At 45.2% G+C, this 113,021-nt stretch overlaps 1 protein-coding gene across 1 annotated transcript; it reads right to left on the bottom strand.

Moving 5' to 3' along the window:
• Positions 1-21,838: 21,838 nt before the first annotated feature.
• phgdh (phosphoglycerate dehydrogenase) lies at positions 21,839-92,912 on the bottom strand. The gene is made up of 12 exons (XM_085986227.1): positions 92,646-92,912; positions 90,213-90,364; positions 87,256-87,321; positions 79,364-79,418; positions 78,557-78,655; positions 72,215-72,347; positions 56,289-56,437; positions 51,585-51,737; positions 51,066-51,204; positions 50,452-50,579; positions 40,471-40,696; positions 21,839-22,324 (listed from the first exon to the last, which is right to left on the bottom strand). The coding sequence occupies exons 1-12, from the start codon at positions 92,778-92,780 to the stop codon at positions 22,170-22,172; spliced, it is 1,590 nt and encodes a 529-aa protein (XP_085842353.1). The 5' UTR covers positions 92,781-92,912; the 3' UTR covers positions 21,839-22,169.
• Positions 92,913-113,021: the final 20,109 nt, after the last annotated feature.

The raw sequence follows: 113,021 nt of genomic DNA, 5'->3' as shown, positions 1-113,021 counted from the left end.
TCCCTCATGTGCTTATCTAGCTTCTTCTTAAATACATCTATGCTATTTGCCTCAACTACTCCTTGTGGTAGCATGTTCCACATTCTTACCACTCTGGGTAAAGAAGTTTTTCCTGAATTCCCTATTGGATTTATTAGTGACTATCTTATATTTATGACCTCTAGTTTTGGACACCTCTACAAGTGGAAACATTTTCTCTATGTCTACCCTATCAAACCCTTTCATTATCTTAAAGACCTCTATCAGGTCAACCCCCAGCCTTCTCATTTCTAGAGAAAAGAGCCCCAGCCTGTTCAGCCTTTCTTGATAAGTATATCTTCTCAGTTCTGGTATAATTCTTGTGAATCTTTTTTGCCCCTTCACCAATGCCTCTATATCCTTTCTTTCTAATATGGTGACCAGAACTGTGCACAATATTCCAAGTGTAGCTTAACCAATGTTCTGTAAAAATTTAACATACTTCTCTGCTTTTCAATTCTATCCCTCTAAAAATTAACTGCAGTGTTAGGTTTGCCTTTTTATAGCCTTATTAACCTGTGTCGCTACTTTTAGTGAGTCCTTCATCTATGTCATCGATAAATATAGTGAAAAGCTGAGGCCCCAGTGCAGATCCCTGGGGGACACCACTTGCACATCCTGCCAATCAGAGAACATTCCCTTTATCCCTATTCTCTGGCTCATATCTCCCAACCTATTACCAACCCATGTCACAATGGGGAACTTTGTAACTAGAATTTATGAATATTATAGTAACACAAGAGAAATGATATAGAACAAGAGTTTAAGGATTTAACATCTCTGCATAATTTTGCATCTGTTTGCAGCCAAATTTAAGCTTTGGTTTCAGTTGGTTGATATTTCAGACTGACTTGTGCTGAGACCTGTTCATTAGTACATTGAATAAATTTCTTTACAACAACAACTGTCATTTATATAACACCTTTAACGTAGTAAAACATCCCAAGGTGCTTCACAGCATCATAAAGGAGGAAAGAGGTGTAAAATCGGGGCAGCACAAGAGGCCAGAATTAGAGGAGCGCAAATATCTCGGAGGGTTGTGGGATTGGAGGAGGTTACAGAGATAGGGAGGGGCGAGGCCATGGAGGGATTTGAAAACATAGAATCATAGAATGGTTACAGCACAGAAGGAGGCCATGTGGCCTGTCGAGTCCGTGTCGGCTCTCTGCAAGAGCACTTCAGCTAGTCCCACTCCCGCACCCATTCCCCATAGCCCTGCAAATTTTTTTCTTCAGGTACTTATTCAATTCCCTTTTGAAAGCCACGATTGTATCTGCCTCCACCACCCTTTCAGGCAGTGCATTCCAGATCCTAACCACTCGCTGCGTAAAAAAGTTTTTCCCTCATGTCACCTTTGGTTCTTCTGCCAATCACCTTAAATCTGTGCCCTCTGGTTCTTGATCCGTCCACCAATGGGAACTGTTTCTCTCTATCTACTCTGTCCAGACCCCTCATGATTTTGAAAACAAGGATAAGAAATTTAAAATTTAGACGTTGCTTAACCGGGAGCCAATGTTGGTCAGCGAGCACAGAGGTGATGGGTGAACGGGACTTGGTGCAAGTTAGCACAAGGACAGCAGAGCTTTGGATGAACTTAAGTTTATGGAGGGTAGAATGTGGGAGGCCAGCCAGGAGTGGGTTGGAATAGTCAAATCTAGAGGTAACAAAGGCATGGATGAAGGTTTCAGCAGCAGAAGAGCTGAGGCAGGGGCAGAGTCGGGGGATGTTACGGAGGTGGAAATAGGCGGTCTTAGTGATGGAGCGGATATATGGTTGGAAGCTCATCTCGGGGTCAACTATGACACCAAGATTATGAACAGTGTGGTTCAGCCTCATTAGTGAATTGTCATGGAAAATAAACATGACAAACTAGACGTATTTCTTTTCAACTAGTCTACGAAATACTGTGCACTCATTCTCATGCACTTCCAGGTTTGGTTAGGTTTCTTTTGTCAAATAACTGATTAAGAGCAAAATATAAACTTTTGTGGATAAAGAACGTTCCAGCATGTTTTGTTTTCTGACTTAATCAGATGGAATTCGTTAGTGCGGGTTAAATCACTGGGAGATTAGCACAAACTCTGTGATTGACAAGTAATTCATCTGAAAACCTGCTGCAGTTACTTCAACCTTGCACTGGAACCTTTGTGAGATTCTCACTCCCGGGATAGAACCAGCCTCGGAGCGCGTGACACCTCCAAGAACAAGAGAACAGAAGAAATAGGAGCAGGAATAGGCCACTTGGCCCCTCGATAAGATCATGGCTGATCTTGGGCTCAAAGCCACATCCCTGCCCACTCCCCATAACCCTTCACTCCCTTATCTTTCAAAAATCTGTCTATCTCCACCTTAAATGTACTTAATGACCCAGCCTCCATGGCTCTCTGGGGCAGAGAATTCCACAGATTTACGACCCTCTGAGAGAAGAAATTCCTCCTCATCTCAGTTCTAAAAGGGTGACCCCTTATTCTGAAACTATGCCCCCGAGTTCTAGATTTCCCCACAAGGGGAAACATCCTCTCTGCATCTACCTTGCCGAGCCCCCTCAGTATCTTATATGTTTCAATAAGATCCCATCTCATTTTTCTAAATTCCAATGAGTATAGGCCCAACCTGCTCATCCTTTCTTCATAAGTCAACCCCCTCATCTCTGGAATTAACCTAGTGAATCGTCTCCGAACTGCCTCCAATGCAAGTATATCCTTCCTTAAATAAGGAGACCAAAACTGTACGCAGTACTCAAGGTGTGGTCTCACCAACACCCTGTACAGTTGTAGCAGGACTTCCCTGCTTTTATATTCCAACCCCCTTGCAATAAACACCAACATTCCATTTGCCTTTTTGATTACTTGCTGCACCTGCATACTAACTTTTTGTGTTGCATGCACAAGGACCCCCAGGTCCATCTGAACTGTAGCATTTTGTAATATCTCTCCATTTAAATAATAATTTTAAAAAAAATTTCCTGCCAAAGTGGATAACCTCACACTTTCCCACATTTTACTCCATCTTACAAATGTTTGCCCACTCAACTAGCCTGTCTATATCCCTTTGCAGATTCTTTGAGTCCTCTGCACAACTTGCTTTCCCATCCATCTTTGTATCATCTGCAAACTTGGCTACATTACACTCGGTCCCTTCATCCAAGTCATTAAATGTAGATTGTAAATAGTTGAGGCCCCAGCACCGATCCCTGTGGCACCCCACTAGTTACCGTTTGCCAACCAGAAAATGACCCATTTTTCCTGACTCTCTGCTTTCTGTTAGTTAGCCAATTCTCTATCCATGCTACTATATTACCCCCAATTCCGTGCGCTCTTATCTTACGCAGTAACCTTTTATGTGGCACCTTATCGAATGCCTTCTGGAAATCCAAATACACCACATCCACTGGCTCACCTTTGTCCACCCTGCTCATTACATCCTCAAAGAACACCAGCAAATTTGTTAAACATGATTTCCCTTTCATAAAACCATGCTGACTCTACTTGACTGCATTATGATTTTCCAAATGCCCTGCTACAGCTTCCTTAATGAAGGACTCCAGCACTTTCCCAACGACAGATGTTAGGCTAACTGGTCTATAGTTTCCTGCTTTCTGTCTCCCTCCTTTCCTAAATAGGGGTGTTACATTTGCAGTTTTCCAATCTGCTGGGACCTCTCCAGAGTCCAGGGAATTTTTGGTATATTGCAACCAATGCATCCACTATCTCTGCAGCCACTTCTTTTAAGACCCTGGGATGCAGGCCATCTGGTCCAGGGGACTTGTCGTCTTTAGTCCCATTATTTTACCAGGGACATCTGCAGCACAATCACTCACGGCAGAGACAGTTCTGCTGGCCTGTGGAGCTCTCCTGAATGCACAGGCTGGTGCCATGTAGATCTTGGGCTGCAATGTTATCTCCTCCTTGACAAGTTAGCTGAGTGGAGAGAGCGATTGATAAGGGCTTCAGCAATGTAATTGCGGCAATGGGGTCTGCTCATCCACGGTTTAGCGGGTATGGTGACACAGAGGCCGGGAGCAGGGGCATGCCAGGTCTGGCAATGGATGATGTTGTTGTCTCTTTCAATGAGAACACATCCACATAATGTTGTCACCCCCTCCAATGACTTTACATCTGCCATAAAGTGAACCGGCCTGGCAAGGCTTCCCCACACCTGTGGAAGTGCAGCAGACTATTGCAAGACCACTTTCAGGCCACTCTGATAGAGGCCGAGTTTCCTTGATCTCAGGAACTGCTCACACTCGGTAGCCAGCCAGGTTCCACACATGCGAGTTGCACCAAAAGCAGCAGATTAGGTAGTCAAGCTCTACCCACACACTGTTAGAAAGGGGAAGTACTGTGGTGGCAGGCACTAGGTTCAGAGACACTTCCCACTTCAGCCAATAAAATATTTTGGCCCTGAAGTTGCAGTGTGTGCACAGAGTTTCATTTCTTGTAGCTTAGAATCAACATATTCATATGAAAGGTGTTGTCTGGCTGAGAGATAGGGGTGATGGTATTTAAAATGCAGGTTTGAAGAAAAAAATCTGTTTCCATCAAACCGAGTAAGGGACATTCGGCCTTAATGAGCTTGGGATGAAAAAAATTCAATATTGTTTCCATTTGAAGTAGACCGTGAGTGCAAAAGACAAGGCTGAAGCATTTGCAAACATCTTCAGCCAGAAGTGCCGAGTGGATGATCCATATCAACCTCCTTCTGAGGTCCCCACCATCTCAGAAGCCAGTCTTCAGCCAATTCGATTAACTCCACATGATATCAAGAAACGGCTGAGCGCAATGGATACAGCAAAATCTGTGGGCCCTGACAACATCCCAGCTGTTACGCTGAAGACTTGTGCTCCAGAACTAGCTCCGCCTCTAGCAAGCTATTCCAGTACAGCTACAATACTGGCATTTACCTGACAATATGGAAAACTGCCCAGGTATGTCTTGTCCACAAAAAGCAGGACAAATCCAATCCGGCCAATTACCACCCCATCAGTCTACTCTCAATCATCAGCAAAGTGATGGAAGGTGTTGTTGACAATGCTGTGATGCCTGTAGCCGAATTCTCCCAGTGCTCCACGTAAGCCTTTCTTCTTCGGCAGGTTGAGAATGTCCTCTTGTTCCTGGCCTGTGGAAGGGGTTGGGGTTGGTTGAGCACAATGTGGAACCTAAGAAAAGGCGGCAGTGATGGTGGAACTTATAAATTTCAATCCACCGTCAAAATTTACATTATTTTAATTTGCGTGTGTGTGTGTGGTTTCCCCACACCCCCCTCGCTTTCTATGCAGACAACAGAACTGATAAGTTGTAAAGAGAAACAGCAGTTTGTGATCCAGGTGTCTCCCAGGGTACCTCACCATCAACTGGATGAGGAAGTGTTGGCCAAACCTGTCTCTTCACCACGAAATGTGCAGTCACCACGGGAGACAAGTCCACCGCTCCACAAGTCCACGGTGTCCCGAGAGTCCAGGTGGAATGTCCCAAGCTCCTTATGCAGAGGTGCGAGAAGCAGCTGCTGGGTCTCTTCTGGCCCACAATCCATCTCCCGACAGGTTTGGCTTGATAGGGACACCTGTTCAGGCCTTCAACTAAAATTGCAGATCCTGTAGATGGTGGAAAGGCTTTGGGGAGTAAGGTGAGACACTCGCCGCAGAATACCTAGCCTCTGACCTGCTCTTGTGGCCACAGTATTTATGTGGCTGGTCCAGTTAAGTCAATGGTGACCCCCAGGATGTTGATGGTGGGGCAGTCGGCAATGGTAATGCCATTGAATGTCAAGGGGAGGTGGTTAGACTCTCGCTTGTTGGAGATAGTCATTGCCTGGCACTTGTGTGGTGCGAATGTTACTTGCCATTACAAATGAAAAATACACAGCTAGCTGGCAAATATTCATGTACTTTTGAAAAGCACAAGCATGCCCACGTTTTACTAGTGTATTCTGTATTGCTGCCATGGCAATGCATTTATCCTGGGGCAAGCAACAAATACAAACACACTGTCAATATAAGGTTGCATCATCCACTCCTACAGTAGCAGGCACCAGTCCATCCACTCTGGGGGTTAGTGACTTGCAGGAAGTAGTACTTGATGAAGCACAAAGTAGGAGTGAATAGAATCAAGTGCAGGTGAAAGTGGACGAGTCACAATCTGCTGGCTAAATAGTGACCTCAGGGGCTTCTTCAGCTGCTGAAGCATTTGGATTTTTACAGGGCTTCATACAAATTCAGTTTGGTAGCTTAGCATCAGTTCACGTCATTTGAAAGTTTTAAAAATAATTATTCTCAGTATTTTGGCATCGCAGGAAAGGCTACATTCATTGCTCGTCCCTGGAATAGTGACGGTGGCCCTCTCCTTGAACTCCTGCAGTCCATGTGATGAAGGTACTCCCACAATGGTGCTAGGTAGGGAATTCCAGGATATTGCCAAGTGACAATGAAGGAATGGCTATATACATCCAAGTTAGGATGGTGTGTGACTTGGCAGGAAGTTTGGAGGTAATGGTGTTCCCACAACATTGCTGCTCTTGAAGAAACTATGGTGAGTTGTTACAGTGCATCCTATAGATCATACATACTGCAGCGATAGTGTGCGGTGGGTGGAGGGAGTGGATATTGAATCCAGTGGCATGGGCTCCAATCAAACAAACACTGTCATGGATGGTGTTGAGCTTTGAGTGTTGTTGCAGCTGTTCCCATCCAGGCAAGTGTTGAGTATTCCATCACACTCCTGAGAGTGTGCTATGCTGCCTGTGCAGTGTTCAGTTCAATTCACAACTCCTCAGAGAATGAAGAAATCCATGCCCGCATGCAGCAATACCTGGATAACATTCAGGCTTGTGCTGATAAGTGGCAAGCAACATTCGCGCCACAAAGGTGCCAGGCAATGACTATCTCCAACACGAGAGTCTAACCACTTCCCTTTGACATCAATGGCATTACCCCCATCATCAACATCCTGGTGGCTCACCCTTGACCAGAAACTTAACTGGACCAGCCACATAAATACTGTGGCTACAAGAGCAGGTCAGTGGCTGGGTATTCTGAGGTGAGTGACTCACCTCCTGACTCCCCAAAGCCTTTCCATCATCTACAAGGCACAATTCAGGAGTGTGATGGAATACTGTCCACGTGCCTGGATGAGTGCAGCTCCAACAACACTCAAGAAGCTCGACACCATCCAGGACAAAGCAGTCTGCTTGATTGGCAACCCATCCACCACCTTAAACATTCACTCCCTCCACCACCGGCACACCATGGCTGCAGTGTGTACCATCTACAAGATGCACTGCAGCAACTTGCCAAGGTAGCACCTCCCAAACCCGTGACCTCTACCACCTAAAAGGACAAGGGCAGCAGGTGCATGGGAACACCACCACCTCCAACTTCCCCATCAAGTCACACACCATCCTGATTTGGAAACATATCAGCGTTCCTTCATCATTGCTGGGTCAAAATCCTGGAACTCCCTCCCTATCAGCACTGTGGGAGTACCATCACACCACGGACTGCAGCGGTTCAAGGCGGCGGCTCACCACCACCTCCTTTAGGGCAATTGGAGGTGGGCAATAAATGCTGGCCTTGCCAGTGATACCCACATCCCATGAATGAATAAAAGAAAGAGGGCATCTATTGGAGGAACCACAATCTGCATATTTGGCAAAAAAAGAGAATTTTTCTTACACCAGTTATGATGATTTGGATGCACTGCCTAAAAGGGTAGTGAAAGCAATTCAATAGAAACTTACAAACGGGAATTCAATACAGAAACATAGAAGATAAGAGCAGGAGTAGGCCATTCGGCCCTTCGAGCCTGCTCCGCCATTCAATGTGATCATGGCTGATCATCCAAATTCAGCACCCTGTCCCTGCCTTTTCCCCATATCCCTTGATCCCTTCAGCCTCAAGAAACATATCCAACTCTTTCTTGAATACATTTAATGAACTGGCCTCCACTGCCCTCTGTGGCAGAGAATTCCACAGGTTCACCACTCTCTGGGTGAAGAAATTCCTCCTCATTTCAGTCCTAAATGGCTTACCCCTTATCCTTAGACTATGACCCCTGGTTCTGGACTCCCTGGCCATCAGAAACATCCTTCCTGCATCTAGTCTGTCTAGACCTGACAGAATTTTATAGGTTTCGATGAGATCCCCTCTCAATCTTCTAAACTCCAGTGAGTATAAGCCCAATCGACACAATCTCTCTCCATACGTCATTCCTGCCATCCCAGGTATCAGCCTGGTGAATCTTCGCTGCACTCCCTCCATGGCAAGAACGTCCTTCCTCAGGTATGGTGACCAAAACTGCACACAATACTCAAGGTGCGGTCTCACCAAGGCCCTGTACAACTGTAGCAAGACATCCTTGTTCCTGTACTCGAACCCTCTTGCTACGAAGGCCAACATATCATTTGCCTTCTTAACCGCCTGCTGCACCTGCATGCTTACCTTCAGCGACTGGTGCACAAGGACACCCAGGTCTCTTTGCACTTCCCCTTCTCCCAATCTATTGCCATTCAAATAATAATCTGCCTTCCTGTTTTTGCCACCAAAGTGGATAACCGCACATTTATCCACAGTATAGTGCATTAGCCATGTTTCTGCCCAATCACCCAACCTGTCCAAATCGTACTGGAGTTTCCAGACATCCTCCTCACAGCTTACCCTCCCGCCCAGCTTTGTCGTCTGCAAATTTGGAGATATTACATCCAATTCCCTCGTCCAGATCATTAATATATATTGTGAACAGCTGGGATCCTAGGACCGATCCTTGCGGTACCCCACTAGTCACTGCCTGCCACTCGGAAAACAACCTGTTTATTCCAACTCTTTGCTTTCTGTCCGCCAACCAGTTCTCTATCCAAGTCAATACCTTGCCCCCAATCCCATGTGCCTTAATTTTGTACGCTAATCTCTTGTGTGGGACCTTATCGAAAGCCTTCTGAAAGTCCAAATACACCACATCCACTGGTTCTCCCTTATCTATTTTACCAGTTACATCCTCAAAAAATTCCAGATTAGTCAAGCATGATTTACCTTTTGTAAATCCATGTTGACTTTGTCCGATCCTGTCACTGCTTTCCAAGTGCTCTGCTATTACATCTTTTATAATAGACTAGCATTTTCCCCACTACCGATGTCAGGCTTACCGGTCTATAATTCCCCGCTTTTTCTCTACCACCTTTTTTGAATAGTGGGGTAACATTAGCTACCCTCCAATCCATGGGTACCGTTCCAGAGTCTATCGAGTTCTGGAAGATGATCAGTAATGCATCTACTATCTCTAGGGCCACTTCCTTAAGTACTCTGGGATGTAGACCATCAGGCCCTGGGGATTTATCGGCCTTCAGTCCCATCAATTTTCCTAACACCATTTTCCTACAAATACTGATTTCTTTCAGTTCCTCGCTTTCATCAGACCCTATGTTCCCCGGCATCTCTGGGAGGTTATTTGTGTCCTCCTTTGTGAATATATATTGAAAAGGAAAAAATTGCAGGGCTATGGGGAAACAGCAGGGGAGTGGATAACTCTTCCTAAGAGCTGGCACAAGCATAATGAGCTGAATAGCATCTTTCTGTGCTCTATGATTCTATATTTGAAGTGCTGCATGGCAGCAAGGGAGAGCATTATCACTCCAGGACCCTCTGCAATGGACACCCCTCCTTGGTTGAGATTCTAAGTTCAGGCATATCTTCCATCACAAATGCTGCAAGATTTTGGCCTCCAATCTTTGGTACTCTGTCTTGCGTGAATTCATCATATTGGGGAACCAGATTGAGACAGCCACAATGTAGAGCTTCAAAAATTTATTGATCCCTAGAGGTCTGCTCCAACAGATGCTAGGTGAATGCCCAGCAGCAGTAGAATATCTGGAGCTAGCACAGATGATGGAGATGCCACTCAGGGCAAAGCCACATCTGCATTACCCAGCTACTCTACTCAAATTACTTAAAAGAACCCAAATGGCTAAATGGGCTTGCGTGCAGTGCCTTTGTTTTATGGCCACTGAATATCTATCTGGAGCAGCGTTAAGGAGCAGACACTGCACTATGGAGATACCAGGCGATTCATTATAATTCTCAAGGCCTTAATGAACCTAGCACATGTCATGCACCAGATTGTGTACAGGCCTAGGTAGCAATCACACCAGTATCTGTGGTGCCTATAGTTGTAGGGCTATATACTGGCCCAATACAAAGGTGTACTGGACCACCTCCATCTCCAGAGATAGGCTCCAACACCCAGAGGTTATCCATCTCACTTCCTTCACCCACTGGGAAATCACCTGGTCCTCTTGTGCAACTGAATGAGGTGGTCTCTCTTCTACCTGCTTCAGGCGAATGCATCGAGAAGTGAAGCTGTGTAGGATACAGTAAACATCAATACTCTTTTGTACCTTGGCCAGGCTGTAGCGTAACTGCTCACCAAGAAGCCACTGGACTAGTAATCCAGAGGCCTGGACTAATGATCCAGAGATGTGAGTTCAAATCCCACCACGGCAACTGGGGAATTTAAATTCAGTTAATTAAATAAATCTGGAATAAAAAGCTATTATCAGTAATGATGACCGTGAAACTATCGGATTGTCGTAAAAACCCATCTGGTTTCCTAATGTCCTTTATGGAAGGCAATCTGTCGCCCTTACCTGGTCTGGCCTAACAGTGATGTGGTCGACTCTGAACTGCCCTCTGAAATGGCCTAGCAAGCCACTCGGTTGCACACAACCGCGACAAAAAACAATAATAAAACCGGACGGACCACCCGGCATCAAACTCCGCTCCGGCTTCAGACGGAACAATGGCACACCCAGCCCAGTCGACCCTGCAAAGTCCTCCTCACTAACATCTGGGGACTTGTGCCAAGATTGGGAGAGCTGTCCCACAGACTAGTCAAGCAACAGCCTGACATAGCCATACCCTCAGAATCATACCTTTCAGCCAATGTCCCAGATTTCTCCATCACCATCCCTGGGTATGTCCTGTCCCACCAGCAGGACACACCCACCAGAGTTGGCGGCACTGTGGTATACAGTCGGGAGGGAGTGGCCCTGGGAGTCCTCAACATTGACGCCGGAACCCATGAGGTCTCATGGCTTCAGGTCAAGCATGGGCAAGGAAACCATCTGCTGATTATCACCTCCGCTTTCCTTCAGCTGATCAATCAGTACTCCATGTTGAACACCACTTGGAAGAAGTACTGAGGGTAGCAAGGGCACAAAATGTACTCTGGGTGGGGGACTTCAATGTCCATCACCAAGAGTGGCTCGGTAGCACCACTACTGACCGAGTCCTGAAGGACATAGCTGCCAGACTAGAACCAACATGAGAGAAAAACCTACTTGACCTCATCTTCATCAATCTACCTGTCGCAGATGCATCTGTCCATGACAGCATTGGTAACAGTGATCACCGCACAGTCCTTGTGGAGATGAAGTTCCGTCTTCACACTGAGGACACCCTCCAGCATGTTGTGTGGCACTACCATCATGCTAAATGGAACAAAATCTGGCAGCTCAAAACTAGGCATCCATGAGGCGCTGTGGGCCATCAACAGCAGCAGAATTGTATTCCACCACAATCTGTAAGCTCATGGTCCGACATATTCCTCACTCTACCATTACCATCAAGCCAGGGGACCAACCCTGGTTCAATGAGAAGTGCAGATGAGCATGCCAGGAGCAGCACCAGGTGTACTACAAATGAGGTGCCAACCTGGGGAAGCTACAACACAGCATGCTAAACAGCAGAAGCAGCATGCTATAAACAGGGCTAAGCGATCCCACAAATCAACAGGTTAGATTAGAGCTCTGCAGTCCTGCCACATCCAGTCGTGAATTGTGGTAGACAGTGAAACAACTAACGGGAGGAAGAGGCTCAATGAATATCCCTATCCGCAGTGATGATGGAGCCCAGCACGGAGTGCAAAAGACAAGGTTGAAGCGTTTGCAACCATCTTCAGCCGAGTGGATGATCCATATCGGCCTCCTCCGGAGGTCCCCACCATCACAGATGCCAGTCTTTAGCCAATTCGATTCACTCCACATGATATCAAGAAACACCCGAGTGCACTAGATACAGCAAAGGCTATGGGCCCTGACAACATCCCAGCTGTCGTGCTAAAGACTTGTGCTCCAGAACTAGCCACGCCTCTAGCCAAGCTGTTTCAGTAGAGCTACAACACTGGCATCTACTCGACATTGTGGAAAGCTGCCCAGGTATGTCCTGTTCACAAAAAGCAGGACAATTCCAATCCAGCCAATTACAGCTCTATCAGTCTACTCTCAATCATCAGCAAAGTGATGGAAGGTGTCATCGACAGTGCTATCTCGTGGCACTTTCTCACCAATAACCTGCTCACCAATGCTCAGTTTGGGTTCTGCCAGGACCACTCGGCTCCCAACCTCATTACAGCCTTGGTCCAAACATGGACAAAGGAGCTGAATTCCAGAGGTGAGGTGGGAGTGACTGCCCTTGACATCAAGGCAGCATTTGACTGAGTGTGGCATCAAGGAGCCCTAGTAAAATTGAAGTCAATGGGAATCAGAGGGAAAACACTCCACTGGCTAGAGTCATACCCAACACAAAGGCAGATGGTTGTAGTTGTTGGAGGACAATCTCAGCCCCAGGACATCGCTGCAGGAATTCCTCAGGGCAGTGTCCTAGGCCCAACCATCTTCAGCTGCTTCATCAATGACCTTCCCTCCATCATAAGGTCAGAGGTGGGGAGGTTTACTGATCATTGCACAGTATTCAGTTCCATTCGCAACTCCTCAGATAATGAAGCAGTCCATGCTGGCATGCAGCAAGAGCTGGACAACATTCAGGCTTGGGCTGATAAGTGGCAAGTAACATTCGTGCCACGCAGGTGCCAGGCAATGACTATCTCCAACAAGCGAAGAGTCTAACCACCGCACCTTGACATTCAACGGCATTACCATCGCCGAATCCCCCACCATCAAAATCCTGGGGGTCACCATTGACCAGAAACTTAACTAGACCAGCCACATAAATACTATGGCTACAAGAGCAGGTCAGAGGCTGGGTATTCTGTGGCAAGTGTCTCACCTCCTGACTCCCCAGAGCCTTTCCATGATCTACAAGGCACTAATCAGGAGTGTGATGGAATACTCTCCACTTGCCTGGATGAGTGCAGCTCCAACAACATTCAAGAAGTTTGACACCATCCAGGTCAAAGCAGCCCGCTTAATTGGCACCCCATCCACCACCTTAAACATTCACTCCCTCCAGCACCGGTGCACCGTGGTTAGAGTGTGTACCATCTACAGGATTCACTGCAGCAACTTGCCACGTCTTCTTCGGCAGCACCTCCCAAACCCGTGACCTCTACCACCTAGAAGGACAAGGGCAGCAGGTGCATGGGAACATCACCACCTGCAAGTTCCCCTCAAAGTTACACACCGCCCTGACTTGGAAATATATTGTCATTCCTTCGTCACTTGGTCAAAATCCTGGAACGCCCTACCTAACAGCACTGTAGGAGCACCTTCACCACACTGATTGTAGCGATTCACCACCTTCTCAAGGGCAATAAATGCTGGCCTTGCCAGTGATGCCCACATCCCAGGAATGAATAAAAAAAAACCTCGTGCTGCCACCAATGTATACCGGCTAAGGGATTCATACCTGGATATGTCCAAGGACATCTGCTTGCAGAGACTAAGGGGTGGAATTTTAACTCTCAAGAAAGTGCAGGTTGGGAGCTGGTGTGGGGGGTAAAAGTTTTTGATTTTTAGAGTGGGAGCGCAATCCAGCTCCATTGCGCCCACTTCCAGGTTTGAGGGAGTCGTGTTTGGATGCTGCTGAGAAACCTACTCGTCGAAGTCGGGGACTTATTGGCGCAACTAACATCCTGCAGAGACGCTAATGAGGTATTTTTTAATTGTTTTTAATTTGGCAGCACTTCAGCAGCACGGTTTCCCAGGGTTCGGGAAACTGACCCAGGAAACGGTGGCAACTTTGAGCAGTTCAGCTGGGTATTTAAGCTGGTCATTATGCTCTCTGAATAAAACCTCAATTATTGCAGCTGCTGTCTCAGTTCCCACTGGCAAATGTTCAGCAGGGAGTGCTTGTGTGGTTATAGCTCTTTTCAACCGTTGAGATTTCAAACTGACAAGAGCAGGAGGCGCCTTGGATGTGTTTAACAGCACATCAGAACAGGAAGACCATCACTATTGATGGCAGCAATGACATGTTGTGGTGGGATCAGCACATGCACAGGAGGGAGGTGCACAGGAGCCGAGGTCCCAGGAGGCACTATCCACGTCAGAGTTTACAGAGGCTCAGCTTCCTTGACCTCTCGGAAGAGCAGTGCTTCCACAGGCTGATGTTTTCACGTCATGTGGTGGCACACATCTGCAGCCTCGTACAGAAAGCTCTGTTCCCTGCTGGCCATGTATTACCAGTGGCTGTGAAAGTGACCACTGCACTTACCTTTCTCGTCTGCGGATCCTTCTAGGGTGCTACCGATGACATATCCAGGATCTCCAAGTCGGCTGCACATAAATGCATAAGGCAGGTCACGCATGGCTTGTTTGCCAGGGCCAACAACTATGTAAATTTACTATGATGGCGATAGCCAGAATGAGTGGGCACTCCAATTAGCCTCTCTGGCTGGATTCCCCTAGTTACAGGGGGCCATCAACTACAAAAGGGAAATATTCTTCCATCAATGTGCAGTTGGTGTGCAACCACACAAAGAGGTTCTTGCAGGTCTGCACTAGATTCACTGGGAGCTGTCATGATGCCGTCATACTGAGACAGTTCAACATCCCAGACCCTTTCGTTCCAGGAAGCAGATTTAAGGGCTGGCTTGTAAGAGACAAGGGCTCGTAAGAGCAAGCATTTCAAACTTGGCTCAGGACACCTGTGAGGAATCCCCGCAATGAGGCAGGGAAGTGCTAAGAGTGCCACATGACAACCAGATGTATCATGGAGCAAGCCTTCAGCAGGTTGAAGATGCGCTTCGGGTTCCTCTATAGGTCTGGAGGCACCCTTCACTACTCGCCAGCTGGGGTGTCCAGAATGATAGTGGTGTGCTGCACCTGCACAGCATTGTGCAGCAAAGAGGACTGCAGGTGGAGGAGGATGAAGCTGTTCATCGCTCATCTTTGGATGAGCAGAACATGGAGGAGGAAGATGGGGCACCCATCCCCAGACCAGCTGCTTACATTACTGCCCAGGATACCGCAATATCACAAAGGTTCACCTAGTGTGAAATCCTGTAGCCCACTCCCACCACCAAACCTCCCCCCCCCCCACCTTGCACTAAACAGTCCTTCAACTATGCATCCTCTCATTACACATCCACCCAATGGGCCCAGTCATGTATTGACATTCATGAGTTAGCCCTCAGGATGCAATAATGGGCAAGACATAGAAGTGGTGCAAATCATTGCATTTTATGTGGCATTATATTAAAGAAAAGGTACTTAACGTAACATTTTGTCAAACACCCATGTGCATCTCCTTGGTGAATTACATTTTCTTCAACTTACGCTTCCAACCCCTTTCCATGTGGTGCATCTCGTGTGGCTTCAACAGAGGCAGAGACAAGCTGCTCAGATCCCTGCCCTGACAGCTTCCTTTGGCCTATGCCCTCTGGGTTTGGAGCCCATTGCTCCACTTGCACCTGTGCAGGGGCAGACTCTGCCATCAGGAGACGAAGCAGCATGCTAGGTACTGGGTGGGAGGGCAATGGGTGAGGAGCGGGAGCAGTTTTAGTGGAGTTCCCACTTCCATGCCCCCTTTCACCATCATCCCTCTCCTGAACTAGCGCCACATCACTATTACCACTCTGTTGGAGAGTGACAAGGCTGCAGAACATCTTGGAAGGGGAGGGTGAACAGCCAGTTGTGGTGGTTCATATAGGCACCAATGATATAGGTAAAAAGCAGGATGAGGTCCTAAAAGCGGAATATAGGGAGTTAGGAGGTAAATTTAAAAATAGGACCTCAAAAGGTAGTAATCTCAGGATTGCTACCAGTGCCACGTGCTAGTCAGAGTAGAAATAGAAGGATATTTCAGATGAATACGTGGCTAGAGGAATGGTGCAATGGGGAGGGATTCAAGTTCCTGGGACATTGGAACCGGTTCTGGGGAGGAGGGACCAGTTCAAACCGGACGGTTTGCACCTAGGCAGGGCTGGAACCGATGTCCTAGGGGGAGTGTTTGCTGGTGCTCTGGGGGAGGGTTTAAACTAAAATGGCAGGGGGTTGGGAACCTGAGCAGGGAAACAAGGATAAAAGCAAAAGATAGGAAGGAGAAAAACCAAAAGTGGCAGCCAGAGAAATCAACGGTTTAAATCAAACGTGGCCACAGTAAATAATAATTCTAATAGGTCCAAGAGCGTTAAAAAAAACAAGCCTGAAGGCTTTGTATCTTAATGCGAGGAGCATTCGTAATAAGGTGGATGAATTGGCTGCGCAAACAGAAGTAAATGAATATGATTTGGTTGGGATTACAGAAACGTGGCTCAAGGATGGACATGGCTGGGAACTCAACATCCAGGGGTATTCGATATTCAGGAAAGATAGGCGAAAAGGAAAGGGAGGTGGGGTAGCATTACTGATTAAAGAAGGGATTAACACAATTGTAAGGAAGGATATTAGCTCTGATGATGTGGAATCTGTATGGTTAGAATTGAGAAATACTAAGGGGCAGAAAACATTAGTGGGAGTGGTATACAGACCTCCAAACAGTAAGGTGGAGGTTGGGGATGGCATTAAAAAGGAAATTAAAGAAGCGTGCAATAAGGGCACAGCAGTCATCATGGGTGACTTTAATCTACATATAGATTGGGCTAACCAAATTAGTAACAGTACTGTGGAGGAGGAATTCCTGGAGTGTTTACGGGATGGTTTCCTGGACCAATATGTCGAGGAACCAACCAGAGATCAGGCCATCTTAGGCGAGAAAGGATTAATTAGCAATCTTGTTGGACCAGGCCCCTTGGGTCGGAGCGATCATAATATGATCGAATTCTTCATTAAGATGGAGAATGAAGTATTTGACTCAGAGACTAGGGTCCTAAATTTAAATAAAGGAAACTACGATGGTCTGAGACACGAGTTGGGTAGGATTGATTGGGGAATGTCACTCAAAGGGTTGACGGTGGATAGGCAATGGCAAACATTCAGACCGAATGGATGAACTACAGAATTTGTTCATCCCAGTTTGGCATAAAAATAAAACAAAAAAGGTGACTCAACCGTGGCTAACAAGGGAAATTAGGGATAGCATAAGATCCAAGGAGAGGACATATAAATTGGCCAGAAAAAGCAATAGTCCTGAGGATTGGGAGCAGTTTAGGATTCAACAAAGGAGTACAAAGGGATTAATTAAAGAAGGGGAAAATAGAATGAGAGTAAGCTTGCAGGGAACATAAAAACTGACTGTAAAAGCTTTTATAGATATGTGAAAAGAAAAAGATTGGTGAAGTCAAGCGTAGGTCCCATGCAGTCAGAATCAGGGGAATTTATAATGGGGAACAAAGAAATGGCAGACCAACTAAATACATATTTTGGTTCTGTCTTCACAAAGGAGGACACAAATAACCTCCCAGAGATGCTGGGGAACATCGGGTCTGATGAAAGGGTGGAACTGAAAGAAATCATTATTTGTAGGGAAATGGTGTTAGGAAAATTGATGGGACTGAAGGCCGATAAATCCCCGGAGCCTGATAATCTACATCCTAGGGTACTTAAGGAAGTGGCCCTAGAAATAGTAGATGCATTGCTGGTCATCTTCCAGAACTCGACTCTGGAACAGTACCCATGGATTGGAGGGTAGCTAATGTTACCCCACTGTTCAAAAAAGGTGGTAGAGAAAAAGCAGGGAATTATAGACTGGTAAGCCTGACATCGGTAGTGGGGGAAAAGGCTAGAGTCCATTATAAAAGATGTAATAGCAGAGCACTTGGAAAGCAGTGACAGGATCGGACAAAGTCAACATGGATTTACAAAAGGTAAATCGTGCTTGACTAATCTACTGGAATTTTTTGAGGATGTAACTGGTAAAATAGATAAGGGAGAACCAGTGGATATGGTGTATTGAGAGATTAGCGTGCAAATTTAAGGCACATGGGATTGGGGGCAAGGTATTGACTTGGATAGAGAACTGGTTGGCGGATAGAAAGCAAAGAGTTGGAATAAAGGGGTCGTTTTCCGAGTGGCAGGCAGTGACTAGTGGGGTACCGCAAGGATCGGTCCTAGGACCCCAGCTGTTCACAATATATATTAATGATCTGGATGAGGGAATTGGATGTAATATCTCCAAATTTGCAGATGACACAAAGCTGGGTGGGAGGGTATGCTGTGAGGAGGATGTCGTGAAACTCCAGTACGATTTGGACAGGTTGGGTGATTGGGCAGAAACATGGCAAATGCACTATAATGTGGATAAATGTGAGGTTATCCACTTTGGTGGCAAAAACAGGAAGGCAGATTATTATTTGAATGGCAATAGATTGGGAGAAGGGGAAGTGCAGAGAGACCTGGGTGTTCTTGTGCACCAGTCACTGAAGGTAAGCATGTAAGTGCAGCAAGCGGTTAAGGCAAATGGTATGTTGGCCTTCGTAGCAAGAGGGTTCGAGTACAGGAACAAGGGTGTCTTGCTGCAATTGTACAGGGCCTTGGTGAGACCGCACCTTGAGTACTGTGTGCAGTTTTGGTCGCCTTATGAGGAAGGACGTTCTTGCCATGGAAGGAGTGCAGCGAAGATTCACCAGGCTGATACCTGGGATGGCAGGAATGACATACGAGGAGAGATTGTGTTGATTGGGCTTATACTCACTGGAGTTTAGAAGATTGAGAGGGGATCTCATCGAAACCTATAAAATTCTGTCAGGCCTGGACAGACTAGATGCAGGAAGGATGTTTCTGATGGCCGGGGAGTCCAAAACCAGGGGTCATAGTCTAAGGATACGGGGGAAGCCATTTAGGACTGAGATGAGGAGGAATTTCTTCACCCAGAGAGTGGTGAACCTGTGGAATTCTCTGCCAGAGGGCGATGGAGGCCAGTTCATTAAATATATTCAAGAAGGAGTTGGATATATTTCTTAAGGCTAAAGGGATCAAGGGATATGGGGAGAAGGCAGGGACAGGGTACTGAATTTGGATGGTCAGCCACGATCTCATTGAATGGCGGAGCAGGCTCGAGGGGCCGAATGGCCTACTCCTGCTCCCATCTTCTATAAGGGATCTGTCATCCTGTTTAAAGTAGCATACAAGTTGGCATCCAAAGTCTGCACAGTCGTGGTCATGGCCTACATGGACTCATTTAATAGCCTTGCTTGAAGCTCCATGGAGGCAGATGCTCTCTCCATGGCAGACCTTTTCGCAATTCCATGTCACCAATGCACTAGCAAGCAAGTTGGACTTCTCCATCCTCTCCACTTTTGTGGAGAGTGTGCGAGGCTCAATGTCAGGACATCGCTAAGTTGCTGATGCACCTCTAGCATTCTCCTTTGCAACGATAGCTCCCGGGGTTCAGCATTTGTGTCCAGCTGAGCAGAGCTTGGAGGGGATTGCATCCCCCCTCCCCCAATGCGGACTTTCCACAGCCATCCCTGCCATTCGTGTCTGCTCATGCGCACTTGGTGTGAATCACCAGGTGAAAACCCAACTAACTAACTGGACCCACTGAAGTGCGAGTATCTGCGTTGGTGCATGACTGTAGGTCCTGTGGCTGGTGCACCCTCAGAAGGAATGAGGTGTTCTGAGAAATCGTCCTCCAGGATGTCTTCAGACATTTGCTGTACACGTGAAGGCACTAAGACAAAAGGGATATGAATTAGTTGTAGCAAAGTCACAATCTTGACAATCACTAGACTCAGTCATTGATCAAATGAAGTCAGCATATATGTCAGAGATATTTGTAATTCTGTTACAAGCTATCTGCAAGCGCCGTGTCTTTTCATCTTCGACTGAGGGACACAAATGTGCCACTTATCTCCAGGGTGTCCTCCGCTGCATCTGTGAACTGTACCATTTGTGGCGGTCCACCTACAGTCCTGTCCCTTCCCCTTGCCTTTTGTGCTCTTCTCCTACAAAAGGTCGTAAAAAGACCGTCGAGTGTGAGTGAGACACATGCATCACATTGCAGAAGGATTGGGGCGAGTGTCAATGGTGGATGGAGGTGATGAAGTGCATAGAAAGTGAAGGCTGGTGCTGAAAGTTGAATGGAGTGCGGAGAGATGTGATGCAGAACACTTAGCAAGACAGAAAGAGGGCAGGCTTAAAGTACAGGATGCAGTTGAATCAGCAACTGTGCTCACTTTTCCGCACTGTTAGGTCATTAAACCGCTTTGTACATTGCATCCAGGACCTGGCCAAAATGCTCCTGCTGCTCACCACCTCCGCTACCTCAAACCACGCCTTCTTGGAGAGAGCAGCAGGTTTCTTCCTCGCATTGCTGGGAGAAAATATGTCCCTCCTCCTGACTGCACCCAGCAGTAATTCCAGTGAGGCATCATTAAATCTGGGTGCCGCCCTTGTTCCATGTCCACCATCCATCCTGAACAGCTCCAATTTCCATTTGTGCACTGTCCCTTTAAAAACACAGCTGAAATCACATCAGGCAAGTGCGCATCATGCCCACTGTACAGCTTGGAGACACGAAACAAAGAAGTCAAAATTAATTGATACAATGGAGTGGAGATCATAGATTCAAACCCGCTCAGTTGATTTCTGGATTTCCCCCCACACAATTCCAACCCCCTGCACAGAGTCTACCATTCCCCAAAAGGTAATGACAGAACTTTGATAGGGAGGCCCAGCAAGCTACCCATAGGTCCTATATACACTGCACACAATAGCAAATGTTCAGATGGGAAATGGATGCAGCTTTAAGAAGCTCTGAGTAGCTTCAGTATCAAGTTTAAAAATTAGCAAATTACTAGGTGCAGCAGAGTTAAATTGAAGAGAATGCACTAGAGATACCAGGTGAGTCATTATAATTCTCAGGGCCTTAATGAGCGGAGCATATTCCTGGTGTGCACTTGGTACTTCACCAGTACATTATATAGTGCTTTTCACAGCCTCAGGACTTCCCAAAGCATTTTACAGCCAATTAATTACTTTTGAAGTGTAGTCACTTGTAAAGTAGGGAAACACAGCAGACAATTTACACAGCAAGATCCCACAAATAGCAATTAAGTAAATGACCCATTAAACTGTTTAGTGGTGTTGGTGGATAGATAAATATTGACCAGGACACCAGAAGAACTTCCCTACTCTTGTGCTATGGCATCTTTTACACCTCAATTTAACGTCTCATCCGAAAGACAGTACTTTAGACAGTGCAGCACACCCTCAGTACTGCACTGGAGTGTCAGCCAAGATTCTGTGCTCAAATTATGGAGTAGGGCTTTAATCCACGACCTTCTGATCAGGTGAAAGTGCTACCACTGAGCCAAAGCCTTATGGCACACAAAGCCTCAAGCCTTTTGTGTCTGATAATACGAGTCTCCTGCACCTGATGCACGTTATTGTCCCCTAAGTTTTGACCAATCGGAGGTGCAGGTCTACCTAGGAAAGCTGCCTCTTGTCATGATCAAGAACAGCGTTGGGAAAGATCCTGAAATGTAACACCAAATGACTGGTGATTCAATACATTAAACAAACTTATCTGATGTCTTCTCAAGATTAGAATTGGCCAAATTCAAGCTGATTTGTTCCTGGAGGAGAGGGTGAACAGGAAACATTCAGTAGGCGAGGGAGAAAAATAATTTACTAAATGGTTGCGTTGGGAGGCAATAGTGGGAAGGAGTAAAGGGCTTCAATAGTCAAAGCAGTATATCCAACAATACCACATAAATATGCTTAGAAATGGTATTTATTACTGCAACGGTATGACAGCTTTTGCAGCAAAGATAAACTAATGATGGAGCTGCATTACAGACAAGTTGGTGAATAAACAACATACAGGTCATACAATGGCTTCTGTTTAGGTTAGCTTATTTAACATTTTATCTTAATTGTTACTAGATTTGATAAACACAGTAATGACAGCAACTTGAAAAGTTTGAAAGAAAAGGCACCGTGGTTGAAGTGCAATCTTGTTTCTTACAGTAAATTCAAATTATCCAACATTTTCTGATCAAACCAATTTGTGCTGCAGGTTTTCAAGAATGGATTAATTTGGTTATTCATATTGTTAGCTGTGTCGATATTTTCACAAATGGTCCGAGAGGATTCAGATCTTCTAATAATGCAGTAATTTTCATAATACACCACTGTTCTCCCTCCAAAACAGCCGAAACATTGTAGGACTCAATCTGAATTCCAGCTGAAGCAAGCACACCTGAATAAAAAAAAGGCTGCAATTTTATCTTCACCTGAAGCAGTCACCAACTATATACTACAATGCTAAAGTTATTTAAAGTTGGTAATTTAAAACTGTGATTTTCATTGGGTCTTTAATTGATTTAAAGAGTTTAAAGAACCAATCGCTCATGGACAGCGTAACAGAGGTCACACAAAGAGGCTTTTGAGTGGAAATACATCATCAGCATGAAATATATTAAAAAGACACAACTTGTACTAGAGAAGGAAAATATACTGAGAACATTGGAAAAAAAGTGACAAGAATCTTTCAGATAGTAATAGGCAAGTTTTATTTGTGACAGAATAGCATTCTCAAATATATTAGTAAAATTCTTGGACTTTCCATGGGATGCGATAAGAAAAACCAAAAGAACAGAGGTACAGGAAACTTTGGTTTATCCGGAGGTTGTATGTCCGGAAACCTCGATCTAACAGCAGAAATCAGCAGCCGTTTTGGTTAGGTTTTTCTTCTTCTCCTAGCATTTAAATTAAAAAAAATTTTTTTTTATATAAACATTCAGGCTCTGGAAAGCGTCTCTGTAGCTTAGCAACAGCTTCAGAGATGCTTCCAAGGTACAGGCCGAGTGTTTACAAGCTGTTGCTAAGCAAGTGTTTGTTGTCAGATACGGAGATGAAAACCTCCATATCCTTCAACATTAGCGCTGGTCTATCCGGAAGTTGATAGATCGGCAGCAGCTCGGTCCCGTTGGTGCCGGATATCATGAAGTTTCCTGTATAGAGAATAGTAAGCATCGTTTAGAAGCAACATGTCATGCCCTCAAAGAATTCCAGTAGGTTTGTAGGAGGTAACTAAGCTACTAGATGAAGATAATCCAGTTGCTGTAGCTTACTGTGATTTTCAAAATGGTCGACAAAGTTTCTCATGTGAGGCTAGTAGGAAAAATTAAGGCTCACAGGACAAATTGTCAACCTTGATTGAACAGAACATAATAAATTAGGAGTAGGCCATACGGCCCTTCAAGCCTGCTCCGCCATTCTATAAGATCATGGCTGATCTTCAACCTCAACTCCATTTTCCCGCCCGATCCCCATATCCCTCAATTCCCCAATCCAAAAATCTTGAGAAGTAGATTAGCAAGAGAAAACAGAGGGTAGTGGATAAATGGAAAATGTTCTGCCTAGAAAAAAGTAGTGTTGTTCAAAGAAAGAACTTGCATTTACTTAGCGCCTTCCACAACCTCAGGATGTCCCAAAGTGCTTTACGGCCATTGTACTTTTGAAGTGTAGCCACTGTTTTAATTAGGGAAACAGCAGCCAATTTGCACACAGCAAGGTACCACAAACAACAATGAAGTAAAAGATCAATTGAACTGTTTGGTGGTGTTGACTGATGGATAAATGATGGCTAGGACACAAGAACTTCTGAGTTTATCTTCAAAATAGTGCCACGAGATCTTTTACATCCATCCAAGAGGGCAAACATTGCCTCGCTTTGATGTCTCATCTGAAAGGCAGTGCAGTACCGCAGACGGTGCACTGCCCCTCAGTACTGCACTTAAGTATCAGCCAAGATTATGTGCTTGAACCAATGACCTTCTGCCCAGAGGAAAGTGCTACCACTGATCCAAGGGTTTCACGTGGACCAATTATGTAGATATGCTTATAGATCATAAATCTAGTGCAATACATAGAAACATAGAAGATAGGAGCAGGAGTAGGCTCTTCGAGCCTGCTCCGCCATTCAACGAGATCATGGCTGATCATCCAAACCCTAGCACCCGGTCCCTACACCGACAGCCATCCCACCCAAGCCCTATCCCCGTAACCCCGTATGGGAGGGAACAGTAAACATGTGTAGAAATACCTTTCATGTCCTCAAGATATCCCAAGTACTTCACAGCCAATGATTTACCTTTCTGAAGTAACTGTAGTTTTGTATGAAAATGCAACAGCCAAATTGCGCACAGCAAGGTCCAACATAACAGCGAATGAAATGAGTGATCAGTTAATCTGTTTTGATGGTGTTGGTTGAGATGAGCATTGGTCAGGACATTCAGAGAACTCTGATCATCAAAATACTGCAATGGTATCTTTTACATTCACCTGATGGAGCCTCAATTTAACATCTCATCTGAAAGATGAAACTTCCAACAATACAGCACTCACTCAGTACTGCCCTGAATTGGCAGCCTAGATTATGTGCTCAAGTCCTGGAGTACAGGCTTAACCCCTGACCACCTAACTCAGAAGCAAAGGTGCTACTACTGAACCAAGCATTGAAGAATTCGGTTTTAAATAAATCAACTTATTGGGGGGGAGGGGAGCTCTAAATCCGGTGCCCCTCTCTAGTGGAAGCGTAAATTATTCTGGTTTCGCCCACCAAAACTGATTTTTAACAAAACAACATTCTGTAACCCACGGAACAGGAAATGATAACATGCTACCAAATGCATAATGCAAAAATCCTGCTGAGGCATGATTAGAAGTTCTACCTGAGAACAGAAATTCATCCTAGTCAAGTCCTTATAGTTCCAATTGAAACAGCTGAAAATTTGCAAAATGAGTATCTGTTGCTTGGACATGCCCAGTTAAGGTAGTGAAAAGATGAAACAGTTCTGGCATTCAAGGGATAGTGTACAACCATGCTAAGCAGCCCCAAGCAATATCTGCTGAAGTTACAAATTATTTGAGAGAAAGAATTCCATAACCATTCCATGGTTATAGGAATAAACTGATCATTTTCAGGGTGGCAGGGTGTAGCTAGAGGAGTGCCGCAAGGATAAGTGCTTGGGCCTCAGCTATTTACAATCTATATCAACGACTTAGATGAGGGGACAGTGTAATTTATTCAAATTTGCTGATGATACAAAGCTAGGTGCGAATGCAAGCTGCGAGAAGGATGCAAAGAGGCTGCAAAAGGATATAGACTGGTTAAGTGATTGGGCAAAAAGGTGGCAGATGGAGTATAATGTGGAGAGGTGTGAAATTATCCACATTTGGTAGGAAGAATGGAAGCGCAGTTTTTTTTAAAAAGGGGAGACAAGTAAATGTTGGTATTGAGAGATTTGTTGTCCTTGTACACAATTCCTAAAATGTTAACATGTAGGTACAGCAAGTAACTAGGAAGGCCAATTTAGCCTTTATTGCAAGGGAGTAGGAGTATAGCAGTAAGGAAGTCCTGCTGCAATTATCTAAGGCTTTTGAGACCACTTCTGAAGTACTGCAGAGAGTTTTGGTCTCCATACCCAAGGAAGGATATACTTGCCTTAGAGGGGGTGCAACGAAGGCTCACTAGATTGATTCCTGGGATGAGAGGGTTGTCCTATGAAGAAAGATTGAGTAGAACGGGTCTATATTCTCCAGAGTTTAGAAGAATGAGAGGTGGTCTCATTAAAACAAAAAATTCTTAAGAGGGTAGTTGTGGAGAGGCTCTTTCCCCTGGCTGGAGTGTTTAGACCTAGGGGGGGTCAGTGTCTCACAATAAGGGATCAGCCATTTAGAACTGAGATGGAGAAAATTCTTCACTCAGAGTGTTGTGAATTTTTGGAATTCTCTACCCCAGAGGGCTGGGGATGCGGAGTCAAGGAGTATATTCAAGACTAAGATTGATAGATTTTTGGACACTAAGGGAATCAAGAGATTTGGGGATAGGGCGGGAAAGTGGAGTTGATGCAGCTGTTCTGCCATGATCTTATTGAATGGTGGAGCAGGCTCAAGGGGCTGAATGGCCAACTCCTGCTTCTATTTCTTATGTTCTTATCCGAAGTAGGCACTCGGGTATCACAAGAACAGTGTTACAAACTCTAGCAAAAAGCTTAGTAGCCGGATATGAGAAAAGATGTTTAGTTATGTAAAATCTGCTTATGTGTGCCAAGTTTCAAAAACCATTCCCGCAAGCTCCAACAGGGTTTGAGATTGTTATAATGTCTAAAGCGCCATAAGAGTATCTTGATTGGCCCCCTTTATGGTCTAAGAAGAGTAATTGTTACTTGTTAATATTAACTGCCTTGTCTAAATCAGTAGAGCCATTACCCACTAGATGCAAAGTTTAACGTAGATGTCAAGAAGTTGGCGTAGGAAATTCTGTATTTTGGGGATCTTACCAGGGTGCAATATTTACAAGTACAGTGTTTGGAGAACAGATACACTAGGAATTAAACATCATATGACACTGCTTTAACATCCTCAGACAAACCAAACAAGTGATCGATCAACAACAACGACTATAGTGCCTTTAACTAGTAAAACGTCCCAAGGCGCTGCACAGGAGTATTGTAAGACAAAGATTGGACTCCGAGCCACACAAGGAGAAATTAGGGCAGATGACCAAAAGCTTGGTTAAAGAGGTAGGTTTTAAGGAGCGTCTTAGAAAGAGGTAAAGAGGTGGAGAGGTTGAGGGAGGGAATTCCAGAGCTTCGGGCCTAGGCAGCTGTAGGCATGGCCACCAATGATTGAGCGATTATAATCAGAGATGCTCAAGAGGGCAGGAATTATAGTAGTGCAGATATTTCGGGTGGGGGGGGGGGGGGGGGGGGTTTGTGGGGCTGGAGGAGGTTACAGAGAGAGATAGAGAGGGGCGAGGCCATGGAGGGATTTGAAAACAAGGATGAGAATTTTAAATATCGCGGTGTTGCTTAATCAGGAGCCAATGTAGGTCAGCGAGAACAGGGGAGATGGGTGAATGAGACTTGGTGCAAGTTAGAATATGGTTTTAATCGGGACTGGGGCATCAAAGGTGGCGGTGAGGGTGTGGTTGAGCAGATCGGTAGCTGCACAAATGTCGTGGTGATAGGAGGGCCAAAGGCTGGGATTTCATAAGTGCAGTTGTAAGAGTTTTTTTTTATATAAACAGGGCCAGACACAGAAGGAAGTAGAGTTTTGGGGTGGGGGGTGGGGGAAGTGGGATGTGGGTGGAGAGCAATACAAGGAAGTGGTCAGAGATGGCCTTATCTGTGATTGACACGATGGGAGTAGAGAAGCCATGAGAGATGGCAAGATGGGGGTGAATATGGGTAGAGGAGTTTATATGGAGGAAGAAATTAATGGAGGATAGTAGGACAGTGAACCAGAGGAGAGAGAGAGCATGATGCATTGAGATGGAGGTTGAAATCACCGAAGATGAGAAGTCGCTTGGTGCAGAGGCTGAGGGAGGAAAGCAGAGAAGATATTTCAATGATAACATTACGGTATTTTATGTGGGCAGTAGAGAATAAGAGGTGAGAGGGGTGGAACAAGGTGAGATGCTCAAAAGGAGGAGAAAGTGCCAGAGGAGTAGGGGAACAGATCAAGGTGTGATTTGGTGATGGGAGCCACACTGCCACCTCGGCAGTCTGGGCTGGGCAAGTGGTGACAGGTAAAGCTAGGCGGGAAGGCTTCATTTAAAGGGTAAGGTTACTACCCCTCAACCAAGTTTCTCTCAGGACCATGATGTCGATGTAATCTCATCCATGATAAGCTCGTGGATGGCAAGGGCCTTGTTTGCAAGTGAACAGACATTCTGGAGGGAGATGCAGAGGGTCGGTAATGGCTGCCCCACTGCCAGCGTCCACAGGGTCAGCGCTTGGCGGGGGGGGGGGGGGGGGATTGAGTTGGATGGGGAGGAGATTAGCAAGATTAGCCTCCAACAGGCACGCTGGGCGGGAAGGTCAGAGACAGAGACGAGGGTTGATACTCGTGAGGAGGCAGCGATGAGTGCCATGGGGACCCTTCAGAGAATGCCAAGAGAGGCACAGAGGGAAGCTGTAGGCTTATCCAAGAGGGAGTCAAACCTGGAACGGCGGCAGGAGAGTAAGATGGTTGAAGTGTAATGAAGGGTTGGGGTAGGGATTTGGGAGGGCAGAATATATCCAAGAAAGGAGCGATGAAAGGAGACAGGATGACAGGAGAGAGCAGGACAGAGACGAAAGAAAAAGGGGGAGAAAAAAAGTGGAAATAGAAGTGAACGGCTTGGGTCCGGAGTGGCAGCCAAAATGCACATGCGAATGGACACAGGGCAGAACCAAAACAATTAGACATATGTGGCTTTATACTAAAAATAGTGGAGAACCAAGGGGCTAATGAGAGTGAGAAACATAAAAGTAATTATCAGTAGAGAAAAAGTACTTGAGAAACTAATGGGACTAGTGTGGTAAACCACTGTTTGTATTCCACTGTGTACATGCCTGGACATGCCTCGGCTAACTCCTCCCACAAGTCCTAGTATAAAGGTGACTGCTCCCCAGCCCTTTGTATTTCTGGACCGGTCGACCACTCGAGGCAGACCTTCATTCTTTTGTTAATAAAAGCCTTTAGTTACTCTCTTAACTCAGTCTTTTATGAGTAATTGATAGCGCATCAATTTTATTAACAAAATTTTTATAATGGAGAAGATCCTCACACCAGCATGCCTGGACTTAGATCATCGGGAGGCGGACTCATCCACCAAGTTTACTCACTGGCTTAAGTGTTTCGAAAAATTCCTGACGGCCTCTGCAGCAATCAAATCGGACGAGGACAAACTGGATGTCCTGACCTCCAAAGTGAACCACCGAGTGTACTCGGTCATCCAAGACGCGACCTCGTACGCGGACGCTATCAAGCTCCTCAAGGACCAGTACACGCGCCCAGTGAACGAAGTGTACGCCAGGCACCTTCTGGGGAGTCGTAAACAACCTGGGGAATCGACCGTGGAATACCTTCAGGCACTGTCTGTGCTTGGCCGGGCCTGTGGTTGTAAGGATGTAAAGGCCGCCGTGTACACAGAGGAACTTATCCGGGACGCTTTTGTAGCGGGCCACAGATCCAATTACACCCGACAGCGACTGTTGGAGCAGAGTGACCTCAACCTCAACAAGGCCTCTGAACTCGCACTATCATTGGATGCAGCCTACCGACTCCTCTGCACCGTGGACGCCGCGGGGAATGACAGCCTGGGACACGGTAGGACCGCCTCATAGCGCCGTGCCACCCCAGCCACGGCCCAACTACCGCAGCAGTGTCCCAAGGCCAGACAGCAGTGCCCCAAGGCCAGAAATGCTACTTCTGTGGCCAGGCAAAACACCCCAGAGCGCGCTGCCCGGCGAAAAACGCGATCTGCTCGGGCTGCGGGAAGAAGGGACACTACGCTAACGTCTGCAGGGCCAAAGCCACCCCGAACCTTAGCAGCGCCGCGTGTGGGCCATGCGGGCCGCCATCTTGGGCCTCCCCAGCCATGTGCGAACCACCGGTACAGCAGCCATTTTGGACGCCTCCAGCCACATGGGGATCATGGACGCCGCCATCTTGGACGACAGCCGGAACGCAGCAGGCCCCCAACACCGCCTCATCTGATACCCGCAGCGACACACCGACCCCTACGCTGGCATCCGTTACACTGGACCAAGCGAGACCGCACCAGCTGGCCAGTTCCACAATGGACATTAAGGTAAATGGCCACGATACAATCTGCCTTTTTGACTCTGGGAGCACGGAGAGCTTCATCCACCCCGACACGGTGCGGCGTTGCTCTCTCCCAGTCCTGCCTGTGCACCAGCGGATTTCTAGGGCCTCCGAGTCCCAGTCGGCAGACATCGGCGGCTACTGCGTAGTGACACTCGTAGTAGACGGGACAGTGTACGATCATTTTAAACTTCTGGTCCTGCCCGACCTCTGCGCTGCCGTCCTGCTGGGGTTAGATTTTCAGTGCCACCTTAAAAGTGTTACGATGGCGTACGGTGGACCCCTACCCCCACTCACAGTCCGCAGCCAGCAGCTCCCAAATTGCCCGCCGCGCACCAGGTGCAACCTCTCCACACTCAGTCACCCCCCCCCCCCCCCCCACTGTTTGCTAACCTCACCCCCGACTGTAAGCCCATCGCCACAAAGAGCAGGCGACACAGTGCCTGGGACAGGGTTTTCATTAAAACCGAAGTGGAGCGGCTCCTGAAGGAAGGGATTATTGAGGGCAGCACCAGCCCCTGGCGAGCCCAGGTTGTGGTCGTTAAGACCGGCGAGAAGCAGCGCCTGGTCATCGACTACAGCCAGACAATAAATCGCTACACCCTGCTGGACGCCTACCCACTCCCCCGCATAGCTGATATGGTCAACCAGATCGCGCAGTACCGCGTCTTCTCGACCATTGACCTGAAATCAGCGTACCACCAGCTCCCTATCCGCCCTGAGGACCGCCAGTATACTGCCTTTGAGGCAAACGGCCGCCTCTACCACTTCCTTAGGGTTCCCTTTGGCGTCACCAACGGGGTCTCCGTCTTCCAAAGGGAGATGGACCGGATGGTAGATCAAAATGCGTTGCAGGCCACTTTCCCATATCTGGACAATGTGACCATCTGCGGCCGTGACTTGCAGGACCATGACGCAAACCTCGAAAAATTCCTCCGCACCGCCCAACTCCTGAACCTGACATATAACAAGGAGAAGTGCATATTCCGCACAAACCGCCTCGCCATCCTTGGCTGTGTTGTGGAACACGGAGTCATCGGCCCCGACCGGATGTGTCCCCTTATGGAACTCCCACTGCCCCACGGCCCTGAAGAGGTGCCTAGGGTTTTTCTCCTATTATGCCCAGTGGGTCCCCTACTATGCGGACAAGGCCCATCCGCTGATCAAGTCCACCTCTTTTCCCTTGACGGCAGAGGCCCGCTTAGCCTTCCACCGTATCAAGGAGGACATTGCCAAAGCCACCATGCACGCAGTGGACGAATCCATCCCCTTCCAGGTGGAAAGCGACGCGTCCGACTTTGCCCTGGCCGCTACCCTAATCAGGCGGGGAGACCCCTGGCCTTCTTTTCACGAACCCTCCAAGGCCCGGAGACCAGACACTCCGCTGTTGAGAAGGAGGCCCAGGCGATTGTGGAGGCTGTGCGTCATTGGAGGCACTACCTGGCCGGAAAACGATTTACCCTGCTCACTGACCAACGTTCAGTTGCTTTCATGTTTAACAACAAGCAGAGGGGCAAAATCAAAAATGACAAGATCTTGAGGTGGAGAATCGAACTTTCCACCTACAATTACGAGATCTTGTACCGGCCCGGGAAGCTCAATGAACCCCCGGATGCGCTATCGCGTGGCACCTGCGCCAGCGCGCAGATCGATAGACTGCGGGCCCTCCACAATGACCTCTGCCACCCGGGGGTCACCAGGTTCTTCCACTTCATCAAGGCCCGCAACCTGCCTTACTCCATTGAGGAGGTCAGGACCATGACCATGACCTGCCAAGTCTGCGCTGAGTGCAAACCGCACTTTTATAGACCAGACAGGGCCCACCTGGTAAAAGCCACTCGCCCCTTCGAGCGCGCCGAGCGTTGATTTTAAAGGGCCTCTCCCCTCCTCCGACCGCAATGTGTACTTCCTCAATATTATTGAGGAGTACTCCCGTTTCCCATTCGCCATCCCCTGCCTGGACATGACCAGTGCCACGGTCATTAAATGTCTGAACGACCTCTTCACCCTGTTCGGTTTCCCCAGCTATATCCATAGCGACCGGGGCTCATCGTTTATGAGCGACGAACTCAGTCAGTACCTGCTAACTAGGGGTATTGCCACAAGCAGGACCACCAGTTACAACCCCCGGGGGAACAGACAGGTGGAAAGAGAAAATGCGACAGTTTGGAAGGCCGCCCTGCTGGACTTAAAGTCTAGGGGCCTGCCAACCTCCCGCTGGCAGGATGTGCTCCACTCTATTCGGTCACTGCTCTGCACTGCCACTAACGCCACCCCTCATGAGAAAATGTTTGTCTTCCCAAGGAAGTCCACATCGGGGACATCGCTACCGCCATGGCTGACGTCCCCAGGGCCGGTCCTACTGAGAAGGCACGTGAGGACCCATAAAACGGACCCCCTGGTCGAGAGGGTCAACCTCCTCCACGCCAACCCCCAGTATGCTTACATTGCATACCCGGACGGGCGGGAGGACACAGTCTCCATAAGAGACCTTGCACCCTCGGGGGCCGCAGTAACCCACTACTCACTACCACCCCCCCCCTCCGATATCCAGCCCCAGCAGACGGCAGGCCTGGGCCCCGCGACCCGCTCGACATCTACGAGGACGACACGCCTGTGCCACAGCCCACGCAGGACTCGACGCCGGAAGCTCCACTACCCCTGCCGTCGCCACGCCGATCACAGCGGCAGACAAGACCTCCGGAGAGACTACACTTCACCCCACCGGACTCAATTTTAAACAAGGGGTGAATGTGGTAAACCACTGTTTGTATTCCACTGTGTACATGCCTCGGCTGACTCCTCCCACAAGTACTAGTATAAAGGTGACTGCTCCCCAGCCCTTTGTATTTCTGGACCGGTCGACCACTCGAGGCAGACCTTCATTCTTTTGTTAATAAAAGCCTTTAGTTACTCTTTTAACTCTCAGTCTTTTATGAGTAATTGATAGCGCATCAACTAGAAGCAGACAAATCCCCTTGACCCAGTGGTCTATATCCTAGGGTTCTAAAAGAGGTGGCTGCAGAGATAGTGAATGCATTGGTTGTGGTCTTCCAAAATTCCCTAGATTCAGGAACAGTCCCAGCAGATTGGAAGGTAGCAAATATAACCCTACTATTCATGAAAGGAGGACGAGAAGAAATAGGGAACTACAGGCCAGTTAGCCGGACATCCATTGTCGGGAAAATGCTGGAATCCATTATTAAGGAAGTAGTAACATGGCACTTGGAAAGTCGTATGATTAGGCAAAGTCAGCATGATTTAAGAAAGGGAAATTGCATTTGACAAATTTATTGGAATTTTTCCACCAGCTTAAACATTCACTCCTTCCACCACCAGTGCACCGTGGCTAGTGTGAACCACCTACAAGATGCACTGCAGCAACTCGCCGAGGCTTCTTCGGCAGCACCTCCCAAACCCGCGACCACTACCGCCTAAAAGAACAAGGGCAGCAGGCACATGGGAACACTATCAACTCCAAGTCACACACTATCGAGACTTGGGAATATATCACCATTCCTTCATTGTCACTGGGCCAAAATCCTGGAATTCCCTACCTAACAGCACTGTGGGAGTACCTTCACGACACGAACTGCAGCAGTTCAAGGCGGCAGCTCACTAGCACCTTCGAGGGCAATTAGGAGTAGGCAATAAATGCTGGCCTTGCCAGCGGCGCCCATACCCCATGAATGAATAAAAAAAGGTACAGCAATTAGGAAGGCAAATGGCATGTTGGCTTTTATTGCAAGGGGGTTGGACTACAAGAATAAGGAAGCCTTGCTACAATTGGACAGGGCTTTGGTGAGACCACACCTGGAATACAGTGCACAGTTTTGGTCTCCTTATCCAAGGAAGGATATACTTGCCTTAGGGATGATGCAACAAAGGTTCACTAGATTGATTCCTGGGATGAGACGGTTGTCCTGAGGAGAGATTGAGCCTATACTCTGGAGTTTAGAGGAATGAGAGGTGATCTCATTGATATATAAGATTCTAAGGGGGATTAACAGGATAAATGCTGAGAGATTGTTTCCCCTGGCTGGTGAGTCTAGAACTGGGGGGGGGGGGGGGGGGGGGGGGGCATAGTCTCAGGATAAAGGGTTGGCCTTTTAAAACTGAGATAAGGAGGAATTTCTTCACTCAGGGTTGTGAATCTTTGGAATTCTCTACCCCAAGGGCTGTGGTTGCCGAGTCGTTGAGTATATTCAAGGCCGAGATAGATAGATTTTTGGACTCTAGGGAAATCAAGGGATATGGGGATCGGGCAGGAACGTGGAGTTGAGGTCCTAGATCAGCCATGATCTTATTGAATGGTGGAGCAGGCTCGAGGGGCTGTATGGCCTACTCCTGCTCCTAGTTCTTATGTTCACTTTTTTTAAACCATCAGAACCGCACCTCATGACAGCACAGGTGATACACTGGAGTTTTTCTATTGAAGGGATTTGCTACCCCCTCTCAACTTGGTTGCAGATCCTAATTCATCCAACAGAGGGTCTCCTACAAGGCCGACTGGAAATTATGTTTGAAGATGCATATCATCTAGTAAAAACACATTTGACTAGTACTTACCACTCAAAAGAAATACTATGAGAAAAGACAACAATTTGCTTTGATATTGTTGACTTTGTTCAAAATAGAATTCTGAAAGGGATTGACAGGGTAGGCGAGTGTCTAGAACTAGGGAACATAGTCTCAGGATAACGGGTAGGCCATTTAAGACTGAGATGAGGAGGAATTTCTTCACTGAGGGTTGTGAATCTTAGCATTCACAGCCCTCTGGGGCAGAGAATTCCAAAGTCTTTGAGTATATTTAAGGCTGAGATCGATTTTTGGACTGTCGGGGAATCAAGGGATATGGAGATCAGGCGGGAAAGTGGAGTCGAGGTCGATGATCAGCCTGATATTGAATGGCGACGCAGGCTCGAGGGGCCGTATGGCCTCCTCCTGCTCTTATTTCTTATGTTCTTAATCCATTCTAGATTGGTAGCAGACGGATAAACTGGTTTCTATCTATAAGGGTCCATTACAGAGTACCTGGAAAATTATCATGCACAAATTATAGGCTTCTGAGGTTATCGGAAGACATGGTAGCTGGTGTCTTCCATGTGTGCGACTTGCTTCCGCACTGGACATGGGAAAAAAGAGTTAATGGCGGATTCGACTGGTTTCATGTACATCATCATCTCCTGTGTCACTATCTAATGTTGAGATATTAGCAGTGGGTGGGATTAAATCTTTTGAAGTAGAATGGGATGATACAACAGGGTAGATTTTCATCTTCACTGTCTGGGCGGTAATCTGGCAGAGTGGATTACCCACCCTTTATAGAAACTGCTCGATTTTCATACCATTGAGCAGGTGCTCTATTCTGCTAGATTACCACCCAAGTGGTGAAGACAAAAATCTACCCCAATGTCTACACTGAGCCCATGTTGGAATGTTGCAGAGTTGGGGGTCATTCAATAAAGTTATCTTTGGAGGAGATTCATGCAGCCTACAGGATACACTGATCATTGGGATAGTTTGTCCTCACACCCCTCTGTTCCTATAGTTTGTCCTCACACCCCTATAGCTTGATTACCGTATTAGTTGTGATCTAGGTTAACCACATTACAACATTGACTACACTTCAAAAAAAAAAGTACTTCATTGGCTGAAGCACTCTGGGATGTCCTGAGGTCATGAAAGACACTATATAAATGCAACTTTAGGGATTTTTCTTTTATTAGAGAAATGCATGTTCAAAAAGATTGAAGATCCTATCATAACTGCCAAGCAATCATCACAGGCAATTAGTTATCATTTCAGATTCTATGTATAGGTTTCTTCAATGGTTTGATGTTAAATCTGTTCATTTGTTTGACAGGACCATTGGTTATTTATTAATTTATGGGATGTGGGTGTCACTGGCAAGGCCAACATTTATTGCCCATCCCTAACTGCCCTCGAGAAAGTGGTGGGGAGCTGCCTTCTTGACCCACTGCAGTCCTTGTGGTGAAGGTACTCCCACAGCGCTGTTAGGTAGAGTGTTCCAGGATTTTGACCCAGCGACGATGAAGGATTGGCGATATATTTCTAAGTCAGGATGGTGTGAGACTTGGAAGGGAACTTGGAGGTGTTGTTCCCATGCACCTGCTGTCCTTGTCCTCCTAGGTGGAAGAGGTCGCGGGTTTAGGAGGTGCTGCTGAAGAAGCCTGGGCAAGTTGCTGCAGTGCATCTTGTAGATGGTACACACTGCAGCCACGGTACGCCGGTGGTGGAGGGAGTGAATGTTTAAGGTGGTGGATGGGGTGCCAATCAAGCAGGCTGCTTTGTCCTGGATGGTATCGAGATTCTTGAGTGTTGTTGGAGCTGCACTCATCCAGGCAAGTGGAGAGTATTCCATCACACTCCTTACTTGTGGTAGATGGTGTTAAGGCTTTGGGGAGTCAGGTGGTGAGACACTCGCCGCAGAATACCTAGCCTTTAACCTGCTCTTCTTGCCACAGTATCTGTGCTGCCTCTCCCTCTAACTTAACCTCACTGTATGTATTTAACTTACTTATATATGTATAACCTACCTGTTGGGGCCATTGCCCCTTTAAGACGCGCCTTAGCGTGCTGACGTCACGTCACGTACGACGCAGCGTGCTGACGTCACGGCACGTACGACGTGACGTGCGTGAGGCGGCTGCCGGCCCAACTCGGCCTTCCAGAAAGGCCGCCGGCACAGCCCGGCCTAGCGTCTTCGGCCGCATCTACCAGCCGCCGGGAGCGACGCGATCTTCTGCTCCCGCGGCAAGCACCGGCTCAGCCTGGCCTCCAGCTCCAGACTTCGGCCCCAACGGCCAGAAACGCGACCACGCGCATCACGTGACGCCCCAAGCGCGGACAACGCGAACGAGCGTGAGGAGGTCATCGCGCTCCCCACAGGACTGCTACGTAGTCCTCGTGGAGTCCTCGCTGGGACACAGACCTACACCACGGTGCTCCTACAGCAGCACAGGCTCCGAGCAGTTGTATTGTCCCCACGCTTGAGTCTTGGAAATTGTTTGTCTGTAAGTATTCTAGAATGCTATAGATGATTAGTGTGCACTGTATGTTGTAGAAAATGTTTAGTTGTAACTTTTCTCTGTCTAGCTGATTAACTAGTAGCTGTATTTTGATACACTATGTACAGGGCTAATTTAAAGAGAATGCCTCCCAGTTTACTAAATGTACTGTGTTGCTCAGGCGTACCTAAATTTGTGTATACATATCAGTTATGCGCTTGTATACTAATGTGTGCTTCCATTTCTGTGTTGTATTTCAGTTTTACAATAATGAGAATCTTTCAGTAAAGCGTTACAAGAAAAGTCAAGCCTTGTGATTTTATTGGAAGATATCAAGTTGTTCGCTATCTGTCTAGCTCTGTATAGCCACGCGTTGCGAGGGCAGAATAGTATCTATGTGGTTGGTTCAGTTAAGTTTCTGGTCAATGGTGACCCCCAGGATATTGATGGTGGGGGATTCGGCGATGGTAATGCCATTGAATGTCAAGGGGCAGTGGTTAGACTCGCGCTTGTTGGAGATAGTCATTGCCTGGCACTTGTGTGGCACACGAATGTTACCTGCCGCTTATCAGCCCAAGCCTGAACGTCATCCAGGTCTTGTTGCATACGGGCATGGACTGCTTCATTATCTGAGGCGTTGTGAACAGCACTGAACACTGCAGTCATCAGCGAACATCCCCAGTCTGACCTTATGTTGGAGGGAAGGTCATTGATGAAGCAGCTGAGGATGGTTGGACCTAGGACACTGCCCTGAAGAACTCCTGCAGTGATGTTCTGGGGCTGTGATGATTGACCTTCAACCACCATAACGCTCACCTCACCTCTGGAATTCAGCTCCTTTGTCCATGTTTGGACCAAGGCTGTAATGAGGTCGGGAGCCGAGTGGTCTTGGCAGAACACAAACTGGGCATCAGTGAACAGGTTATTGGCGAGTAAGGGCCACTTGATAGCATTGTCAATGACACCTTCCATCACTCTGATGAGATTAGACGGATGGGGCGGTAATTGGCTGGATTGGATTTGTCCTGCTTTTTGTGGACAGAACATACCTGGGCAGTTTTCCACATTGTTGGATAAATGCCAGTGTTGTAGCTGTACTGGAACAGCTTGGCTAGAGGCACGGCTAGTCCTGGAGCACAAGTCTTCAGCACAATAGCCAGGATGTATCCAGTGCACTCAGCCGTTTCTTGATATCACGTGGAGTGAATCGAATTGGCTGAAGACTGGCTTGTGAGATGGCGGGGACCTCGGGAGGAGGCCGATATGGATCATCCACTCGGCACTTCTGGCTGAAGTTGGTTGCAAACGCTTCAGCCTCGTCTTTTGCACTCACGTGCTGGGCTCCACCATCACTGAGGATGGGGATATTCATGGAGCCTCTTCCTCCTTTCCCGTTAGTTGTTTAATGGTCCACCACCATTCACGACTATGTGGCAGGACTGCAGATCTGATCCGTTGATTGTGGGATCACTTAGCTGCTTCTGCTTTTTAGCATGCATGTAGTCCTGTGTTGCAGCTTCCCCAGGTTGGCACCTCATTTTTAGGTACGCCTGGTGCTGCTCCTGGCATGCTCTTCTACACTCGTTGAACCAGGGTTGGTTGTAATGGTAGAGTGAGGGATATGCCGGGCCATGAGGTTACAGATTGTGGTGGAATACAATTCTGCTGCTGCTGATGGCCCACAGCACCTCATGGATGCCCAGTTTTGAGCTGCTAGATCTGTTCTGAATCTATCCCATTTAGCACAGTGGTAGTGTCATACAACACGATGGAGGGTGTTCAGTGTGAAGATGGGACTTTGTCTCCACAATGACTGTGTGGTGGTCACTGCTACCAATGCTGTCATGGACAGATGCATCTGCGACAGGTAGATTGATGAGGATGAGGTCAAGTAGGTTTTTCTCTCATGTTGGTTCTAGTCTGGCAGCTATGTTCTTCAGGACTCGGGCAGCTCGGTCAATAGTGGTGCTACCGAGCCACTCTTGGTGATGGACATTGAAGTCCCCCACCCAGAGTACATTTTGTGCCCTTGCTACCCTCAGTACTTCTTCCAAGTGGTGTTCAACATGGAGGAGTACTGATTCATCAGCTGAAGGAAAGCGGTAGGTAGTAATCAGCACAAGGTTTCCTTGCCCATGCTTGACCTGAAGCCATGAGACTTCATGGGGTCCGGAGTCAATGTTGAGGACTCCCAGGGCCACTCCTTCCCAACTGTATACCACTGTGAGTATGACTCTGTCAGGCTGTTGCTTGACTAGTCTGTGGGACAGCTCTCCCAATTTTAGCACAAGTCCCCAGATACTGGCGAGGAGGACTTTGCAGGGTCGACTGTGCCGTTGTTCCGTCTGAAGCCGGAGCTGAGGTTGATGCCAGGTGGTCTGCCCAGTTTTTAATCTTACTGTTTTTCATCGCGGTTGTGTACAACTTCAACCAAGAAGGGTAATAGATTTTGGGTGGATCTTTTGATGGGCTAAATGTTGTTACAATGCTGTTTGTAGTTCTTTAGTTTTAAAAGAATTGTAAAAAAAATAACCACTGATAATTGATGTATGTTATAATCACTTATCATTTCATATAAATATTGGTCACAAATTAAAAAGTTATTTCCTTATTAAAAAATACACACAGGGCATACAATTAAACTATGGGAAACAACAGCTGGGATGAAACCGGTTGATGCATGTTAGTTCCTGCAGGGCTCAATGAATAGCAAGTCGGAATGAGAATTCCACAATCCAAGTGCAGAGCAATGAGGCCAATTGCAGTTCTAGCTGAGACAGGCCATATTAACACACAACAGAGACCAAACTTAGAGGCTTCTTGGTTGTAGACTCTGTAATGTGCCATGTGATGCATTTATCCATTACAAATCCATTTGACTAGTCCAGTTTACTGATGTTTTATATTATAGATTGGTACTTTGAAGCCTAGAATGCTTACAAAAGTTTTTGGATTTAATTACAGTACAGGTACACTATCCCTTAACCGAAAGCCTTGGGACCAGCTGAGTTTCGGTTTTTGGATTTCAGAAGGTATTATTAAGACTGGGAAATTTGTATTTAATATAAATTTTAAAAGTTCAGGCTACCTCTTGCGACTGCTCGGTGTCTCATTCCCCTTCCTGCTTCTCTGGAAAGCCGGATATCGGCTGACTCCTACTAAGCTGGCCCGCAAATCAGGTCGGGGGTCGGGTGTGGCCGGGGGGGGGGGGGGGGGGGGGGGGGAAAAAGAGAAAAGAATATCGGGCGGGCCGCTGTATTGTTGGGTTCACTCTCCCGGTACCTCCTTCACACTGCCCGGCTTGGCTTGCAATCTCCTACCCAGGAGGGAACTCTGTGACCCTCTGCCCTGCTCAGCGCAAGTCGTGCGCCACTCTGGTCATGTCGTGCGCACGACTTACGCTGAACGAAAAAACTTTCGTTTTTTTTTTTATATAAGAGGTTTTTGGAAGTTCGGATAAAGGATAGTCTACTTGTACCAATAAAAAATAACAGACTTTATACAAATTGACAAAAACTTTAAATAGTAAAATTAATATTTGTCATTAGACAGACTGTGCAAAGATGAATCTCTAACTTTAAATCAGATTACATTTAACTTTCTTATATTTAACCATATCAAGAGGGAGTAATGAAAACAATTAGTTAAACACTAATGCTGAACGTCAAAAGAAACAAAAAAATTCCAAATGATAAGTAGCTGCTGCATTCCTTACCTACAACAGATGGCAAAATTTGAGGATCTTGCACAGCCTTGTAAATCAGCAGGTTTCCCTTGAGGGGAATTGCCTGTCCGAATGTTGCTTCATCAAGTTCCAGTAGCAGAGGGATACCTGCTTGTACAGAACCCAAAAGTTTATGGGAGGCACTGGAAGTAGAGATCTCCAGTGTACACACATTAGTAGGAGATCCTGGAGTTGCATCACAATGCTTGGCAGTTATCTGCAAGAAAGAAAATGTACATTTATATAGCACCTTAATCAGGACATCCCAAAGTGCTTCATGACCAATGATTACTGTTGTTAAGTAGGCAAATATAGCAGCCAATTTGCACAGAGCAAGGTCCCACAAGCAGCAAATGAATAAATGACCAAATAAACTGCTTTTGGTGCTGATGGATGAGGGAGAAAGGTTGGCCAGAACACCAGAAGAATCTCTCTTATTCAAATTGTGATCTTGTATCCAGTAGCTAAATGGGGCCTCCCTTAGATACCTCATTCAAAAGATGGCACCTCCAACTAATGTCACCCTAGAATTGGCATCCAGGCCCATAATGGGGTTTGAACCTAACTCAGAGGCAAGATTGTTACCAACTGAGATGAGCAGAAACTTAGAATAAGTAAAGAACTGTGAAAGAGTATTAATGAGCATTTTCAAATGATTTTTTCTTCAGAATACTTCTGGTTTGATGGATTTTAAAACTATAGCAGAATTCTTAAACACCTCCATGTGTACAGCAAGCAATTTGGTGTAGTGGAGCATCCCTTAACAAATCCTACAAATTTCTTTTAACATGTGCAGTGAAATTTGCTGTCAAGTGCCAGAAGGTTTGCAGAGGCAGTGAAAATGCTGGTTCATGAGCTGGTTTGAGTGATAAGTCAATGCAACAAATCACCTGACCAGCCCATCAAGATAATTAAAAGTCTTAAGTTACACTTTTCAAAGGCATCACAATGGAAGGTGTGGTGGCTCCTTCATTGACTTATTGGCCCAGAGATTCGGGTCTCCACGGGTGAGTACACACGGGGTACTCACCCGTAAGCCCAATGGAAGTGCTGGTTTCCTGCATGCATGGGAAACCGGCACTTCCGTTCCCCTGAACGAAGAGGTTCAGAGGTCGAACGCGTGTGCAGGAGCATGCGCATCAAACTGACTTTTTTAGGTTTTTTTTTTTTTGCAGGTTTTCCCAGGAGCGTAAGTCTCCAGAAGTTATACATATAAAAAGCAGTCGCAAGGCCTGCTTTTTACAAGGTAAGTGGTGAATTAATTATAATTAAAACATTTTTTCCACAGGTTTATTATTTTTAAATACCTTAAAAGGTAAGTTTATTTTTAGCCCCGTTAGAAAATAAAAATTTTTTTTCAAAAATTGAAATTTTTGTTTAAAAAAGTTTTCATGTAATTTATAGTTTATTTAAAAAAAGTGATTTAAAAAAAATGTATTTGAAGATTTAGTGATGTTTTGGGGCTTGTAGTATTCATAAGTTTGACAGCCCTTCCTGTCAAACTTATGAAGGAAGCATTCCCTGCTCCGATTGGCTCTCCATGGCCCACATAGAAACATAGAAGATAGGAGCAGGAGTAGGCCATTCGGCCCCTTGAGCCTGCCCCGCCATTCAATGCAATCATGGCTGATCATCGAAATTCAGTACCCGGTCCCTGCTTTCTCCCCATACCCCTTGATCCCTTTAGCCTTAAGAAATATATCCAACTGCTTCTTGAATATATTTAATGAATTGGCCTCTACTGCCTTCTGTGGTAGAGAATTCCACAGGTTCACCACTCTCTGGGTGAAGAAATTCCTCCTCATTTCTGTCCTAAATGGCCTACCCCTTAGACTGTGACCCCTGGTTTTGGACTCCCCGACCATCAGGAACATCCTTCCTGCATCTACTCTGTCCAGTCCTGTCAGAATTTTAAGTTTCAATGAGATCCCTTCTCATTCTTCTAAACTCCAGCGAGTACAAGCCCAATCGACCCAATCTCTCCTCATACGTCATTCCTGCTATCCCAGGTATCAGCCTGGTGAATCTTCGCTGAACTCCTTCCATGGCAAGAACATCCTTCCTCAGAGAAGGCGACCAAAACTGCACAATGTGTGGTCTCACCAAGGCCCTGTACAACTGCAGCAAGACATCCTTGTTCCTGTACTCAAACCCTCTCGCTACGTAGGCCAACATACCATTTGCCTTCTTAACCGCCTGCTGCACCTGCATGCTTACCTTCAGCGACTTGTGCACAAGGACACCCAGGTCTCATTGCACTTCCCCTTCTCCCAATCTATTGCCATTCAGATAATAATCTGCCTTCCTGTTTTTGCCACCAAAGTAAAGTGGATAACCTCACATTTAGCCACGTTATATTGCATCTGCCATGCTTTTTCCCCAATCACCCAACCTGTCCAAATCATCCTGGAGTTTCTCGGCATCCTCCTCAGAGAACACGCCCACCCAGCTTTGTGTCGTCTGCAAATTTGGAGATATTACATCTAGTTCCCTTGTCTAGATCAATATATATTGTGAATAGCTGGGGTCCAAGGACCGATCCCTGCGGTACCCCACTAGTCACTGCCTGCCACTCGGAAAAAGACCCATTTATTCCAACTCTGCTTTCTGTCTGCCAACCAGTTCTCTATCCAAGTCAATACCTTGCCCCCAATCCCATGTGTCTTAACTTTACACGTTAATCTCTTATGCGGGACCTTATCGAAAGCCTTCTGAAAGTCCAAATACACCACATCCACTGGTTCTCCCTTATCTATTTTACCAGTTACATCCTCAAAAAAATTCCAGTAGATTAGTCAAGCACGATTTACCTTTTGTAAATCCATGTTGACTTTGTCCGATCCTGTTACTGTTTTCCAAGTGCTCTATTACATCTTTTATAATGGACTCTAGCATTTTCCCCACTACCGATGTCAGGCTTACCGGTCTGTAATTCCCCGTTTTCTCTCTACCACCTTTTTTTGAATAGTGGAGTAACATTAGCTTCCCTCCAATCCATGGGAACTGTTCCAGATTCCATCAAATGTTGGAAGATGATCAGCAATGCATCTACTATTTCTAGGGCCACTTCCTTAAGTACCCTAGGATGTAGATTATCAGGCCCTGGGGATTTATTGGCCTTCAATCCCATCAATTTCCCTAACACCATTTCCCTACAAATATGGATTTCTTTCAGTTCCTCCCTTTCATCAGACCCTATGCACACATAGAACTAACTGCGCCCCTGGGATACGCAAGCACTGCGCGCCGGCAGTTGGAGCAGGTCCAGGATTGAAATTCCACAGGGGCCCACAGCTCAACAGCCAGCGCGCAAGGTAAGTGCAGGTCGGGGGCCTACACCTGCGGGAAGCCCTCGACCCGAATTTCTGGGCCATGATTTACTGCAGCTGCTTCGAAGCTTGCAGGTGGTGGATGCCGCTCAAGGGTCCCACTACCCTCCTCCAGGTGCTCATCAGCCCGATGAGAAGGAATACAGTACAACTTTGTTAAAATGTCCCTAATTATTTATTGCCTTCTGGGCCTTACTTTATCCTGCAAGGCAGGAGAAGACAGGCAGTTGAAGCCAGAGGCAGAAGACAACTCAGAAACAGAAGACTTGTTTGCATAAGGAAATCATTCAGCAAGAGCTGTAATAAACACCCAAGACAAGTTATCTGCATACATGCCTAATACCCTCACCTAAAGCAGCACCTTCATTGGACTCAGTCACCATTTCTCGCCAACTACCTTAATCTGCCTCATATCAAAGACCTGTTCAGACACATTACAGTATCAGTCATCCCAACTTCTATTAACCTTTACATAGCTGCCTTCAGTGTGTTTTGCCCTGATGCTTTCCTTTCGTGATTATATATGGTGTGTGTCTCCTACTTTCTAAGTGTATGTTCCAACTGTTTTTTCAATAGGAGAAAGTGAGGTGGATGGCTTCTGCAGGTCACTATATGCACCTAGGAACAAAGGTGATCCACTATCTCCTTGGACTTGGTCAGTGGAGAGCTCTGCCACAGGCAATGATGTAGTGCCTGTCTGGGCTTGTGTGTCATGTAACATATCTGTAGTCATTTGAGTGGGGCAGTTGTATGATATGGATGTAGTTTTGCCCTGAGAGAAATCATCCCAGCCAGCTCCTGGGCACTCCCTCAGTGTGGCTCGAGATTCAAATGGCAGATCAGTGGGCAGCTATGAGGTTTTTGAAGCCAGTTGCATAATTTGGTTCTCCAATGGTGAATGCAAAGACAGACTGCTGTAGACTGGAGCCAAAAGTTCTCTAAAGGCCCAGTCACAGCATTTGTTACACAAGCTATGGCTGAATGCACAACCTTGATCAAAGGAGAGCTCTGCTGCAGTGAGCCCTGGACTGGCCAAGCTCGCAGTAAGAACTGTTGTGTATTTTGAATGTGTATTAGAATTGTCCCACATGGGATACTGTAGTGGTGATTTGCAATGCACTATAGGAAATGTAGTGCATTGAGTGAAGAAGCACATTGTAAATAAAATGGCCGTTAACTAAACTCTCCACCCCGGAGTCCTTCTTAATTGTTATATAGGTAAGGGTATAAAACCCCTGGAGACACAACAAAACTGGCGACGAGGACGACGGACTTGCGCATCACTTTGCACTGGAATCGGCGATGTTTAAAGTAAGAAGTTCCTGTCTTTTCTTAATGGCGCGCCCGCAGTTTAGTGCTGATGCAATCGCCTCGTAAAGGTGGCGGTTCATGTGTTACACAAATAAGAGGGTAGACTGCCTCTACATTCCACTAACCCTGGGGATTATTCTGCCCCATGCACACAGGTTAGCACTAACTGTAACTAAGGCACTCTGGAGGCTGCCTTTCTCTTTGGGGGTAACACCTAGTCTCAGGAGCAGGCTCTGGCTGGCTCTTCCGTGACCCTGCAGGCATGGCTTCCTCCCTCGATGGCACAAGAGTGGATGGTGCCACCGTCTCAGGGTCAGACGACCAGTCCCTGCTGGAGCCCCCAGCAGGTCCTTGATCCTCTGTTTCTTGGGTTACCTGTGGCAACTGTCTTGGCAGTAACTGATCTACATGCCGTCTCCATGTTCGGTCGTCTCCGGTGCAGACTCGGTATGAAACGGGGCCCGTCTTTTGAATGACCGTAGCCGGGACCCACCGCTCCGGGGTGGTGTAGTTACGCGCGAGGACTTTTGCCCCCCCCCCCCCCCACCACAAAGTGTCGTTCTTTGGACCTCTGAGCTCGTCTGCTGACTTCATCCTGCTGATTGGCGTGCACCACTGCTTCTGTGGACGTTGGCCTCAGCAGGTCAAGGCGTGTCCGTAGCTGCCTTCCCATGAGTAGGTAAGCAGGAGATGCTCCAGTCGTAGCATGAGGCGTGTTTCGGTATTTCAGCAAGAAATCAATCATTCAGGCGCCGCTTTAGAGGAGCATCACTTCTTGCTGCTTTCAACGCGCGTTTCAGCGTTCTGACAAGAACATAAGAAATAGGAGCAGTAGGCGGCCATTTGGCCCCTCGAGCCTGCCCCGCCATTCACTAAGATCATGGCTGATCTATCTTATCTTGACCTCAACGCCACTTTCCCGCCTGCTCCCCATAACTTCCCTGCAGCTCAAATATATGTCCATCTCCACCTTGAATATATTTAATGACTCCGCAGCTCTCTGGGGGAAGAGAATTCCAAAGATTCACGACTCAGGAGAAAGTCCTCCTCTTCTACATTTTAAATGGGCGACCACTTATCCTGAAATTATGCCCCCTAGTTCTAGATTCCCCCATGAGGGGAAACATCCTCCCTGCATCTACCCTGTCAAGCCCCCTCAGAATCTTCTATGTTTCAATAAGATCACCTCTCATTTGTCTAAACTCCAATGAGTATAGGCCCAACCTGCTCAATCTTTCTTCATAAGACAACCCCTTCATCTCAAGAATTAACCTAGTGAACCTTCTCTGAACTGCCTCCAATGCAAGTATGTCCCTCCTTAAATAAGGAGACCAAAACTGCATGCAGTACTCCAGGTGTGGTCTCACCAGCACCCTGTACAGTTGTAGCAAGACTTCCCTACTTTTATACTCTATCCCCCTTGCAATAAAGGTCAACATTCCATTTGCCTTCCTAATTACTTGCTATACCTGCATGCTAACTTTGTGTTTCATGTACGAGGACCCTCAGATCCTTCTGTACCACATTTTGTAGTGTCTCTCTAAATAATAATTTGCTTTTTTTATTCTTCCTACCAAAGTGGATAACCTCACATTTTCCCACATTATACTTTATCTGCCAAATTTTTGCTCACTTAACCTACTGTATCTATATCCCTTTGCAGACTCTGTCCTCCTCACAACTTGCTTTCCTACTTATCTTTGTATCAGCAGCATATTTGGCTACAGTACACAAAGTCCCTTCATCCAAGTCATTAATATAGATTGTGAATAGCTAATCCCTGTGGCACCCCACTAGTTACAGTTTGCCAACCTGAAAATGACCCATTTATCCTGACTCTGTTTTCTATCAGTTAGCCAATCCTCTATCCATGCTAATATATTACCCCAACCCCGTGAGCTCTTATCTTGTGCAGTAACCTTTTATGTGGCACCTTATCGAATGCCTTCTGGAAATCCAAATACACTACATCTACTGGTTCCCCTTTATCCACCCTACTCGCTACATCCTCAAAGAACTCTAGTAAATTTGTCAAACACTATTTCTCTTTCATAAAACAATGTTGACTCTGCTTGATTATATTATAATTTTCTAAATGTCCTGCTATTATACTTCCTTAATAATGGATTCCAGCATTTTCCCCAATGACAGACGTTAGGCTAACTGGCCTATAGTTTCCTGCTTTCTGCCTCCCTCCTTTCTTGAATGGGGGGCGGGGGGGAAGTTACATTTGCGGTTTTCCAATCTGCTGGGACCGCTCCAGAATCCAGGGAATTTAGGTAGATTACAACCAACGCATCCACTTCTTTTAAGACCTTAGGATGTAGGCCATCAGGTCCAGGGGACCAGTCAGCCTTTAGTCCCATTAGTTTGCCAGTAATTTTTCTCTAGTGATAGTCATTGTTTTAAGTTCCTCCCTCCCTATAGCCCCTTGATTATCAATTATTGGGATGCTTTTAGTGTCTTCTACCGTGACGACCGATACAAAATATTTGTTCAAAGTCTCTGCCATTTCCCGGTTTCCCATTATTAATTTCCCAGTCTCATCCTCTGAAGGACCAACGTTTACTTTAAGCTACTCTCTTCCTTTTTATATACCCATAGAAGCTCTTACTGTCTGTTTTTATATTTTTTGCTAGTTTACTTTCATAATCTATCTTTTCCTTCTTATTTTTTTGGTCATCCTTTGCTCGTTTCTAAAAATTTCCCAATCCTCTGGCCTACCACTAATCTTCGCAACATTGTATGCCTTTTCTTTCAATTTGATACCATCCTTAAATTCCTTAGTTAGCCACAGATGGTTTATCCTTCTTGTAGTCTTTCTCTCACTGGAATAAACCTTTGCTGAGAATTATGAAATATCTCCTTAAATGTCTGCTACTGCTTATCTACCATCTTACCCTTTAAACTATTTTCACAGTCCACTTTAACCAACTTTCTTCATACCTTTGTAATTGCCTTTATTTAAGTTTAGGACACTAGTTTCAGACCCAAGTTTCTCACCTTCAAACTGAATTTGAAATTCTATCATGCTATGATCACTCTTCCCTAGAGGATCCTTTACGGAGATCATTAATTAATCTTGTCTGATTACACATTGCCAGATCCAAAATAGCCTTCTCCCTGGTTGGTTCCACAATGTATTGTTCTAAGAAACCATCCCAAATACATCCTATGAACTCGTCCTCAAGGCTACCCTTGCCAATTTGATTTGTCCAATCTATAAGATGATTGAAATCGCCCACGATTATTGCAGTACCTTTCTTACAAGCCCCTATTATTTCTTCATTTATACTCTGTCCTACAGTGTCGCTACTGTTAGGGGGCCTATAGACTACTCCCACTAGTGACTTCTTTCCCTTACTATTTCTTATCTCCACCCAAACGGATTCTACATCCTGCTCTTCTGAGCCAATATCATTTCTCACCACTGCACTGATCTCATCCTTTATTAACAGAGCTACCCCACCTCCTTTTCCTTTCTACCTATCTTTCCGAAATGTCAAATACCCCTGAATATTCAGTTCCCAGCCTTGGTCACCTTGCAACCAAGTCTCTGTAATGGCTATCAGATCATACCCATTTATTTCTATTTGTGCCGTCAACTCATCTATCTTGTTACGAATGCCGCGTGCATTCGGATAGAGTGTCTTTCATTTTGTCTTTTTACCATTTTTCCCTACTCTTGACTATTTGCTGGTGCGCGTTTATGTTTGTACGCTCCGTCTCACCTGTCACACTCTGGTTATCATTACCCCTATCGCTACCCTGCACTATTGACTTCTCCTTTCTCTGACTTTCTAAATTCCCCTTTCACCTGAACCCTCCCCTATTTAGTCCATGGTGGTCTGCAGTGTGGACAGGTAGTAATGCAGCACTGCACAGTTGTGGACTCCTCTATAGATGTCCCCAAACTGTGCATGTTGCCGAACACTGAAATGGCTGTGTGAACTGCTAATGCTGAGCTATCAAACCACATTTGCAGGCTGGCCCGGTGAGGTCCAATTCTGGGCTCATCAGCTGCTCAAGTCCTTGAGCTGACCCCCTAGCCAATGGATTGTAGCTCCTCCAATTCCACCAGCACTTGTTCTTTCTCAATTATGCTCTCTGCTTCACTAATTGACAATGCAGTGGATGTGCAGTGCTTTCTACTGTATGAGTTGGTGATGTAGAGTGCTGCAAGGTGCTCAGCTGAGTCTACAGAGTGGGCTCTGCCATTTACCTCTCTTGGGAACCTATAAGAACAAGTTTAGAATTGTGAAAATAAGATATACTTTGAAAGAGTTTATATGGAGAGATACTTTAAATGTTAGGTGACCCACCTCCTCTGATTTGAAAATATTGCTGCCTGTTACTATGCAGCCTTCTCCTGCAAGCATATAGAATAAAAGGGACACATATCGGAAAGAGGAATGTATCCACCTAAATATCCAAGCCAATAGCCAGGTTAGTCTGTGAACACACATTATGCAGATACCTGTGCTGGCAGTATGCTTAGTGTTTTTGTTCCTTGCCACATATAGCAACTGCATTACCATAGTAGCAATACATAGTGCTCTGGTAAAACATGTGCAGCCGATGCAATTGTGTAGTTGTCAGAGTGCTGTGTATTCTCCTTTTGTGATTCTGCCCCAAATACAAACCGAACTGCTGTTAACATGCCTTGTAAGCCAACATTAGAAAATGAAGCTAAATGTAAGCAGAATTTAACTTGGCAGTTACCAGGAAATTTCCTCCTCACTTTCTCCTAAATTCAGTGCATAGGAGAGACAGCATTCACTCTTCCAACCACCTTCATCCAAACTGCTTGGGCACTTATTACTGAAAGGAGGCATCAGCTCCAAAGAGGACCACTGTTGACACATCTCCAAAGCTGATGGAGCTATTCTCCCACATATGCTTAGTGCAGCCATGTTTCCTCCTCATCAGAAGCAGGACAGTGTTAAGGACAACCAGCTAGTCTTTTAAAAACTACTGGCACAGGATAGCCTGCTCCTTAACTTGGGGGACTCCCAATGCATCACATGCTGAATCACTGATTTCAAGCAAATAAGCTGACCTTGCATTATGTGCACTAACTAAATGTGCACGCAGCGCCCACTGCTTCAATAAATTTGCTTTAATAAAAAGCACCCCAAAAACAAACACACAGGAGGGTCTACTATTACATGATGATGTTTGGAGAGCAGTTTTGCTGATCATGAACACATTCACCACCAGGTGGACAGTTAATACAGAAGGTTTTTATTATGAACTTTTGACAACAGGAATTAAAATGAGATAGTTAAATCAATGTGCATAATTTCATGAAAAGTTATAATAACTAACTTACAGCCAGTCCTGCTTCTTTTGCAAAAAAGGATGCGTTTAAGAGGTTGACATGCTTCTCCACGTCTCCTTTAAGCAGCCCTACCATCACAGCTGTGGCAACACAGTTCCCAGCATTTCTCAAGGACGTACCTTAAAATAAAGAATAAAAATAACAATTTCAATAGCAATCATATTCCTTTATGAATCTTTATCCCTTTCTTGGGTCTTCATGCCTTCTGCTTTGAATCACAATGCCAGTAGAGCAAACTCTCCTAACAGTACAATATCGAGAGATTTAGGATCTGTCGATTAGATTTGCAAGCCAGTGGTATAGATATATTTTGCAGCCTGAACCTCGAAACAAGTTACCAAAGTGACATATACAGTTAGCAAAAACACAAATAGTGGATATTGTGCTTAAAAGCTGGCTTCAGGCCAGGACCCAGAACATACAAGCCGAGACTCGTGGAGGGGCCGCCTGATAGCTGGGTCATGCTGCATTCTCCTGGACTCATTCCCCTTAAACACTGCCATACCGCTGCACCCATCTCAACTAGGAGAGGACTGCTCCCCCCAAAACAATGTGGAATTCTCAGGAAAAAGTAAACACTGACATATCCAAGTTGTGTCACTTACCTAGTGTCATAACTTGCCCTTTCATTTGACCATTTACTTGTCCAGCAAATGCTTTTGCCACCAAACCCAGTGCTTCCCCAAGCTGGATCCAGGGTTTGGTTTCAGGGTCCATGGCATAGCTGAGAGCCTGGGCATTAATCTAACCAAGGACACGAAAAACATGTCAGATGGCCAGCCTTACCATTATTTTTGTGAAGTAGTAAATAGTAATATCAAGTCACACAAGGAAGCCCACCATTACCAAATCTGGGGCTAACTGCAAAAAGTTTAGTGTCTATAGTCGCCTCAAATATTTTATAACATTGCAACGGTCTGAGGCAACTTCCTCTTTAAGTAGTATCTTTGGTTCCAAATAAACGAAATTCACTAGCTTGTATGCTACTCTTGATTCCAATATTGGACCACTTTTCTTGTATGGCCATTTTGTGCAATTTTTTTTTGGTTTTCCGCTCATTTTTTTACTAGACGATAGCATTCCTGTTTAAAGTGCTACGGCAATAGAGCAGCAGAACTACATACCACTCCAACTAGTGACCTGCCCTTCACCATGTCCACAATTTGAGTTGCAATGTCCTTTCCACAGCGTGCCTGGGCTTCATGGGTGCTGGCACCTAGATGTGGACAGCTGACTACATTTGGATGATTCACTAGAAGATGATTCTTGGGTGGCTCCTGAGAACAATATAAAAATACAAAACATTAAAAAAAAACTGCATGACTGTTTGTATTTCATCCATCAAAAATGGAAACCATGAAAATTGCACTCTATACTATAGCTAAAAAGGTACCAAACACTATGCTAGCAAGGAATATCAATGCTTACAAGCTTAGTCTGATATAACAATGGAAATGCATAGCTTAAAACAAGATTCAGTGAATAGTCAGTGTATTGCACAGCTTCAGCATTGTTTTATCAAACAGGAGTATCCAACCTTTTGGAGCAGGACGACTCAATTTGTGATTGGGCCATGTTTGATTAAAATGCTTTTGGATCAAGCTGAATCAGGACCACATGCCACATCTAATGACTTCCTTTTCTAACAAAATAATTTCCAAATCTATTGGAGCAGCACTCCATCATCACAGGATTTGTGTGTGTTGGCAACATTGTGGGGAACAGTGCACACAATCAGGTATAAGAAAGAAAATCAGAACAACCAACTTGTGAATATGCCAGAACACCCATAGATGAAATAGATCAGAACACTCGATGTGAAATGAATAACTGAAAAAAAAAAACCAGCTCACAAACAAGAAAATTAGAACATTTACATATGAAACTGAAATAAACCAAACATCCAGTTGTGCAAAAACCATAATGCCCATACATTTATTTCCTACATAAACCTTTAATTTGCCATTTTTCCTTAATAACTAAAAATGTTTCAAAAATAAGGGTTTAAACAAAAATAAAAAAATACATTTTTATCTTTTAATGCCTTCATTAAAGCTGATAATTGAAGGCCTCAGCCTCTCAAACGTCTAGCCTTAGACTTGATATTTTTGCCGAGAGCGGTGACTGAGCTAAATTTGTGCAGTTTAAGCACTGGAAATGCAAATAAAAACCCAAGATGCATCAGTACCACAGTCCACTGCACTGATGGAATATTTGTCTTTCGATGCTAGCACTTTCTGATCAATAGCTTTTTTCCAAATCATCTTTAGAAATACCAGGCCAGATTTCAAAAGCCCTTATGGAAGTAAACATTTATATTAGGTTTTTAAAAAAGATTGAGAGAGAAAAATAATGACGACTACTATCACATACCTGCTGTAGCTTTTGTTTTGTGTTCTATAAGCTTTAGAAAATATATTATGAGGGAAAGAGAGAGAAATAATAAAGACACAGGCTGTTTCTTTCCTCGTTCCAATTTGATTTATAAAGCAAACAAAGCTTCTGAGAAAAATGAATGGGAAGGTAGGGTATGGGCAATTGGAAGAGGGAAACAAGGTAGATGGAGGATTAGGGGGGTTGTGAGTGACAGTAGAGCAAGAGGAAGTGGAGGATACATGGGATCGGTAGGTAGTTCAAAGGGCAAGAAGTAGGAGCAGTGATGGGAGTGAGGAGGTGGTAGGAATGGGAGGAGATAATTGAAAGGTGAAATTGGTTAGGTGATGAGAAGAGAGATGCTGAAGGTCACATTTTCCCTGCAACCCCTACACCAAATGCAGCTCACCACTGTTGGTGGCTCCTTTCCATCCAATACCACATCACACGACCCAGTACCACTCACCTGAATGGAATATTAAAAAAAAGAGGCCAGAGAAAAGCAAAATGAAGAGTTAGGGAGAGAGAAGAGAAACAGAAGCAGAAAAGGGAAGACAGAAACAGCAACACCAAGACAGCAAGTAAGAGAGAGACCATATTTTTTACAACTTACCTTATGCAACGTCACGAGAGAATGACTAGTAACCAATAATTATTTCTAGATTATATTCACTATCCTATATAGCCACAAAAAATATTAAATTTGACCATATTCATCAAAATTTTCATTTTTTGGTTGGAGCAGGTGAATAGGCTGAAAGACGATCTATGCTGAGAATTAAGTGGCTGAAAATGCCACAATTGAACTCCTTAAGAGTATGAGGGCAAAAGATAATGAGAGCGTTGAGACAGAGATTGGCCCATATTTTCTCAATGCCTACAGGTGTGTACGAGCTGTGTATACACCAGTAGGGACATCGGAAATGCCAGTATCAGGCATGCAAAGCACATGCGCTGAAAACCGGCATTTCCGATCGGTCAAGAATGCTCTTGACAGATCGGATGCCTGCCCTAGAGAAAGGCCTCTGCAGGGGGGGGGGGGGGGGGGGGGGGGGGGGGAGGAGTTCCGTTTTCTGCAGAACCTCCACCCGCTGAAAGCCCTTAGAAATCTTACGCCTGAATCAGACGCAAGGCCTGCTTTTACCAGCATAAGAGTTGAAAAAAAGTTTTAAACATTTTTTCCCCCCCCCCACTCATTTATAATAAAAAAAAAACACTTTAAAGTAAAAAATGAGTTATTTTTTTCAAAAAATGTAATGTTTAACATATTTAATTTAATGTAATTTTAACTCATTTTATAAACATGATTTAAAAAATAAAAATTTATTAATGTTTGTGTCTTTTTGGGGTGATCGCCATTCATATATTTGACAGGTCTTTCAAAAGTATGAAGGGAGATTCCCTTCTCCTATTGGCTGGCCTGGCCCACGTGATGCCAGGGATGCTTGCGAACTGCATGCGCCCCTGCACATTTCGACTGCGGAGAGGCCCAGAAGCGGAAATGTTCAGACCTTGGGAGCCCTCAGGTAAGTTCGTAGATTTTCTCCCCCCAATAGGAGGCATCCACACGCAGGAAGCCTCCTATTGGAAATTACGGGCCATTAGAATAGTGAAGGATTGTTGGTGTGTGAAAATGTGTACGTAAAATGAGAGAGAAACTGACTATACAAGAGTGTGGGAGTCTACAAGAGATTAGGTTTTTCATCAATAGACCTGAAAATGCACCAGACCCTGTCATTTGATACATAAATTTCAGGATTTTCCAGAGGATACAAATCCCAGACCCAGAGGATAACAGCCCACTCCTTTATACTGAGGGAGGGTAGCCTCCAGAACAGCTGTTGCAAGGGTTTGCCAAATATCCTGAGACAACCCTATATTTGTCAAGCCAAATAGAAGTATTTTCATATCCTTTTACGTTGGTTGTAATAGACAAGATCTGTTTGGTTACACTCCAGATTCCCAGTTATAATAGCTTGGTTATATTGTCATTTTCTCTGCAATTTTGACAAAGGCTAAGAGAATACTTTTCTTACATTTGAAATCTAAAGCATACCATGATATAAAACAAATTTGATGTCCATGAAGCAAGATTACATTAATTTTGACCATATTTACCAAATCATTTGCTGCTATATTCATAGATTGCTGCCCATATACAATTTTTTTTTTAATTTTAAAAAAAGGACCAATTTTGTACTTCCTAGTGAGTAGCTGAGCCAGAGTTCAGAAGGGTCCCAGGTTCAATTAATTATTGGTCTGTGCTGATTTAGTTGATTTCAGTGGTTGTGGTAATAAAACTAGCATCAGCACCTGTGTTATTGAGGGGGAATCAGCCAAGGCTGCTGCTTCTTCGGATTGCCAACTAGAAACCCCTAGTGGAAATGTGTTTGTTTTGATGTTGTGAAGACAAGATTAGGCTTCGTTATTATCTCCCCATGGTTGAATAGTGCACTGACGCTCATCATCTTTCACATGAATAATGACCACTTGGGTCAGGTACCAGAGAGCATCTGGTAGCCATCAAATCCCAACAAGGAGTCAATGTATTCTGAAAAGGATGGATGAAAATTTGGAAAGAAAAAATCTTAAGTGGAATACTGCAATTGAAAGTTGATTCACTGGTTTAACCCACACTAGGAAGGAATGCAGCAGACAGGAAAGGTGGTGGGGTCACATTTAGGAACATGTTATACACAGCATCATTTCTTACCCTGAATTGGGTAACTAATTCAAAAATGGCTGTCTACATCATCAAAGAAAGAAGTCGCAATTATATAGCGCCTTTCACAACCTCAGGTTGTCCCAAAGTACTTTTAAAGTGTAGTCACTATTCCAATGTAGGGAAACAAGGCAGCCAGTTGCACACAGCAAGGCTCCACAAACATCAATGAGCAAACACTGACCCTTTTCAGGCCTCAGTTAAGTGAGGCCTAACATTAAAGGTACTGTCAGATCTTTTGACACTTCTACCCCTGCCGATCCTTAAATTCAACTTAATCTTCTAAATGCTGCAGTAGTGGTCCTGCTGAGGCACCGTCCATATTTTCCAACCCCAGCAGTCGCAGCCTCCCTGTTACAGGCAGGGATCCTGCTGGGAGCCCACCCTGCATACATAAACAGCCCTGACTCAGGAAAATGGGTCAGGCCATGGCAGACAGGCTGAAGTTCTGCCCTGACTCTCCAGTGACAGGAGAGAAATCCAGCCCCAAGTCTGTCATGGTAAAAGGTTACTATTAAGTTAAATAGAACTGCAGAACAATGTCACTGCACTCCAAAAGAAATTCACTGAAGCATTGAGATATTTGAACTTGATATGATGCAATTATGATTAATTGTTATGTTTTTGATAGTTGTATTACAGAATGCTGACGAGGGGAGAGAAAAACAAACATCTAGCATTATACCAGCTCCAGCTCTAATGAAAGGGAATGCAATATACCATTTCTTCATACCTCTACAAATACATCCAGTCCTGCACCACCACACTGTCCAGATTCCATTGCTCGAAGTAATGCTTCCTCATCAATAATACCTCCTCGAGCACAGTTAATAACCTTGACTCCTTTTTTACATTTGGCAAAGGTTTCGTCATTCAACAATCCTAAATTTAAAAAAGTTACAAGGCAAGATAATTAGGTAATTTTGTCAGAGTTGAGTCTGCTTCTGAACTGTTGATTCAAACCAAATTATTACATCTTTTAGATTCATTGAATAGCTTTCTCAAAATAATACAACTTAATTCCCCCAAAGGCTCAGCAAGTTTATCCAGTGAGTAGGTAAGCCATACAAACCAAGACAATTCCAGGTCTGAGCTGTTCTTGGGCAAATGACAAGATAGATCAGTTTGCAGTAGGAGAGTGTTTTACCTTAGTGGAAAAATGTATTCAGGATCAGTATGATGACTAGAAGTGTATATTCCCTCCAGCAATCTAACATACAAGATGGTTTATGTGGGGATTATTTCTTTTAAATCTTATGCAAACTTTATGAATGCATACAAACATCTTTAATTTTGATGGATTGAGAAAGGAGCAGAAAATCACTTATGAAGCGTACAAATGGAAAATTAAATTGGCATAGTTTACTAATTATTAAAGCAATTAAACAGCAGTAAAACCCTAAACTCTAGCAATAAAAGTTGACCCAGAAACAGGCTTGCAAGACTTGAATAGTCTTTTTAAACTAACTATAAATGTTAAGCTCATGAGGTTTGATTATTGAGCTGTTTAGATCAACTTAACTATTGATATATATAGGGGACAGTCATCCAGTATCATTCTAATAGGCTCAGTTAAATATGATCATATTTCATTACATTAGAATATCTGCAAATTATATTGTCTGCATGCTCAGTGAAAAGTTCTCCCTTTTTCAGGTTTTATTCGACAGTAATTTAAAAAAAAATGTTCATGGGATGTGGGCGTTGCTGGCAAGGCTGGCATTTATTGCCCATTCGTAATTGCCCTCAAGATGATGGTGGTAAGCCGCCTTCTTGAACCAGAAGGCAGTTAAGAGTCAATCACAGTGCTGTGGGTCTGCAGTCACATATAGGCCAGACTGGGTAAGGAGGGCAGATTTTCTTCCCTAAAAAGGACATTAGTGAACCAGAGTAGTTTCATGGTCACCATTACTGATACTAGCTTTTTAAATTAGAGATTTATTTAATTAACTGAAATTAAATTCCCCAGCTGACATGGGTGGGATTTGAACTCATGTCTCTGGATCATTAGTCCAGGCCTCTGGATTACTAGCCCAGTAACATAACCAATATTCTATCGTTCCCTTATAGTTTGTTTGATTTCCATTTGATCTGCCTTCACATTTTATGTAACTTAGCAATGTTTCTCTCGCCTACAAATTTCCAACTCTGTCCTTTCCGTCCTATTTCGACGACCTCCTCCACTCACCCACTCGTCTTCACTCTTTTATTAATGATTTCACTCTACATTCATCAACTTATTTCAAATTGCATGCTATTATTACATACAACCTTCAACCCCCTTGCAGTGCTACAGCTGAAATACTATATTTTGATCTCCATGACCATCTGCAGGCCAATGAAAACTTTGATTGTTTCAGTTCTTCCAAGATACATTTTTCTCCCAGTGAATTGCAAGTCTACCCAACCGTAACCACCTCTTACAGTTGATAAGCCTTTATAGAAACAGAGGAATCATAGAAGTTTACAGCACAGATGGAGGCCAGTCGGTCCATCGTGTCTCTGCTGGCCAAAAGAGAGCTATCCAGCCTAATCCCACTTTAAGAACATAAGAAACAGGAGCAGGAGTAGGCCAATCGGCCCCTCGAGCCTGCTCCACCATTCAATAAGATCATGGCTGATCTGATCCTAACCTCAAATCTTCTATCACTCTGCATCCACCCGAACCCATGTGATCTCCCAGGAGAGGCGAAAAACCAGATAAAGACCCAATGGCCAATTTGGGAGAAAAAAATCTGGGAAATTCCTCTCCGACCCATCTAGGCGATCGAAATTCTTCCAGGAGATCACTTTGTCCCTATATTTTCTACAGTACTTACCTTCTGTAAAGGCGATCTCCACCCCAGCCAGGAACAGGAATAAAACCATCTCCTGAAATCTAACAGAATTAGAACACAGTAGGAGCAGAACCAGGCTACACGGCCCCTGGGCCCACTCCACTACCCACAGGGCCATGACCATTCCGAACCTAGACTCATGTCCAATTTCCTGCCCGCTCCCCATAACCGTTAATTCCCTTTACTTCTAGGAAACTGTCTATTTCTGTTTTAAATTTATTTAATGATGTAGCTTCCACAGCTTTCTGGGGCAGCAAATTCCACAAACATACCACCCTCTGAAGAAGTTTCTCCTCATCTCAGTTTTGAAAGACCAGCCCCTTATTTTAAGATTATGCCCCCTAGTTCTAGTTTCACCCATCATTGGAAACATCCTCACCGCATCCACCCGATCAAGCCCCTTCACAATCTTATATGTGTCAATAAGATCGCCTCTCATTCTTCTGAACTCCAATGAGTAGAGTCCCAATCTACTCAACCTCTCCTCATATGACCACCCCCTCATCCCCAGGATTAACCGAGTGAACCTTCTTTGTACTGACTCGAGAGCAAGTATGTCTTTTCTTAAATAACAACAGAAAATGCTGGAAAAACTCAGCAAGTCAGGCAACATCCGTGGAGAGAAATTTGAGTTGACGTTTCGGGTTTGACCCTTCTTCAAAACTGGAGAGAAAAGGAACTAGATCGAAGGCAGGGCTGCGATCGGACAAAAGAATAAAAGAACCAAAAGAAGTAAAAGAGATTAGAAGCTAGACGAGATGGTAATAGGCTGTGATTAGGTGTAAAGTGTACTGGCAGGGCAGCTATCTTTTGCCCTGCCAGTACACTTTACACCTAATCACAGCCTATTACCATCTCGTCTAGCTTCTAATCTCTTTTACTTCTTTTATTCTTTTGTCCGATCGCAGCCCTGCCTTCGATCTAGTTCCTTTTCTCTCCAGTTTTGAAGAAGGGTCAAACCCGAAACGTCAACTCAAATTTCTCTCCACGGATGTTGCCTGACTTGCTGAGTTTTTCCAGCATTTTCTGTTGTTATTTCGGATTTCCAACATCTGCAGTATTTTGCTATCATATGTCTTTTCTTAAGTATGGACACCAAAACTGTATGCAGTATTCCAGGTGCGGTCTCACCAATACCCCGTACAACTGCAGCAATACCTCCCTGTTTTTATATTCCATCCCCCTAGCAATAAAAGCCAACATTCCATTGGCCTTCTTGATCACTTGCTGCACCTGCATACTAACTTTTTGAGTTTCGTGCACCAGGACCCCCAGATCCCTTTGTACTACAGTACTTTCCAGTTTCTTGCCATTAAGATAATAACTTGCTCTATGATTTTTCCTGCCCAAGTGCATAACCTCACACTTTCCAGTATTGTATTCCATCTGCCAAATCTCTGCCCACTTACTTAGCCTGTCTATGTCCCCTTGCAGGTTTTTTATGTCCTCCTCACTCACTACTTTCCGTCCCATCTTTGTATCATCTGCAAACTTTGATATGTTACACTCGGTCCCCTCCTCCAAATCATTAATATAGATTGTAAAGAGCTGGGGACCCAGCACTGACCCCTGCGGAACACCACTAGTTACTGGTTGCCAACCTGAGAATGAACCATTTATCCCAACTCTCTGCTTTCTGTTAGAGAGCCAATCCTCCACCCACGTCAGAATATTACCCCCAATCCTGTGATTTTTTTATCTTAAGCAATAATCTTTTGTGTGGCACCTTGTCAAATGCCTTTTGGAAGTCTAAATACACTACGTCCACTGGTTCCCCTTTATCCACCCTGTATGTTACTTCCTCAAAAAACTCAAGCAAATTTGTCAAACATGACTTCCCCTTCATGAAACCATGCTGAGTTTGTCCTATTAAGTTATGTTTATCCAAATGTCCCATTTACTGTCTCCTTAATAATGGACTCTAACATTTTACCAACCACAAATGTTAGGCTAACAGGTCTATAGTTTCCAGCCTTCTGCCTACTACCCTTTTTAAATAAGGGTGTTACATTAGCAATTTTCCAATCTGCCGGGACCTTTGCTGAGTCCAGTGAGTTTTGGAAAATTATTACCAATGCATCCATAATCCCGACCGCTATTTCCCTCAAGACCCTAGGATGCAAGCCATCAGGTCCAGGGGATTTATCCGCCTTGAGTCCCATTATTTTACCAAGTACCACTTCCTTAGTGATTTTAATCGTATTTAGTTCCTCCCCCCCTAGAGCCCCCTGTTTGTCCAGTGTTGGGATATTCTTCGTGTCCTCTACTGTAAAGACTGATACTAAATAATTGTTCAGTGTTTTTGCCATCTCCATGTTTCCCACCATTAATTTCCCAGTCTCATCCTCTAAGGGACCAACATTTACTTTAGCCACCCTTTTTCTTTGTATATAACTATAGAAACTTTTGCTGTCTGTTTTTATATTTTTTGCTAATTTACTTTCATAATCTATCTTCCCTTTCTTAATCAATATTTTAGTTATTTTTTGCTGTCTTTTAAAGACTTCCCAATCTTCCATCCTCCCACTAGATTTGGCTACCTTATATGCCCTTGTTTTTAGTCGGATACTATCCTTAATTACTTTACTTAGCCACGGATGGCTATCTTTTCTTTTACACCCTTTTTTCCCCTCAGTGGAATATATTTTTTTTGGAAGTTGTAAAATAACTCCTTAAATGTACACCACTGATCATGTACCGTCTTACCCTTTAATCTATTTTCCCAGTCCACTCTACTCAATTCCGCTCTCATACCTTCATAGTCTCCTTTATTCAAGCTCAGCACGCTTGTTTGAGATCCAACCTTCCCACCCTCTAATTGAATATGGAACTCAACCATGTTATGGTCACTCATTCCAAGGGGATCCTTTACTCGGACATTTTTAATTAATCCTGTCTCATTACACAGGACCAAATCTAAGGTTGCTTGCCCCCTGGTCGGTTCAGTTACATACTGCTCAAGAAACCCATCCCTAATACACTCAATGAACTCATCCTCAAGGCTGCTCTGCCCAATTTGATTTGTCCAGTTAATATAATTAAAATCCCCCATAATTATAGCTGTTCCCTTATTACAAGCCTCAACTATTTCCTGATTAATACTCCGTCCAACAGAGTTGCAACTGTTCGGAGGCCTATAGACTACACCCACTAGTGTTTTTTTCCCCTTATTATTCCTTATCTCCACCCAACCTGTTTCACTATCCTGCTCCTTTGACCCAATATCATTTCTCTGTATTATAGTGATTCCTTCCTTTATTAACATAGCCACCCCACCTCCTCTCCCTTCCTGCCTATCCTTCCTGATTGTTAAATAACCTGGTATGTTTAATTCCCAGTCATGGTCACCCTGCAGCCATGTTTCTGTAATGGCCACAAGATCATACCCATATGTCGTTATTTGTGCCGTTAACTCATTCATTTTGTTACGAATGCTATGTGCATTCAGATAAAGAACTTTCAAATATGTTTTGTAACACTTAGTTCCTGTTTTTTCCCCTTTTAGTACTTTACTTTTTACTCCATACCTTCTGTCCCTTCCTGACACGTTCTGTTTTTTAATTCCCCCACTGCTACCTAAGTCTATGACCTTCTCTGTTGTCATTTCTATTATTTGCTCTCTAGAAACCTCCCCCACCACTAATTAGTTTAAAGCCCTCTCTACAGCCCTAGTTATATGATTCGCCAGGACTCTAGTCCCAGCACTGGCCAAGTGGAGTCCGTCCCAACAGAACAGCTCCCTCCTGTCCCAGTACTGGTGCCAGTGTCCCAAGAAGCAAAACCCATTTCTCCCACACCAGTCTTTGAGCCACGCATTTAACTCTAATTTTATTTATCCTAGCCAAATTCGCTCGTGGCTCAGGTAATAACCCAGAGATTATTACCCTTGAGGTTCTGTTTTTTAATTTGACCCCTAGCTGCTCATACTTCTTTAACAGAACCGTCTTCCTTGTCCTATCTACGTCGTTTGTACCAACATGGACCACGACAACTGGATCCTCCCCCTCCCACTCCAAGTTTCTTTCCAGCCCAGAAGAGATGTCCTTAACCCTGGCACCGGGCAGGCAACAGAGCCTTCGGGACTCCCGCTCTTGACTGCAGAGAACCCTATCTATCCCCCTAATGATACTATCCCCTACCACTACATTTCTTTTTACTACCTCCACTTGAATGGCCCCCTGTACCACAGTGCTGTGGCCAGGTTGCTCATCCTCCCTGCAGTCCCCGCTCCCGCCCTCACAGGGAGTAAGAACCTCGATCCTGCTGGACAAGAACAAGGGCTGCGGCTCCTTCAACACTACCTCCTGGGTCCCTGTACCTTCCTCACTCGTAGTCACACCATCCTGTCCCTGACCATGGACTACATCTGCATTAATTTTCATAGGTGTGACCACCTCCTAAAACAGAGTCCAGGAACTTCTCCCCCTCCCTGATGTGTCGCAGTGTCTGAAGCTCGGTCTCAAGCTCCATAACATGGAACTTGAGTTCCTCTAGCAGCAAACACTTGTCGCAGATGTAATCACCGTGAGCCTCAATGGGGTCCACCGGCTCCCACATCTCGCAACAGTAACACATCACCTGCTCCATTCTATATAATTAATTAAATTTCTTATTATTAGTTATGAAGACCCTGCCTGGATATAGATGATAATATCACACCACTATTCAATAGGACTTACCAACTTAAAAGGTATAAAAAAAAAGAAAACCAACCAACCAGCTGATCACCAACTGTCTGTCTGTGGGGCCTGTTTGGTTGACTCGTCTCGCTGCTCCGCCTCCGCAGTGCTGTCGAAGCCTGGGAGTGGGGAAAAAGAGCAAAAAACACACCCTCACCTCCCCGAACTCTCCACTTACTAAAACTCCAGCAGCACTCAATGCACAAAGCACTCCGTGCACAGCACTAGCCCCTCCCCTTTTATACCTGGATTCTACTTCCGGTTTAAACTGCCCAATAGTTTAAAAAACCCTTAAAAAATTAAACTTACTTCAAATAATTGACTTAACACTAAAATTCACAAAATACACTTAAATGATTTTTCTCCCACTTACCAAAACTCCAGCAGCACTCAATGCACAAAGCACTTTCCAGCTCTTGGCAGATAGCCTTGTAGGTTACGGCACTTCAAGTGCATATCTAAATACTTTTTAAATGTGATGAGGGTTTCTGCCTCTACCACCCTTTCAGGCAGTGAGTTCCAGACACCAACCACCCTCTGGATGAAAAAAAGCTCTCCTCAGCTCCCCTCTAATCCTTCTACCAATTACTTTAAATCTATGCCCCTGGTTATTGTCCTCTCTGCTAAGGTAAATAGGTCCTTCCTATCCACTTTAGGTCCCTCAATTTTATACACCTCAATTAAATCTCCCTTCAGCCTCCAAGAAAACAACCCCAACTGAAGCAATCTTTCCTTGTAGCTAAAGTTCTGCAGTCCTGGCCAACAATCCTTTAAGCTGTGCAACCGCGCAGCGCTCTGCAGGTCCCGTGCAGCCAGTGAGCCAGCTTTTCAATAGAAAAACTGCACATACCTGGAATTTTGAATGGCCCACACAGGCCCTTTCCAGGCAACATCCTCGTAAATCTCATCTGTACCCTTTCTACCACATCTTTCTTGTAATGTGGTGACCAGAACTGTATGCAGTGCTCTAGCTGTGACCTAACTAGTGTTTTATACAGTTTTGAAAAAGGGTTTCGACCCGAAACGTCAACTCTAATTTCTCTCCACAGATGTTGCCTGGCCTGCTGAGTTTTTCCAGCATTTTCTGTTGTTATTTAGTGTTTTATACAGTTCTAGCATAACCTCCTGATCTTATATTCTATGCCTCAGCTAATAAAAGGAAAACATGACGTATGCCTTCTTAACCACCTTATCTACCGGTCCTGCTACTTTCAGGGATCTGTGAACATGCACTCCAACGTCCCTCAGTTCCTCTACACTTCAGTATCCTATCATTTATTGTGTATTCCCATGCCTTGTTAGCCTTGCCCAAATGCATTACCTCACACTTCTCCGGACTGAATTCCATTTGCCACTTTTCTGTCCATCGATATTTTCCTGCAGTCTACAGTTTTCTTCCTCATTATTAAGCACACGGCCAATTTTTGTATCATCTGCAAGCTTCTTAATCATGCTCCCTACATTGAAGTCCAAATCATTTATATACTACAGAAAAGCAAGGGGCCGAGTACTGAGCCCTGTAGAACCATGCTGGGAACAGCCTTCCAGTCACAAAAATACCTGTCGACTATTACCCTTTGCTTTCTACCACTGAGCCAATTTTGGATCAAACTTGCCACTTTCTCTTAGATCCCATGGGCTCTTACTTTTCTGACCAGTCTGCCATGTGGGACCTTGTCAAAAGCCTTGCTAAAATCCACGCAGACTACATCAAATGCACTACCCTTACATAGTATTTACGGCACAGAAACAGGACATTTGGCCCAACTAGTCCATGCCGGCATTTATGCTCCACGAGACTCCTCCAGTCTTTCCTCATCTAAATGTTATCAGCATAACCCTCTATTCACTTCTCCCTCATTTGCTTGTCTAGCTTCCCCTTAAATTAATCTATACTATTTGCTTCAACCACTCCCTGTGGTAGCGAGTTCCACATTCTCACCACTCTTTGGGTAAAGAAGTTTCTTCTGAATTCCCTATTGGTTTTCTTGGTGACTATCTTATATTGATAGCCTCTAGTTATGCTCTTCCCCACAAGTGGAAACATTCTCTCTGTATCCACTATCAAAAGTTTTCATTATTTTAAAGACTTCTATTAGGTCACCCCTCAGCCTTCTTTTCCCCCCCCCCCCCCCCCCAAAAGAGAAAGAGACCCAGCCTGTTCATCCTTTCCCGATATATATACCCTCACATTTCTGGTATCACCCTTATAAATCTTCTCTGCACCCTCTCCAGTGCCTCTATATCCGTTTTATAATATGGCGACTAGAATTGTACACAGTACTCCGTAGTCTAACCAAGGTTCGATACAGGTTTAGCATAACTTCCCGACTTTTCAATTCTATCCCTCTAGAAATAAACCCTAGTGCTTGGTTTGCTTTTATTTTATGACCTTGCTAACCTGTGTCACTACTTTCAGTGATTTGTGTATTTGTACTCAGATTCCTTTGTTCCTCTACCCCACCTAGACTCTCACCCTCCAAGTGATGTGACCTCCCTATTCTTCCTACCAAAATGTAATACCTCAGACACAACCTTCCTTAACAAATCCATGCTGACTTTCCTTGTTAACTCGTGCTTTTCTAAATGACAATTTAACATTCCCTCAGAATTATTGCCAGTAATTTGCCCACCGAGGTTAGGCTAACTGGCCTGTAATTACTCAGTCTATACCTTTTTCCCTTCTTAAACAACAGTACAACTTTAGCAGTCCTCCGGCACCACACCTGTAGCCAGAGAGGATCGGAAAATGATGGTCACAGCCTCCGCTGTTTTCTCCCTTGCTTCTTAGCCTGGGATACACTTCATCCGGGCCTGGGGATTTATCCACTTTCAAAGATGCTAAACCCCTTAAATAGTTACTCACTATGTTTAACTCATCTAATATTTCACTCTCCTCCTCCTTAACTACAATGTCTGCATTGTCCCTCTCCATGTATTGACCATCTGCTGTTGAAACTCTCATCCATGCCTATGTCACCTTCAAACTCAAATATTCTAATGCTCTCCCATCCTCCATAAATTTCAGCTCACCCAAAACTCTGCTGCTTGTATCCTGTGTCACACCAAGTCCTGCTCACCCATCATTTACGTCCTTGCGACAATGGCTCTTGGTTCTCCCAACGCCTCAAATTTTAAATTCTCATTCTTGTGTTAAAATCCTTTCATTATCTGTGTAACCTCTTCCAGACCTACAACCACTCAGAACTCTATTTCTCTGTTCATCATCCCCTCCCTTTGCCCAACCTCAACCACTCCTCCATTCCTCAACCCTTTCAACTTTCCTCCTTCAAAACCCACCTTTGACCAGGCTTTTGGTCACCCTTCCTAATATCTTGTTCTTTGGCTCCATGTCCATTTTTAATTCTGTCTCTGAAGTGCTTAGTTAAAAAGGTGCTATACAAATGCAAATTGTTATTGACAGTCTTGATCTCACTATTTCCTCCGATCACAAATAGAACTCCTCCATTGCTGAATTTTCCTCCAAGCTTGACTTTCTCTTTCTGCAAATGCTTCTTTTCCCCTCAACAACTCAACCTTCTATAAAACCGAAGCCTTTCCAAGATTTAAATACTACCCTCATATTTGGGAAAGCTCTTATATATTTCACTTGCACGCATGAGCAAGATACAAGAAAAAGCTTTTAGTTGGATAAGCAATCCTAGTTTCTTGTCTTCAACTTCTCACAACCTTGTGCAGCATCTGTATTTATTGATGCCAATACGGTCAGTATGTTTGTGAACATACCACTTTCTTCTAAATTCCAAATGCACCAGCTTAAGAACACAAGTAGGAGCAGGAGTAGGCCATACAGCCCCTCGGGCCTGCTCCGCCATTCAATAGGATCATGGCTGATCTGAATCTAGACTCACGTCCACTACCCTGCCCTCTCCCTGTAACCCCTAATTCCCTTATCTGCTAGGAAACTGTCTATCTCCATTTTAAATTTATTTAATGTTGCAGCTTCCACAGCTCTGAGATAGCAAATTCCATAGATTTACTACCCTGAGTGAAGTAGTTTCTCCTCATCTCAGTTTTGAAAGGGCAGCCCCTTATTCTAAGTTTATGCCCCCTAGTTCTAGTCTCACCCATCAGTGGAAACATCCTCACCGCATCCACCCGATCAAGCCCCCTCACAATCTTATATGTTTCGATAAGATCGCCTCTCATTCTTCTGAACTCCAATGAGTAGAGTCCCAACCTACTCAACCTTTCCTCATACGTCAACCCCCTCATCTCCGGAATCAACCGAGTGAACCTTCTCTGAACCGCCTCGAGAGCAAGTATATCTTTTCTTAAATATGGAAACCAAAACTGCACACAGTATTCCAGGTGTAGCCTCACCAATACCCTGTATAACTGCAGCAAGACTTCCCTGTTTTTATACTCCATCCCCCTTGCAATAAAAGCCAAGATTCCATTGGCCTTCCTGATCACCTGCATACTAACTTTTTGTGTTTCATGTACCAGGACCCCCAGATCCCTTTGTACTGTAGCACTTTGCAGTTTCTCTCCATTTAGATAATAACTTGCTCTTTGATTTTTTTCTGCCAAAGTGCATAACCTCACACTTTCCAACATTATATTGCATCTGCCAAATCTCTGCCCACTCACTTAGCCTGTCTATGTCCTTTTGCAGGTTTTTTATGTCCTCCTCACTCACTGCTTTCCCTCCCATCTTTGTATCGTCGGCAAACTTGGATATGTTGCACTCAGTCCCTTCCTCCAAATCGTTAATATAGATTGTAAAGAGTTGGGGTCCCAGCGGGACACCACTAATTACTGATTGCCAGCCCGAGAACGAACCATTTATCCCGAGAACGAACCATTTATCCCAACTCTGTTTTCTGTTAGATAGCCAATCTTCCACCCATGCCAGTATATTACCCCCAATCCCGTGATTTTTTATCTTGATCAGTAATCTTTTGTGTGGAACCTTGTCAAATGCCTTTTGGAAGTCCAAATACACTACATCCACTGGTTCCCCTTTATCCACCCTGTATGTTACATCCTCAAAGAATTCAAGCAAATTTGTCAAACATGACTTCCCCTTCTTAAAACCATGCTGACTCTGTCCTATTAAATTATGTTTATCCAAATGCTCTGATACTGTTTCCTTAATAATGGACTCCAACATTTTGCCAACCACAGATGTTAGGCTAACTGGTCTATAGTTTCCAGCTTTTTGTCTACTTCCCTTCTTAAATAAGGGTGTTACATTAGCAGTTTTCCAATCTGCCGGGACCTTTCCTGAGTCCAGGGAGTTCTGGAAAATGATCACCAATGCATCCACAATCCCTACCGCCACTGCTCTCAAGACCCTAGGATGTAGGCCATCAGGTCCGGGGGATTTATCCGCCTTAAGTCCCATTATTTTACTGAGTACCATCTCCTTAGTGATTTTTTAATCGCGTTTAACTCCTCCCCCCCCCCCCCCCATTGTCCCCTGTTTGTCCAGTGTTGGGATATTTTTAGTGTCCTCTACTGTAAAGACTGATACAAAATATTTGTTCAGTGTCTTTGCCATCTCCATGTTCCCCACCACTAGTTTCCCGGTCCCATCCTCTAAGGGACCAACATTCACTTTAGCCACCCTTTCTTTTTATATAGCTGTAGAAACTCTTGCTATCTGTTTTTATATTTTTTGCTAGTTTACTTTCATAATCTATCTTCCCTTTCTTAATTAATCTTTTAGTTATTCTTTGCTGGCTTTTAAATGCTTCCCAATCTGCTATCCTCCCACTAGATTTGGCTACTTTATATGCCCTTGTTTTCAGTTGAATACTATCCTTTATTACTTTACTAAGCCACAGATGGCGGTCTTTTCTTTTACTCCCCTTTTTCCTCAGTGGAATATATTTATCTTGAAATATGTGAAATATCTCCTTGAATGTAGACCACTGCTCTTGTACCGTCTTACACTTTAATCTGTTTTCCCAGTCCACTTTAGTCAATTCTACTCTCATACCTTCAGTCTCCTTTATTTAAGCTTAGTACGCTGGTTTGCAATCCAACTCTCACCCTCAAACTGAATTTGGAATTCAACCATGTTATGGTCACTCATTCCAAGGGGATCCTTTACTCAGACATTTTTTATTAATCCTGTCTCATTACACAGGACCAGATCTAAGATTGCCTGCCCCCTGGTTGGTTCAGTTACATACTGCTCAAGGAACCTGTCCCTAATACACTATGAACTCTTCCTCAATGCTGCCATGCCCAATTTGATTAGTCCAGTCAATATGAAAGTTAAAATCCTCCATGATTATAGCTGTTCCCTTATTACAAGCCCCAACTATTTCCTGATTTATACGCCGACCAACAGAGTTGCAACTGTTAGGAGGCCTATAGACTACGCCCACTAGTGACTTTTTCCCCTTATTATTCCTTATCTCCACCCAAACTGTTTCACTATCCTGATCCTTTGACCCAATATCATTTCTGACTGTTGCAGTGATTCCATCCTTGATTAACATAGCAACCCCACCTCCCTTTCCTTCCTGTCTGTCCTTCCTAATTGTCAAATACCCTTGTATGTTTAGTTCCCAGTCATGATTATCTTGCAGCCATGTTTCCGTAATGGCCACCAGATCAAACCCATGTGTAGTTATTTGCACCGACAACTCGTCAATTTTGTTACGAATGCTGCGTGCATTCAGATAAAGAACTTTCAAATGTTTTCTGACAATTTATTCCTGCTTTTACCTCTTTTACTACTTTACCTTTTTCATTATACATTCTGTCCCTTCCTGACACACTCTGGTTTTTAATTCCCCCACTGCTACCTTGCTCTATTGCCTTCTCCGCTGTCATTTTTATTTTTCGCTCTCTTAAAACCTCCCCCCCACTAATTAGTTTAAAGCCCTCTCTACAGCCCTAGTTATTCGATTCGCCAGGATTCTAGTCCCAGCACTGGCCAAGTGAAGTCCGTCCCAACGGAACAGCTCTCTCCTGTCCCAGTACTGATGCCAGTGTCCCAGGAAGCAAAACCCATTTCTCCCACACCAGTCTTTGAGCCACGCATTTAACTCTCATTTTATTTACCCTAGCCAAATTTGCACGTGGCTCAGGTAGTAATCCAGAGATTACCACCCTTGTGGTTCTGCTTTTTAATTTGGCCCCTAGCTGCTCAAACTCCCTCAGCAGAACCTCCTTCCTTGTCCTATCTATGTCGTTGGTACCAACATGGACCACGACAACTGGATCCTCCCCCTCCCACTCCAAGTTTCTCTCCAGCCCAGAGGAGATGCCCTTAACCCTGGCAACGGGCAGGCAACACAGCCTTCGGGACTCTCGCTCTCGGCTGCAGAAAGCTCTATATCCCCCTAACGATACTATCCCCTACCACTACAACATTTCTTTTAACTCCCCCCACTTGAATGGCCCCCCGCTCCACGGTGCTGTGGCCAGGTTGCTCATCCTCCCCGCAGTCCCTGTTCCCATCCTCACAGGGAGTAAGAGCCTCAAACTTGTTTGACAAGAGCAAGGGCTGCGGCTCCTCCAACACTACCTCCTGGATCCCCGTACCTGCCTCACTTCTAGTCACACCATCCTGACCCTGGCCACGGACTACATCTGAATTAATTAATCTAATTGGTGTGACTACCTCGTGATACAGAGTCCAGGTAACTCTCCCCCTCCCTGATGTGTCTGTGTTTGAAGCTCGGACTCCAGCTCTTCAACACGGAGCCGGAATTCCTCGAGCAGCCAACACTTACTGCAAATGTGATCACCGTGAGCATCAATGGTGTCCACCAGCTCCCACATATTGCTGCTGCAATACATCACCTGATCTCCCATTCTATGTAATTAATTACATTTATTGATATTATTTTTAAATACCCTCTGCCCCGATTCTATATGATGAATATCGCACTTTAGAAACTATAAACCAAAGAGTTTAAGCTTAAAAAAGAGAGAAATACTTACCAACCAATCACTTACCCGCTTTCTGGTGACGTCACACTTGGATTACTTTTTACCTTTCTCCTTCCCTCCGAGTTCCGAGACTGGTACGCCTTACCTGGTCTCTGGGACTTTTATAGCCCCGCTGCTGCCGCTGAATTCCCGCCGACGCTGTGAGGCCTTACCCGGTCTCTGGGACGTTTATAGCCTCCTCACTGTGTTGCAACCAAGATTTACCACACTCTCCACTAACTAACTGCTTAGGACGTCAAAACTGTGGCACTGTGTACTTCCCTTCCTTACAATGTTCAATCTTTTAAAACCCTAGGGTGTAGACACACACACACACACAAACACAAACACCCCCCCCCGCAGGTCCTCTCTGCCTGGGTTTCGTACTTTTGAAGTGTCCCACGAACAGCAAGAGATAAATGATCTGATTTGTGGTAATGTTGGTTGAGGGATTAATATTGGCCAGGACACCAGGGAGAACTCCCCCTGCTCTTTGAAATATTGCCATGGAATCTTTTATGTCCACCTGCGTGGGCAGGCGGGGCCTCGGTTTAATGTCTCGTCCAAAAGACATTAAAACTAAAAAATTTTGAGTTGCCCAGAGGTCCTGTCAAGCTGGTGCCAACATTAGCACATTAAAGACTGTTCTGAGTGGAAACATCCATTCACAAACTGGTTCTTCTTGTTCACAATGAACTATAAAAATAAAAGTGTCAGGGATGAGGTATTTGAATGACAGTGCATTAAATATTCAGAATGAAAAATACTAGCTATACACATCTGGTTGGTCAACTTATAAAAAGGTGAGTTAATGTTTTGGCAGTAGAGCCTTGGCCGAAACATTAATCTGCTCTTTTCCCTTTGCAGATGCATTTCCAGAATTTTCTAGGTCTTATTTCAGTTTCCAGAACTTTTCAGTGTTTTCTCTTTAAAAAGCACGAGAGATTCCAAGTGATCTGGGTTAAAGGGGTAGTAATATATCCAAGCAGAGCATTTATTGCTCAAAAGTTCATTGCATTAAAAAAAACTCCTCAGATCTCCCTCGTGGTGGTGATATTACTGCAGTGGTTGACAAGGTAGGTCTCCATTGAGGCGAGTAGTTCAACATTTAAAATAAATTATATATCACTTGCATCAACTTTTAAAAACTTCTGGCCCAACACACAAGTGAAAATGTCCCTTTAAAATCAATGTGCAACACTTTGCAGTACCAAACATGTACTTACCTTTGGTAGATGGCATTAAAGGAGTGTGGACAGTGATGAAGTCACACTGTGGCCAGAGATGTTCCAGAGCCACAAATTCTACTCCAAAGGTAGTTGCCACCTCAGCAGGAATTATTGGATCATAGCCCATGGTCTGAAACAACAATACCAAAATGCATTTGTGCTCAATTCTTTGAACTTCTCTCAGACCCAAAATCTGTATTGGGTACGCCATAAAACATGGGAGATCCAGCAGTTAAATTGTATTTATTTGAATGGTTAGAAGACAACACCTTCTTTAATGCAATAAAACTTTCCAAATGTGCTTCAGAGATGAAATAACCAGATACCAAGGAGTGAAGGGGGGTTAGGGGTAGTGACCAAAGGCGAGATCAAATAGGTTGGCTTTTGAAGGAGAGGAGAGACAGAGAAATGCAGAGGAGTTTAGGGAGAGCAATTCAAAGTGCATGGTTGAGATAGCTGAAGGCTTTTTGACCAAAGGTAGGGTAGAGGGGCAGGATGATGGAAGTCAGAACCCAAGTAGAGGGTGGCATTGACAAAAATCAGTAAACTTTGGGCTAAGGGTAGTTCTTGTGTGATGAGAAGGGGAAGGACACGGTAGTTGGCCTCATGCAGCTCAGCGTGCAAAGGCCCTTGTAGGTTAAAATTAGAGATATATATGGGGTCAGGACAGAGATATGGGAGTGACTCGATGGTCTCAATCTTTGAGACAAAGAAATCCATGAACACTTAGCATCAAATGTGAAGTATTCATGAATCAGCTTCATGAATACTCCAGTTATGAAACCCTCAATAAACTAAATTTGAAACAAAATGCTAAAAGTACCAGTTCTCTGACTAATTAGTAGTTATGAATGTGACTCTGGCATGCAGAAACACAAAGAAAGCACTGTTATAAATGTAGTCTGCTTATCCGTTACTTAGAGTAGGATTGCAAGAATGCTTTACAGCAGACTGGATTAGAGAAATGCAGATATTAGGAAGTCCCCAGTACTCAATAATCTAGCATTCAAAAATGGACAGAAAAACAGAATTGCATTTATTTAGCATCTTTTATGACATCAGGACATTCCAAAGCACTTTACAACCAATGAAGTACCTTAGAAGTGCAGCCACGGATATAATTTAGCAAACACGGCAGCCATTTTGTGCACAGCAATGTGATAATGACCAGATAACCAGTTTTAGTGATGTTGGTTGAGGGATAAATATTGGCCAAGACACCAGGGCGAACTCCCTTAATTTTCTTCAAAATAGTGCCATGGTATCTTATGTCCACCTGAGGGGGCAGGTGGGTTTCATCCAAAAGACGGCACCTCCGACCGTGCTGCACTCCTCCAGTACTGCACTGGGAGTGTCAGCCTGGATTTTGTGCTCAAGTCTCTGGAGTGGGGCTTGAACCCACAACCTTCTGACTCAGAGGGGAGCGCGCTACCAACTGAGCCACGGCTGATAATTGTCCCAACTAGATGCAGCTTTCTTTTTTGCACCCAATTTCTGTGTAGCCAGAATCATTAATCTTACCTAGTACAGTAATTTGTGGTACAAATAGGATGTCAGTTTTTGTTTTCAGTTCAATGGGAATCTTTGTGCATCAGTAACTATAGGCATAGATTATGGAATTATATTTTAAAGTTTGAGAACCCTTTGCTCATGGCAATATTTATCAATAGGATATTTGTTTTTAGATCATCCAGTCCTGTATTTTATCACACTACAGATTAAAAATATTACAGGCTGCTTACTTTAAGAATGTTTCAATGGTAGCATTGTTCACACTTTGCTGTGAAAAACAGAATGACAACGCCATCACTACGAGTTTGGTTACCCCAGGAGATGACAACAATGGCATTTTAGAATTCAGACTTCAGAAAGCTCCAGCTGCAGTTTGAACAACAGCACAGCTTGAGCAACTAAATAAAACTTCCAAAATTTCCATTTGTATAAAATTTGCACGCATGAAAATTCTGGGACTAGTCAGTTAGAACCGTACACAAATTTTATGATCCATTTATAATTAATTTGGGCTTGTCTTCGAAGAAAGCCGAGAATGTATGGTAGACCAACACTTCTACCGCAGTTCAGTACCCGGCTGACTCGCAGCCATTTCTTTCAAATCAAGATTGCCATGAAATGCAACTAGATTCCATATAGAGGTTTCTTTTATTCGTCTTTTAACTAGTACAGGTAGACTATCCTTTATCCGAAAACCTCGGGACCAGCCGTGTTTCGGTTTTCGGAAAATTTCAGATTTCGGAAGGTGGGTCGGCGGGGGGGGGGGGTCGGGGTCGGCGGTGGGGGGGTCCGCAGTCGTGGCTTGTCCGTCGCTGCTAGCCTGGAATACAATGAAGTTCCGCATTTCCACCAACAGGTCGTCGTGCTCGTTCGGAACAGGGGCCGGCACCGCCGCAGGCTCAGAGCTCTCGTTGCTTTCGAGCCTTTGGAAGAGAGTCAGGTGGTTCCGCGGGGGGGTCGTGCGCACGACTTACGCTGACCCTCTGCTCAGCGTAAGTCGGCGGGGGGTCGTGCGCCACTCTGGTCATGTCGTGCGCACGACTTACGCTGAACGAAAAAACCTTCGGTTTTTAGAGGGTTTCGGAAGTTCGGATAAAAGGTAGTCTACCTGTACTATTTGATACCAGGGCAATGATGCCAAATTTTAGCTCAATATCATGGAAGATGCATCTTATTTTGCGACAAAGAGAAACCAAATTCAGCAAATGTGTCTGTTTAAATGGCCTCTACCTTATATATTTTACCAGTTTATTGTAATCTCCATGTAGCTTTGGGTGAAGCGGTCATAAGTTGTTATACATTAATCAATCATGTACAAGTGTGAAGAGTCAACAAGCTTCATGAAGATAGGTCCTCAGGTCGATAACTTTATTTTCATTTTTCCCCCCCCAGATGTCTTGGAAGTATTTCAGAAGTTTATGATAATGCAATAAGCAAAGGCTACACTTAGCAGTGAAAGTTAGAGTCATGATCAGTACATTCAAATCAGATTGTTCATATGAGAATTTAACAATCAGGGTATTAACTTGAAATAAATACTTGCTTAGCAATGCTCCCTTTTTGACATTGGCTGCACTACTACAGCATGACTGAAACAGCATTTTCACTTTCAGTACAGAAATTAAAATTCAATACATCAGTCTACTGGAATTCAGTTTTAACGGGCAGCAAGGTTTGATATTCTATCTTGTGACATTAAATTGCTTATTTCAAGTAAATTTTAGAAAGTTTAATGTCCTCATATAAAGAAACAAAGCATAGAAAAAGATCAGTCAGGTTTGAGTATTAACCCTCTGTCACAAAACCCCTCACCTCAAACTATCTTGTGGCACAGGAAAGCAAAGAGGCCCTTAGCAAAAGATAATTTTATTATGCTTTCCATTTCACAGTGTATGTTTGTACTCTGCGACCAGTGTGCTATTCAAATTATGAATGTTAATTTGAAAATGAAACATCCCTTCTCCATACAGAAAACAATGTACAGTGGGTGATGTCAAAACTGCTTCCTAAAAGCAGGATTAGGGCAACATTAGGCTTGGATAGCTTCCAACACATTGGACACTAGGGACTGGATTTTGCCAATGGGGAGCTTTTGGAGGCGAGACTCCCACTTGTCGGGTTTCAGTCCCGCCTCCATCAACTTCTGGCCAACCCACACTATTTTCCCTTGATTGACCTTGGGCCAATTAAGGGAAAGCCAGTTACAGAGAATGTCAATGTATGACGTTTCATCTGTCAAAAATTTGACATGAGGCTAGGTTCGGATCGGTCATGGCCCTGTGGGTGGTGGAGCGGGCCCAGGGGCCGTGTAGCCTGGTCCAGCTCCTACTTCGTGTGTTCTAATTCTGTGTTAGATTTCAGGAGATGGTTCCATTCACAGGGATTAGTGGAGACCTCGGGAACAGGCTGCCAGCTAGGAGTCCTTCAAGAGTAAATTGGGCCTGTTCCTGGCTGGGGTGGCGATCACCTCTTACAGAAGGTAAGTACTGTAGGAAATACAGGGACAGAGTGATCTCCTGGACGAGTTTCAATCGCCTAGATGGGTCGGAGAGGAATTTCCCAGATTTTTTCTCCCAATTTGGCACATTGGGTTTTTTAATCTGGTTTTTCGCTTCTCCCGGGAGATCACAGGGGTTCAGGTGGGATGGAGAGTGAAAGTAGATTTGAGGTTAGGATCAGATCAGCCATGATCTTATTGAATGGCGGAGCAGGCTCGAGGGGCCGATTGGCCTACTCCTGCTCCTATTTCTTATGTTCTTACGTTCATCGTTTGACAGCTCTGTGAAGCTGTCAAACACTGACATTCTCTGTAGTTTGAGGAGTTCTTTAATTCAAGACCTCATCAAACCTCTTTCTTTTGCAGAAATTAGATAGTTGCTGCCTTGGAGAATGCAACGGCCATCTGTCATCTCTACCGCGGAGGTGCGAGACTCTCCGCATACCCACCGATTGAAGCCTGCAGGAAGAAACAAAGGTAAGTACACTTTTTCTAACACTTTGCACTTACCTCAGATACTCACCTCTCCACACTTGCACCCATCACTCACCTCCACAGCACACTTGTGGACCCCTCCGACCCACTACTCGCCTCGGTAACCCTGGCGGGCTTCGGAGCCTTCGGGAAGCCTGCACTTGTGTGGGCAAAATGAAGATAATCCTATTTTCTGCCTGTTAACTACCTGTTAACATGCAGTTAAGTGATTAATCCTTTCTCGCCTCCAAGGAGACAGGACCTGGCGTGGGATGGCTACCCGCCTCCTGGCAAGATGGCATGGAGGTGGGTTGGGCACCTGCCCCCAAATTCTGCCATTTTCCCGGCAGTCCCGCCTCACCAGGGCTGGCAAAATCCAGCCCTGTACTCTGAACTTTAAGGGACATCCTAATAACTTATCAGAAAGCAGTTTGACAATATTGTTTTATTCTTGAATCCTACAGGCAAAGATTGTTTCATTCCTAATGAAGCAGAAGTTCTTCCTCACATCATGAGTGTACAAATATAAACAGAATAAGTTACCACTGGAAGAAAAAAAATGCTTGGTTGACCTCAGAAACTAAAAGTCAGATGGCATTAATTGTCTCTAACAGGCATGCTAAATCAAAACCTTTTGCATGTCCTGATTCAGCATAGAATGGAGTATTTTCCTTCTAAATCGCTTGCATTTAAAAAAAGATACAATTTTAAATATATTGGTTCCTATTATGCTGCTGTTGCATGCCATCTGGATTAAGATAGCAAGGTCAGGTATCAATGAATTGAATATGCTACGGTTTATGACATTATCTATTTCTGGAATCAGATAGATCTAGTGCATTACAAATAAAATGAATTTGTTTTCTTTATACCCAAAACCAGCTAGGCAATGCTCTGCATGGTTCCATCTACTACCCAATATTGATGCGCTGTTAGCACAATCTCATTTGGTATAGAACACTTGAAAACTGTCATACTTGGACAAGTCTACATTTGTATTTGAAACTTGAATCTTGGATTTGTTGCCAGTAAAAACATTTGTTACAAGTCTACATTTTTTGACAGTGGAAGTGTTTGGACAGCTTGAACAAAATGCAGAGGCTGCAGTAGGGCTCCACAGCATGCTTGGTTAGAGATTAGTAGAACATTGCCCAGCTGTTTCAAGGTGTCAAGGGAACAAATTAATCTACAAGGCTTATGTTAGGAGCGTGATGGAACACTTGCCTGGATGAGAACAGCCATAACACTCGAAGCTCACCGCCACCCAGGACAGAGCAGTTCACTTAATCAGTGCCCCGACTCCAGTCTCGTGTATCCCTTCCCCCCCCCTTTGCCCCACCACTGGCAGCTGTACCTTCAGCCAATCCCTCCAACCTTTCCTCTTAAGAACTTCCATAAAGCCCATCTCTGACCAAGCTTTGGCCACTCATCCTAATCTCTTTGGCTTTTGCATCTATTTTTCCTTATGCCTCTGAAGTACTTTGGAACATTTTCTCTGTTAAAGGTGCTATATAAATGCAAATTACTATTGTTGTTGAGGAGTATCGTCTGTTTTTAAAAATTAACCACTGATGCACATACTTCCTTTCCCTCCCCATATCATTCCAGTTTTCCACTGGACCATAAGTTTGGGACACGGGCTGCACATCACACTATTCCTATTCATTTTCTGTAGTTTTGCCTCTGAAGGGAGGAATTTACTTTGTTCACCTATAAGACTACACAGCTCATCATTAACCAAAGTGTTATTAATATGGCTCATCATTAACCAAAGTGTTATTAATATGGCTAACGGTTTCTTTATTAATCTTTTTTGTAAGTGATTAATCTCGTGTCTCACCGTACAGTGGCATTACCTTCATTCCAAATGATTGCATTCTAGTTGCTACTTCCTTGCCAATTCTTCCAAGTCCCACAATTCCAAGGGTTTTCCCATATAGCTCCATGCCCATGAACTAAAGAAATGAAAATCAAGATAATCTGGTTAAGTCACAAACATTAACCTTTAACGTGAACTTTAAAACAAAGTTCGAAATATGACTAATACATCTCCTGCTGTTTGTGTTTTCTCCTAATTTCTACCTCCCTTTCCTGAAGACAGTGATTCACATGGGGAATGCTTAACCAGCAGTCCATCAATGGGGAATTCTACATGTGTTGCCTAGGCATTAGGCGACAGCATGCTATGAGACTGTGGGGTGCAGGGGACATTACAGCCGAGCCTGATCCTTTCCTCACCTATCAATGCATGTGCACATTTCAACAAGGCTACTGAATAGTGAACAGCAAGATTTTCTTCCCCTCGTCACCCCAAACCACTGTGGCTAACTAATGCCCCATCACAGCACAGCTGAGAATAACTAAAAGCACAGACCAGGGATCAAACGTTGACCCATCTGGTCCATGTAGCACAGTACCAGACTAGGAGGGAATAGACCACACAATAACTTTATTATACCCCACCCACCCCTTCAACATTTTGCCAGTCCAGACAATATATTTTCTAACAAAAACATTGACTGAGAGCGTTCCATATAACATCAAGGGAGATTTCTAGTCAACAGCCTATTTAACAAAGTATCAAAATTCCAGTAATCAATTACATTTTGCAAATTCAGTCCACTTGCTTGTGCGCATTTGAACCATTCATACTTCTACCTCACCTTCTTTCTCTCCCAGTTTCCAGCTCTCATGGAAGCCGCTCCCTGTGGAATTTGCCTACAATAACAAATTAAATCGTATTTAAATTTATCACAGCAGAAAAGCAGAAAAGAGTGCTGTGGACCTTTACTAAAAATCAAACTAGTCAGCAGTAAATCAGCATATGACAAGAAGAATAGAATTGGACCAAGATGCATGCAGTTAATGTCCACTGTAGAAAAAAAAGCTTAAAAATAGCATGAACATACAAAAAAGACAGAAGACGACCAGCTGGTCCACCAAGGCTGTGCCATCCCACATGGTGCAGGATGCACACCATTAAACACATCCCACCCCCCAAGCCTGCAGTTGTCCAATCTCCTGGAAGAAGTAAAGACAAAAAAAATCCTTAGGCTAATTTAGGCAAAAACTCTGGGAAATTCCTCTCCGACCTCCGCAGGCAATCAACCAAGCTCTAAGAGATCACGGTGACTTGCACCACTATCCCGGTCAATCCACTTACCTTCTTTAACTTATATCTTCCACTTGCAGAAACTTGTCCAGTTCCCTTTTCAATGCTTGCAGTGAATCCACTGCACGTATTGGCAACTTATTCCAGAGGTTGACCATTCTGAAAATATATACTTCCTAGCATCTAATTTAACTCTTTTCTTTCGTAACTTGTAATGATGTTCCTAGTTCTCCTCTGCCTATCTAGATTAAATAACCTATCCACATGGACAGAATCAAATTCACATTTAATTTTAAAAACCTCAAATTATATCCCCTTGAAGTCTATGCTCCTCAGGAGATAAAACATCCCAGCTCTCGAAGCCTGTCCTGATAACTAAGGGCCCTTAAACTAGCCATCAGTCTAGTGGCCCGTCTCTGGATTTCTTCCAGGGCTGTAATGTCCCCCACCATGAGGGCCAAAACTGGACAGAGTTATCCCAGCAAAAAACACAGAAAACCGAAGACATTAGAGATCAAGCCCTAGGCTGCTACCCAAATGACCAAAGATAGAGGGATTTGGAAGTTGGCCCTCAGTAAATCAAAATGAAAACCCATCTCAAAATCATAAAGTAAAGGATAGAATAAATAAGCACTACAAATTAGAAACATAGAAACTAAGAGCAGGATTAGGCCATTCAGCCCCTCGAGCCTGTTCCGCCATTCAATGAGATCATGGCTGATCATCGAAATTCAGTACCCTGTCCCTGCTTTCTCTCCATATCCCTTGATCCCTTTAGCATTAAGAAATATATCCAACTCCTTCTTGAATATATTTAATGAATTGGCCTCAACTGCCTTCTGTGGTAGAGAATTCCACAGGTTCTCCACTCTCTGGGTGAAGAAATTCCTCCTCATCTCTGTCCTAAATGGCTTACCCCTTATCCTTAGACTGTGCCCCCTGGTTCTGGACTCCCCTGCCATCGGGAACATCCTTCCTGCATCTAGTCTGTCTAGTCCTATTAGAATTTTATAAGTTTCAATGAGATCCCCCCTCATTCTTCTAAACTCTAGCAAATAAAAGCCTAATCAACCCAATCTCTCTTCATACATCATTCCTGCCATCCCAGGTATCAGTCTGGTGAATCTTCGCTGCACTCCCTCCATGGCAAGAATATCCTTCCTCAGATAAGGCAACCAAAACTGCACACATTACTCCAGGTGTGGTCTCACCAAGGCCCTGTACAACTGCAGCAAGACATCCTTGCTCCTGTACTCAAATCCTTTCGCTATGAAGTCCAACATACCATTTGTCTTCTTATCCCCCTGCTGCACCTGCATGCTTACCTTCAACGACGGGTGCACAAGGACACCCAGGTCTTGTTGCACTTCCCCTTTTCCCCAATCTATTGCCGTTCAGATAATAATCTGTCTTCCTGTTTTTGCCACCAAAGTGGATAACCTCGCATTTATCCACATTATACTGCATCTGCCATATCATACTGGAGTTTCTCTGCATCCTCCTCACAGCACACACGCCCACCCAGCTTTGTCTCGTCTGCAAACTTGAGATATTACATCTAGTTCCCTCGTCTAGATCATTAATATATATTGTGAATAGCTGGGGTCCTAGCACCAATCCCTGCTATACCCCACTAGTCACTGCCTGCCACTCAGAAAAAGACCTGTTTATTCCAACTCTTAGCTTCCTGTCTGCCAGCCAGTTCTCTATCCAAGTCAGTACCTTACCCCCAATCCCATATGCTTTATCTTTGCATACCAATCTCCTCTTATGCAGGACCTTATCAAAAGCCTTCTGAAAGTCCAAATACACCACATCCACTGGTTCTCCCTTATCTATTCTACCAGTTACATCCTCAAAAAAATTCCAGTAGATTAGTCAAGCATGATTTACCTTTTGTAAATCCATGTTGACTTTGTCCGATCCTGTCACTGAATTTCAAGTGCTCTGCTATTACATCTTTTATAATGGACTCTTAGCATTTTCCCCACTACCGAGGTCAGGTTTACCGGTCTAGAATTCCCCGTTTTCTCTCTACCACCTTTTTTTTTAAAAATAGTGGGGTTACATTAGCTACCCTCCAATCCATGGGAACTATTCCAGAGTCTATAGAATTTTGGAAGATGACCTACTATTTCTAGGGCCACTTCCTTAAGTACACTAGGATGTAGATTCTCAGGCCTTGGGGATTTATCGGCCTTCAATCCAGTCAATGTCCCTAACACCATTTCCCTACAAATACTGATTTCATTCAATTTCTCCCTCTCATTAGACCTTATGTTCCTCGACATCTCTGGAAGGTTATTTGTGTCCTCCTTTGTGAAGACAGAGTTCTACACTACCTGGCTGCTACTGCTGGAAGATTATAGCCAGAAGGATACAGACACTGTTATGAACCTGCTTTCTTGGAAACTTTCATTTCATATAGATTGGGAAGAGCAGAGTAACTCAAGTCAGAAAGGTAGTGAATTTCTTGAGTACATTCAAGATCATTTTCTGGAGCAATTTGTTCCAGAAGCAACAAGAGGGCAGGCCGTACTAGATTTAGTAATTAGCAATGAGCCAGACTTAGTTAATATTCTAACAGTAAGGGAATATTTATCCAACAGTGACCATATGATTGAATTCAATGTTATGTTTGAAAAGGAGAAATACAGCAGTTACCAATATTTTAAACTTTGGTACGGCTAACTTTAACGGGATGAGACGGAGACAGGCAACAGCAAACTGGTCAAAACTGTTATTGGGTAAAACTACAGATGAATGGGAAATGTTCAAAAAATAATTTAGCTTAATACAAGACCAGTATATAGGCCCATGGCTCTACTTTTTTATTTTTCATTCACAGGATGTGGGCATTTCTGGCAAGGCTGGCATCTATTGCCCATAAGAAATAAGAGCAGGAGTAGGCCATTCGGCCCTTCGAGCCTGCTCCGCCATTCAATGAGATCATGGCTGATCTTCTGCCTCAACTCCATTCACCGGTCCTATCGCCATTATCCCTTGATGCCTTTACGAGTCAGAAATCTATCGACTTTTGTTTTGAATATACCCAATGACTGAGGCTCCACAGCCCTAGCTTTCAAATCATCAGCAAATTTGGAAATGTTATATTTAGTCCCCTCATCCAAATCATTGATATAGATTGTGAACAGCTGGGGCCCAAGCACCGATCCTTGCGGTACCCCACTAGTCACAGCCTGCCATCCTGAAAAAAACCCATTTATCCCTACTCTGTTTGCTGTCTGTTAACCAATTCTCAATCCATGCTAGTATATTCCAATTCCATGTGCCCTAATTTTGTTCACCAACCTCTTGTGTGGGACCTTATCGAAGGCCTTCTTGGCTTAGCAAGAACTCCAATAGGTTTGTAGAACAGGATTTCACTTTCATAAATCCATGTTGACTCTGCCCAATCTTACTATAAGTTTCTAAGTGCCCAGTTATTGCATCCTTTATAATAGATTCCAGCATTTTCCCAACTATTGAGGTGAGGCTAGCAAGTCTGTAATTCCCAGTTTTCTCTCTCCCTCCTTTCTTAAATAGTGGGGTTACATTTTCTATCCTCCAATCTACAGGAACCATTCCAGAATCTGTAGAATTTTGGAAGATGACAAACAATGCGTCCACTATCTTTCAATGCGGCCACTTCTTTCAAAACCCTAGGATGCAAGTCATCCAGTCCTTGGGATTTATCGACTTTTTGTCCCATTAATTTTGCTAGTACTGTTTTTTACAAATAATAATTTCTTTAAGTTCCTCATTCTCGCCACACCCTTGGTTTTCTCGTATTTCTGGGAGGTTTTTTGTGTCTTCCTCTGTGAAGACAGAAACAAAAGTATTTATTTAATTTCTCTGCCATTTCCCATTATAAATTCGCCCATCTCTGACTGTAAAGAACTTACTCCCAGTGGAGGCACGGTTTACACTGGTCTGTACCAATGGGTTAAACACTCCCAGTGGAGGAACGGTTTACACTGGTCTGTACCAATGGGTTAAACACGCCTAGTGGAGGAACGGTTTACACTGGTCTGTACCAATGGGTTAAACACGCCCAGTGGAGGAATGGTTTACACTGGTCTGTACCAATGGGTTAAACACTCCCAGTGGAGGAATGGTTTACACTGGTCTATTGCCCTCGAGAAGGTGGTGGTGAGTTGCCTTCTTGGCTACAACCGAGTGTCTTGCTAGGCCATTTCAGAGGGCAGTTAAGAGGCAACCACATTGCTGCGGGTCTGGATTCACATAGGCCAGATTTCATTCCCTAAAGGACATTAGTGAGCCAGATGTGTTTTTATGACAATCTGGTAGTTTCATGATCATCATTACTGACACTAGCTTTTTATTCCAGATTTATTTATTTAGCTGAATTTAAATTCCCCAACTGCAGTGGCGGGATTTGAACTCACGTCTCTGGATCATTAGTCCAGGCCTCTGGATTACATGGGGAAACTCTGGGTTACTAGTCCAGTAACATAACCACTATGCTACCGTACCAAATAACTGACGAGAGGAGAACATAAAACTAAAGAACATAAAACTAAAGAAAAGAGTATACAAAAGTGCAAAGAGTAGTGTAGATCCAAGTGACTGGGAGAGATATAAACAAACAGCAAAGGAAGACAAAGAAAGACAGAGCTGCAAAAAGGGACTACGGAAAGAAACTTGAGGGATATCAAGATTAACAAAGTTTTTGCAGTTATATAAGAAAAACAGATAGTCAAGGGTAATATGGGTCGTTGATAATATTGCAATTGAAAATAAGGAAATGGCAGACTTGTTGAATTTGCATCAGTCTTCACAGTAGAGGAAGAGGATAATATAACTGACATTCCAGGAAAACTAACTAGCAAAGGTTATTAAGCGGTGTGGAGCCAAAGCGGGTAAATGGAATTAGGATACAGATCAGCCGTGATTGCTTTGAATGGCAAAACTGGCTTGAGGGCCTACACCTGTTCCTATACAAAAGCAAAATACTGTGGATGCTAGAAATCTGAAATAAAAATAGAAAATGCTGGAAATGCTCAGGTCAGGCAGCATCTGTGGAGAGCAAAACAGATCTTTCTCCACAGATGTTGCCTGACCTGCTGAGTATTTCCAGCATTTCCGTTTTTATTTCTATGTTCATATGTTGGTCCCACTGAAAACTGGTTCCAAGACCACAACTGAACTTTTAGTCCCCTCTGAGCCTGTGTGAACTACCAGCTTATCAAATCCTAGCAGCTCACGTTAGCACAATTTTCACTACTGTCAAAGAGGAGGAGAATTCCATACTGTAGCACATCAGTTATCTCTCCCAGAGAAGGTGGATATCTGTAGAATAAATGCTGATTTGAGAAGCTAAAGTGTGAATTCATCTGGAACTGGGGAAGGAATGGGCCTTATCCTCACACACGCACACCTACACAAAGAAAGGTTGTCTGTTCTGAGGATGGGATGAGAAATAGCAATGACACCTTACACGCAATTCCAAATTCTACAAAGAACATTAGCAGCCCAACCTCAACTAGTGCCATTACCATAGTCTCCTGCCAAGAGTATCTGGATACCCTGATCATAAGGTTATCCAAGACTAGACAAATGCGACCAAAGTACAAACCATATAAGTGTACCTTCCAAAGCTCAATTACAAATTGTTTTCAAATCTTTGTGCGAGCATAACAACACAGCAGGGGTGGCAGTATGCAGGTAGTCAAATGCATGCTCTACAATTGGGTGGGACTGTATTCGCCTGGTTCCATTTTTATCTATCTAATCGTAGCCAGAGAATCCCCTCCAATGGCTTCACTTCGCGCTCCTGCACCATTGCCTCTGGTGTCCCCCAAGGATCTATCCTTGGCTCCCTCCTATTCAACATCTACATGTGGTCAATCGACGACATTATATGTACGCTGACGACACCCAGCTCTCATCACCACCTCTTTCGACCCCTCCACTGTCTAACTTGTCAGACTGCTTGTCCGACATCCAGTACTGAAATGAGCACAAATTTCTCCAACCAAATTGTTTTCGGTCCCCACCACAAACTCCGTTCCCTAGCCACCGTCTCCATCTCTCTCCCTGCCAACTACCTGAAGCTGAACCAGACTATTCGCAACCTTGGTGTTGTATTTGACCCTGGGATGAGCTTCTGATCCCATATCCACGCCATCAGTAAGACTGCCTATTTCCACCTCTGGAACATTGCCCGACTCCACCCCACCTGATTTGCTCCGGAAACCTTCATCTATGCTTTTACCTCTAGACTTGACTATTCCAACACACTCCTGGCTGGCCTCTCATCTTCTACCCTCCGTAAACTTGAGGTAATCTAAAACTCTGCTGCCCGTCCTAACTTGCACCAAGTCCCGTTCACCCATTACCCTTGTGCTCGCTGACCTACATAGGCTCCTGGTTAAGCCACGCCACGATTTTAAAATTCTTTTTTTTCAAATCCCTCCATGGCCTCACCCCTCCCTATCTGTAATCTCCTCCAGCCCTGCAACCTTCCAAAAGTTATCTGCGCTCCTCTAATTCTGGCCACTTGAACATCCCCAATTTTAAATCACTGGGCCACTGGTGGCCATGCCTTCAGCTGCCAAGGGCCTAAGCGTTGAAATTTCCTCCCTAAACCTCTCTGCCTCTCTTTCCTCCTTTAAGACGCTCCTTAAAACCTACCTCTTTGACCAAGTCTGCCCTAATATTTCCTTATGTGGCTCAGTGTCAAATTTTGTTTTATAACACTATACTGTGAAGCACCTTGGGATGTTTTAGTATGTTGAAGCTGCAAGTTGTTATTGCTGTATAACCTGAGTTCCTATATAAAAATGTGAGCCAATAATTAAAAGTTCTTAATTTCAGCTACGTTATCAATAGGAGATATTGAGCTCATCAGAGATAATTACAGTGATAGATGCTTTATTCGTCAGAAGGGAAAGTAATTCGTGGCTGCTCTCACGTGACTCATGGCAGTTTATATGGTTTACTGAGCTGGCTGCTATGCAGCAAAGACAGAAGCGGACGAGCAGGTGCCTTCTTAGGTAGCCAACAGTTTGATGCAAGGTACTGGAGATCCATTAAGAAAACAAGAGCGATTTCATTTTTTCCCCTAAAAAAGGACTTTTTTTTGCACTAAATACCAATTCATATATAAATCTAAACATTATCTAAACATTTAATTTTCTAGAAAATTAATCAGATTAAAGTAAGAGAAAGTAAATATCTTTTCAATGAACATAATTAACGTTTTAAAAGTGTAACTTTGTGTTCCAATCAAACTAAATAATACTTTACATTTCCATTCGAACTTGCTACTGTTACCATTCCAGATAACAGAATTCAGATGGCTATCATAAGAACATTCCCATGGAGCCCCACACACACAGGGCTTTTTGTGTAACTTAGCAGTGCCTTGGTTCAATAACTTAATTTTGTTAGGATATATAATTGGTTGCAAAATCTTACCTGGCCAGGCACATGATCATTGCACAAGTCATTTCAGCAGCACTGATTGTGTTCCCATTTGGTGTGCTTTGAAGAAAAAAATAGGATTAATATTAATTCAGTTACTAATCTTTGAGATTGTAGTAGTAAGCTTTCACCAAAGTAAAAACATGGATTAGCTTGTTTGGAGAATGTGAATTAAAAGTGCATTTCTTTATTTCTACTTCATTAGCTTTAAAATGTCAGTATTGAGAAATATTGCTCTGTGGGGATTAATTATAAAATGATCCTTTTCCAGTTGTATCTATTTCATTTCAAAAATACAAAATCAAATTTTGTGGCAGAAAAACTCTGAAAGTTTCCATAATTTGTTCATTTGGACCTCAAACCTCAACCTTGTGCCCTTATACATCTGGTCCAGAATTGACAGTGTAAGTCAGAAAAACTGTTCAAAAGAGGCTTTCTATATTACATAACAGTAGACATGTGCTGAAAGACTTTTGTTTTTTTTAATTTTTGTTTTTTTATGGGATGTGGGCGTCGCTGGCAAGACCAGCATTTATTGCCCATCCCTAACTGCCCTCGAGAAGGTGGTGGTGAGCCGCGGCAGTCCGTGTGGTGAAGGTACTCCCACAGTGCTGATAGGTAGGGGAGTTCCAGGATTTTGACCCAGTGACAATGAAGGATCGGCGATATATTTCCAAGTCAGGATGGAGAGAGACTTGGAGGGGAACTTGGAGGTGGTGGTGTTCCCATGTACCTGCTGCCCTTGTCCTTCTAGGTGGAAGAGGTTGCGGGTTTGGGAGGTGCTGCCGAAGAAGCCCTGGCAAGTTTCTGCAGTGCATCTTGTAGATGGCACACACTGCAGCCACGGTACGCTGGTGGTGGAGGGAGTGAATTTATTTATTTATTTATTTTTAAGGTGGTGGATGGGGTGCCAATCAAGCGGGCTGCTTTGTCCTGGATGGTGTCGAGCTTCGAGTGTTGTTGGAGCTGCACTCTTCCAGACAAGTGGAGAGTATTCCATCACACTCCTTACTTGTGCCTTCTAAATGGTGGAAAGGCTTTGGGGAGTCAGGTGGTGAGACACTCGCCGCAGAATACCCAGCCTCTGACTTGCTCTTGTTGCCACAGTATTTGTGGCTGGTCCAGTTAAGTTTCTGGTCAATGGTGACCCCCAGGATGTTGATGGTAGGGGATTCGGCAATGGTAATGCCGTTGAATGTCAAGGGGCAGTGGTTAGACTCCCTTTTGTTGGAGATAGTCATTGCCTGGCACTTCTGTGATGCGAATGTTAACTGCCACTTATCAGCCCAAGCCTGAATGTCATCCAGGTCTTGTTGCATGCAGGCATGGACTGCTTCATTATCTGAGTTGTGAATGGCACTGAACACTGCAGTCATCAGCAAACACCCCCATTTCTGACCTTATGTTGGCAGGAAGGTCATTGATGAAGCAGTTGAAGATGGCTGGGCCTAGGACACTGCCTTGAGGAACTCCTGCAGCAATGCCCTGGGGCTGTGATGATTGACCTTCAACCACCACAACCATCTTCCTTTGTGCTAGGTATGACTCCAGCCAGTGGAGTGTTTTCCCCCCCCCGATTCCCATTGACTTCCATTTTACTAGGGCTCCTTGATGCCAGACTCGGTCAAATGCTGCCTTGATGTCAAGGGCAGTCACTCTCACCTCACCTCCGTAATTCAGCTCCTTTGTCCATGTTTGGACCAAGATTGTAATGAGGTTGGGAGCAGAGTGGTCTTGGCGGAACCCAAACTGGGCATCAGTGAGCAGGTTTTTGGTGAATGCCGCTTGATAGCACTGTCGATGACACCTTCCATCACTTTGCTGATGATTGAGAGTAGACTGATGGGGCGGTAATTGGCCGGGTTGGATTTGTCCTGCTTTTTGTGGACAGGACATACCTGGGTATTTTTCCACATTGTCAGATAGATGCCAGTGTTGTAGCTGTACTGTAATAGCTTGGCTAGAGGAGCAGCTAGCTCTGGAGCACAAGTCTTCAGCACGATAGCCAGGATGTTGTCGGGGCCCATAGCCTTTGCTGTATCCAGTGCGCGCAGCCATTTCTTTATATCATGTGGATCATTCACTCAGCACTTCTGGCTGAAGATGGTTGCAAACGCTTCAGCCTTGTCTTCTGCACTCCGTGCTGGCCTCCACCATCATTGAGGATGGGGATATTCATGGAGGCTCCTCCTCCTGTTAGTTGTTTAATAGTTCACCACCATTCACGACTGGATGTGGCAGGACTGCAGAGCTTTGATCTGATCTGTTGATTGTGGGATCACTTAGCCCTGTCTATAGCACACTGTTTCTGCTTTTTAGCATGCATGCAGTCCTGTGTTGCCACTTCCCCAGGTTAGCATCTAATTTTTAGATACGCCTGGTGCTGCTCCTGGCATGCTCTTCTACACTCCTTATTGAACCAGGGTTGGTCCCCTGGCTTGGTAGTAATGGTAGTGTATATTTAGCAAGTTGCAATGATTTTCAGTACTCAAAGGGTTAACATCTAGATCTGGAAGCAATCTTTCTAGAAGAACCCCAGCTAATATAACCTCCTAATGACTTTAGTAAAAGTTGAAATAAGTCTTTGTTACAAAGAATAAAACCAGACTAATACATATGCAGCACCTAGATTACAAGACACAGGTTTACTATGCTCTGCAAGTTCCTGCGAGTGTAAAAAGGTTTACTTTTTTCAGAATTATGATAACATTTAGCTAATTATTTTAGTTATGACATGCAGTAAAATAAATATCTAAGTAATTCTTGAAATATCCTTGATGGTTTTAAATTTGGCTAAAAATAAGGGTATCAATCACAATTAGCTGTTAAAAACCAAAATGCATTTTTGTATCCGTTATGGCAAAGCTAGTCATGTTCTCAGGCAGATGCTGCGCAAATCTGTCATTTGCTCAGCATATTTGAAGTTTTAGACTTGATTGTGTTATTCATACTTCATCACAATGATTCCATTCCTTGTTGAGGCATCTACGTCCACATTATCCACTCCAGTTCCAGCTCTACCTATTATCTTCAGATTCTTTGCAGCATTTATGACATCAGCAGTGACCTTTGTTCCAGAACGGATTATAAGCCCATCATAGTCCTAATATTAATAGAAATACATTAGAACTCTCATTTAATTCTGTATTTTTATTGCAAGTTTGCCAAATAGCATTGCAGATCAGTTTTCACATCTTTCTGTAATATTTTAAACTCAATTTTAGAGGTATTGTAAAAATAATTTGACTACTGTTTAAACAGTTGTACTCACTTCAAAACAGTTAATACAAAATTATGGTTTGGTAGTATTAAGCAGCTGTTCCTAGTTATTTTTCCACATATTCAAGTGAGAGTTAAATCTGCAGCATGTAAAACAACAGGACCAGTTAGGGCACCATGAAGCAGTGCTTATTGATACTGCAACACCATACATATTCGTTGGTAGGTGAGCCAAGAGTCCAACAAAATAAAAGGAAAACAAACAGGAAAGAAAAATGAGGCATAGTGAGATGTTGGTGTGTTACTGTAGGTTGATCCTTCAACTGCTTCTGCCAGGGAGTGGGTGAACTTGTGCATTTTCCAGGGGAGGGGAGAAGCAAGAGACAAATCAATTGTCACTGTCCAGGGCCCCAAACACTCCTTCCAGGTGAAACAGCGATTTACTTGTACTTCTTGCAATTTAGTATACTGTATTCACTGCTCACGTTGGGGAGACCAAACACAGATTGGGTGACCGCTTTGCAGAACACCTCCGTTCAGTCCGTAAGGGTGACCAAGCTTCCGGTCACCTGTCCCTTTAATTCTCCGCTCCACTCCCACCTCACCGTCCTCGTACACCGTTCCAATGAAGCTCAATGCAAGCTCAAGGAACAGCACCTCATCTTTCGATTAGGCACGTTACAACCTTCTGGACTCAGTTTAACAATTTCAGACCATAATCTCTGCCCCTATTCTTTCTCCTCCCCCCCCCCTTTATTTTTTTTCTCTCTCCCACATGGCAGCTGTCTTTCATTCATCTAGAGCCATCTTGTCCCATTACCATCTCCTTTTGCCTTGCACCATCTCTTAATCTCTCCTGCCTTCTATCCTATCACAGACTTTCCTTTTGTTCTTTCCTCTCCCCTGCACTTGCTTAAAAACCTGTTCCATCTCCAGCTTTTTCCAGTTCTGACGAAGGGCCATCGACCTGAAACATTAACTCTGTTTCTCTCTCCACAGATGCTGCTTGACCTGCTGAGTATTTCCAACATTTTCTTCTTATTATTTCAGATTTCCAGCATCTGCAGTATTTTGCTTTTAGACAAATCAATGTTCTTTACATCCAGCAGTCAAAGAAATATTAGCAATAGTCTGGGCACAATTCACCTACCCACCTAACCCAGAATAGTGCAGTCATCGATAAAATAACATTAGAAAAATGAATAGAAAATGAGAGAGCAGATAAAGGAGGAAGGCACATTTCCTTGCGGGATTGACAGTAAATTATGCGGCCTATGGGGTTGACAGCACTTCATTTACATGGCAGTTTAAAATGGGAAATGGACGTAAGCAGCCTTCAACAATGTAATTTTTGCAACTGCTGGCTGGTATGTTAGAGAGAAGTTTCCATATAAAATTAACTTGCAATTATAATACTATGGGTTTGAAACAGAGGCTAAAAATGTTTCGGCTTACTTCGCTTTGATTTGGATTCCACCGATAGAAAACGTGCTTTTAATAAATCATTCGATATAGACGCAAAGTTAGAGTGATTATACTCTTTCAAAAGCTCGACAGTTCATGTTAAAGCCATTTCAGAATTACCTGAAGCAATTGTTTTTGAGTTTAGCTTTAATTCGCAATGAATGTAAAAACAAAGTAGTGCACACAGCAATAGGTCTGAATAAAATTTAAAAACCCTTTCAATGTAGCCTCTATTTATGTTTGGCGACCAGCCAACTGCTTCCCTGCCAGATTGCGCTCGGGAATCTCTCGGCGCTGTTGCATCAGAAAAGAGGTGTGATCCTAGTGATGCCGGAGCCAGGCCACCAGATCCAGCCACAGCCACAGCTTGTTTTCCCCCCCCCCCCCCAATAAATGAAGGTATCGGTACAACTGCTCCAATGGGTCGAGGCTGCGCCCACATCCCATGTCTGGCGTTTATTTACATCACACAAATGGAGAATGAACAAACAAAAGTTGTATTTTCTCCACTGTTGTCTTTAGATTAATTTAACGATACCAATAGCGAAATGTATCCCCCTGTCCCCTCAATACCTTCAGCAGTATTCTCACCGCCTGGCCACAGCGCCGCGTCTGCAACACCCTGAGACGCCACTTCAGACTCCATCACAAACCCGCAGAGATTAACATCGACGAGAAGATTTTAGGACTTTGCAAAATACCTTAATTTCAGCGAGCAGTTCGTTCTTGGTCATACTTTTCTTCTCAATCACTTCGATTCCATTTTCTTCTAGAATCTTCTTGCAACCGGCATCTATACTCTCACTGATGAGGAGTTTGCGAACTGAAAATGCCATCTTTCTTTCCAGCTATTCTTCTTTCCAACTTTGCCTTCGCGGGTGCAAAACTGAGCACGTGGTCACCGGTCACGACTTTTCAAAGCGGTCTTACCCCGCCCTTCGGCAAGTTATATAAAGTAAATTCAAACACGTACTTGTAAATCAGCAAATCGGGAATGAATATGCTGATTTCAAAGTGGACAATGCGATGGTGATTTGTGTATTTACATTCTTAAACCGCAATTTGTTGATTGTGAACAGAGTTAGTGTAGGAGTCTCTGCACTCCTAGCAAAGAATCTATAAACTCACTAGTAGTTAACAAACTGAGTTTAATGTACTAAAACTTTACAAAACAAGAAAATGCAGGAGAAGCTCTAAACAGGTCTATTCACTATCACTCCACACGAGGACTAGCTGGAAACGCCCTCTACCTCTGATGTCATGACGTCATCACGTTTCCCGCCGTTGGGACGCCACATGACCCACGTGATGAAATCATCGCGTCAGATTGCGATTTTGTCAATTTAGCTCTGTTTAATCAGAGCCAACATTAAAAGGTAATAAACATGATTAAAGGCAATTGTACAAGTCACTGTGAGAGTCTCTTAGTGGCTTTGCCACATACGCCCCCCCCAGAATTGTCTTTAACGAGAAGAGTCAATCGCTGAGGAGGTCGGACAAGCCTGTTGGACCGACTCCTAAATTCCCGGAGGGGAAAACGCTGAGCAGGCGGCGAGCTGGCAGGTAACACGGCGCTGTCAGGTGTGGCGGCGGCCGGCTGCGGCGCGGAGGCTGCGCCAGCTCGATCGGTCGTTCGAGGTCTAGGTGCGCAGGCTTAAGGCGATCGACAGAGATGTGATCAGGCTTGCCCCCGACGTCGATCACGAAACTCTTGTCCCCTGCCTGCAAAACCTGGAAGGGCCCTGCATAAGGAGGTGCGAGCGGGGTACGATGGCCGTCTTGGCGCACAAAAACGAACTAGGCCTTCGACAACTCCCCCGGGACGTTGGACGAAAGCAAACCGTGCTGTGAGGTCGGAACTGGGCGGAAACAGCGGGCTGCATCCCGGTGGGTCTCTCTTTGCCTGGCCGCGGACCATAGCCGCGTAGGGGACGGCAGGAATTCACCCGGAACTCGAAGTGGTTGCCCGTAAACCATCTCCGCCACCGATGATTGGAGATCTTCCTTCGGCGCCGTGCGGAGTCCTAACATCACCCACGGCAGTTTGTCGACCCAGGATGCATCCAGAAGGCTGGCCCTGAGCAACGCCTTCAAGGAACGGTGGAACCGCTCGCACAAGCCGTTCGCTTGCGGGTGATAGGCCGTAGTGCGGTGGAGTTTAACGCCCAACACGGAAACCACCTCATTCCACAGTTCGGACGAAAATTGCGGCCCATGATCTGACGAAATATCCGCAGGGACACCAAACCTGGCTACCCATGATGAAACGAAAGCTCGAGCAACATCCGCAGAGGTGGTGGACGTCATGGGGACTGCCTCCGGCTACCTCGTGGTGCGATCCACCATTGTCAAAAGGTACGTAAAGCCCCGGGACGGTGGAAGCGGGCCCACTAAGTCAATGTGAATGTGATTGAATCGCCGCTCTGGGACCTCGAAGATGGCGAGCGGGGCCCTGACATGCCGCTGCACCTTGGCCCATTGGCAAACAACACAAGTGTTCGCCCAGTCTCTGACGTCTTTGCGTATTCCCCTCCATATGAATTTGGAGACCAGCAGCTTTTGCGACGCCTGCACTCCAGGATGCGATAGGCCGTGTATGGCATCGAAAACAGCCCAGCGCCATTTAGACGGGACAATCGGACGGGGTGCACCCAACGAAACATCGCAGTGCAGTGTAGTACCTGCGGAATGGAACGGCACATCCCTCGGCTGGAGGCTGGCTGGAACCGAACGAAAAACCTGGGTCTCCGGGTCGGCCGCTTGGTCAGCTGCCATCTGTGTGTAGTCAATGCCCAATTGGACGGTGGCGCGGGATAGGCAATCGGCGACGATGTTGTCCTTACCGGCCACATGCCGGACGTCGGTGGTGAACTCCGATATGTACGTCAGCTGCCTTTGCTGCCGAGCCGACCATGGTTCCGCAGACTTGGCCATTGCGAATGTCAATGGCTTGTGGTCAACAAACGCGATAAAGCGGCACCCTTCGAGGAGGAAGAGAAAATGGCGGATGGCCAAAAACAAATCCAACAGCTCTTGGTTGAAAGTACTGTACCGGCGCTCATGCCGTTGTAGACCATACCACGGGCTCCTTTCCCATCGTGCCCCTGAGGGCCTCGTAGAACGGACGCATGAGCTGCGCTGCCCTGGCGATGAAACGATGATAGAAGTTCACCACCCCCAGGAACTCCTGTAAGGCTTTCACAGATTTCGGTTTCGGGAACTCCGTGATCGCCTCCACCTTGACTCGAAGTGGCATTGCCCCAGCAGGGGTTACGCGGTGGCCCAGGAAATCAAGTTGCGCTAGGCTGAAACGGCATTTGTCCGGGTTAACGATGAGGCCGTGCTGCTGAAGCCGTCGAAAAAGGACCCGAAGGTGCTCGAGGTGTTCCTCCTTGGAGGTGCTGGCAATCAGAATATCATCCAAATAAACAAATAAAAAATCAAGGTCCCGCAGGACTGAATCCATGAGGCGCTGAAACGCCTGCGCCGCATTCTTAAGTCCAAAGGGCATTCGTAGGAATTCAAAAAGTCCAAAGGGGGTAATGACCGCTGTCTTTTCGACATCTTGAGGCTGCACTGGCACCTGGTGGTAACCACGGGCGAGGTCGACTTTCGAGAAGATGGACGTCCCCGCCAAATGTGCTGAGAAGTCCTGTATATGGGGAATGGGGTAGCGGTCGGGCGTTATTATCTCATTGAGGCGGCGATAATCACCACAGGGCCGCCATCCCCCGCCGGGCTTGGGGACGATGTGGAGCGGGGAGGACCAGGGACTACTGGACCGACAGATGATCCCCATTTTCTCCATCACGGCGAACTTCGCCTTCGCCGCCGCTAGCTTGCTGGGCTCTAAACGTCGCGCCCTGGCGTAAACGGGAGAGCCGGTAGTCGAAATATGATGCTCCACCCTATGCTTGACGGTCAAAGCCGAAAAGGTGGGGTTCGTCAGCTCGGGGAACTCCTCGAGGAGATGGGCGAAATCGTCGGGTGGTGGTCGCGCACATGAAATCGTGTGTGACGCAGCCGTGCTGCGCGCCCCTGAAATATCGTCGAGCGTGGCGGCGTGAACGAGGCGTCGATTTTTCACGTCCACCAACAGGCCGTTGGCGCCCAAAAAGTCGGCACCCAACAGGGCCTGCGAGATTTGAGCGGTGATGAAATTCCAGGTGAAAAGTTGTCCACCGAAACAGACTTGGACGAGCCGCTTTCCGCAAGTGCGGATCGAAACCCCGTTGGCCGCTTGCAGAGGGGGACCCCATCCGCCGGACCGAAGGTCGATGACCGAGGCGGGAAGTATGCTGCATTGCGCCCCCGTGTCGCATAGAAAACGACGGCCCGAGATGGAGTCGGTTAAGTAGGTGAGATTCTCGGAAGCGCCGATCACCATCGTGGCCGCGGGGGAAGTACCGGGACCGGCGTGCTTGACTCGCGGTGGTCTATTCGACGGTCTGGTAACGAAACTGCACGGTGGGCGGCAGCAGCGGGCCTTCGGGCCGAAACGAGCATGGTAGTAACAGTAACCGGTTATCGGAGGCGCCGGAGCCGGGGCCGGGCTCCTCGTGACGGGGCGTTGCGCAATGGCTCAGTATTGTTGCCGGACTGCCTAAATCTTATCCGCCTCTTTGGCGAGCGTGACGCAGTCTGTGGTTTCTGCTCGGGCGAGGGCTGCCTGGACTTGCTCGGGGAGCTGAGTAAGGAACAGCTCGCGAAACAGAAAGCACTGGGGCTCGGACCCCAGGAGGGTCAGCATGTGGCTCATAAGCTCCGAGGGTTTGGAGTCACCTAACCCTGGTATGGTCAGTAAACGTCGAGCGCGCTCCGCTTTGCTAAGACCAAATACCTGCAGCAATCGTGTCTTGATGGCTACATACTTGTCAGCATTCGGGGGACTCTCCAGAAGGCTGATGATTCTCGACGCCGTCGAGCTATCGAGGGCGGAGACCACGTGGAGATATCTGGTCTGGTCCTGTACGACGTTGCGAAGTTCAAATTGCGCCTCGGCTTGCACAAACCAAGAGGCCGCCTGTTGTTTCCAGAATTGGGGGAGCTTCAAGGCCACTGCATTGGCCTCCATCCCTGGCCCATGTTCTGCGTTCACCGCGAAAAACGATCGCGAGGATTCAGGGTCACCAATGTAGGAGTCTCTGCACTCGTAGCAAAGAATCTATAAACTCACTAGTAGTTAACAAACTGAGTTTAATGTACTAAAACTTTACAAAACAAGAAAATGCAGGAGAAGCTCTAAACAGGTCTATTCACCATCACTCCACACGAGGACTAGCTGGAAACACCCTCTACCTCTGATGTCATGACGTCATCACGTTTCCCGCCGTTGGGACGTCACATGACCCATGTGATGACGTCATCGCGTCAGATCGCGATTTTGTCGATCTAGCTCTGTTTAACCAGAGCCAACATTAAAAGGTAATAAACATGATTAAAGGCAATTGTACAAGTCACTGTGAGAGTCTCTTAGTGGCTTTGCCACATTAGCAAATTGTAGAATAAATATCCGATTATTAGGTACTGATGAAAATTAAATATTTTTCCAGTAACCACATTTTCACCCACCGATATTTTGTGCTAAAATAACTAGTGTCTGTATTTTATTGGAGGATTTTTTTTGGCAAAAAGCCTTGTATTTGGGATGCATTTACACAACAAGTTCAATGTCGATGTAAAGCAGACTCATTAGGCACTAATCCCAATCAGGCAAATGCAAAATAAACGCCTGACCTCACAGAGAGTCTCACTCCACTTCATTCAAATGTCTACTCAGGGCCTGACTCCAGCTTTAGGCTGCCTTTACAGTTTGTGACTATAACTGTTGCATCAGTGTGAAGTAGTTTTTCACCAACGCTAAACTTGTAGGCCTATAACAACTTTAGGGGTTCTTCTGATGTTTACGCCATTTCTGCGGGTTTCAGCGGACCTTTCGACAAAATTATAGATTGGAGAACCCTCGCAGAAATTTTAGGTGGTAGTGTAAATGCACTTTTTATTAAGTACTGTGCCATATCCAAGCACTTCACCTACAATGAATACTTAATTTCAAGTATTTAAAAATTAGTACAAAAAACAAAGTTGTGATAAGGTTTTCAGAGAAATTGTGTGAGCACAGACATAAGCTGCAAGACTCATTAAAATAAAACCAGCAAGATGTGTTTTAGCTGTGTAAACTGTGAGATATTTCTGTAGAACTTGCCTACAAGTAGGATGTTTAGTGAAGTGGAAAAACGGAAAACAAAAAGTAAACTCTGTGTTAGTGCAGACTATCTGGCCCTTATGTAATAGTATGAATATGTCTCCGAATTGTGGTCAGTTTGCCAGTAGCCCTCTTGGATACAACCTTTATGCAAATAACATAAAGGTGATACAAGTAACAAAAAGTCTTACTGCATCAACCATTGGTGAAACCAACAACGGCTGGAGATGGAGCACGCGGAGTCTGCTGGCACACTTGAGGCCTTCCGAGACCGGTGGGCACTGCGGGGACCGGAGTGCATCGTCACCCCGGGTAATGTAATTATAATTTAATTTATTTAAAGTTCTGTTAATTTTCAGTTAATTTACAGTTAATTGGTTCTAACCAAAAGAGGACCAACCATTGGTGAAACCAACAGGGACTGTTAATGATCTACACTGTGCAGCATACTCCAGACCATCTTTAAAATTGTTCTTAATGAAGTATCACACCATTGACTGCATTGTGGAGATAATCTTGCTCATGTCAAAACTGTCAGAATTTTACACAGCTTGGCGTTGTCCTGATGAAAAACCTGCAACAGGTTTCTGAAAGGAGGGCCCTATTCCTTTGAAGTCCAACTTGACACAATTTTAGAGCTAGGCGCTGCCAATTCTGAGGATAAACATCTGCCATCTCCAACTTCTTCAGTGCCCATCGAGATAGAGGCTGAAGGCTCCGTGGTGGTTAGCTGGAATCTCATATCTAAGTTTTATGTTCCGGATGTCTGTCCAGATTTAGTATTACTAAGCAATTTAGCAAAGTCTCGCGCTTTTTAAAATTATTTTTGTATTTCTGAGCAGGTTCTGTAATGAAGAGAAATATGCTGTCTTGATTGTCCAGTTCTGTCTACTTTTAATAAACCGGAATTGGAGTTTACAGCCTAAGTTGCATGGTGTGATAGAATATTTATTCTTCCTAGTTTATTAAACTAGGAGAACACAACAGTCAATTCACTGAGCGAAAAACAGTACCAATAGTTGCTGTTTGACCACAGGGCTCTGCTACATTACCAGAGATTGTACACATAAAGTTACATTCTGTTTCATAGGGAGTGCCTTCAGCCACATGGATCCTACTATCTGGATTTTCCCTCCCTAATTCTCTCCACATTTTTCCCCCATTAAAAACCTTTGACCAAGCTCTCCATCAGTCCTCCTAAGTTTTTCCTTCCTGGCTCGATGTCAATTTTCCATATGCCTATTTGTAAAGCACCTTGGGACATCTTTTGCATTAAATATGTAATATAAATGCAAGTTGCTGCTATTGTTGTCTTGTCCTTGCCCACTGGCAAGCTGCTATCTCAGGCCTACAATGATCGAAAAGTGATTAATGTTAGAATGTCGTCTTCAAAAGATACCTTCCAACAATCCTCACATTAATCATGCATGTTGTTTGTGTGGTTGTGAGTATGCCTCCGTGGGAATGAGTGAGAAGGTGTCAACATAAGAACATAAGAAATAGGATCAGGAATAGGCCACTTGGCCCCTCGAGCCTGCTCCGCCATTCAATAAGATCATGGCTGATCTTGGGCTCAAAGCCACTTCCCAGCCCGCTCCCCATAACCCTTCACTCCCTTATCTTGTAAAAATTTGTCTATCTCCACCTTAAATGTATTTAATGACCCAGCCTCCACAGCTCTCTAGGGCAGAGAATTCCACAGATTTACGACCCTCTGAGAGAAGAAATTCCTCCTCATCTCAGTTCTGAAAGGGCGACCCTATATTCTGAAACTATGCCCCCGAGTTCTAAATTCCCACACGAGGGGAAACATCCTCTCTGCATCTACCTTGTCGTGCCCCCTCAGTATCTTATATGTTTCAATATATGTTTCACCTCTCATTCTTCTAAATTCCAATGAGTATAGGCCCAACCTGCTCAACCTTTCCTCATAAGTCAACCCCCTCATCTCTGGAATTAACCTAGTGAATCATCTCTGAACTGCCTCCAATGCAAGCATATCCTTCCTTAAATAAAGAGACCAAAAACTGTGTGCAGTACTCAAGGTGTGGTCTCACCAATACCCTGTACAGTTGCAGCAGGACTTCCCTGCTTTTATACTCCAACCCCCTTGAAATAAAGGCCAACATTCCATTTGCCTTTTTGATTACTTGCTGTACCTGCATGCTAACTTTTGTGTTTCATGCACAAGGACCCCCAGCTCCCTCTGAACTGTAGCATTTTGTAATCTCTCTCCATTTAAATAATAGTTTGCTTTTTTATTTTTCCTGCCAAAGTGGATAACCTCGCACTTTCCCACATTATACTCCATTTGCCAAATGTTTGCCCACTCACTTAGCCTGTCTACATCCATTTGCAGATTCTTTGAGTCCTCTGCACAACTTGCTTTTCCGCCCATCTTTGTATCTTCCCAAACTTGGCCACATTACACTCGGTCCCTTCATCCAAGTCATTAATGTAGATTGTAAATAGTTGAGGCCCCAGCACTGATCCCTGTGGCACCCCACTAGTTACTGTTTGCCAACTAGAAAATGACCCATTTATCCCGACTCTCTGCTTTCTGTTAGTTAGCCAATTCTCTATCCATGCTAATATATTACCCCCAATTCCGTGAGCTCTCAACTTATGCAGAAACCTTTTATGTGGCACCTTATCGAATGCCTTCTGGAAATCCAAATACACCACATCCACTGGCTCACCCTTATCCATCCTGCTCGTTATATCCTCAAAGAACACCAGCAAATTTGTTAAACATGATTTCCCTTTCATAAAACCATGCTGACTCTACTTGGCTGCATTATGATTTTCCAAATGCCCTGCTACTGCTTCCTTAATGAAGGACTCCAGCACTTTCCCAACGACAGATGTTAGGCTAACTGGTCTATAGTTTCCTGCTTTCTGTCTCCCTCCTTTCTTAAATAGGGGTGTTACATTTGCACCAAAATTAATAACATTCCACTTCACTCAGCTCCTCAATGCTGCTATCAAGACTGGCAAGGTGACTGGATGCCACCAGCCCTTTTCTTCGGGCATAAGCGTAGCGAGACATATGCAGTGTATGCAATTGAGTGAGTAAACTTTATAACTGTATGCGGCACCAAAATTACTAACACTCCACTTCACTCAGCTCCTCAATGCTGCTATCAATGCTGCTCTGGGGGTGAAATACTTCTGTGAGTGCAAATTCTCGTGTTAGTTTTGCAAGGTGAGAAAATCCCAATTGCAAGAATTGCCAGCTGTAGCAACATTTCATCCCTAAAGCAGCAGGAGATAAGAACAGTGGAAGAACTTGCATTTACAGAGTGCCCTTGATGTTCTCAAGATGCCCCAAACCACTTCACAGTGAATTTACTTTTGAAATGCATAACTTGTTTTGTAAGCAAATGTGGCAGCCAATTTACACATAGCAAGGTCCCACAAACAGCAAATGAATGAGTAACTAGTTCATTTATTTTTGTGATGTTGTTTTAAGGATGAATATTGGCCAGTACATCGGAAGAACTCCCTCACTTGGGATCTTTTACTTCCATCTAAACAGATGGACAGCAAATAGGAGTAGGAATGACACTGAAAGTGAAGGGATAGGAAGTGACAGTGGGAACTAATGGAGAGTCAAGGTGAGGAATGTAAATGTTACCTTCATTGAGGTTTGGGGAGTGGGGAGTGTGAATGTAAATTGAGGGGGTAAAGTGAAAATATGACCTCAACTCTTCTTGCTCTCTCTCCACTGTGTTCACTGCCCTCCTTTGCTCCCTAAATCTCTACCTCTCTATCTATAAACTCTCCTACCCATATACATGGCCACCCCCTCGATCTTGTCATCCCATGCAGCCTTGCTACTCCCACCGTAACTATCACTGATAAGGCAACCTCTGATCGTATCGCCCTGTACCCATATTCCCCTTCCCCCCTCCCAACTCCACTTCTTTCTGTGTCCCTGGAAAAAACTCTCCCTCAAGTCTCTTACCACTACAGTTTAAAATTCCCAACTATCTAGCCTTTGGCCTACAATTCTTCATGACATTTCTGCAGCTACTGATTTGCTAATTCACACCCTCTCCACCACATTTGATGCCCTTGTCCCCATTAAAACAATTACACTCTCTCACCCTAGTTGTTCCCTCGGTATACCCCTCATTTCCGCTCCCTTAAGTCCAAGGGACGTAGATTTGAACGTCTTTGGCAGACAACTGGTTTAACCATCCATCACTAGATCTGTCTGGAACACATAAAGCATTATTGGGTCCTGCTCTCCATCACTAAAACTGCCCACTATTCTACGATCATGTAGGAAGGCAAAGATAACACCCGACTTCTCCGCTCCACCACAAACCGTCTTCTCAAATCAACCCCCCACCCCCCTGCCTCCTCCTCCCTCACCTCCAACAATAAGTGTGAGGAGCTCCTGGACTTTTGTTACAAAGATCGAGACCACCCGTTCAGTTGCTTCTGCTGCTTCCCTCCCTTCCCCTAGCTCACCAGGCCTAACATCCTCTAAGGTTCCCCCCGCCCTAACCCTGAATTTGTATATTTCTCCAGTTTCTCTCCTATCTCCCCTCATGCCCTCTCAGAGCTCATCTTGTCAATGAGACCCAGCTCCTGTTCTCGCAACCCAATTCCCACTAAACTGCTTCCCTTCCTGGCTCCCATGTTAGCTGATATTGTTAACAGTTCTCTCTTTTCAAGTACTGTCCCGCTCTCCTTCAAATCTGCTGTCATCACCCCTCTCTTCAAAAAAACAACCATTGATCCTCTCCATCCTTGCAAACTACCGCCCCATCTCCAACCTCCCTTGTGCTCCAAAGTCCTTGAATGTGTTGTTGTCTTCAAAATCCATGCCCATCTTTCTTGTAACTCCATATTTGAATCCCTCCAATCAAGTTTCCGCCCCCACCATGGTACCGCAACGGCTCTTACCAAAGTCACAAATGACATCCTATGTGACTGTGACAAAGGTAAACTATCCTTCCTCATCCTTCTCGATCTGTCTGCAGCCTTTGACATGATTGACCATATAATTCTGCTCCAACAACTCTCCACCGTCGTCCAGCTGGGTGGGACTACACTCGCCTGGCTCCATTCTTATCTAGCCAGTCGTAGCCAGAGAATCACCTGCAATTGCTTCTCTTCCCACTCCCGCACAGTTACCTCTGATGTTCCCCAAGGATCTATCCTTGGCCCCCTCCTATTTCTCATCCACATGCTGCCCCTCGGCGACATAATCTGACAATGGCGGGAATTCAGCGGCAGCAGCGGGGCTATAAAAGTCCCAGAGACCAGGTAAGGCCTCACAGCGTCGGCGGGAATTTCAGCGGCAGCAGTGGGGCTATAAAAGCCCCAGAGACCAGGTAAGGCCTCACAGCGTCGGCGGGTGTTTCAGCGGCAGCAGCGGGGCTATAAAAGTCCCAGAGACCAGGTAAGGCCTCACAGCGTCGGCGGGAATTTCAGCGGCAGCAGCGGGGCTATAAAATTCCCAGAGACCAGGTAAGGCCTCAGTGCGTCAGCGGGAACTCAGCGGCAGCAGCGGGGCTATAAAAGTCCCAGAGACCAGGTAAAGCCTCACAATGTCGGCGGGTGTTTCAGCGGCAGCAGCGGGGCTATACAAGCCCCAGAGACCAGGTAAGGCCTCACAGCGTCGGCGGGTGTTTCAGCGGCAGCAGCGGGGCTATAAAAGGCCCAGAGACCAGGTAAGGCCTCACAGCGTCGGTGGGTGTTTCAGCGGCAGCAGCGGGGCTATAAAAGTCCCAGAGACCAGGTAAGGCCTCACAGCGTCGGCGGGCGTTTCAGCGGCAGCAGCGGGGCTATAAAAGCCCCAGAGACCAGGTAAGGCCTCACAGCGTCGGCGGGAATCTCGAGCGGCAGAGCAGGGCTATAAAAGTCCCAGAGACCAGGTAAGGCCTCACAGCGTCGGCGGGAATTTCAGCGGCAGCAGCGGGGCTATAAAATTCCCAGAGACCAGGTAAGGCCTCAGTGCGTCAGCGGGAACTCAGCGGCAGCAGCGGGGCTATAAAAGTCCCAGAGACCAGGTAAGGCCTCACAGCGTCGGCGGGTGTTTCAGCGGCAGCAGCGGGGCTATACAAGCCCCAGAGACCAGGTAAGGCCTCACAGCGTCGGCGGGTGTTTCAGCGGCAGCAGCGGGGCTATAAAAGGCCCAGAGACCAGGTAAAGCCTCACAGCGTCGGTGGGTGTTTCAGCGGCAGCAGCGGGGCTATAAAAGTCCCAGAGACCAGGTAAGGCCTCACAGCGTCGGCGGGCGTTTCAGCGGCAGCAGCGGGGCTATAAAAGCCCCAGAGACCAGGTAAGGCCTCACAGCGTCGGCGGGAATCTCGAGCGGCAGAGCAGGGCTATAAAAGTCCCAGAGACCAGGTAAGGCCTCACAGCGTCGGCGGGAATCTCAAGCGGCAGAGCAGGGCTATAAAAGTCCCAGAGACCAGGTAAGGCCTCACAGCGTCGGCGGGAATCTTGAGCGGCAGAGCAGGGCTATAAAAGTCACAGAGACCAGGTAAGGCCTCACAGCGTTGGCGGGAATCTCAAGCGGCAGAGCAGGGCTATAAAAGTCCCAGAGACCAGGTAAGGCCTCACAGCGTCGGCGGGAATCTCGAGCGGCAGAGCAGGGCTATAAAAGTCACAGAGACCAGGTAAGGCGTACCAGTCTCCAGTCTGGGAACTCGGAGGGAAGGAGAGAGGTAAAAAGTAATCCAAGTGTGACGTCACCAGAAAGCGGGTAAGTGATTGGTTGGTGAGTATTTCTCCCTTTTGAAGCTTAAATCTCTTTGGTTTATAGTTTCTAAGTTGTGATATTCACCATCTAGAATCGGGGCAGAGGGTATTTAAGAATAATATTAATAAATTTAATTAATTACATAGAATGGGAGAGCAGGTGATGTGTTGCTGCTGCAATATGTGGGAGCTGGTGGGCACCATTGATGCTTACGGTGATCACATTTGCAGTAAGTGTTGGCTGTTCGAGGAATTCCGGCTCCGTGTTGAAGAGCTGGAGTCCGAGCTTCAAACACTGAGACACATCAGGGAGGGGGAGAGTTAGCTGGACTCTGTGTATCACGAGGTATTCACACCAATTAGATTGTATGTAACCGTCCACCTTTAAGAGAACTACTTTAGGTGTTGCACTACTTTGTTGGCTTCTGTATACTGTAATACCGACGGTGACCACACCGGTATATAAGTGCTGTGTCAGGAAGTATTGAGCAGATTCGCCCTGACCTTTGAATAGTAAAGTCCTGTTTTAAGTTACTCTTGGAGTCTGTGTATTAATTAACTAAACAACCCACAGACTTTACAGTGGCGACGAGTCCGATCGTACCCTGCGGCAACAATAATTCCGAAGCAGTTAACGAGCGTCGAGAAGAGGCAACCGCCCTCGTCATTCTGCTGGGAGAAAACTCGAGTCTGCAGAGCTGGAAAGGAGGAAGAATTCAGAGACAAAGACTTCCATCAGCAACAGGCACTGACTGTCCCTTCTGCCATGGTGAGGAGTGAGCCGATCAGCACGAGAAGCAAGGCGGCCACGGTGACTGTGAGTAAGGGAAAAGTAAAAAAGAATAACCGGAGGATAAGGGTGGTGCACTCGACCACGGTCGAGGGGGAAAGGAGCCGGACAGAAGTCGGGCCCAGAGGCGCTGAGACTGGGGCAGCGTGGAGCAAGGAAGCCGCGGTACAGACAGGCTGGGGACGCAACGGCGTCGTGAGACAGCTAGACCGCGACCGGCGAAAAAGGCCGGGCAGCGACCGAAGCCACGAAGCGCTGCGACCGGGAGCGTAGGCGCGGGAAGATATAAAAACTCAGCCGCAGCCGGGGAGGGAAGCACCGGACTGCGAGACGACTGGGAGAGGCGTTTGGGAGCCGAGCGAGCGGGAGAGGCAGAGCCGACCAAGGGAGACTGCGCGAGAGCCAGTCCAGCGGCTGAAACTGTTCTCCGTCAACGGGGTGTACCCAGTGCCGGTAGAGCCGAGAGAGCGGGAGAGAGACCGAGCCCGAGCAAGGGGAACTGAGCGAGAGCCAGCCCAGCGGCTGAACCTGTTCGCCGTCAACGGGGTGTACCCAGTGCCGGTTGCCTTGCCGAGAAAAGGGAAAGCACTGAAGCCGACGCGCAGGCTGTGAATCTGAAAGCCAGCGGCCGTCGCCTGTGGGGGAAAGTGTACCCCTCCCGCTAGGGAAGAAGCGCGGGAAACCGCCATTTTCGCGGGAAAACCGCCATCTTAGAAAAAAAAATAAGTTAAAGAAATAATTCGGGGTGTTATCAGAAAGAGAGGAAGGTGCCTAAGCGTGGTAACATCAACGATTTTAATGCCGAGGTAGAAGACTGGGCCACGTACGTGGAACGCATCGAGATCTATTGTGAGGCCAATAAAATAGAAGAAGATGACAAAGCTATAACCTTGCTAAACTCGATGGGCGCGAAGACATACGAGCTCTTGAAGCATCTACTAGCTAGCACCAGCTAAACCGGCGGATCAGACTTTTGATGAGATTGTGACTGTTCTGAAGGATCACTTGAACCCCACACCGTTGATGTTGGCGGAACGATTCAAATTCTATGCGAGAACGCAAAGGAAAGACGAAAGCAACGCAGAATACTTGGTCGAACTGCGTAGACTAGCGAAACACTGCCAGTTTGGAGGGAATCTGACAGAGGCGTTGCGAGACAAATTCGTGTGCGGAATGTCGAAGGAAGAAACACAAAAACGACTGCTCGAAGAGAACGATCTTACACTTGAGAAGGCTGTCCTTATTGCTGCATCGAACAAAGCCGCAGCGAAAGGAACGGCGGAAATGCAGCTAAAGGCAACGGCACTCAGGGTGCAGCAAATTACTTCGGGTACAACGAAATGCTATCGTTGTGGGAAGACAACACACGACCAGAACCAATGCTGGTTTAAAAACCAGGAATGTAGGCAATGTGGCAAGCTCGGTCACATAGCTAAGGTATGCCGGTCAGGGAAGAAGACCAACAATAATGAGTCACCACAAAAGAGGTACAGGAAGGTACATGAGGTGACTAGGAAGAGTCCGGAAGAACAGAATTCGGACTCACACTCCAACTGCAAGGAACTGGATAGTCTGAGAATTCACAATGTGAGTAATGAAGCTGACCGACAAGCTATCTGGATCACACTACAGATTGCAAAAGTCCAAGTGAAAATGGAAGTGGACACCGGATCGGCGTTGACGGTCATGAATAAGCATGATTATAAAAAGTTATTCAAGCATATTCCCCTACGGGATACGGAACTAGTATTGAAGACATACACGGGGCACAAAGTATACCCCATCGGAAAGATAGAAGTCAAGGTGAGATACAAGGACAAAGAGCACCAAAGGATGGACCTGTATGTGTTGCCTGAGGGAGGTCCACCACTTCTGGGACGGGAGTGGATCAGGAAAATAAAGATAGACTGGCATTCACTAAACACCATGACGGTAGATTCCGGAAAGGAAGATGTCAAACCTGAACGGTTGTCCAGAATATTAGACGAAGCTAAAGAGGTATTCCAGCAAGGACTGGGAACACTGCGAGGAATTAAAGCAAAGGTTAAGATTGCAGAACATGCAAGCCCAAAATTTTTCAAAGCCAGATCGGTACCTTACGCGATACGACCTGCTGTGGAGGCAGAACTAGAAGAACTTGAACGATCAGGGGTACTGTCAAAAGTGGACTGGAGTGAGTGGGCCACGCCCATTGTTCCCGTCATGAAGTCTTCACCAAGTAACAAGCCAGGGGGACCGAGGAAGGTCCGCATCTGCGGAGACTTCAAGATCACAGTGAATCCGGTGCTTCACACGGTACAATACCCGCTTCCGCGGATTGAAGATATCTTTGCTTCGTTGGCTGGAGGGAAACACTTCACCAAGATAGACCTGGCACAGGCATACTTACAAATGGAAGTCGAGGAAGAGTCGCGTCAGTACCTCACCATCAACACACACAGAGGCTTGTATCGTTATAATAGACTGGTTTTTGGGGTAGCTTCGGCTCCAGCAATTTGGCAGAGGGCCATGGAGCAGGTATTACAAGGAATTCCAAGCACGCAGTGTTACTTAGACGATATCCTGATTACGGGAGAAGACGAGGAAGAACACCTCACAAATTTGAAACTGGTGCTCACTAGGTTGAAGGAATATGGCCTTCGAGTTAATCGCAAGAAATGTGAGTTCTTCCAAAAACGGATCTCGTACTGCGGTCATGTCATTGACCGAGAGGGGCTGCACAAGTCACCTGACAAGATAGAAGCTGTCGTGAAGGCCCCCGCTCCGGAAAACGTATCACAGTTAAGATCATTCTTGGGGTTGATTAATTATTATCACAAGTTTCTGCCGAATCTATCCACGGTGCTGCATCCGCTGAATGCTCTGTTGCGGAAAGAAGTACCATGGAAGTGGAGTGAGGAATGTAAAAAGGCCTTTCGCAGAAGCAAGGCGTTGATTACCTCTGAAGAAGTGTTGGCTCATTTCAACCCAACGTTACCTCTTCGTCTAGCTTGTGATGCTTCCCCCTATGGAATTGGAGCAGTACTTTCACACAAGTTACCAAATGGCTCGGAAAGGCCAGTGGCATTCGCGTCCCGATCATTGACCTCCGCGGAGCGAAATTATGCTCAAATAGATAGGGAGGCCCTCAGCCTTGTGTGGGGCGTAAGGAAATTCAATCATTATCTGCAGGGCAAGAAGTTCACATTACTGACAGACCACCAGCCGTTGGTGTCCATATTCAACCCTAACAAGGCCGTTTCCACCATGACAGCGCAAAGGTTACAGAGGTGGTCCGTGTTACTTGGGGCACACCAATATGACATCGAATACAAAAGGTCCAAACAGCATGGAAATGCTGATGGGTTATCGCGCTTGCCATTGCCGATAGTAGAAGAAGCGACTACAGTGGACCCGGTAGAGATGTTCCACTCATCCATAGTGGAATGTCTACCAGTAACAAATTCGATGATCGAAAACGAAACAAGAAATGACCCGACTCTCTCACGAGCCTATGATTTAACGGTGGAGGGATGGCCAGCACAGGGCGAACCAACGCTGCCAGCATTTTCGCAGAGGAAAGAACAGCGGTCAGTGTGTCGAGGAACCCTGATGTGTGGATCTAGAGTGGTGATTCCACCCAAACTTCAACAGAAGGTGTTAAAGGAGCTGCACGAGGGACATCTGGGTGGAGTGAAAATGAAGAACCTAGCAAGAGCGTTTGTGTGGTGGCCAGGCATTGATGGGGACATCAAAGAAATCACTAAGAGCTGTCTAGGATGCCAGAAGGTCCAAAACGCGCCACCACAGGCTCCTCTGCATCCATGGGAGTGGCCCTCATCTCCTTGGCAAAGGGTACATATCGACTTTGCTGGTCCATTTATGGACTCAATGTTTCTAATAGCGGTGGATGCACACTCCAAGTGGCCGGAGGTAATAAAGATGTCCACCACCACCACGGAAAAAACCATCACAGTGTTAAGGACCATGTTTGCTAGGAATGGGCTGCCGGAACAGATCTGTTCTGATAATGGACCGCAATTTGTGTCCGAAGAATTCAAGAAATTCTTAAAGAGCAATGGGGTTAAGCACTACACGTCAGCCCCATACCATCCCGCCTCCAATGGATTGGCTGAAAGGTTTGTCCAGACCTTCAAGAAGGCCATAAAGGCCATGGGTAATGAAGCCATTAACTTACAACATAAGGTGGATAGCTTCTTGTTGGCGTACAGGAATGCAACACATGCGGTCACAAATCAAACTCCCGCCATGATGTTTTTTAATAGACGACTAAGATGCCGGCTGGATTTGCTTAAGCCAAACGTCAGAAGGGACGTAGAGAACCGGCAATTCCAGGGCATGAATGAAAGGCCAACTAGATCTTTTCAGATAGGTCAACAAGTTTTGGCCCGGGACTACCGTACCGAGAAATGGCAGCCTGGAACTATCGGAAAAAGGCTAGGGCCGTTGATGTATACGGTGGACATTGGGGACAGTATAATAAGGCGCCATGTTGACCAGATCATAGGGTCAGCCACAAATGGCCAACCTACTCCACCACCTTACACGGTTAATGTTGAGACAGAGATACCCAGAACACCTACCTCCGATCTGGTAATACTGGAATCAGATGAACCTGACACTGTCCTTCAAGCCGAATCAACCTTGTCAGAAGCACCTACTACCCCGCCGGAAGTTACGACACCACCGAGGCGTTATCCGGACAGAGTCCGGAAACCTCCAGAGAGACTGAATCTGTGAACTGTCTTGCATAAAGTTGTATATATGTTATAATGTATGTTTAATGGGGAATCAGTATGTTGTAAGCTAAAAAGGGAGGATTGTAGTGTATGTACCCGGCTACCTTTAAGAGAACTATTGTATGTAACCGTCCACCTTTAAGAGAACTACTTTAGGTGTTGCACTACTTTGTTGGCTTCTGTATACTGTAATACCGACGGTGACCACACCGGTATATAAGTGCTGTGTCAGGAAGTATTGAGCAGATTCGCCCTGACCTTTGAATAGTAAAGTCCTGTTTTAAGTTACTCTTGGAGTCTGTGTATTAATTAACTAAACAACCCACAGACTTTACAGTGGCCAGGGTCAGGATGGTGTGACTAGAAGTGAGGCAGGTATGGGGATCCAGGAGGTAGTGTTGGAGGAGCCGCAGCCCTTGCACTTGTCCAACAGGTTCGAGGCTCTTACTCCCTGTGAGGATGGGAACAGGGACTGCAGGGAGGATGAGCAACCTGGCCACAGCACCGTGGAGCAGGGGGCCATTCAAGTGGGGGGAGTTAAAAGAAATGTTGTAGTGGTAGGGGATAGTATCGTTAGGGAGATAGATAGAGTTCTTTGCAGCCGAGAGCGAGAGTCCCGAAGGCTGTGTTGCTTGCCCGGTGCCAGGGTTAAGGACATCTCCTCTGGACTGGAGAGAAACTTGGAGTGGGAGGGGGAGGATCCAGTTGTCGTGGTCCATGTTGGTACCAACGACATAGATAGGACAAGGAAGGAGGTTCTGCTGAGGGAGTTTGAGCAGCTAGGGGCCAAATTAAAAAGCAGAACCACAAGGGTGAGCCACGAGTGAATTTGGCTAGGACAAATAAAATTAGAGAGTTAAATGCGTGGCTCAAAGACTGGTGTGGGAGAAATGGGTTTTGCTTCCTGGGACACTGGCACCAGTACTAGGGCAGGAGGGAGCTGTTCCGTTGGGACGGGCTTCACTTGGCCAGTGCTGGGACTAGAGTCCTGGCGGATCATATAACTAGGGCTGTAGAGAGGGCTTTAAACTAACTAGTGGGGGAGAGGTTCCTAGAGAGCAAATAATAAAAATGACAACAGAGAAGGTCATAGACTTAGGTAGCAGTGGGGAAATTAAAAACCAGAGCGTGTCAGGAAGGGGCAGAAGGTATGGAGTAAAAGGTAAAGTAATAAAAAGGGCAAATGCAGGAACTAAGTGTCACAAAACATCTTTGAAAGTTCTCTATCTGAATGCACGTAGCATTCGTAACAAAATAGACGAGTTAATGGCACAAATAACTACATATGGGTATGATCTTGTGGCCATTACAGAAACATGGCTGCAGGGTGACAATGCCTGGGAATTAAACATACCAGGTTATTTAACGATCAGGAAGGACATGCAGGAAGGAAGGGGAGGTGAGGTGGCTATGTTAATAAAGGAAGGAATCACTGTAATACAGAGAAATGATATTGGGTCAAAAGATCAGGATAATGAAACAGTTTGGGTGGAGGTAAGGAATAATAAGGGGAAAAAAACACTAGTGGGCGTAGTCTATAGGCCTCTGAACAGTGGCAACTCTGTTGGACGGAGTATCAATCAGGAAATAGTTGAGGCTTGTAATAAGGGAACATCTATAATTATGGGGGATTTTAACTATCATATTAATTGGATAAATCAAATTGGGTAGGGCTGCCTTGAGGACGAGTTCATTGAGTGTATTAGGGATGGGTTTCTTGAGCAGTATGTAACTGAACCGACCAGGGGGCAAGCAACTTTAGATCTGGTCCTGTGTAATGAGACAGGATTAATTAAAAATGTCCTAGTAAAGGATCCCCTTGGAATGAGTGACCATAACATGGTTGAATTCCATATTCAATTAGAGGGTGAGAAGGTTGGATCTCAAACAAGCGTGCTAAGCTTAAATAAAGGAGACTATGAAGGTATGAGATCGGAATTGAGTAGAGTGGATTGGGAAAATAGATTAAAGGGTAAGACGATACATGATCAGTGGTGTACATTTAAGGAGTTATTTTACAACTTCCAAAAAAATATATTCCACTGAGAAGAAAAGGGTGTAAAAGAAAAGACAGCCATCCGTGGCTAAGTAAAGAAAATAAGGATAGTATTCGACTAAAAACAAGGGCATATAAGGTAGCCAAATCTAATGGGAGGATAGAGGATTGGGAAAACTTTAAAAGACAGCAAAAAATAACAAAAAGATTGATTAAGAAAGGGAAGATAGATTATGAAAGTAAATTAGCAAAAAATATAAAAACAGATAGTAAGAGTTTTTATAGTTATATAAAAAGAAAAAGGGTGGCTAAAGTAAATGTTGGTCCCTTAGAGGATGAGACCGGGAAATTAATGGTGGGAAATATGGAGATGGCAAAAACACTGAATGAATATTTTATATCAGTCTTTACAGTAGAAGACACTAAGAATATCCCAACACTGGACAAACAGGGGGCTAAAGGGGGGGAGGAGCTAAACACGATCAAAATCACTAAGGAAGTGGTACTCGGTAAAATAATGGGACTCAAGGCGGATAAATCACCTGGACCTGATGGCTTACATCCTAGGGTCTTGAGGGAAGTGGCGGTAGGGATTGTGGATGCATTGGTAATAATTTTCCAAAACTC

The sequence above is a fragment of the Somniosus microcephalus genome, chromosome 4 (genome assembly GCF_052327205.1).
Source record: "Somniosus microcephalus isolate GS21.2 chromosome 4, FLI_Smic_1.0, whole genome shotgun sequence".
NCBI lineage: Eukaryota > Metazoa > Chordata > Chondrichthyes > Squaliformes > Somniosidae > Somniosus > Somniosus microcephalus.
Note: the sequence above shows the minus strand (reverse complement) of the source record. Positions and strands in the feature narration are given on the sequence as shown.

Bases quoted from the DNA above. Each gene is read 5' to 3' on its own strand.
- phgdh (XM_085986227.1), bottom strand. From the start codon at position 92,780: ATGGCATTTTCAGTTCGCAAACTCCTCATCAGTGAGAGTATAGATGCC. The intron at 78,656-79,363 runs GTGAGGTAGAAG...TCATTTCTTTAG, and splicing joins GAAACTGGGAGAGAAAGAAG to TTCATGGGCATGGAGCTATA. The intron at 51,205-51,584 runs GTATGTAGTTCT...GTCCTTGGTTAG, and splicing joins GCAGGTCACTAGTTGGAGTG to ATTAATGCCCAGGCTCTCAG.